Source organism: Eufriesea mexicana, unplaced genomic scaffold, assembly GCF_001483705.2.
Source record: "Eufriesea mexicana isolate 0111107269 unplaced genomic scaffold, ASM148370v2 scaffold13974, whole genome shotgun sequence".
NCBI lineage: Eukaryota > Metazoa > Arthropoda > Insecta > Hymenoptera > Apidae > Eufriesea > Eufriesea mexicana.
In genome coordinates, this window is record NW_016921454.1 from 10,368 (window position 1) to 141,405 (window position 131,038).

At 32.0% G+C, this 131,038-nt stretch overlaps 15 protein-coding genes across 23 annotated transcripts; 7 read left to right on the forward strand and 8 right to left on the reverse strand.

Moving 5' to 3' along the window:
• Positions 1 to 5,339: 5,339 nt before the first annotated feature.
• Positions 5,340 to 12,219, reverse strand: LOC108553912 (paramyosin). Its single transcript, XM_017909000.1, is given in 17 exon segments — positions 5,340 to 5,525; positions 6,012 to 6,165; positions 6,245 to 6,351; positions 6,492 to 6,560; positions 6,632 to 6,850; positions 6,943 to 7,315; positions 7,590 to 7,723; positions 7,848 to 7,970; positions 8,419 to 8,572; positions 8,652 to 8,758; positions 9,371 to 9,442; positions 9,534 to 9,716; positions 9,786 to 10,262; positions 10,335 to 10,559; positions 10,626 to 10,913; positions 11,039 to 11,208; positions 11,963 to 12,219. Coding segments are annotated over 17 exon segments (3,087 nt in total). The 5' UTR covers positions 12,009 to 12,219.
• Positions 12,220 to 13,374: 1,155 nt separating this feature from the next.
• Positions 13,375 to 17,668, forward strand: LOC108553925 (hyaluronan-mediated motility receptor). The gene is made up of 10 exons (XM_017909019.1): positions 13,375 to 13,585; positions 14,344 to 14,513; positions 14,640 to 14,927; positions 14,994 to 15,218; positions 15,291 to 15,767; positions 15,834 to 16,016; positions 16,104 to 16,304; positions 16,607 to 16,713; positions 16,793 to 16,946; positions 17,483 to 17,668. Exons 1-10 carry the CDS (start codon positions 13,540 to 13,542, stop codon positions 17,666 to 17,668), a joined length of 2,037 nt encoding a protein of 678 aa, XP_017764508.1. The 5' UTR covers positions 13,375 to 13,539.
• Positions 17,669 to 18,956: 1,288 nt separating this feature from the next.
• Positions 18,957 to 29,181, forward strand: Ostgamma (oligosaccharide transferase gamma subunit). 2 transcript variants are annotated; one of them, XM_017909013.1, is made up of 9 exons: positions 18,957 to 19,025; positions 19,258 to 19,343; positions 27,383 to 27,561; positions 27,633 to 27,750; positions 27,827 to 27,967; positions 28,040 to 28,180; positions 28,245 to 28,395; positions 28,730 to 28,895; positions 29,105 to 29,181. In XM_017909013.1, exons 2-9 carry the CDS (start codon positions 19,329 to 19,331, stop codon positions 29,118 to 29,120), a joined length of 927 nt encoding a protein of 308 aa, XP_017764502.1. In that variant the 5' UTR covers positions 18,957 to 19,025; positions 19,258 to 19,328; the 3' UTR covers positions 29,121 to 29,181. The 2 variants fall into 2 exon arrangements, with proteins under 2 accessions (XP_017764502.1, XP_017764501.1); XM_017909012.1 differs by lacking the exons at positions 18,957 to 19,025; positions 19,258 to 19,343 and adding an exon at positions 26,999 to 27,143.
• Positions 29,182 to 29,558: 377 nt separating this feature from the next.
• On the reverse strand, positions 29,559 to 30,896 carry LOC108553922 (polyprenol reductase). The gene is made up of 5 exons (XM_017909017.1): positions 30,585 to 30,896; positions 30,359 to 30,507; positions 30,107 to 30,295; positions 29,728 to 30,023; positions 29,559 to 29,651 (listed from the first exon to the last, which is right to left on the reverse strand). Exons 1-5 carry the CDS (start codon positions 30,764 to 30,766, stop codon positions 29,559 to 29,561), a joined length of 909 nt encoding a protein of 302 aa, XP_017764506.1. The 5' UTR covers positions 30,767 to 30,896.
• Positions 30,897 to 31,189: 293 nt separating this feature from the next.
• On the reverse strand, positions 31,190 to 33,012 carry LOC108553913 (TNF-receptor-associated factor 6). The gene is made up of 6 exons (XM_017909001.1): positions 32,963 to 33,012; positions 32,818 to 32,877; positions 32,499 to 32,629; positions 32,083 to 32,392; positions 31,860 to 32,008; positions 31,190 to 31,787 (listed from the first exon to the last, which is right to left on the reverse strand). The coding sequence occupies exons 2-6, from the start codon at positions 32,872 to 32,874 to the stop codon at positions 31,190 to 31,192; spliced, it is 1,245 nt and encodes a 414-aa protein (XP_017764490.1). The 5' UTR covers positions 32,875 to 32,877; positions 32,963 to 33,012.
• Positions 33,013 to 35,627: 2,615 nt separating this feature from the next.
• ZnT77C (Zinc transporter 77C) lies at positions 35,628 to 48,718 on the forward strand. Of its 5 annotated transcripts, XM_017909006.1 has the most exons (9): positions 35,628 to 35,688; positions 36,414 to 36,542; positions 43,615 to 43,807; positions 45,651 to 45,776; positions 45,918 to 46,216; positions 46,416 to 46,660; positions 46,978 to 47,156; positions 47,232 to 47,318; positions 47,817 to 48,718. In XM_017909006.1, the coding sequence occupies exons 2-9, from the start codon at positions 36,499 to 36,501 to the stop codon at positions 48,231 to 48,233; spliced, it is 1,590 nt and encodes a 529-aa protein (XP_017764495.1). In that variant the 5' UTR covers positions 35,628 to 35,688; positions 36,414 to 36,498; the 3' UTR covers positions 48,234 to 48,718. The 5 variants fall into 5 exon arrangements, with proteins under 5 accessions (XP_017764495.1, XP_017764499.1, XP_017764498.1 ...); XM_017909010.1 differs by lacking the exons at positions 35,628 to 35,688; positions 36,414 to 36,542 and adding an exon at positions 41,657 to 41,673; XM_017909009.1 differs by lacking the exons at positions 35,628 to 35,688; positions 36,414 to 36,542 and adding an exon at positions 41,881 to 42,327.
• A 4,327-nt stretch (positions 48,719 to 53,045) lies between these two features.
• On the forward strand, positions 53,046 to 71,367 carry Pvr (PDGF- and VEGF-receptor related). Of its 2 annotated transcripts, none has more exons than XM_017909024.1 (23): positions 53,046 to 53,153; positions 58,278 to 58,411; positions 58,522 to 58,705; positions 59,377 to 59,504; positions 60,283 to 60,421; positions 60,711 to 60,850; positions 60,939 to 61,107; positions 61,432 to 61,555; positions 61,917 to 62,110; positions 62,175 to 62,338; positions 62,710 to 62,845; positions 63,314 to 63,478; positions 63,570 to 63,707; positions 64,194 to 64,333; positions 64,688 to 64,847; positions 64,966 to 65,066; positions 65,142 to 65,292; positions 66,163 to 66,387; positions 66,672 to 66,840; positions 67,668 to 67,938; positions 68,493 to 68,824; positions 69,271 to 69,376; positions 69,912 to 71,367. In XM_017909024.1, exons 1-23 carry the CDS (start codon positions 53,105 to 53,107, stop codon positions 70,605 to 70,607), a joined length of 4,215 nt encoding a protein of 1,404 aa, XP_017764513.1. In that variant the 5' UTR covers positions 53,046 to 53,104; the 3' UTR covers positions 70,608 to 71,367. The 2 variants fall into 2 exon arrangements, with proteins under 2 accessions (XP_017764513.1, XP_017764514.1); XM_017909025.1 differs by having other exon boundaries at positions 67,701 to 67,938.
• Positions 71,368 to 71,920: 553 nt separating this feature from the next.
• LOC108553926 (cyclic nucleotide-binding domain-containing protein 2) lies at positions 71,921 to 76,950 on the reverse strand. Its single transcript, XM_017909020.1, has 10 exons — positions 76,870 to 76,950; positions 76,298 to 76,468; positions 75,340 to 75,595; positions 75,065 to 75,169; positions 74,749 to 74,933; positions 74,245 to 74,475; positions 73,831 to 73,962; positions 73,413 to 73,557; positions 73,140 to 73,317; positions 71,921 to 72,390 (listed from the first exon to the last, which is right to left on the reverse strand). The coding sequence occupies exons 1-10, from the start codon at positions 76,948 to 76,950 to the stop codon at positions 72,267 to 72,269; spliced, it is 1,608 nt and encodes a 535-aa protein (XP_017764509.1). The 3' UTR covers positions 71,921 to 72,266.
• Positions 76,951 to 78,004: 1,054 nt separating this feature from the next.
• Pomp (proteasome maturation protein) lies at positions 78,005 to 78,976 on the forward strand. Its single transcript, XM_017909023.1, has 5 exons — positions 78,005 to 78,102; positions 78,298 to 78,395; positions 78,484 to 78,544; positions 78,615 to 78,790; positions 78,874 to 78,976. The coding sequence occupies exons 1-5, from the start codon at positions 78,100 to 78,102 to the stop codon at positions 78,959 to 78,961; spliced, it is 426 nt and encodes a 141-aa protein (XP_017764512.1). The 5' UTR covers positions 78,005 to 78,099; the 3' UTR covers positions 78,962 to 78,976.
• Positions 78,977 to 79,151: 175 nt separating this feature from the next.
• LOC108553914 (2-oxo-4-hydroxy-4-carboxy-5-ureidoimidazoline decarboxylase-like) lies at positions 79,152 to 80,166 on the reverse strand. The gene is made up of 4 exons (XM_017909002.1): positions 80,139 to 80,166; positions 79,715 to 79,909; positions 79,434 to 79,587; positions 79,152 to 79,341 (listed from the first exon to the last, which is right to left on the reverse strand). Exons 2-4 carry the CDS (start codon positions 79,905 to 79,907, stop codon positions 79,152 to 79,154), a joined length of 537 nt encoding a protein of 178 aa, XP_017764491.1. The 5' UTR covers positions 79,908 to 79,909; positions 80,139 to 80,166.
• Positions 80,167 to 81,129: 963 nt separating this feature from the next.
• On the forward strand, positions 81,130 to 82,200 carry LOC108553924 (homocysteine S-methyltransferase; the record flags this gene model as incomplete). The annotated part of the gene is made up of 1 exon (XM_017909018.1): positions 81,130 to 82,200. A coding segment is annotated over exon 1 (960 nt), but the record flags the coding sequence as incomplete, so codon positions are not given.
• Positions 82,201 to 83,118: 918 nt separating this feature from the next.
• LOC108553915 (homocysteine S-methyltransferase YbgG) lies at positions 83,119 to 84,124 on the forward strand. The gene has a single exon (XM_017909003.1). It carries the CDS (start codon positions 83,159 to 83,161, stop codon positions 84,122 to 84,124), a length of 966 nt encoding a protein of 321 aa, XP_017764492.1. The 5' UTR covers positions 83,119 to 83,158.
• Positions 84,125 to 84,594: 470 nt separating this feature from the next.
• On the reverse strand, positions 84,595 to 89,784 carry LeuRS (Leucyl-tRNA synthetase). The gene is made up of 16 exons (XM_017909005.1): positions 89,685 to 89,784; positions 89,118 to 89,330; positions 88,805 to 89,014; positions 88,582 to 88,743; positions 88,261 to 88,505; positions 87,972 to 88,197; positions 87,675 to 87,893; positions 87,145 to 87,598; positions 86,930 to 87,068; positions 86,500 to 86,770; positions 86,191 to 86,438; positions 85,887 to 86,121; positions 85,492 to 85,749; positions 85,187 to 85,402; positions 84,889 to 85,117; positions 84,595 to 84,812 (listed from the first exon to the last, which is right to left on the reverse strand). The coding sequence occupies exons 1-16, from the start codon at positions 89,685 to 89,687 to the stop codon at positions 84,595 to 84,597; spliced, it is 3,546 nt and encodes a 1,181-aa protein (XP_017764494.1). The 5' UTR covers positions 89,688 to 89,784.
• Positions 89,785 to 91,485: 1,701 nt separating this feature from the next.
• On the reverse strand, positions 91,486 to 95,295 carry ArgRS (arginine--tRNA ligase-like protein). 3 transcript variants are annotated; one of them, XM_017909014.1, is made up of 9 exons: positions 95,221 to 95,295; positions 94,094 to 94,207; positions 93,818 to 93,973; positions 93,474 to 93,699; positions 92,977 to 93,401; positions 92,745 to 92,886; positions 92,409 to 92,668; positions 92,137 to 92,329; positions 91,486 to 92,060 (listed from the first exon to the last, which is right to left on the reverse strand). In XM_017909014.1, exons 2-9 carry the CDS (start codon positions 94,139 to 94,141, stop codon positions 91,486 to 91,488), a joined length of 2,025 nt encoding a protein of 674 aa, XP_017764503.1. In that variant the 5' UTR covers positions 94,142 to 94,207; positions 95,221 to 95,295. The 3 variants fall into 3 exon arrangements, with proteins under 3 accessions (XP_017764503.1, XP_017764504.1, XP_017764505.1); XM_017909015.1 differs by lacking the exons at positions 93,818 to 93,973; positions 94,094 to 94,207; XM_017909016.1 differs by lacking the exons at positions 94,094 to 94,207; positions 95,221 to 95,295 and having other exon boundaries at positions 93,808 to 93,888.
• A 4,465-nt stretch (positions 95,296 to 99,760) lies between these two features.
• scalloped (TEA domain transcription factor 1 homolog scalloped) lies at positions 99,761 to 116,414 on the reverse strand. The gene is made up of 7 exons (XM_017909004.1): positions 116,389 to 116,414; positions 115,600 to 115,747; positions 106,594 to 106,749; positions 102,764 to 102,979; positions 101,296 to 101,525; positions 100,512 to 100,746; positions 99,761 to 99,981 (listed from the first exon to the last, which is right to left on the reverse strand). Exons 1-7 carry the CDS (start codon positions 116,412 to 116,414, stop codon positions 99,868 to 99,870), a joined length of 1,125 nt encoding a protein of 374 aa, XP_017764493.1. The 3' UTR covers positions 99,761 to 99,867.
• Between the last annotated feature and the right edge of the window lie 14,624 nt (positions 116,415 to 131,038).

Here is a 131,038-nt window from a genome sequence, read left to right on the forward strand (position 1 = left end):
AAGCCTAATTTTTTAAATATAAGCCAAAAAAGTAAACTGCGCAGCACGACCTGTCACTCACTCACACTTTCGGCACTATTTTTGGGAAACGCATGCTCGAAACGCAAAAAAAGTATCCAATCCCGTTCAAGAAAAATTCACTCTACGCTGATAAATAAAAAAAACCGGAGTCAGAAGCCTAATTTTTCAAATATAAGTCAAAAAAGTAAACTGCGCAGCACGACCTGTCACTCACTCACACTTTCGGCACTATTTTTGGAAAACGCACGCTCGAAACGCAAAAAAAGTATCCAATCCCGTTAAAGAAAAATTCACTCTACGCTGATAAATAAAAAAAACCAGAGTCAAAAGCCTAATTTTTTAAATATAAGCCAAAAAAGTAAACTGCGCAGCACGACCTGTCACTCACTCACACTTTCGGCACTATTTTTGGGAAACGCATGCTCGAAACGCAAAAAAAGTATCCAATCCCGTTCAAGAAAAATTCACTCTACGCTGATAAATAAAAAAAACCGGAGTCAGAAGCCTAATTTTTCAAATATAAGTCAAAAAAGTAAACTGCGCAGCACGACCTGTCACTCACTCACACTTTCGGCACTATTTTTGGAAAACGCACGCTCGAAACGCAAAAAAAGTATCCAATCCCGTTAAAGAAAAATTCACTCTACGCTGATAAATAAAAAAAACCAGAGTCAAAAGCCTAATTTTTTAAATATAAGCCAAAAAAGTAAACTGCGCAGCACGACCTGTCACTCACTCACACTTTCGGCACTATTTTTGGGAAACGCATGCTCGAAACGCAAAAAAAGTATCCAATCCCGTTAAAGAAAAATTCACTCTACGCTGATAAATAAAAAAAACCGGAGTCAGAAGCCTAATTTTTCAAATATAAGCCAAAAAAGTAAACTGCGCAGCACGACCTGTCACTCACTCACACTTTCGGCACTATTTTTGGAAAACGCATGCTCGAAACGCAAAAAAAGTATCCAATCCCGTTAAAGAAAAATTCACTCTACGCTGATAAATAAAAAAAACCAGAGTCAAAAGCCTAATTTTTTAAATATAAGCCAAAAAAGTAAACTGCGCAGCACGACCTGTCACTCACTCACACTTTCGGCACTATTTTTGGGAAACGCATGCTCGAAACGCAAAAAAAGTATCCAATCCCGTTCAAGAAAAATTCACTCTACGCTGATAAATAAAAAAAACCGGAGTCAGAAGCCTAATTTTTCAAATATAAGTCAAAAAAGTAAACTGCGCAGCACGACCTGTCACTCACTCACACTTTCGGCACTATTTTTGGAAAACGCATGCTCGAAACGCAAAAAAAAATAATCAACCCCGTTAGAGAAAATTCCACTCTACACTGGTATGTAAAAAGAACCTAACCGAAAATCCTAATTGCAGTAATATAAGCGAGAAAAGTAAACTGTGTAGCACGTAGTCGCAGGAGCTTGCTTTTCCGTCACTTTATTTCATATATGCACCTTCAATCGTAAAATAATTGCCGTACTGGTTGCAGAACAATCTATTCTATGCAGGAGTAATGAAATATCTTAATCCACAATCGAAGTTTAGAATGTATAAGCAATAATACGTAGCTACTTCGCAATTGAACTTCAAGATTAAAGAAAAATTGGAAAAACTGTTAACAAGCTGCCTATCTACAGTGAATATGTTCAAATATCCTAGTGGACATCGAAATCTAAAATCTTCTACAGTGGACGATAGGGGACTATGCGATAGTATTACGATCCGCACTCACACCATTTCATTTCGCACATGTTTCGTTGTATGATTGGCATTATGTCACATCACTTTTTTCCACGTGTGTTATATTACCACCGAAGAAATATTCACAGTTAGTAATTTTGAACTTCGTAAACTTTTCGCAATTTCTTACACTTGTGCTCTGTTCGGTTCGTAAATATTGCGATAATGTTACAAACGTAACCTACAACTGCAGTGTCGCAAGCTAATACCCGACACGTCGCGTTATGGTTCTTAAATATATATATCGTCAGTTGTAGCAATTAAAACTTTAATTAGCGATATCACTACTTTATTAAACGTTTGGTGGAAATCTTTAATATTTCACTTTGACGTACAGAATTATTCCACTATTTGTTACCGGTATGTTCATTTGGCGCGGAACTGAAGATAACTGACGCTAGACAATCTGTGCATTTTTCACGCGGGAAAATGCTGCGTCTTTGAAATAGCCATATGCTAAAGTATCGATGTAGAATATCAACCATGTTTCTTATATTTATTAATATCAATAAAGCAAATACAAATACGTATCTCTTACGAAAATGATAAATTAATAAATGCTTAATTTCCACAGCAAAAACGTTATAAATTAATAAAAATAATTATAAAATTAATAATAAAATTATAATATATAGTAATACATAATATATATATAAAATAAAAAAAACCAGAGTCAAAAGCCTAATTTTTTAAATATAAGCCAAAAAAGTAAACTGCGCAGCACGACCTGTCACTCACTCACACTTTCGGCACTATTTTTGGGAAACGCATGCTCGAAACGCAAAAAAAGTATCCAATCCCGTTCAAGAAAAATTCACTCTACGCTGATAAATAAAAAAAACCGGAGTCAGAAGCCTAATTTTTCAAATATAAGTCAAAAAAGTAAACTGCGCAGCACGACCTGTCACTCACTCACACTTTCGGCACTATTTTTGGAAAACGCATGCTCGAAACGCAAAAAAAAATAATCAACCCCGTTAGAGAAAATTCCACTCTACACTGGTATGTAAAAAGAACCTAACCGAAAATCCTAATTGCAGTAATATAAGCGAGAAAAGTAAACTGTGTAGCACGTAGTCGCAGGAGCTTGCTTTTCCGTCACTTTATTTCATATATGCACCTTCAATCGTAAAATAATTGCCGTACTGGTTGCAGAACAATCTATTCTATGCAGGAGTAATGAAATATCTTAATCCACAATCGAAGTTTAGAATGTATAAGCAATAATACGTAGCTACTTCGCAATTGAACTTCAAGATTAAAGAAAAATTGGAAAAACTGTTAACAAGCTGCCTATCTACAGTGAATATGTTCAAATATCCTAGTGGACATCGAAATCTAAAATCTTCTACAGTGGACGATAGGGGACTATGCGATAGTATTACGATCCGCACTCACACCATTTCATTTCGCACATGTTTCGTTGTATGATTGGCATTATGTCACATCACTTTTTTCCACGTGTATTATATTACCACCGAAGAAATATTCACAGTTAGTAATTTTGAACTTCGTAAACTTTTCACAATTTCTTACACTTGTGCTCTGTTCGGTTCGTAAATATTGAGATAATGTTGCAAACGTAAGCTACAATTGCAGTACCATAAATTAATACCCGACGCGTTGCGTTATTGTTGTTAAATATATATTTCTTCAGTTGTAGTAATTGAAACGTCAATCAGTATTATCATTACTGAAACGTTTTGTGGAAATCTTTAATGTTTCACTTTGATGCGTGAGAATATTCCAGCATTTATTACCGGCATACCCGCTTTGCCGCCAACCGGAAGTTGGCTGCGGCCGGACAAGCTAGGTATTTTTGTGGCGGGAAAATGCTGTTTCTTTGAAATAGTATCGATGTAAAATATCAATCGATGTCTCTTATATTTATTAATACTAATGAAGCAAATACAAATATGTTTCTGTTACGAAAATGAGAAGGTAAAGAATGCTTAATTTCCACTACAAAAACGTTGTAAATTAATAAAAATATAATATATAGTAATATATATTATATATTACTTACAAAATTTTATAAATGAGCATTATGACCACCTTTATTGAACACACTTTTAAAAAATTCTATAAATGTACGATAAAAAACGTGTGGAAGCTTTGTTAGATGTATAGTAGGTATATATAAGTTATGTAAATTCGTAAAATGTGTTAAAAACGCGAATTTTAGGTTATTTTATGATGAATGATAGATATAGGGTGTAGGGTCCCTTTGGTTAATATCATTTTTAGCAACTATTTCCTTTTTTAACTTTAAAATGTTGTTTTAAACACTTATACCTTAAAAACTATAGCTACGAGGCAGTAAATGGTATTTTTATATAAAAAAAAATAGTTGTACATATGTAAATTAGTGTACATATTGTTATTACAAATTATAGGAAGCATATATTTGCAATAAACTATAATAAAATCTCTTGAAATTCGATAGATCACGATCGGCAATTAGAAGCTTATCTCGTTTTCATATAAAATTAAGAAAACCAAAGTTTCGAAATATATAGTGCCTTATGTTGTCGCTCGCGTGACTTTTTCCACTATTCTTGCGACTTTTAAAGCGCCATAAATGGCAACGCCTGTCCCGTTTTTAAAAAATTATGTCTCATTTCATTACCCAGTGATCTTATGCAACTATCAATTCTTCCTCTCATCTTTTATTTTCGTCTCATTATTAATTGCTCTTCTTTTGTTGCAATGTTCGACATCCTATATCTTGTAATTTACTGTGTAATTTATTTTGTAACAAATTTTGTATTTTATTCTGTATTGCTTCTTTTAATTATTTCCTATAATCATTTTGAAACAGATTTTCTAACTTATTTTCCATGATATTTGGTACTATGTTTTATATCATTATTATATTTTAGTAATGTATGTAGGCACGGGTCTCGATTGCATAGCCACCACCATGTGATAAGACCTATTAATTAGCATCGTTTGCCAAAGATATATTTCGATATCCGTCTCAATAAATTTTATATACTACTTTTTGGAATATTCGATAATTTCATCTTTGGCAAACGATGCCACTTATATATAGAACTTGATAAAATATGTTAAAAAATCGGGCTATACTTATAAATGACAAGGATTTAACACAAAACCTGTTTTTCTATACTATTAAATATATTAAACTGTTAGAAATAAACAGATCTGTCAAATAAATAAAATTCATTTCCATTTAATATCAATCTTATGAATAGAATGTACATTTAAGCAGTCAATGTTGTTTAAATACATAAACATTAGAATTAAATATTATTATAACAGACTTCTAAAGTAACGACGAATCAACATTTTACTTCACATAGAATATTAAATTCGATATTCAGTTTGCTAAGTTTCGTAATGTTACAATTGTAAATATGTATTGTAGCAAAAAAGTTAACCACATAGTGACTCATAACTTTACACCTAATAGGAGAACTATTACTAACATGCATATTTATATAAATTACAGTATGAATGATTGTATGATAGTTATTAATGCAATAATTATTATTAACACTAGTTTATGATAATCATAAACACACGATATAACTATGCTACGATTACTCATTCCGATTCCTTAACGGAGTTAGTAGTTTATGAGGAGAAGAAACGGGAGTCGTATGAGTACTCTTTGGGATTCCTACCATGTTTTCCTTCCCTTTACTATATGAACATTTTTCTTCTGCTTTCAGCTTTTCGATTATTTTTTGTTGTTGTTCTATCGTCCTCATCTTGACATGTAAGTCCTGAAAAAGATATTAAGTTTTATCAGGTTTATTTTATAAACAACCAACATACTTCATACATTAACATCTAAATCTGAAAAAAGCTCAAGTTTGTAAGTAAGTAAATGAATATAAAATTAAATATCTATTTGAAAAACTGTCTTCATTAAACATATGCACTGCAATCATATAAACAAATAATTTACACACACACACTGATCTGAATCCATGCAAGAGATTAACAAGTATATATTTTATGCAAAGTAAAAATAACACAAATTTTATACACTATAACCACAACTAAATATTTATTGATAATAAAACAAAGACGAACAAAATCAACAAAATCAATTAACATGCAATACACATATACAAAACATTAAGTAATTGAAGAATTGAGTATTAAATATTAAAAACATTAATAATATTGCAAAAGAAAATGTTATTAAAAAAATACCAAATCAAATATAAAATAATGACGAATTCAAAATATATAATAAAGCACACCTGTTCAAGTTGACTGATTTTATCTTTCAGCTGTGATACATGCTTAATTCTTTGCTGGTGATTATGATGATCAACTACTTCAACATATTTCTCACGAATCTCTTGATAATCTTTTAAGAGTTGCTGATTATATTTAGAGAGCGTTTTCATTTCTCTAAATGGGTAGAATTCCAATTACTATGTTATTGTGGCATAAAATTAATAATCTACTCTCACAGAATGACACAACTCACCCTTCAACTGCTTCTCGACGGACTTTTTCTTCGTCAAGTTTCTCTATAATTGCTTTTTCAAAATTTTTCCATTTGTTTCGTTCTTCTTCAAGTAATTTATAATTCTCCTATAAGAATTCAATATTCTCATAAATATGTGTATCTATTACGTGCGTATATATATATTGTAAAATATAGATAACAATATAAATCTTGTACTGTTTTGTACATTTCTGAAACATAAAGGGGAACCTAAATTATATGTTACCTGCATGTGACAGTCTTTTTCTTCTAGACTTTCGATTTTATCAGTAAGTTCTTGTATTTTCAAATTTGCCTATAAATGAAAGATTTGTGTTCATGTTCTATATTGCTAAAAGAAAAATACAGTTAATATAGCAAGCATACTTCTTTGATGACTTCAAGATTTTTTGATTGATGCTTTAATAATTTATTAATTTCTTCTATTGCTATTTCACGTTCGTTTAATTGTTCATTAAGTTTGCTGTTAAGCAATTCTATTCGAGAAATTTCGACCTCTTGAACATCGTTCCTCTCTTCTAATTTAAGTAGCATGGTTTGTGCTTCAGCAAGATGATTAGCCATTTCGTGAAGTTGATTTTTCATCTAATGTTTTTAATTAAATACCGATTTATTTTACTTGTTAAATAATTATTCTTATTATATTTAAAGAATTATTTAATGATTTGTGTCTTTACCACAACATTTTTAGCGGTTTTTGAATCACTTTCGGCTTGTAATTGTGCAACTTCCATCGTTGCTATTTTCCTTAAATCGTCGATTTTATTTTCAAATATAACTTTTAGTGTTTCCACTTCACTCAAAGTTTCAGCTTCGAATTGATCAACCAATCCCTTTTTAGCATCTAACTGTTGCATCAAAACGTGCACCTGTTCATGTACCATTTGAGAGTTGTCACGCATGATACTTAGTAAGTCACGATGTTCATTGATACAATCTTCGCCACGTTTTAATTCATGCTGTAATCTTTCCACTTCAGCATTGCTTTGCGATAAACGTTTAGTTAAAGCAGCGACTGATGATTGATTTTCAGACATTATAACTTCGAACCTAAATAACGTTTTAAAAAATTATGTATATATATTAGATGATTGAAATAAGATGGAGACGTATTTCAAAAATATCTCGTTAGTAGAAAATATCAAGATCGGAAAGTTACAGGTCTGCGAAAATGTTCCAAAATCTATAAAATATTTGATAAATTTTGAGACTCCCACAAATTTCAGAAATCTGAATCCTGATTTTCGTTTAGCTATGTCACTTGAAATCATAATTATACATTGTGTATATGTACAAATTGTTATTTCTACAAAAAATCTAGTACCTCTTCCTTCTAGCCACCATCTCTGCCGCCTCTGCTCGAATCTGATCTTTTAAGGCTCGAAGTTCTCCTTTTTTTTCTGCTAATTCAGTTTCAGCTCGATCTAATTCCATTTGTAAACTTTGTCCAAAACTTTCCTAAATTTATTGAATCAATTATTTTAAAGGATTACTTGTAATTGAATACATGTACAAATATAAAATAAATTGTTATATTAACAAGGAATATTACATATATTCTGGATTACATTATAAAATTTACCTGCGTTTCTGCGGAACTCTTTAGTGCTTCGAGGGTTACGGAAAGTCTCGTAATTTCCACATCTTTCTGTGCAAGTTTTTCATCTAATGTCGTAATCCTTGCTTCTCTAAACATAGCGTTCACCTACATTAATAACTTCAATTTAAAAATTAAACATGAACGTTCTCATAAAATATTTGGTAAATATCATAGAAATTGCAGATTATAAAATTTAAAGAAATTTTGGAGAAGAAATAATGTACATGATAAAAATTCCTTGAGAGTAGTACATTTTTCTCAGCACATTGATCTGAATTCATGCCAGATATTAACAAGTATATATTTCATGCAAAATAAAAATAACAAATTTTGTACACTATAACCACAACTAAATATTTATTGATAATAAAACAAAGATAAATGAAATCAACAAAATTAATTAACATGCAATACATGCATACAAAACATTAAATAATTTAAAAATTAAGTATTAAATATTAAGAACATTAATAATATTGCAAAAGAAAATGTTATTTAAAAAATACCAAATTAAATATAAAATAATGAATTCAAAATAGACAATGAAGCACACCTGTTCAAATTCATTGATTTTATCTTTTAGCTGTGACACATGCTTAATTCTTTGCTGGTGATTATGTTGACTAACTGCCTCATCATATTTCTCATGAATCTCTTGATAATCTTTTAAGAGTTGCTGATTATATTTAGAGAGCGTTTTCATTTCTCTAAATGGGTAGAATTCCAATTACTATATTATTGTGGCATAAAATTAATACTCTAATCTCACAGAATGACACAACTCACCCTTCAATTGCTTCTCGACGGACTTTTTCTTCCTCAAGTTTCTCCATAATTGATTTTTCCAAACTTTTCCATTTGTTTCGTTCTTCTTCAAGTAATTTAGAATTTTCCTGTATAAATAAAATATTCTCGTAAATATGTATATCTATTATGTCTATACCCAGATGTATATATATAGGTATAATCTATAATATATATAATGTAAAATATAGATAACAATACAAATTTTGTACCATTTAGTATATGTCTATATGTTTAGATAAAAAAAGAAAAGAAAAATTCATTTTTTGTTATAGTTTGTTATGTTTTTGTAGTTGATGATAACCTCCCTAATCATAGCTAGTTCACCTACATTAATAACTTTACTTCAAAATTATACATAAATGTTCTTACAAGAGAGAATAAAATACTTGTGCAAATCGAAACTGAGAAGTAGAAGAAGATTTAAAGAAATTTCAAAAACCAAATATCACCTACATATAAAAATTTTTTCAGTGTAGTATGTTTTCCTTAACAAAACAAAAAATTTAATTGACACATTATTGAAAAGCACTCCATTAGTGACGTTTTTAATTTTACGCACGTGAGATCTGCTTACTTTCACCATTATCAGCGACCACTTTTTACTCTGTCCTCGCATTCGTACGATAAACTGCTAATATTTCTCTTGTAACTGACTCTGCATTCTCTACCATTTTATCAGCATGTTGCTAACTTTATTTTTTTTCTTCATCAAGATTTCTAACCGCTGCTTCTTTAATTTCAGCTATTTATTTATGATTTGCTATCATCGACTACAAAAATATATTAAAGTAAAACGAAAAATTTATCATTTATTACATTTAAAATTAAAATATATATGAAAAAATGAAACAATTTATGTACATTTTCTATCTCTTTCAAGTAACTTAATTTTTCATTTTCCAGGTACTGTTTTAATTTAAATGCTTCTTCATCATGGCGTTTCATTATATAATCTAAATCCACTTTGTGCTTGTTCAAAACAAGATTATGTTTTTCATTGGATTCTTCTAATTCTTGTTGCGCATGGTGTAAAGAATTACGAACCTATATCAAATAAAAAATGAGATAAATTTCCCTTTCATTGTGTAAATAACTATAACTTTTAATATTTACATTATTATAAAGTTCTTGAACTTCTACCAATCCTTCTACAAGGAATTTATTTTGCCCTTCAACATCTTTTACTTTAGCTTCAATTTCTATTCTACGCGATCGTTCCAATTGATTTTCATTTACGAGAATTATGTTCTCTTCTTCAAAATTGATTTTTAATTTATCAATTTCTTCTTGATATTTATATTTAACACTGTCCATTTGCTTCGAAGAATTTTCGACGAGATTTTCATATTCCGCTTTTAGTTCATCTAATTCACACTGAAGAGTAGATAATTGCGCTTGTAGTTCAAAAATGACGTTCTGTCGTTGTTGTAACTTCAGCTCCAATTGATCGCTTTCATCGGTTAAATCACTAATGTATGAATTGAGTTTGGTTTTTTCTTGCTCCAATAAATTAATTTCATGTTTATGGCTCACTGTTATCGTTTCTAATTTTGTTGTTAATTCTTCGATTTGTGCTTCAAGAGTTTGAACCTGTACACAACAAATTTTTTAATGATCTGAACTTTTAATATTTTTCAGTAATAATTCTCAGACTATATTTACCTTCTGTGTATTTGCGTATTTTTTTTCGGCCAATTCAGATTCTAAGCCAACTATTCTTTTTGAGAAATCTGCAATACGGTTCCTAAGATCGCCTTCCATAATTTTCCTTGCTTCGATTTCGCGTTCTTTCTCTTCTGATACTTCCGATAACTGGCAACGAAGATGCTTTACTTCGGTTTGATGCCTTTCATCGTAGCCATGTAAAACTTCTTGTTGCAATTTGGTCTATAAAGTACAATTATAAATAAAAATTTGCTGAAAATAAAATCATTGTGAAAAATATTTCACAACCATTGTTTCTATATCCTTTCTGTGTTGCTCTTCCACTTTCGCTTGCTTGTTTTGTAATTCATCGAGTTCCAATTCTAACTTTCGCACTTCTTGTTTCAAGTCCTCAACATGTCTTTCCAACTCTTGTATTGTTTTGTCTTTATTAGAACATTCTACTTGAAGGTCTGCGAGTTGATGCTCTGAATTGTATTTTAATTTTTGGTCGTTGGCAGAAATAAGCGCGCGAGGTTTTACCTTCTGGCTGGATCTCTGAATTTGTTCCCCATTATGTTTTCGTGGTAATTGTGGCTATAAATGAGTTGTTTTTCAAATTAAAATATCCTCTACAAACATCATCAATCAGTTTGGTACTTTATTTACCAGGAATGAGTTTTAATATGTAATTTTTTTTTTAACTGATCTTGATTTCTTACCGTTCTAAAACTGGCTACTATATTACTGGTGTTTTTAGTGCATACTGATAAATTGTACTCAGCACTTCCAATGCTTTTGTTATCATGAAATCTTTCTGATTTTTCAATAGCAAAACCTTTCACTTTACTGTCAATCTTCGGATCATAGGACCCTGGTGGAGGTACATCATCTGTAATAATTTTCCTTTTTGAAATAGAAATTGAAGAACAAGAGAAAACATGTTCTATTTCTGTTTCTTTTCTATTTTCTATATAAATAACATGTTGAACATAGATAGGTTTTAATTATTCTGGCAATTGCTTAAGGATCAAATTCATTTTATTCTTCAAATATTTGAAAAAATGTTCATTCCATTAGATTAATAGTATATTGAACATTCGAAAAAGTAAAAGAGCTAATAATACATGTAAAAACAATAAAAAGGATTCCCATTTCAGGTGAAAATAGTTTACAATCATAATGAGAGCAAATTTCTTGATGCAGGGGCTTGTTTGTCTGAGAACATTGAAATACCAGGTACAGCCTGCAATAATCTGTATCTATTCAACGTGAAATACAATCCAATTTTTTGGACTGACTTATTTCATAATTAACTTATCTTAATAATATCATGTATTAATTATCATAATTCTTATAAAATAAACACTAACAAAGATTGTACAACTAAGAGAAGTTAAGTACTATACGTGTGTGTGTATATATATATATAGATAAACATTATTTCATATTAATATTTATATGTTTTACATCACTTACTTCTGGCCAAATAATGGCGATCTTTTAGATACTCGATAACTTCCAGAAGATTTCAAAATACAATAATTATTAACGAGGTAATAGTACAATAAACATGTTTATACAAGATTGTATATATATATCGTAAGGGTACCAAAATATAGGAATAAAGTAATAAATTTACTTACTTTCACATTCGTTAAATCGTTGTATCCGTGCTTTAGAAAATGACATTTTCAAACGTTTTTAATATTCCTCCTTTTAATTTTAACTTCTGTCAACGAGAGGAAAATTACTATCTTAATTCCTAGTCAGAACCAAATACTTTTTCATGAGGACTCTTTCTCCGATTTCAAATGACGGTTATACAAATTGAACAATGAAAGAGTGACGAATCAATGGATACATATTGTACAGCCACCAATCCGGTAATTGCTGTATCTCTACCACCAATTAGTCACCTTTAGTGCTATGGCACTCTAAAGGCAATGTCAAATTTGCAGGTAAATTTAAATTTAATTCATTTCTTCATTATATTACTCTTAACGTTAATTACTCTTCTTATTTCTATTATATCAGGCATGCAAATGATCAGTATGTGATAGTAGCAAAGTTCTTGCAGTGTCTATACATTTTATACCATTGACTTTAATTACAGGTCTTGTAAAAGCAGGTTCTGTCAACTGCTGCACACGATCTGATAATGAAGTGCTTTGCGTATGAAACATTATTTTTATTTCCATTAAATGTAAGCAAATTGAAATTTAAGTTAAGTAAATTTTCATTATATTAAAAATTTATATAGTATGTAAAACTGTTCATATGCATCAACATAACGTTTATTGCCATTGTTTTATTAATTATTTTTGAAACACTACGAATAAGACACATTGAAGAATTTGTTTAACATTTATGCTTCTATGACAGACAGAAAATAAATTAAAATGTCACATTTTTCATTCTATATTAACAGCAGATATAATTTAAACATAAAATAAGACCGAATAATATAATGCATATTTTACAATCCCCTGTAAATGGTTTTATAAACTAATATGTAGTAAGTGCTTTCTTATCACGAACACGTTACAGTTGAGCAGACAACATATGAAGCTTATTGGTTTATTAAATACAAAACGTAGTATTTGACGCAAAAATGTTTCGATTTGAATATTTCCAACAAATTTAAAAATAATGAATAAATGTTTCAAAAATCTTATTATATATGCTCTTCAAATATTTTTCTAAACAAAATTAATTTCTTTAATATATGAATTGTATAACCTTTTAATATTAAATATTTTGCATATTATATTTTTAACATCTATAAGTCCGTACCGAGGAGTCTTTTAATTTTTCCATGTACGAAGTCGTAATATAAAATTTTAATGAAATACTTATGTTTCTTTTAAATATATCCAATATTATATTTGTTAATTATAATATTTTATAGGTCCACTATATTTTCTAAAACATAAATTTTTAACTTTAAACATATAATGACAGAAGTTTTTAGTACGTTCCTGATTCGTAGTAGAGATATAGCTGTTACCAGATTGGTTGATTGTGCAACATGTACGTTGATTCGTCATTCGTCTATTGTACAATTCGTGTAACCGTCATTTCAAATCAGAGAAAACGGTGAAATAGTGAGCACGAAAAAGTATTTGGCACTGACCAGGAAGTGGAGTAATAATTATTCCTTCGCAGACAAAGAGTGAAGTTCAAGGAACGTAGACGTGTAATATATTGAAAACGTAAGAAAATGTCATTTTCCAAAGCGCGGATACAACGATTTAACGAATGTGAGAGTAAGTAAATGTATTATTTTATTTCTATCTTTTCTTAGTATGTGTATGATATATATATATTATCTTGCGTAAACATGTACTGTACTTTTAACAAATTAGTAATTTGTTTATTTTAAAATCTTTTTGAAGTTAATGATTAAATATAGGTTCTATACACAATATTTGGCGGGAAGTAAATTAATGATGTAGAACATATAAAAATTGATACGAAATACTTTTTATATATATCTATAGACGCATGCATAATATTTATATTTTTCTTAGTTATATAATATTTATTATTATTTATTTTCTTGGAATTATGATAATTGACAAATATTGTTATTAATATAAGTTGATTATAAAATAAATTAATATAAAAAATTGGATTGTATTTCACGTTGAATAGATACAGATTATTGCAGGCTGTACCTGGTATTTCAATGTCCTCAGACAAACAAGCTTTTGCATCAAAAAATTTGCTCTCATTATGATAGTAAACTATTTTCACCTGAAATAGGAATCCTTTTTGCTATTTTTACATGTATTATTAGCTCTTTTACTTTTTCGAATGTTCAATATACTATTAATCTAATGGAATGAACATTTTTTCAAATATTTGAAGAATAAAATGAATTTGATCCTTAAGCAATTGCCAGAATAATTAAAACCTATCTATGTTCAACATGTTATTTATATAGAAAATAGGAAAGAAACAGAAAAAGAACATGTTTTCTCTTGTCCTTCAATTTCTATTTCAAGAAGGAAAATTATTACAGATGATGTACCTCCACCAGGGTCTTATGATCCAAAGATTGACAGTAAAGTGAAAGGTTTTGCTATTGAAAAATCAGAGAGATTCCATGATAACAAAAGCACTGGAAGTGCTGAGTGCAATTTATCAGTATGCACTAAAAACACAAATAATGTAGTAGCCAGTTTTAGAACGGTAAGAAATCAAGACCAGTTTAAAAAAAAGATTACATATTAAAACTTATTCCTGGTAAATAAAGTACCAAACTGATTGATGATGTTTGTAGAGGATATTTTAATTTGAAAAACAACTCATTTATAGCCACAATTACCACGAAAACATAATGGGGAACAAATTCAGAGATCCAGCCAGAAGGTAAAACCTCGCGCGCTTATTTCTGCCAACGACCAAAAATTAAAATACAATTCAGAGCATCAACTCGCAGACCTTCAAGTAGAATGTTCTAATAAAGACAAAACAATACAAGAGTTGGAAAGACATGTTGAGGACTTGAAACAAGAAGTGCGAAAGTTAGAATTGGAACTCGATGAATTACAAAACAAGCAAGCGAAAGTGGAAGAGCAACACAGAAAGGATATAGAAACAATGGTTGTGAAATATTTTTCACAATGATTTTATTTTCAGCAAATTTTTATTTATAATTGTACTTTATAGACCAAATTGCAACAAGAAGTTTTACATGGCTACGATGAAAGGCATCAAACCGAAGTAAAGCATCTTCGTTGCCAGTTATCGGAAGTATCAGAAGAGAAAGAACGCGAAATCGAAGCAAGGAAAATTATGGAAGGCGATCTTAGGAACCGTATTGCAGATTTCTCAAAAAGAATAGTTGGCTTAGAATCTGAATTGGCCGAAAAAAAATACGCAAATACACAGAAGGTAAATATAGTCTGAGAATTATTACTGAAAAATATTAAAAGTTCAGATCATTAAAAAATTTGTTGTGTACAGGTTCAAACTCTTGAAGCACAAATCGAAGAATTAACAACAAAATTAGAAACGATAACAGTGAGCCATAAACATGAAATTAATTTATTGGAGCAAGAAAAAACCAAACTCAATTCATACATTAGTGATTTAACCGATGAAAGCGATCAATTGGAGCTGAAGTTACAACAACGACAGAACGTCATTTTTGAACTACAAGCGCAATTATCTACTCTTCAGTGTGAATTAGATGAATTAAAAGCGGAATATGGAAAGCTTGTCGAAAATTCTTCGAAGCAAATGGACAGTGTTAAATATAAATATCAAGAAGATATTGATAAATTAAAAATCAATTTTGAAGAAGAGAACATAATTCTCGTAAATGAAAATCAATTGGAACGATCGCGTAGATTAGAAATTGAAGCTAAAGTAAAAGATGCTGAAGGGCAAAATAAATTCCTCGAAGAAGAATTAGTAGAAGTTCAAGAACTTTATAATAATGTAAATATAAAAAATCATAGTTATAACAGTAAAAGGAAAATTTATATCATTTTTTATTTGATATAGGTTCGTAATTGTTTACGCCAGGCGCAACAAGAACTAGAGGAATCTGATAAAAAACATAATCTTGTATTGAAAAAACACAAAGAGGACTTACATAATATAATGAAACTTCATGATGAAGAAACATGTAAATTGAAACAGCAATTGGAAAATGAAAGATTGTATTATGTGAAAGAGATAGAAAATGTACATAAATTTTTTCATTTTTTCATACATATTTTAATTTTAAATGTAATAAGTGATTTTTCGTTATACTTTATTATGTGTTTGTAGTTGATGATAGCAAAGCATAAAGAGATAGCTGAAATTAAGGAAGCAGCTATTAAACAGATTGATGAAGAAACGAAGCGAGTTAAGCAACATGCTGATAAAATAATAGAGAATGCAGAGACAGTTACTAGAGAAACATTAGCAGCTTGTCGTAACGAATGCGAAGAAAGAGTAAAAAGAGTGATTGCTGATAACGATGCAAAAGTAAGAGGATCTTATGTGTGTAAAATTACGAACATGACCGACTGAGTGCTTTTCACTAATGTTTCAATACAAAATTCTTGTTTTATCAAGGAAAAGGTACTACACTGAAAAAATTTTTATATGTGGGTGCTATTTGTTTTTCGAAATTTCTTCAAATTTTTTACTTTGTAGTTTCAGTGATGTTTCTTTTCTTTTTGGTTTAAACATATAGACATATATAAAATAGTACAAAATTTGTATTGTTATACTTAAGTGCACACATAATAGATACACATATTTATGCGGATATGATATTCATACAGGAAAATTCTAAATTACTTGAAGAGGAACGAAACAAATGGAAAAGTTTGGAAAAAGCAATTATGGAGAAACTTGAGGAAGAAAAAGTCCGTCGAGAAGCAGTTGAAGGGTGAGTTGTGTCATTCTGTGAGAGTAGATTATTAATTTTATGCCACAATAACATAGTAATTGGAATTCTACCCATTTAGAGAAATGAAAACGCTCTCTAAATATAATCAGCAACTCTTAAAAGATTATCAAGAGATTCATGAGAAATATGCTGAGGTAGTTGGTCATCATAATCACCGACAAAGAATTAAGCATGTGTCTCAGCTGAAAGATAAAATCAGTCAACTTGAACAGGTGTGCTTCGTTATCTATTTTGAATTCGTCATTATTTTATATTTGATGTGGTATTTTTTTAATAACATTTTCTTTGTAATATTATTAATGTTTTTAATATTTAATACTCAGTTTTTCAATTATTTAATGTTTTGTATGTGTGTATTGCATGTTAATTAATTATGTTGATTTTATTCGTCTTTGTTTTATTATCAATAAATATGTACTCATGGTTATAGTGTGCAAAATTTGTGTTATTTTTACTTTGCACGAAATATATACTTGTTTATCTTTTGCATGGATTCAGATCCGTAGTTGTAAATTATTTGTTTTCATGATTGCTTTGCATGAGTATTAATGAATACATATATGTCTTATTGAAAGAACTAAATATATACAAATAGATTCTTTCTATTTTTCAAGTAGAGTTATTTAATTTTATGTTCATCTATCCAGTTACTAACGTGAGCTTTTTTCAGGTTTAGATGTTACTGTATGATGGATGATATGTTGGTTGTTTATAAAATAAACCTGATGAAACGTAATATGTTTTTCAGGACTTACATGCCAAGATGAGGACGATAGAACAACAACAAAAAATAATCGAAAAGCTGAAAACAGAAGAAAAATGTTCGTATAGTAAAGGGAAGGAGAACATCATAGGAATACCAAAGAACACTCACACGACTCCCGTTTCTACTCCTCATAAACTACTAACGCCATTACGAAATCGGAATGAATAATCGTAGTATAGTTATGTCGTTTGTTTATGATTATCATAAACTAGTGTTAATAGTAATTGTTATATTAGTAATTGTCATACAATCATTCATACTGTAATTTATATAAATATGTATTTTGGTAATGGTTCTTCTATTAGGTATAAACTTATGAGTCATTATGTGGTTAACTATTTTGCTAGAATACATATTTACAATTTTAAGATTACCAAACTTAGCAAACTTAATATCAAATTTAATATTTTATATGAAGTAAAATGTATTTGTTAAGTTAATTTAGAAGTCTGTTATAATGATATTTAGTTCTAATGTTTATGTATTTAAACAATATTGACTGCTTTAACGTACATTCCGTTCATAAGATCGATATTAAAAGGAAATGAATTTGGTTTATTTGACGGATCTGTTTATATTTAACAGTTTAATATGTTTAATATTATAGGAAAACAGATTTTATAATATATCTTTGTGATTTATAAATATTTCCCAATTTTTGCAATATTTTATTAAGTTTTATATATAAATGAATTTTGTCGCATACTTTTCTGTGTATGACTTAATATACTATTGGATTTATGGAAAACATTTATAAAACAAAAGACGCTTGGTTTCCTATATTTAGTTTTAATGTAAAATTATGGTGTTCAATTGTCGAATATTTGACATGGGTTTTCCTCATGCACTACTCCTAGATTATTAGGGAAACGACTTGTGATTTCCATGATAGGTAATCGTAAACGATTATATGAAAATAGTTACTCTTTTTCTGTATTAATTGATTTCATTTATAATGTGAACGGGTGTGAAAGGGAATCACAGATAGTTGACACCTCGTATACTCAGAATAATAAAAGATATATTTGTGTATTTTCTTAATATTTTAATTCCTTCAAAGTAAATAAAAATCATTTATACATATTTCAGTGTTGTTTTATAATGTGTTGTGTGGTAATTTATTAAAATAGTGATTTAAATTTCTTTTTATGTTCATTTTTACTGTATATATTTGCTCAATAAATGAATACATTTTTACAAATAAATTACATCAACATCAAAAAAGCAAATGTGAATTTTATAAAGTTTAAACGAAGTGATTTGCTATGCGTGATAGTTCTTTACGAAATTCAAATTTTCGTCCTGTCGCGGGCTTTGTAAAGCTAAGCCTCTCGGCCAATCCGCTGACAGTGAGATAGCGTCATGACACGGCGGATCATTCTACTGTTGAAAGTGGCAATTGTTGGATGTGTTATCTAATTTCAGGTATGTATCTTATCGCGTATATTATATGTATATTTATATGTCGCGTCAAACTTCCATTTCTATCGTTTTATCCTTTATATGGCAGTATTATTTTAGTCCGGTTAGTATATGCTTATTTAATAACTTTTTGTATGTCATTCGTACATAATCCGATAATTTTTCGAGCTTTCCGATGTTTCATTCTTCAGTTTGATCATTGTCGTTACCAATAGCTTTCACAACGGAAATATCGGCTTTTTGAATGAAATTCAAATATGATTATTCTTCCATTTAAATATAATTCTTGATAGTTTTATAGATTTGTGCTAAATGTATAATTTTCGTTTGTGCAGATTATTAGTTGATTGTAAGGATCACGTGGAACATATTGGATGCGTCAAAGAACATATTGGAGAACGAAGTAATGGACACTATGATGGTTTGTTTTCGAATCTACTAACTTTTCGTGAAGATCTGGTAATGTTAAATTTAAAGTAAATTTAGTATTTTTATTTATTTAGAAATCGAATTCACATTTTACAGTATTTCAGTCGCAAATATTTTGCAACTTCGTCATAATTTAGCTTTCAGCAATAATTTTTATTATTTTTACGAAAAAATAGCAATTACAGACGCATTTAATTTTCAAACGCAAATTTGAAAAGTGTTACTGTGTATTATCATCCCACAGTACGCATGCGCAGTCAAAATGCGCAGACCAACAGCGCAATCTGATCGCGTAGATATTTTAAATTCAGTTATATCACATTTACATCGTTTTTAATTGTTTGACAAGTTCAAGAAATTTTGTATAATAATTATGATTTATTTCTGTTATACCTGATTATTTCAAATAGGTTTTCTATTTCCTATTTTTATCAACAAAACAAGTAATGATCCGTTATAACTTCAGAAATACAGCAGTACGTTCTTTAACATATGTTTAGCAGGGAGAATAACTCCATACCATTTCTCACTCCCCACTAATGCTCTTCTTTCAGGAATATTCGTGTGGCCGCGCGCGGTGCCACGCTCAGAGTCAGTGTGTTTTTACGTATCGAATTTTTTAAGAACCCAATAACTCTTGCTAAATACAATTACAATAGCCAAATGCGAATTTAGAGTCAGTATTTGTTCACCGATTGAAATTTAAACGGACATGTTAATAATCTTTTATTTTTCTCTTTATTCATACCTGCTTTTTTTTAAAATATTCGTTACCGGTGTTAGAGTCAACCCGGTCCTAAAAAGAATCCATGGGTGCTTCATAGGTGAAGATTGTATGTACGTAAGTATCTTTGGATCTTGTAATTTCATTAATTTCAGTCTTTTCATTCGTCTTAAGTATTATTAATTACGAATTGTAAAGAATAAAAATGTCAAGAGTCTGATGGGTTTCGAAATATTGTATTAATCATTTTTCGATTAAAGTCTACATTTTCAGGACAATAAACATGCTTAGTATTGCTGTACGAACGAAATATCATTTTCTTTTCTTTAACTTTCTAATTATCGATGATTCTATTTTTTATGTCAATGAAAGTGTGCAATTTTAATACGTGAATGGTAGAAAAATAATGTCTCACGTAATTTTCTCTTTTTCTTCTAGGTTTAGATTCCTATGTCGATTTTTTCTTTAAATCCCTTTTGCTGTGTATTTTCAAAGTTTGAACATTTTTCAAACATGCAGCAAAAGTGAAATTTATTTGAATATTAATATATTTTTCTCAAAAAGTGGGTGAACGGGACGTGGTTAGGGTGGGTCTCCACTCGCAGCACCTCCACGTGGTGATACCTGCGCAATCGGTATTATTTGATATATAATTCCTCGTTGTATCACTATAATTATATCATATACAGCTAATAGCCATGATACAAATATGAATTATATATCAAGTAATATGAGCTAATAGGCTGCGATCTTGCTGTCGTAGATTATCACGTATTGGGTTAGAGGAAAGTGATCGGTTAGAATTCCTCTTGTATTTATATTATATATACATAATTTTCATACGTAGATCAATTAAAATAGCGATCATCGAAGTTTATACTATTTATCTAGTATAAGTTATGTGCCTATTTACATCTATTTTTAAAAAATTGTGAAATTCTTGAGGTAATATACTTTTTCATGGCATCCACAAATATATATTTTGACTTCCTGTCAACATTGAAGATCATCCTAATATTGTTTCTCGATGGTTTCTTCGTCAGAAAAGCCTATAGAATACGCTACTGTAGAGGAAATTCGTGTCAGATAATGAACTTTTTGTAAAAATGCAAGAATATACGTAGAAAGTACGCTCGGAGGCTTATTTTTAAACTTTGACAACCAATTATAGTTATTCAGAGGCACAAATATCATAATTATAAATACGGACATTAGTAAATTTGGAATACTTTCACTTAACTTTTAAGACAACAATGAACCTCCTAACATTCTTACTTTTTATATAATATTCCAATTTAGCTAAAAATTATGCGTGTTTAGAAAAACTGACAATTTTCAAAAACTGAGAGCGATAGAACAATTTTGATTACGGATTTGTTTTCAGGAAAGTAAACTCTACAAGAATTACTCAGTGGATATTATAAATTAAAGAAAAAGTTAATATTTATCGGACAGGGTAATCGGTCCTTTAAAACGGCTTAATTAGTTGGTAACGTATAAATTGCCAATTTTCGATTATAGAAAAATATATATAGTTGCTATAAATAGTTGCCAATATTTTCAAATCTGCCTATATAGATTCATACTCTATATCGCAAAAGGAAAATACAGTTAATATAGCAAGCATACATCATTGATGACTTCAAGATTTTTTGATTGATGCTCTAATAATTTATTAAGTTCTTCTATTGCTATTTCACGTTCTTTCAATTGTTCATTAAGTTTGCTATTAAGCAATTCTACCCGAGAAATTTCGATTTCCTGAGCATCGTTTCTCTCCTCCAGTTTAAGTAGCATGGTTTGTGCTTCAGCAAGATGCTTAACCATTTCGTGAAGTTGATTTTTCATCTAGTGTTTTCAATTAAATATTAATTTGTTTTACTTGTTAAATAATTATTCTTATTATATTTAAACAATTATTTAATGACTTGTATCCTTACCTCAATATTTTGAGCGGTTTTTGCATCACTTTCCGCCTGTAGTTTTTGAACTTCTCTTGTTGCTATTTTTCTTAAATCATCGATTTTAGCTTCGAATATAACTTTTAGTGTTTCCACTTCACTCAAAGTTTCAGCTTCGAATTGATCAACCAATCCTTTTTTAGCATCTAATTGTTCCATCAAAACATGCACCTGTTCATGTACCATTTGAGAGTTGTCTCGCATGATACTCAATAAGTCACGATGTTCGTTGATACAATCTTCGCCACGTTTTAATTCATGCTGTAATCTTTCCACTTCAGCATTGCTTTGCGCTAAACGTTTAGTTAAAGCAGCGACTGATGCTTGATTTTCGGCCATTATAACTTCGAATCTAAATAACGGTTTAAAAAATTATGTACATATACTAAATGTTTGAGTCGAAATAAGGTTGTATTTCGAAAATATCAAGGTCCTCGAAAATTTTCGGGTCTTCAAAATTGTTCGCGTGTTCTACAATTTCTAAAATGTTCTGGAAAATTTTTAAACCCTCAAAAATTTCAAGAATCTAAATCTTAATTTTGGTTTAGTTATATATTGTATATGTGTAGATATTATTATTTCTACAAAGAATTTTATAGTACCTCTTCCTTCTAGCCACCATTTCCGCCGCCTCTGCTCGAATTTGATCTTTCAAGGCTCGAAGTTCTTCTTTTTTTTCTGCTAATTCAGTTTCAGCTCGATCTAATTCCATTTGTAAACTTTGTCCAAAACTTTCCTAAATTTATGGAACCAATTATTCTAAAGGATTACTTGTAATTGAATACATGTACAAATATAAAATAAACTGTTATATTAAGAAGGAATATTACATATACTCTGGATTACATTATAAAAGTTACCTGCGTCTCTGCTGAACTCTTTAATGTTTCAAGGGCCAAGGAAAGTCTCGTAATTTCATCATCCTTCTGTGCTAGTTTTTCGTCCAATACCGTAATCATTGTCTCTCTCATCATAGCGTTCACCTACATTAATAACATCATTTTACAAATTATGCATAAATACTCTTGTAAAAGAATATAAAATACTCAAAAAACATCACAGAAATTGCAATATAGAAAATTTTAAGGAATTTCAGAAAAGAAATAGCGTCTACATATAAAAATTCTTGAAGTGTAGTACGTTTTCCCTAATAAAGCAAATAAAGATTTCAATGGAACATTAGAAAAGATTATTCAGTCAGTGATGTTTTTCATTTTACCCACACGTGATCCGCTTACTTTTGCGTCGCTATCAGCGATCACTCTTTTTACTCTTTCCTCGCATTCAATACGACAAGCTGCTAATGTTTCTCTAGTAACTGCCTCTGCATTTTCTACTATTTTATCAGCATGTTGCTTAATTCGCTTCGTTTCTTCATCAATCTTTTTAATCGCTGCTTCCTTAATTTCAGCTATCTCTTTATGCTTTGCTATCATCAGCTACAAAAATATAACAAAGTATAACAAAAATGTATCATTTATTACACTTAAAATTAAAATATATATGAAAAAAATGAAACACTTTATGTACATTTTCTACTTCTTTCACATAATTCACTCTTTCATTTTCCAATTGCTGTTTCAATTCATATGTTTCTTCATCATGAAGTTTCATTATATTATGTAAGTCCTCTTTGTGTTTTTTCAAAACAAGATTATGTTTTTTATCAGATTCCTCTAGTTCTTGTTGCGCCTGGCGTAAACAATTACGAACCTATATAAAATAAAAAATGAGATAAATTTTCCTTTTATTGTTATAACTATGATTTTTTATATTTACATTATTATAAAGTTCTTGAACTTCTACTAATTCTTCTTCGAGGAATTTATTTTGCCCTTCAGCATCTTTTACTTTAGCTTCAATTTCTAATCTACGCGATCGTTCCAATTGATTTTCATTTACGAGAATTATTTTCTCTTCTTCAAAATTGATTTTTAATTTATCAATATCTTCTTGATATTTATATTTAACACTGTCCATTTGCTTCGAAGAATTTTCGACGAGATTTTCATATTCCGCTTTTAGTTCATCTAATTCACACTGAAGAGTAGATAATTGCGCTTGTAGTTCAAAAATGACGTTCTGTCGTTGTTGTAACTTCAGCTCCAATTGATCGCTTTCATCGGTTAAATCACTAATGTATGAATTGAGTTTGGTTTTTTCTTGCTCCAATAAATTAATTTCATGTTTATGGCTCACTGTTATCGTTTCTAATTTTGTTGTTAATTCTTCGATTTGTAGATGCTTTACTTCGGTTTGATGCCTTTCATCGTAGCCATGTAGAACTTCTTGTTGCAATTTGGCCTATACAGTACAATTATAAATAAAGAATTTGCTGGAAAATAAAATCACCGCGAAAAATATTTCACAACCATTGTTTCTATATCCTTTCTGTGTTGCTCCTCCACTTCCGCTTGTTTCTTTTGTAATTCTTTGAGTTCCAATTCTAACTTTCGCACTTCTTGTTTTAAATCCTCAACATGTTTTTCCAACTCTTGTATTGTTTTGTCTTTATTAGAACATTCTACTTGAAGGTCTGCGAGTTGATGCTCTGAATTGTATTTTAATTTTTGGTCGTTGGCAGAATTAAGCGCGCGAGGTTTTACCTTTTGGCTAGATCTCTGAATTTGATTCCGATTTTGTTTTCGTGGTAATTGTGGCTAAAAATACGTTGTTTTTCAAATTAAAATATTTCCTACAAACATCATCACTTTTTTTGATCCTTGAGTTATCAGAAGAGATTTGTAATATATAATTTTTTTTTAATTGATCTCGATTTCTTACCGTTCTAAAACTGACTACTACATTATTTGTGTTTTTAGTGCATACTGATAAATTGCACTCAGCACTTCCAACGCTTTTGTTGTCATGAAATCTCTCTCTTTTTTCAATAACAAAACCTTTCACTTTACTGTTAATCTTCGGATCGTACGACCCTGGTGGAGGTACGTCATCTGTAATAATTGTCCTTCTTGAAATAGAAATTGGGGAACAAGAGAAAACATGTTATATTTCTGTTTCTTTTTCCGTATAAATAACATGATAAACATTGATAGGTGTTAATTATTTGGTCAGTTGCTTAAGAATCAATTTCATTTTACTCTTCGAATATTTGAGAAAAATGTTCGTTCCATTAGATTAATAATATATCGAATATTCGAAAAAATAAGAGAGTTAGTAATACATGTAAAAATTGCGAAGAGGATTCCAATTTCAGAAAGAGTTAGTTTACAATCGAAATGAGAGCAAATGAAAGACAGCTGTTTCTAAATGCAGAGACTTGTTTCTATGGGGACATTGAATTACCAGGTGTACCCTGTAACGTCCAGACCTTTCATAGTTCCGTAACGAAATCGACCCTATATCGTACCATCCATCGTGTACCCCTCTTCCTCTCATGCTAACACGTAATATTTAAAAATTAAATGACTTTATTTATATTTTCTTTAAATTGAATGTAGTAGTATCAACAATTTTTTCAAATATCACGAAAATCAAAGTCTGTATGATAATTATTGTTCTAATAAAAATTCTTCAGAATTTCGTCTTCTATAACATATTTCAAAATCATTTAGATGGCTATGTATTCTACAGTTTAAAGTACATTGTTTTCAAGTTTCCCTGATCTTGTATATTTCTTATTACTGCAAAAATACAACATTTTTATAAAAAAAAAAATGCAGGAAGAAATAAATAGGTGTAGAGCACAGTCACTAAAATAAATTTTTATCCAAGACAACATTTTTATTATTGTGAAATAAAAAGTGACATTAACATAAATTCACATTTCGATACATAGTTAAAACAACACGAAGTATTTAACAAATTGACAACTACCTATCAAATAAAAAGTTAACAATCTATATCTATTCGACGTGAAATACAATAAAATTATGTATATTAGCTTATTTTATAATTAACTTAAATTAATAATATTATTTGTTAATTACCGTAATTCTAAAAAAATGAACAGTAACAAAGATTATACGACAACTAAGAAAAATATAAATATTATGCATGTGTCTATAGGTATAAATAAACAACATTTCGCATTAATATTTATATGTTCGATGTCATTAATTTACTTCGCGCCAAATATTGTGTATAAAGTCTAACATACCATTAACTTTCAAAAGATTTTAAAATAAACAAATTATTAATTTGTTAAAAATACAATAAACATGTTTACACAATATAGTACATATGTATATCGTATACATACTAAAAGATAGGAATAAAATAATATATTTACTTACTTTCACATTCGTTAAATCGTTGTATCCGCGCTTTGGAAAATGACATTTTCAAACGTCTTTAATGTATTACACGTCTGCCTCTCTTGAACTTTAATCTTTGTCTGCAAGGGAAATATTACTACCCCACTTCTTAGTCAGTGCCAAATACTTTTTCATGCTCACTCTTTCACCGTTTTCTCCGATTTGAAACGACGGTTATACAAATTGAACAATAGGCGAATGACGAATCAACGTGTACATATTGCACAACCAACCAATCAGATAACAGCTATATCTCTACTACGATTCAGGGACGTACCAATAACGTGTATTATTAAAGTTAAAAATTTATGTTTTAAAAAAAAAGCGAACCCATAAAATATTATAATTACTAAACATAATATTGAATATATTTAAAAGAAACATAAGTATTTCATTAAAATTTTATATTACGACTACGTACATGGAAAAATTAAAAAACTTTTCGGCACGGACCTGTAGATGTTAAAAACATAATATGCAAAATATTTAATACTAAAAGGTTATATAATCTATGTATTAAATAAATTAATTTTGTTTAGAAAAACATTTGAAGAGCACAAATAATAAGATTTTCAAAATATTTATTCATTATTGTAAAATTTGTTGGAAATATTCAAATTGAAACATTTTTGCGTCAAATGCCACGTTGTATTGAATAGACCAATAAGCTTCCTACGTTATCTGCTCAACTGTAACGTGTTCGTGATAAGAAAGCAGTTACAACATATTAGTTTATAATACTATTTACAATGGATTGTAAAATATGTATTATATTATTCGGTCTTATTTTAAGTTTAAATTATGTCTGCTGCCAATATAGAATGAAAAATGTGAATATTTAATTTATTTTCTGTTACTGTCATAGATATTGAAATGTTAAATCAATTGTCCAATTTGTTTTATTCATACTGTCTCAAAAATTATTAATAAAGCAATCACAATAAACATTATTGTTAGTGCATTTGAACAGTTTTACACAATATTTAAAATTTTAACGTAACGAAAATTTATTTAACCTAAATTTCAATTTGCTTACTTTTAATGTAATGTAAATAAAATAATGTTTCAGACTCAAAGTTCCTCATTATCAGATCGTGTGCAACAGTTAACAGAACTGGCTCTTACAAGACCTGTAATTAAATTCAATGGTGCAAAATTTAAAGAATATATTAAGACTACTCCAAGAAATTATTCTGTTGTCGTAATGTTTACTGCTATGGCACCCCAAAGACAGTGTCAAATTTGCAGGTAAATTTTAAGTCATTTTTTCATTTTATTACTTGTAATGTTAATTACTCTTCTTATTTTTATTGTATCAGGCATGCAAATGATGAATTTGTGATAGTAGCAAACTCATTCAGATATTTACAATCTCATTCAAAGAAATTATTCTTTGCATCTGTAGATTTTGATGAAGGATCAGATGTATTTCAAATAGTATGTAAAATATCATACGTTATAATATATACATATATATATATTATCACATTATATTGTATTAAATTTATAATAGATGCGATTAAATACTGCACCAGTATACATGCATTTTCCACCGAAAGGCAAACCAAAGCCTGCAGATACTATGGATATTCAAAGAGTAGGATTTGCAGCAGAAGCAATTGCAAAGTGGATCTCTGAACGTACTGATATTCAGGTAGTTATCTACATACATGCATGAATGTTTAATAATTAAAAATTGTAATAATATGCTTAAACCATATTACAGATCAGAGTATTCAGACCACCAAACTATTCTGGTACAATTGTAATAATAATGTTACTAGTACTCATTGGAGGATTTTTATATCTGAGACGTAATAATTTGGATTTCATTTATAATAAAACAATTTGGGGACTTAGTGCATTGGTAAAAATCATAATTATAAAAATACTTAATCATATTACTCCTTATAACAATCTTTTTTAAACAGTTCTTCACGCTTACAATGATATCTGGACAAATGTGGAACCATATCAGAGGTCCACCATATACACATAGTACATCTAGCGGAAATGTAGTTTATATACATACTTCATCTCAAGGCCAATTTATTTTAGAAACATATATTGTTATGGTTTTAAGTATCCTTTTTATTAAAGTATATAAATAATAATTTGCAAAAGGTACAAAGCTAGTTGCATAGCGGTTAAGTAGGTTTACATTATTGTTATTTTTGTAGTTCATCCAATTAATACAGGAATCAGTATCTTTGTTAAATTATTAAACGTATTTTTTATTATTGAAAAATTATATATTAATCACAGAACTATATTAGATTTTATATCGACATATTTTTATTTTTTGTTTCGAAAAACGAAGTCTGTTTGTTACCATAGAACTTTTATAACTTTATTATATCCATTTTGCAATCCATATATAAATTGTTGATGAGTTTTCTTAATAAAATTAAATTAGATGGAGCAGTGGTATTAGGTATGATTTTAATGACCGAAGCCGCGTCACGAAAGGGTGATGTGAAGAAGCGACGAATATTTGCAGCAATAGGTGCTGGATTGGTTGCTATTTTCTTTAGCTTGCTATTGTCAATATTTAGGAACAAAGCACAGGGTTATCCATATAGGTATAATAGTTTTTAAAATTTATATTTTATTTTTAAGTAATAAAATGTTATCTTCATTTTGGAGTATGTTAACATATTTATAAAGATATTAGTCTTCAAAATATATACATTTAATATATTTAGGTAAATATATTAACATACTCCACTTATATTCTTATGAACATAACTATTATTTCGTATCCCAGGGAGGAATAACTGGTTTGTTTCAGCTTACTATTCAAGTAAAAGGATTAATATAGGACATCATTATTTGTATATATTACAAAGAAAACTTTCAACATACCTGTCAAGATAAAAAATTTAGGCTATGTATGGTAAAGAAATATTTTAGTTCCAATTACTGTTAAAGTGTTGTATTTTAATCACAATTGAAATTTGTTTGTATGTACTGTAAAATAAATTAATATTTAAAGTTACATATTTTTTAACATAATTTGTTTAAAATGTTATAAAAATATGTATATTATTATAAAAACAGTAAACATTTTTTTGTTACAGTTAAGTTATTACAATCAGATGTGCAAGTTACACAATGTCTATTTATACAATTTTTATAATTATAATTATTTCAGATTATAATTAATTCTTAAATGTTTTATAGAAATAACTAAGATTTTTATAACAATAGTGTATAATATCGAGAATCTTGTAATATTTAAATACTTAAAAAATATAAGGAAGTAGAATTTTTCGAGATTTTGGATAATTTTTGAATGTTTGTATATACCACTTATGAGTGAATACAGCAGTGCATGTCTAAAATAAAAGAAGTGAGTTATTACTCTGATATAATTTATATTTTAAGAGTGTTACATAATTATTATATTTATACCTGATTAATTAGAACCCAAATTGTAATATAATGATAGGTAGAACTTTGCCATAAGATTATAGAGAGTGTTACATAAATAATCATCTCTGTGATTTGTAATGCACCTGATATATATTCAAAAAGACCACCATATGGTATTTTATAGACTGTGGAATTAATCTTTCCATCTTTGTTTTGTCGTAAATTACTAAGAATAAAATTTGTTTTGAGTTGAATATATGATGATAGTACAAAAACAATTGCACATATTAAATGAAGATATGTTATTCTTTTCCAAGAAAAATTTCCTTCTGAGCCTATACAGAAAGTTTATAATTAGAGAAGAAACTGAATTCAATTAATTAAAAAATATTAGTGTAATATTTAAGAGTACAAATACCTTCAATAAAACCATCAGATTCACCTATAATAGACACTAAGGCCCCTATGTAATGACAAAATCCAATGATATAATGTGAAATATTCATCATCTTATCACTAAAGATATTTACAAAATGTGTTTCATACAATCGTTTCCAGCAATGTAGAGTTAAAAGTAAAGTTGCTACAAATGTACTTTCTGGTGATACTAAAAACAATTATTAAATGAATAATTTCAGTATAAAGATCTTAGTAGCTTTTGAGTATTTACCTAATGGTTGTCTAAATGATCCCAAACACAGATTTAATATCCATATAATATTTTTTGTAATATTATCTTTCCATAAATATTTACAAAGAACTATGTAAAATACATAACTTGAAGTTGGTGCAGCAAATATATAAAAATGTTTAAACCATCTAAAATAAATTATAATTTTTTTAAAATATCCTAATATTAATGATATATTAATAATATAGATACTAATATTACTCACTTTTTAGGTACTTCTACTTTTGCAACTATTCGTTGATAATCATTGATAGAAAATTTACCGTAACGGTATGTACGAGTTATTAAAATAGGTAGATAGGGTTCCATATAATTGAGCAGTAGTCCAACTACCCCCGTGAATGCGGAAGAAAAGATAAATATAATACGTATAATATTTATCTGCATTTTATATTAATTCGTACTGACGTCGTAAATAAAGAACTGCTGGTATTTCGAAACTTCTGTTACAATTTATCTGTATCACGAAACGGTAATACTGTTCCACTTTCACACAAGATCAGACTACTGTAACAATTAAAACACACACATTGCATGTAACTAAAATATACTTTTATGAATTCTTGAAATCTTAAGATAGAGTATTTAAAAAATAATACATGTATTTATAATAAAGGAATTTTATTTGAATTCTAAATACTTATAATATCAAAACTTGAAATAGATTTTTATCACATTATATAGGACGGATATGAGATTTTTAGATAACATATATAATGTTTAAGTATTATTTAAAATGGAAAATTATACCTATAAAAGTTATATGTTATATGAATTTTAAAATAAACTAATACCATTAATATTTATAAATTATATTAGTGTTCTAAATTTATCATAAACTCGAACTTCTATCCTGAAAATTAAACAGTCATTTTGTAAAAACTCTGGCAACTCTCGTATTCGTACGAATTCTGTATAACCAAAGCTACGTTTATTCAATTCGCATACTGGTTTTTTAAATGCTTCAAGATCGGGTCTCGACGAAGTTATTTCTCGTATATCTTTCTCCCAGTTTTGTGGATGAACCAAAATGAAATACATGGTTCCATTAAATGGCCAATCCAGACCATCATCATTTTCTGATTTCATTATATGTAGAAGTAAGGATAGGAATTCAGGATCTTTAGAAGATACATTAATTCTAGCACAGATTTTGTAACCATTAGGACTAGTATAAAAACCAGGACTATAAAACATTTTTAATGAATCACTCATCATGGTTTCAAGTTTTTCATGAAAAGAATGTAATCTCCAAATATAAACTCCATTGCAACTACGCAAAAACATTTCCTCTTGATTAAATCTTAAAGATGTTTGCAAAGTTGTAAGTTGAGTTTTTTGATTAGAAACAGTAATAGATAATTCTCTATTTTGTTGTTCTAGCACCACTACCCTTTCATACAGATTTCTACAAAGGAATGTACAATTTAATTACATAAAAATATATAATAAGATTTATAAGACTTTACTTAAAATTTACTTTAATAATTGTTGCCATTCTAATGGTGGTTCATTTTTTTCCACAGAAGTTGTATTTTTTGGTGGAGGATCCCACAATTTAGATTCTGTAGCTATTGCACTAGCATTATTTTGCAATACAGATAATTGTGGTAATATCTTTAGAACCATCTATGAAGTAAATGAAACATAATTTTGTGTATATTATAATTAAATATAATTATAGCAAATAAAAATAAACTAACAGTCAAATGAATATTTATGTTCTTTTCTAAATGTACATGCAAATCTTCTTCAGTGAAAAATGTTTCTATGCAACCAACATTTTTAAAAGAACAATATATATTTTGTGAATCTGGAAGACTTCTTTTATATATACATTGATTTATATGTGCTTCCATATCCACTGGGGACAATTTAACCTTGCAGCCAAATTGTTGATACTGACAGGGTGTACGTTGTTGTGATATCTCTCTGCTTGTATATAAATCTCTGAATAAATCACTTTCAGATTTTAAAGGTTTACTATCAACTGGACAACAAGCACCTTTCCCTCTATAAAATAAAAATTGAGTTTATAGATGTAAATTATGTACACAATCTTATATATATACATAATATATACATATTTGTTAATTTAACATCATAAAATATAACTTACTGAAGCCAAGTGTATATACATTGCGAACAGAACTTATGACCACAAGATGTTAAAACTGGATCGCGTAGCCAAGTTAAACAAATAGGACACTCAAATCTGGGCTCAAGGTATTCTTTCATACCATCGCCACACTGCATGTAATAGATGAATTACCGATATAAATGAAAAATAATAGGTGTGTTAATACGAAAAAGTGAAGCAAAGCTTTTGGAAGTATATTGGGAAATAAATGCAATATAAAAAAATTAGTTATTATGATAAAAATGAAATGGGTACACTATCACTAATATTTATCAATCTAGATTTAATAAATACGTACGACAATATTTTCTTCAGCTACTTTAATGCAATTTGTAGGATTATCTGACTTGGCCATTATCTGCAAGGATTTGCAATTTTATATGTATATCTGGTATATAATGTGATACAATTTCAGCAAAGTAAAAATATGGAATGAAAATTACATTTTTGTGAAAATACAAAATATGTTTAACATTATTGATGCTTAAATTGTAGAAGCAATATAACTTATTTGTAGTTATGAATAGCGAAGTTATTTAAAAACAGTTGCACTACACACTAATTTTTACATACACATATTGTAAACATAAATATAACATAAAACTATAAAAATATCTATAATTATTAAGAAAGAAGAAACTTATTTGTTTTCTTATTTTAACATAATTTTTTAAAATGGTATTCAAAAATTCATAGAATGAAGATTTGGGTATGGATATTTTAATTTACCTGTTCATAAAGAATTAGATTTAGGTTAAATGTAACAACATAGCACGACAGACGCGACTACGATTGTGGTTGTACATAGTGACTACACGATAGTGTAAATAATGCTAATAATAAGATATAAAAGGTGCAAATTTTCTATTAAAGGTAATGATGCACAAATACATAAGAAAGTATGTTAAATAATGCAACATATTAATGTAAATTAATAAATTGTATTTTTGTGTTCTAGCTACAATGTATGTTGATAACTTACAAAAATAGGGGAGATAAAGCCAAAATATTTTTACTCGCTAATTTATTTAAGTATATCCATATCAATATGCCAATGACATCTGAAATTTAATCTCTTTTTATTATAATTTCAAGAAAAATGTTAAATAAATCTGTAGAAAGTTAAAATTGAAGGATGGTGAACTCTGATATTTTATAAACTTAATTATTGCCGATTCGTATTTTTTATTGCTATTATGTGGTAATGTTATATTATACTGTCACTTTATATGACACAATCTTTAAATTACAAAACTTATCTTCCATAGTGACAAATTTGTTTAAAACAATATCAATTATTTCATTTTTATTTTATGTGAGATTTCTAGAGGTAAGATATACTATTATTATTGCAATTATTATTAAAATCACTTTTGAAAATGAGATGAAAATCAACGATGCATTGATTGGATTAAACTTTTAGATTTAAATTTACAAATTATATAACTGGTGGTGATTTGCGTGAGTAGGTCGCCTAAGGGTCGCTAAAATTCCACGAATCTTTTTTATAAGTTCACCCTGTGTATATATATTATGTATGATGTATATTATATACATACCCAAACTTTTTAATTCATTCTTTATTGCATTTTCGCATTTATATACATATATATACAATAAATAAGCAATGAGAGTATACTAACGCACTATCTACTAACGCACTAACTACACTATCATAAACATGTACGTATAGGCAGAATTCAATTAATTCTTGGAAGTAAAATTCGTAATAATTATAATCGAATTGATAAGCCAATAAATGTTATTATATTATAATAGGGTATAGTTGACGTCAATTTTACACGAATTTTGCTTACTTTGTTGTTAGTCTGAAATAAAAATATGTTGATTTTTTCTACTGACAAAAAAGTAAAAAATGTCAAAGGATATTCAGGGTGATTGATATTCCTAATCAAATTTGTAAACTACATTTTCTTAATGAAAATTATATAGAATGTGAAATTCAAAAAATGGCGCGATAGTTATCATATATACACAAGTTTAGAGTGCAAGTAATTTGTTCTTCGTCTATATTTTTATATAATTTCCGATTGATATTTTTCAATGCTTTACCCATGTTACCGTTAATAAGGATGATGATTGTACATCCTTATTTCGATGTTAGCACATGTTAGTATACGAGTTGATTTTAGATTAGACACCTGTAAAGGTGATCGTGCATTATCAAGTGATTATAATCAACTATTATAATTAATGTACTAATCGTTTCCATAGATCGGACAAATTGTTTATAAATTGCTGACAAATCTAATGGTAATATTATTTAAACCGGGAAAACGACCAATCATTTGAAATACTGTCTTTTTTCTTTTGATCCTAATAGATTTTGATAAGACGCTGCATTATTTCATTAATTTTCAAATTTAAGATAGAAGAAAAAAAAAGTTTGTTTATTCAATTAATAACAGTTTAATGATGGAAATTTATTTATTAATATAGTCACAAAACTTAAAAATTAGGAAGATACCGTGTATGATTACAAGATTATGGTTGTAAATTATTCTGTCCCATGCAATTGCATAGGTATATTTAAGTTTTCTATAAATTTATCAAGTCATAATTTTATTCTCTGCTGAATCAATAATGTTGTAAGTGGCATGAAAATAATAGGTACTATTAGAACATGTATCATTATCATAATGATTATGAACTATCGTAAATCTCTCTATAATGTTCCTACTTAATTCGATGTCTTGTGCATAAAAATCCTATTTTGTATTGAAAGATTTCCAAGAATTTTCTATCTCATTTCCAGATTAACATACATTACACAAACAGAGTAATGTAAATTAGTGATATGACGATTGTTAGTAATCACGATTAATTGTGCAAAACGAAAACGAACAATTTTTATCTAAAAATGATCGTTTTACGATGTTCGACGTAATAGGTCCAATCTCCTCTCTCCGTTCTCCAGAATGATCCGTTCTTGAACCAATGCTTTAGAGTTTGTGAACAGATCGCGAGGAGAACCGTAGAAGTAACGTTATGCAAGTGCCAGTCTGTCATGATCATGCGAATTTAATGATTTTTTTACGGAATCCATCGTGCTGAACTGCTTCACCTTTTTCCGGTCTCGTGGACGTGTCATCTTATGTGGCGCGCTTACCGACATGGAGAACCTGATATATCTCGATAAACCGGAATCGTGAGTATCGAATTTGCTACTTCATGCGATTAATCGGGTTAATATCGTCTTTATGTATACAACCACGGGATTAGGAACGTCCAATTAATAATAGGCACGCATTCGATTGAATCGTTATTCTCTGTGAAAATTTTCAAGGAATTTAACACGTTGATCTGACACGTTATTTTCGTTCATTCATAATTATCTGTCAATGTAAATACGAGATTGTGAATTTCCGTAAACTGGTTAAAGGAATTTTGATAGAAACAAAAATTACAAAGACGGTAATAAAGATTTCATTTGTGTACGAGGAATTGTCACTGTAAGTGTTTCTCCGATTTTGCTTTTTCATTTCACCGATTTCTTGAAATCATTTTTATTAAGCTCAGGAAGGCTATCCACCGATGACTTTTATGGTACCACTGAGAAATCAAGCGCCGATCATGATCATCGGTGACCCCCGCGGTAATTCAACGTGTTAATAATAAATGATTCAGGAGAATACGTTATACGGAAATAAATTAAGACTAGAAATAAGTTTTGCATGTTGCTATGAATTTGTTGAATTTTGAATTAGTTCATCAGATCAAATCATCGGAGAAATTGTGTAAATAAGTCCTTGTTTCTGTTCGATTGTAATGATGGTAATAACCGTGTAAAGGAAAGTAGCATTGATCATACTATAATCATGATATATCGTAATATGGTCCTTACAACTCATATGTAATTTCATGGTATTGCAGATCGACGTTGATGCTAATGAAACAAGACGATGTCAGAAGATGATAAGAGTACATCAACGAGACAACTATTTCGATCACCATCAAAATGTTGCTATTTTCTTCAAAATCGTGCGAGAAAAATTGTATTAGGTAAGAGAAATTTACATTTTTTTAATTTTGTCATTATTTGTAAATTTTATTTAATTTTGAATAAAAGCTTGAAATGTTGATCATATATTACAACGAACGTGATTCAAGTAGATTAAATTTATTTAATTGATCTTTATGTTAAAATTTATGTTAAAATTCGTAGAATGTTATTGTCTACGTGCTTTTAATAAAATCAAAAATAATTTAGTAATTTAGAAATGATCAATGAGAGACTGATAAAATAGTCAAATTTTAAATAGTATAATACAGTGAAATTTAAACAAATGATTTGTGTTTGTCGAGAGTTAACAAATTCGACGTCCTGTTAAATAAAAATTTGTAATAATAATGTTTTGAAATTCTTATTTTTTAGAGACATTTCACGAGATATTCGTATATTGAAAATTAGAAATTAAAAAGTTGTAGAAATGGAGAAATAAAACCTTTCGCATCTCGAATTCGTTTTCGTGAAACATATTACGAATTGTGAATAAATTTCTGTCACTTTCATTATGATATATTTCATATCGATTTTCTCTTACTACTTTCCATCGATTGCGAATTTACAAATTTGTTATATAAGACAATTTTCTTGATCGCTTTTTCACCTCTTTATTTCAACACTATAACTCATGTTATGGTCCATAGAACCGATGCAATCTCTCTATGGAATTTAAGTAGAGAAACTTTTATTACCTCGTACAAAAGAAAAACATGGAGAACGAGATTACAGTCGTAAAATCTTTCAGTAGTTTTACATAGATATTTTAAAATCATTCTTAAATAATTTCCACATAGTTCCTAAATAATTCTGAATAATTCTTAATTAATCTTTAAATAACCCACAAATAATTTTGTGTATAATAAAACATTTAGAACATTGTATTTAGCACTAATTAACAAAATATAATAGTACACTCATAAATATCGTATAAGTATTTCATTTAAATATAATATAAATAAATTAAAATAAAAAGAAATATAGATTATTCCTAAGTACTATAACCCTATCTTTTTCAAAGACCTCTGTAACCTAAACACGAAGGAATCTAATCAAACATTGGAAGTGTTCGGGCTTTCCCAAGTTCGTTCGAACAATAAAACCATCTTGTCATTAACTCATATGCAATTAATTTGAATACTTAAACCTAGTTCAGCTCGAGTACCCCGATCATTCGTGCAATAGAATGTTCATCGTGTTTGGCATCGAACATCTCGTTTGTAACAACAATTAATCTAACAGGGAGATAAATTGCAATTTCGCTCTCGATTCAACTTTCAGTAATTGGAGACAATTGATTGTCTCCTGGTTATCAGAATGTTGTCATGGTTCCATGTTTGTATGCTACTGATTGTCCGATAATGAAAATGATAATCTCGGGTTATCGAGTGCTGCCTACTTTTACGATAATTACAATGGACAAAGATATAGCCCAGGCAGCTAGAAGACAGACGTTCCTTCATTGTCGAATCACTCGTCTGTTGCACTTGAGGTCGGTGAAAATTCGTGACAAGAAAAGATTCGTCTCTCAACAACGATTGAGGAAAATCAACCCGAAAGGGGTTGAGAACGATTTTCTATTATATAGAACAAGGTTAGTGACACTTTTCGTAAATAGAAACCGTGTAGGAAGGCAAACATTCTTCTCGCACATGATTCCAGCTGTGTTTTCTTAAATCATATTAAGATATCATTGCCGTTTGATAGCTAAAGAGACCACTAGAAACATTAATTATACGATAAATGGTACGAAGAAAAAAAGAAAAAATTGTTATTCGGAAGAGAGCATCATTATGTTCTTCAATTAATTCCTTTAGGTGATAAGATAATACGAAAAACAGTTTAATTGCTTTCTTTTAACAACACTTTATTGAGTTCATCAGAAACCTCTGTCGTTAGATCTTGCTTGCATATTCGTAAATTTAGAAATTTCTACAAATTAGATTTTTACAGCTTGCTGAAATAGGTACCCTAATTGTAAGTCATGCCACGAGTGACATCGTGTCTAGATACGTATAACTTTAAAAGGCTGAAAAACATGAAACGTGTTTATCGATATCGGTATTTTTCGTATTTTCCGAAATCTATGTTTCGTTTGAGCAATTTACGAATTCTTTTTTCGAAAAATTGTTGAGTTTTTAGTACAGAGCAGATCTGTTACTGCAACTACATCGATGATTCGCTTGAAAGAATATTGGACAAGAAAAATGAAGAATTCTGTAATAACGGTATAAATAAATTGCTAAATAAATCGAAGAAAATTACTACAAGTATCGATGAATCTTACATATAATAGAAAATTATATAGTCAATAAATGTACGAAAGACTATATATGGAAGACTTAATTAACGCGATACGATTAATATGATTTTCCATTCAAAGTAATTAAACTTTTTCTTTTAAAGGAAAAGGAAGGAAAAAAAATTCCAGACATTTTCGATCATTTTAATATTTTTATCAAGTTGTTTCGACCTGTGCAAAGATTGGTGGATAAGCTGAAGAGACTTCGCGTTTCGACCCCAAGTCGCATTAAGACGACAATAACGATTGGAGGAGTGGACATTTCAGAGTTCAAAAGCTATTACCGTGACCGGATGTTGGCAACTAACTCTCTGATGACCCCCGCATCTAGTATACGTATCTTAAATACGTGTGTGCATGGTGTACCGGACCGTGTTACAGAATCGTGTGCATGTCATTGCTTCAACACGTATCTTCGACGTTTGCACGATGTTGATATCGATATGGATGAACGACGTCTTGGAATATTTTTACGTACATCATTTTTCATTTACATTATTAATTTACTCTTTCTAAATTACAATCGTCCACAAAAATTAGTGTTGTTTTTATTAAATTCGAAGTGTATGCATATATTTGGTAATTAGAACAAAATTTTACTTGCGGGACAATGAAAATTGAAGTTTAAATGTATATTTTTTCGATTTTGAGATAATTTCATGGAATAATAATTAATTATAGAAGTATATCTCTTTTAGACTCACCTGTCACTTCCCAAAATTATACCAATATTTATATAATTCTTAATATTGTTACTACAAATAATAAACCAAACTTTATCTTTTGCTTAAATTCAAAATATCACATCTTTTTTAACAATGATCATATTGAGATATCGTAACATCACTAGAAGTTGTACTTCGGGAATTAGAATAAAATAAAGAAACAATTCTTTTACGCAAACGTCGAACTGCAATTTTTGATGAACTTCGACCAAAACGGGACAAACCTGACCTTTAATATCATCGTTTCAAATATACTAACAGTAGCTGGGAATTTTAGTAAGCTGTGCTTTCCATTAGTTATTTTATTCGACTCGTCGTGTCTTCAGGCTCGAAAACAGTAATTTTGACATAGGATTGTAGGTATTCCGGCGGAAAGATTACTAAACTGTGTTGAAGGTCGACACGTAAACGAACGATTTGTCAATACCAACTGTATACTCTACAAGTTGTAGTTATAACCCAAACATCTTTCATAAACGTATTGCTCTTACTGAACACACAACGAAACTTTACATTTTTTAAATGTCATCCGTGCGAATTTTTTGATTTCCCTATCTATACGCGAGACCGATGTTTCTCAGTGATTTTGCCCTCAAACACGTTAGAGTAATACCGTATTTTCATTTAAAATACAAAATGGACTAAAAAGTAAGTGTTTTCATTAGCGTGCTGATTTTCTAACGAATTTTAAGGTCATTTTTCAAATATGTCGTTTTACTATATTAGCGATTTAAAATTTTAAAGGTGTATGATGTTTGTACAAATGAACAAAGTTTATTTACGTAATGAAGATTGATGTTTCCGAACAAAGCTTTTGCAATTGACTTATGTATTTCGAAGGACAATATATTTGTCAGTGTTAATCGTAATACCACAATATATCAGAGTTGCTATAATACGAGACTTGAATATTCCTACTTATTTTTCTGAATCTCATATATATTAACAATTTTCAGCCTTTTTTCTCAGAGTTGGTAGAAGATGAACAGTTGATCATAGATCAAGTAATTATTCTTTTATAGAACAAAATAATAGTACTTTTTCAAATTATTTGATATGCATAAAGACAAAGCAGAACATTTCTTAAGAATGAATCAGAATCAGGACGAATGACCATATCGTAAAAATATGATTCGAATGAAACCTGAAACGAGTATCTCAGCAACGAATTAAAAAACCTAATTCTTGCTATATATATGGGGATAAAACCAATACATACAACATTGAAATATCGAGCTACGGAAGAAGACCTATAAATTTAACCGCAAAAAAAATTTTCCGAAGGTGTCAAAAATAATGGTTTTAACACTGGAAGGAAGAATTCTAAACTCTGATCATCGTTTTAACTTACTCATACCTGCCATGCAGGTATATGGAGGGACCAAAATACAGGGTGTCCTAGCAACGATAGTAACAATCGGGAACAGAGGTGATTCTACATGAAAGAACAAATCGAAAATAAAGAATAAAATTTTTTCATTCGAAGCTTAGTTGTCCAGAAAATCGACTTTGAATATTCACCGAGTACGCGAGTACTTCGCGATGACTTAGATGGATAAACCATCAGTACATTAGTATCGGTGGTATAACCGAGAAGGGGGTGATTCTACATGAAAGAACAAATCGAAAATAAAGAATAAAATTTTTTCATTCGAAGCTTTGTTGTCGAGAAAATCGACTTTGAATATTCACCAAGTCTGCGAGCACTTAACTATGGCTAAGGCACATGGACCATCAGTATACGAGCGTACTCGGTGGGTACTCAAAGTCCATTTTCTGGACAAAGTTTCGAATGCATCCATTTTATTCTTTATTTTCGATTTATTTCTTCATGTAAAGTTACCCATTTCCAGATTGTACAACCTTTGCTGCGACACCCTGTATATATAATTCTTGGTGTCTAGACCCAGGGATTATCGTTCAGAGGACACGTCAGCGGATAATAGCACAGAAATGATTGCCAGGATGACTTGTCAGGGTACGTTTGTACAAACAATCGTCCTCCGTTCGTTCACAAAAGTACTTATATATATACACGTATATCTACCTACCGAACTAGTCAGATCGACCGATTCGACGCCTAAGAGACATCAGGGGACCATCGTGAGTATCGTCGTTCGCCGAACCTTCTCTATTAGTCCTCTTGCCAATTACCACGAGGCTATTTTACCGCGAGAAAAAGCAATATGCTACGTTGATGCAGGAATACAGTGGCTCTTTCCGTTCGAGCCCGTTATCACGGTTGAAGCGTGCATGACGGATATAGCGAGTCACAGACATAACAAGCTGCATGGTTTGAGGGGACAGAAGCGCGGGAGAGCTCGATCGACTCGATCGAAGGTGGAGTGAGGCTAAATCGTTCGGTAGACCTGCGGATGAACCTCTCGGATTCTCGCCACGATTTTTCGCGTTGAAGTTTCGATCATCGTGTACCTTTTCGGCCGTATGTTTCCTCGCGACGGAATTTCGTCAACCCTGTCAAACTATCCGCGACCGTACGACCACGTGGCTAGTGATAATAGCGTGGTGCATCGTGGGTACATCGTGTTTTTTTTTCGGTATCGCGCTTGTGACAACCACATCCGTTTACTTTGCAGTCGATTGCAGTCGTGATAAGTGCACCTTCCTGTCAATCGTCAAACTCCTGACTGTCACATTTTGAAGGAAATATTGGAGATGCTCGATTGGCTACGTAGCATGTGTACATTGCGGAACAACGTTGTTTGTTAATAGAGCATGCAATCAGCGTAATGAATGGTATCGGTGCAGTAGTGTATCAAGTTTGTGAAATTCTGCAGGAATTGTTAGTTTCACGCTGTCGGATTGGAACTAGCGTTGAACGAAGACTTTAGTAAAGTGTCGTTTTTAAAAATTTCATTGAAAATTGAAGGAGTCGTGTGAGAATTTTCGAATAATCAAGAAAATTGATGAAGAACTTTGGCCTTCCCTTTCTTTCATTATTATTGCAAAACATTTGCAATAATAGTGGAGATTTTTACGAATCATATTTGTCGACACGAATGTGGTTTTTCAGAATGTTAACTGAGATATATACCTGCAAATGTGTTATTAAATACTGGCGCTTTGTGCATTTATGAAACAGAGTTTTCGTTATTGTTCACAACGCAGTGATATCGCGATTATGGGTAACATCCTCTAATATGAGCCTGTTACGTCAACGTACTTTGTTTGGATCGTTGGTTTTATTTGAGCTGTTTGAGCTCGTAACGGGTACAATTTCCTTGTTATGTAGTTTATAAACGCGTACCTATAGCTTTGGGAATTAATGGCTTCGTGAATAACATTATTTTCCAGTAGTTCATTTTAGTAATACACGATATACATCTATGTTCATCGTTTCGATCAGGCAGATTAATCATAAAAGAAATACGGATCTCTTTATTGGAAATTAATGAAAACATTCTGAAAAATCCCACGAAATTTCATAATAATAAAAAGGAGGCATCTTTTACTGTGAAACACAAAAACGGATCGAAGTAAATGGAATTTACCTTGATTATCATTCTGTTCATTATCTTCCTCTATAACGAGTCTTTTTTAAATTAAAATCTAAAATTAAAAGATAGCGAAGATTCTCACGTTGCTAATATTATTGTCAACGTTATCATCATTATATTCCAAAGATCATTTCGTAGAGTGTAAAGATGTTCGAAAGCGACTATTTCAATCGATAGAAAAATCTTCACCAATAACCCAGTACTTCTCTCTGCAAAATGAAATCACACTTAACACCATCCTAATTACCGTTCATAATTCATTAACACCTTGAAACCACAAGCTTCTCTGATACGAAGAGCACGAAGCTCTGTTGATCCTTCCTAATTAATATAATATCCGTGATTGCTTCTAAATTTCATCTTCTCGAACCTTACAATGAGAGGAGTGGAAAAAGCTTGCCATAAGAGAAGGCGATAGAGCAACGGTAACCGATCTCTCAGCAGATGGAACCATCGTGGTTCTGCGTGTACGCGTGCTGTGTCTAGGACGAAATAGGAACGTTCATCGCGTGGCTTTGCTGTGCAGGGTCATGGCTGTGAAAGAATGGTTCAGAAGGCTGCAGCCGGTCCAGTTGTACCTGGTCCTGTTCTTCACTACCGCTTTCTTTCTCATCGAGATGATCGCCAGCCATGTGACTCACTCACTGACATTACTTCTCAATGCCTATCACATGCTGTGCAACATCATCGCACTTGTCGGCTGCATCGCGTCCATCAAGGTAAGTTTCACTGTGAGTTGTTTATAATATCTCGTTGAAAGGATGTGCGACACGAGCGATTGTTGTACATTTGTCAGGCTGTCAATGTAATTTTCGTACGTGTCATTTGTTGTATCTGTCATGATTTTCTATGATCATTTCTTTCATTCACTTTCTTACAGTTTTGGGGATAATTCAAGATCCTCTTTTCGAGATTCAACTTTGTTATGTATATATTTTTTATTGCAAGTACAATTTTATGTAGTTTCGAATGTAGCTTGTTAAACGTAGTTTAAGTTTACTTTCTATATCTTTTCCATGACTGCCTTTTTCAATTTATAAGATTAGAATCTTCTCGACATTTGTATTTTACGTGACTTAACATTGATGTTACATTGATGCCTTAAAAGTGTGTTATCTCGTTATCAATAGAAAAATGAAATACGGGAGGATCTTGTAAGTGTACTTGATTTCAAGGAAGCTGATTAGTTTTATCACAGCACGATAGGAATTGTTTCTTAGATTGATCGTATTTTGAGACACGATATCACGTTTATTAGATTGATCTTCGAAGTTTTATTTTGATCTTATTTTAGTTGTATTCTTCTTTTGTCGTTTTATCATGGCGATGGAAAAGAACGAAATGATTTTGGGCATTTATCTTCTTTTACGTAGTATTTACATTTTAATTTACTTTTATGAACGATACAGATTTTATACTTTACATGATTTTGCTGGACATAAGAGCTATACAAGACTTTCTTATTGTTAGTATTGTTACAATCATATCGTTAGTATCTCAGATTTTAATTATTTACGAAGTTTCCATTGATTTCTGGAATTGTTTGAATTAACAATTAGTAAGCATAAGTATTGGTATGTATATATTGGCCCAACATGCATTGAAATATTATTAATCAGGATATTTACATCTATTCATATAATCTTATTTTGAAATTATAACGATTCCTTCGATCGAGTAATTATAAATCGAAATGACAACAGATTAGCTATAGGCACTAAGAATTGTTCCGGTTTGAATTTTCTTCCTCACAATGACAAAAGCATTAACATTTTTCTGGTATATTTACGTTTGAGATATCGTCGATTTTATGACACAAATTTTACAGAACCGAGTGGTAAAACTGAGTAATGCACGAAATACAGCAATTAATGGATAGCAATGGTAATCTTAATTATATAGGTTCAACTCGGTGTGACATATGAGTCAACCGTTTTCTGTATCTTGTTAAGATCAATTTCAAATTTATTCGAGCAAGAAAAAAGAATGCATCATGCCAAAGAAAATAAAATAAGTTTAAAACGTTGGGAATCATTTCTCGCCATATGGAATTGCATTCTTGTTATTCTATTGTATATAATATGGACTTGGCAATTGAGTCATATAAATCATCTTCTCGCTGTATATTATCCTTTCATCCAATTTAAACTCATACACCGTGTACATGGTACACATTCAATTTACAGTCTAATTTAAATCACAATAAATGTTTAAAATGTGACGTGATTTATCATTGTGAAACATAATGCCCGTGAAAATTATTATTAGTTAAAATAAAAGGTATAAAAGATAAAGAAGAATAAAGTATTTAAACTAAATTTTGTAAATAAACTACAGTGGAAAACTGCAATATGAAATATTCGTTTCATTCGAAAATAGCATTGTTTAATAATAAATTTTGCTATTAGTTTTTAACATTTTTAAATTCCAAATATTAATATTAATATTAGTATCTCTATTAATATGCTAATAATAAAACTTCAAAATATAAGACACTTTTATTTTGCAATTATTATACTATGATCAATATCATTCAAATATTAACATGTCACTTTTTTGTAGTATAGTCATCGTCAAAGCGGCAACAGTCACAGTGGGAACAGTACTCCCAGTTCTTTGCAGAATTCGGTAATTTGCATAAGTGGCGATGAACGAGGTTCCTCGACGTCTCTGCCGACAAAAAATAAGGTAAAAATAGTGATTTGCTACATCCTTTTGTTCCAAATTTTTCGAAATTTCTTAAGAACGTCTATCTTTCATTGTCACTTCAAACCATATCGATTTATATTTCAGAAACACTCAAAATAACGAAATATTTGTTTTTTTTAGCAATCACGATCGGACAGGCGGATGAAGAATACTTTCGGCTGGGCGAGGATAGATATCGTCACGATGCTTGTTTGCTGCGTTTTCCTTGCGTCTTTCTGCTTTTCTTTGTTGGTGGAAGCTTTGCAGACCCTGGTGCATATAGATCACATGGATGAAATGCACCATCCGATGCCTGTTCTTACAATTGGAGCGTGTGGCATTCTCCTTAATTCCTTTTGTTACATATTGATTGGAGGATATACCTTCAACCAGGGTATCGTTCTGCACGTTACGATGAACGGGGACGTAATATTACGAAGGTACGTGATCGATGTTATTATAATATTTGACCTTCAACCGTTGGCCATTTCCTTTGCACCACCAACCAGGCCCAATGGGGTAGATTCGTCCGGATCGAGGAGAAACGCGCGAAGGAGTTCCTAATCGGTGTATATTCAGTCGAAATTTAGAGAAATATAGAAAATTTCCAAAACTAAAATACGGTTTATTTGTTTTCAGGAATGTCGGTTCGCAGGAAGTGAAGGAAGGTGAACAACAGTTATCTTCGCAAACCAGACGAAGTCCTCTGGGTATACCAAAGAGTCAGGGTTTTCGAGAAACATGTCGTGACGCTTTGGGCTGTGTTTTCGTAATCTTGGTGTCCCTTTTAGTATATTTCACCGATTCTGGCGTGGCCAAATACATCGATCCTCTTTTCGCCATTATTTCTTCCATTTCCCTCTTTGCGCTTAGCTACTCGTATAGTAAGTATCAAAATGCAAATTTAGCAGTAAACAAAAATGTTTGTGGTAAACAATTTTATCTAGTATTTAGTAGTAAATAATTTTATCTAGTATTCAGTAGTAAACAAATGCAAATTTAGTAGTAGTAAATTTAGTAGTAGTGACTGCATTGTATTTTTAACTGTTCATTTTTATGCATGAGAAAATATTTTTCCTTGCCTAAACGACAGTTTTATTCTATTATTTATAACGAGTTGTCAATGACAAATTGAAAATGCGTATATTCTTTAATTTCTGTGCAATGAATGTTTAATTAATTTATTTTTTTTTTATTTCAGTGAAAGAATCTGGTCTCATACTACTCCAAACCATTCCTAACCATATAAACATCGATTCTCTTAAGAGGGAATTACTAGAGGCATTCCCGGGTATTGTTAACGTTCATGACTTACACGTGTGGCAATTAACTGGACAAAAGATAATCTCCACTGTTCACATCATATTCTTGGACCCAACGGTGAGTTTCCTGTCTTTAGTGAATGTATCGAGCAAGGACTAACGTTAATTGGATTGCAAACACTTTGTGTTGTAGGTTTACGCGAGTATTAGTGACCAAGTAACAGCCTTTTTCATAGAAATGGGAATTACTCAAGTTACTATACAGCCGGAATTTCACAAGGTATGTAAAGAAATTTATTTTCTGGGACTATAATAAAGCAATATTAAAAGGAATAAATAAATAAAGAAAATTTTAATACAAATAACGTAAAGTGTAAGAATGTGGAACAAGACACACATATTTCTTGTATAAATCAGAATATTTCTGGATAATTAATTCGACTGAATGTATGATTCTATATATCCTGTCATTATAACATTATAACACATCATGGTATCACGTAAAATTAAAGGTGAATTTGATTGCTATCGTTACTTCCAGATCAATTAGCGATTAAATGTACTTTTTTCCCTACTAGTAGAAAGCTGTCGAATACTTTCGAGGGCGATTGTATATAAGAAACGAATCTCAGATTTTGTGAAAATTTTGTGAAAGTGAATAAAGCGTATAAATGTCTTACACAAAAGATTCGATTCTTCTGTAACAAAATTCAGATCTGGCGAAACAATGAACAACTGTAAAAAGCCTAATGAATTATCTCACTCTCACTTTTGACAGATGAGGCCAAACATGGAAAAAACCGGTTGCCTGATTCGTTGCCATGACGAATACTGTAGCTCGTCTCAATGTTGCTCCAAAGAAAAATCCATCGAGGATTCGTGTTCAGATTCGTCGTTTAAGAAACAAGCGCAATCCATAAATAAGAAATTCGACAAGAAGGAAATTATCCCCGCCTCGACAGCGATCGATCTTAAGAGTTTCACTGTCTACGACGAGGAAGGTTGTTCACAGTCGTTCCAATCGATCGAAAATCTTTCTGACGGAAATTCCTGTCAGCAGAAAGCCGAGCAAACACGAAGTAACAAAGATAATACCACAGACAGTGGCCTGTACGCGATAAGCGTGGACGTTAACGATGGAAATTATTCTTTGTGTGCAAGTCATGATGAATCTAAATCAGAGATTGCATCTTAACGTTGAAATTTGAATGAGCTCAAACGACAAGTTACTAAAGCGTTTTTAATTGTATTTTTTTTATTACAAATGAAATTTCATTCGACCGAAACGAAACTCGAAAGCAAACTCGAAACAATTGACACACAGGGATACACAAAGTTGAAGACTTAGCTAACAAGTATATTTTTATTTGTCCCGAGGAATTTTTAGAAGGAAAAGCTTTTTCGAATCTTTATTACTGGAAACAAAATTAATTAATATATTGCAGATTTATCGACGCCACCATAATGATGCCAATGGGATGCAAAGAGTTAATTGTCGACTCTCAATGTTTAGTTTCATTGTTGCGATATTTATTGTTTTGTTCTTGTATATTGACGTCTAAGAATTGAGTGACCGGTATAGAAGAATTGTTCACGGTTGATGAACTATTTTAAAAGTTCTCCAAAATGTGTATGTATGTTTCAATTGTCTTTAAATAGCCTATTTTAACGTAATTTGACGGAATGCAGTAAGAAAGAGATGAAAATTGTGAATTAAGTTGTTTTATATTATCTATTGCTAACACAGAAGATATTTTAGATGATTTAACACGACCAAGAAGACTGGAAATTATTATTAAATATAGTAATGACTTGTATATAATTTACATAGAACAGACACGTTCATAATTGATCAATGTAACAGTAGCCTTATTTGAAAAAGATATTGGATGTTGTGATTGGAAAATGACATTCTCTGTTGTTGAAAATGATTAGTTATCTATATATTTATTATACATTCCACACAGAACAACCCATTTGTATCAATGCTAAGTAAAATTAAATTTCAGTTATTTTGAAATTAAATAAAATTAACTTCAAGTTATGCAAAGTAAATTTAATGTCAAGTATTAAAAACTTTTATATACGTATTATACCTGATAATTTACATAATAGCGTTATAAATATTAATTACATCATTTAGATGAATTATTTACTAAATTATTTCAGAACATATTCAGAAAACAATTTATTTATATATACCACTTTGGTTTATACCACATATACCACAATGTTTTCTCACATTGTTGGAAAAATATTGGAAAAACTTAAATATGACATAATTATTATCTCATTGTTTATATAACTCCGTAATTAATTGTAAATTTCAATAAGTTTTAGTATCATAAATGGGTTGTATCAACATGAAATCAATGCAACATCTTTTACTATCGTAGTTCATGATAAGAAACATTGCCCACATATCCTTATTATGATATAATTACGTTTTGAACGACATTTTCTATTTATCATACAGGAAGTTCACGTCAATTCCTCATTTTTACAATGTATAATACACAGTTTATGTATAGTTGCACTAAACGTACTTGTGTGATAAGTGTTTAGACCGTGTTATTATGTTATAATCGGAATAATAAATTAATTGAATCAACATGTTATTTAATTCACAAGAATTCTTTTTTGTTCCAGCGAACGGGTGAATATATTAAAATAAATCGATACACCATTTGTTATGTTATCTTAGGCATATTAAATTCTGTAGCAAATTCTAAATTTACATTGTCTTTTTAAGTTGATAATAATTCACATAAGCGATTGATGCAATTTTAAATAGCAAAAGAGAAAAAGAAAGAAATTAAAGACAGGAGTTGGTAATTATATTCAACATTTCTTTTCATTCAATTTTTTTTTCTTTTTTATTCGCTATAATACCTTTTCATACTCAGATAATGAAAATATTGGCAATTAATAATTCAAGATTTATTTCAGTTACTTCACATTGAAAAAATACTTTAACTGTTGCTCAACATTGACAATCAATGTTGCCAGTCCAAGGTGAATGTACTCAGACTGTCCCACTTTCTACTCAGCAAATACCAATGATCTCAGCTCATTCACAGCTAGATCATATTAATTCAAATGTCTCATTTATATACGACGATCTCTAAATACGATCTCAAGGATGCTGGTTTCTTATTAAAAAATATTTTAGAATATTTTTGCACACCATCTTAATCATTCTCACATAATGTTTCAAATAATTTCGGTAATTCGTAAATCAAAAAGATATTTAGAAAAATAACAAATAGATAAAGATACTTATATTAAATATTATGATGAGATGTTTCGAGGAACGATAAATTTAAAACGTTTGAGAGAAATTTTGTTTAATTCAGGAAGAGGTTTTACAGTGTTCATTTTTATTTATATATTTCAACTGTAAACAATTATGGAGGATTATTTCGTGTTTGTTGTTCTGTCCAGGCTATTTAGAAATACGTATGAAAATAGAAGATGATATTTATCACTAAATTGGTATCAAAAGATCAATTGCATTGATAAAAATATTATCAAAATAATATTCTATATTATTCTTTAATTTTGAAATATCACTTTATCGATTTGTTTGCCTAAAAAATAACACGCACAATTGTTTGTTACTATATATTATATTACTATATATACTATATATTAAGTTACTATATATTAAGTTACTATATATTAACCTTGTTCATTATTTCTGTTTACACTTTAGTATATCAAAATTGCGTTGGATCTAAATATCTCATTTAATCTCTATAACCAAAACAAGCATCTTATATTTAATCACTTTTATTTTATTCTTTTCTGAATCATTCCAATTTAGATTATACAATATAAATGATTATTTTAAAAAATTCTCTTTAGTTTTGGAATTCAAAGATGTAAAAGTATAAACAAAAAAAAAAATAATTTTTCGAGAATTTTCAACCTGAAAGAAGTAGTTTTAATTTTGAATCTTTCATCTCGTGGGATCATTTTTAATAATTTCAACATCTACCATAAACGTTTCCAAGTGAAAATGTGTACAGAGTCGTACATATCTGCGGCTTTTACGTTACTTTTTCCTACTCTTAATGTATTTCCTGCTTCATTTCGACAGTTACACGTTTTCTCTTTGATGCCGTTATCTCGCAACGCGTTGACACAGATACAGTACGAGATCTACATTAAACTAATAAACAAGAAATATACTGTTCGAGTAACAGAGTAAAATCGTAGAATGCAACATTTGAATAATAACTGAACGTCTGGATAATACATTCTTTGCTAATGAAGATACTATTTAACATCAAACAGCCACACATATCAAGAATATCAAAATCATCCACATAGAAAAATGATGTAGTTCACTTTCAAGAGGAGGCTCTCTTTATCTATTAAAATAACAAAATATTCTCATCATAGAATATTCGAATACTAGAGAACAGTAGGCTCTCTGCTAATGTTCACATGTAATTCACATACACATCAAGAATGATATCAAAATCACTAGTATATAACAAAATTATCTGGCTCATTTCCAAGAAGCGACCCTATGTCCTACTTTTCAAACTACTCGAATGTTAGAGCTTCTGGATGATAGATCTTCCACTACTGAAAGTTCTATTAAAGGTTCGTAGCACCTGATTTTAAAAATAATAGAACAAATAGGAAGATACTAAAGTAAAAACATAATGCAAAATTATATTTGCACGATGAAGTGTGAAAACTCCAAATGATTTTAAATCATTAAATTTCCAATCATTTAAATCATATCATCAACAAGGGTAAAATGACCAAAAATTGATAGTTTGAAAACAAATGGAATGAAATGTGTAAGAAAACTAGAAAAGCTCTAAGTTCGTTATACAAGACGAATTTTTATTTAATTAAGAAATATAAATAAACAAGTATCTTTAATTTTTCGACATTTTTACTTGCTTTACACATTGGAAACACGAATAATATATGCTTTTAGCACTGCATTCTTCACCGAAAACACGCTTCGTATTGACTAATGAATACTCGACAAAGGCTTATTTGTCAGCACGATTGTCTAGTGTCTAAGAGGAAATACTACACACGATTGTCAGTCATAGTCACTTTAAATACCAAGATTTGAAAACGTTCTATATGACATACTGTTCCACATTGCACACAAGTACGTTTACTCTAAATATCAATCACGCCAAAGAAAATTATCTAGTTCACTCTCGGAAGGAAGCCCTTATCTGGTATTATTAAAATAACCGAAGTTTTAGATAATGCAATATTCGAATACTAGGATGTCTTCAACAGCAGATCTTCCGAAGATGATATTACATATCAAAGAATCGCAAAGTTGACTAGCCCACTTGCAAGATTGCTACACCTCTTATTATTAAGATAACAAAGCATTTGAATAATGCATGCGGGTACTCGGGTGCCTGAGCAATAGGTCTTTCTCTAATAAAAATTCTACTACCAAGCAAAGAATCACGCATTCCAAGAACATGGGAACCATTCACGTAGGACCGTATTCTCATCTAGCTCACTTCCAAGAATCCCCCCTATCTTCCGGTTTACCAGCATTTACTATTTATACGCACCATTCCATTAATACCATTGTTTACCAGAATACGTCGTAGTAACACCTACACCGTTCCACAAATACCACTTCTCTGTTTGGCGGGTTTGATAGAGGAGGAAGAAGGAAAAGAAGGCAACGTGGCCCGATGCACGCGAAACTAGAAAGAAAACGGCATCGTCCACGCTGATAGCTCCGATTCACTCGATCAAGTTCGAACATGGAGCAAATGAAGGAGAACGACGCCGAGATGACGTCGTCATCACCGATAACTCAGAGAATCGGTCGGGGTGGGGCCTTTGTGGACTCGTCGACGTGCAGAACCCGTTCGGCTGTTCAGTGAGAAAACACGCGTGGAAGGTTGGTGATGGTCGTTGTACGGTGTCGCATGTAACCATTTGCGCGAGCCCCTCCATGTGTACAGAGAGTTGCTCCTCAAGTGTACCCTTGTCGAAAATATGAAGTGACTAGAAGAAGAATAATCGTAACCGGAGTGATAATAAACAGAGAGGAAGAAAATGGCTCTAAGTACAATCGTCGCAATAGTGGTCGTCCTCGCGCTAAGAGGTAATTGCAGCTTTACCTGTCATCCATATTCACCTGGTGGTCGTTCCGTTGTTTCGATGAGGTGTCACGATCACGTGGTCGCCATTGAGTCACGCACCGAAGAACAGGTTTTTCGACTGTTACCGTGCGTCATTGGTAACTTCAATCGCTTATCTGAATCGAGGAACTTCGATGCAGGTTGATGTTTGATCGAAAGTTTTATTTCTCTTCTTCTTGCTTTTGTTCCTTGTACAATCGTGCTTGGTTTCGGTTAGTTTCATTCGATTAGAGCTGCCGGCCTGGGATGGGTACCTAAATGCAGCGTATACGGATGATAGGAGTTGAAGAGTTAGGAAAGAGATAAATAGGTGTATCTAATGATATTTTTGTCTAGATGAAAGTTAACATTATCTTTTCTGAAAACTACGGAAACTGTTATTTTCTGCGATTTTCGAGCAATTTTCTTTTTTTTTTCTTTGGAATTATAATGTTTAGTGGCCACGAGTTACTGTTGTTTTCTGATTTTAAATACCCGTCGATTGATATTTATGAAATTGTTTTCCCTACTCTCTCTAGAATTAAGAAATAATTTTAAAGGAAATTGGGAATATATATGAGTTTTAATTTTCGAGTACTATAATGTATCATTTTTCTTTCATCTACTTCTACGAGATGTTTGTTTAGTTACATGTCTTGATGCTTGACAGTGTAATACGAAAACACTTATTGAATAATGGATTTAATGTCCTTCGAAGTGGTTTTTATATTTTTCTAATTATATGTTTTAGCCATAGCGATTCCTTTTTATACTTTCATGGTCGATCATCATTATAGTTCGATGATTACTTTGACATACGGTGGCAGGATAATTCGGAGGATTGTTTAAGGAGAATTTCATGTGAATCATTCTTTGGAATTCCTTTGACTGATTCGTTCGTATGCTGATCTTACGATATTCCCTTGTTCTTGAAACAGGAGGACTGTGAACGCGTGTGTACGGTTAATGCGTAGCAATTATGCATGCTGCATGCGAGGAACATGCGAACATTATAGCTACCTCTTAACGAGCTATCGAGCTCGAGATGTTTTGCACGTTACAGTAGGCAATAAATCAATGATGTAATTTACGAAACGGTAACTATTCGAGAGAAACGTTTGCATTGTACCAGCGAGTATCTTTCGGAGTAACGATACGGGTATATTTGCATACTTCACTTTCAAACATTTATTTTCGACGAAAACGATTAAAAAAATTAGATAACACGATGATATATGCTAGAAAACACGGGAAATGTTACATTCTTGCGTTTATTATTATGTAACAAATTTTATTATATAGAAAACCAAATTAAAATAAGAGGACAAATTTGTAAGGTACAAGTAGCACACAAAGATTGATTAAAATATTAATATTAACAATTTTTATTTCATAGCTGTAGGAAGAATTTTTCTTTACGAATCTAAGATAGATATATATTTCTTCATGTAATAATATTCGAGAATAGTAGTTTCAAAATACTATCTATCTAATTATCAATTTATCTTTGATATTTGATAAAAAATTATATCGAGATATTTTAATACAGCTCTCGTACACTTTCTGATTATAATAACTGTTAAATAATAAATATAAAAATTCCCTAAACTAGAAGTTTCCTAAACTACTCCATTTTACTCGAGGTTATATTGTTTCAAAGCGTTACTGCTTTATTTACAAGAAGAAATATTATATTACAGTAATTAGGTATTTATTACAAAATGGTTTTTTAAAACGATATACTCTGACCTATATCGTAGATTATAGTAACCTATAAAATACCAGTTATTTTCGCCAGTTAGGTGCACATAATATTTAATCATCGCACAGCAGTGTATCAATCATGTTTCTCGATTGGAATGTATCGTGTACCCGAGAATGAGAATTGGCAAATTTATCGTTTTCGTTCAACGTATCGACCATATGAAGTGCAAAACGATCAAATTTATCGTTACCAATCCGTATTTCGGATGAACAAAACAGACATACCTTGACACGAATATACGGAACGACCTTATTTCATCAATGAAACTGCTTTTCATGTTGTTGACGTGTGTATTGCACCTTGGGAAGTCTACCTATAAACTGTCTATAAATTATTTATAACGTGTAGATGAAAGTTCGTTACTTTTACAGAATATTTATTCATTTTGTTGACGATATTGCGTCGAATATTAGAGATATCGTGAAAAGTTTTCGAGAAATTTGCAGTTTATCAGAATTCACAGGCTCAAGAATTTTTGCTTGTGTTCCTTTTTTTATATTATTTTATATTAAATGTATATATTCAGTATACATTATTCAATATAAAATTTTAATATTATTCTTTTTACCGAATTATAAATAATCGAATGTCAGAGAGAAAAACCAACGCATTAAACATTTTATAGAGACACGACTGCAATTGGTCGATGACAATTTTCTTGTTGACTTTATTTAGTGCAAGTAAGAGATCAACTCAAAGACATATATATCTTTGATACAAAGAGTACGTTTCATGTTTCTAAATCAATTAATTTCATTTAAAATATAAAATGTACCTCAAAATTTATGTATGCAATATATAGATGCGAGTGGTATATATTTCGCAAATATTTTGACATCAAGTATACATTGCAAAAGGTATAAAGTTTGTATTTGAAAACTTAGTCTTGACCTTTACAGGGTTCTTCGAGGTCGTTCAAATACCAGCACGATGTACGCTTCTCTCTGATATATTACATTTTAATTACATTTGTATTTTATATTACATTATAATTACATTTTGTATTTCTCGAGATATTTGATATTTTTAATTTCGTATTTCGAATAGAATTTCACTCGCCAGGAAATGATTTGATCAAACTGTTACATGCAGGATATTTTAGTTGAATAACCATGATCAAATAGTAGATTCGTCACCCTTGTTATTCGTGGAATTAGAGATATGTCAAAGATAGTCGAATAAAATATCATTGGGGTTATAAATATCGAATAGAAACGAGGAATCTCATCGAGATATAAATAAAAATTAATAAATGTACATTATTGTAATCTTAAAAATATAAATTTTGCATTAGTAAGTAATGACTGTTTTCAGATTTGATCCATTAAAGTCATGTTTCCAACGTGAAGTAAAAAATTAATATTTTCTATCGAATTCAGAGGCAACAACGATAAAAATAAGTTTCATCTGAAATAACTGATTTAAGATGTAATCATTTTTATTGGTTATTCTATTCACTTCTGTCTATTGACATCTGACAAAAATATTGTAACGTGTTCCCAATTATCCAAATTCTCTGTTTACTTAGAGGATAGTAATCTGTCTGTCCATGTGACAAAAGGAAACTATCTCTACTCTAGTTAATCTACGGTGGACCATTCGTTTCTCTTCATCCTTTATCGCTAGTAGGTTGGGCAGTTCTTATCAAGACCTCTCAATATGTAGCAACAAGTCCCACGACTGTGTCCACAATCGTGTATTTTTGTACACACTGAAATTATATATCAAAATATTTTCAACGTTACCTGTAAATGGGCATTATTAATTGATTATTAAAGGTTAATTAAATTAATTTAATTCGAAAAGAAACATTTCCTTGCAGAATTTATACAGTAAACTATTAACATACAAATAAACACACATTACTGCAAGAATATTTAAGATAACGATTAAAAATATATTAAACTTATGAAAAGACGATATTGCTTCTGAAGGAAATTGAATAGAATCGTGAAGATTAGAATAAAATTCGAATAAAATAATGGAATATCCGTCAGTATATTGTAAATAAAAATTATTTATTAAATACAAGTAAAAGATTGAAATAAAATTGGAACAGAATTAAAAAGTAAATAATAGTTGCAAATAGAAAATTGAAATATAACTCTAATTATAACTCACAAATAAATAATTAATAATATAATATTACACACGTAATGTTATATTATACGATTATTACATTCCATCATGAAAAATATCCTCGTGTAACACAATGCCGGCAGTCATTCGCCTAAAACATCACGATACGTCTTGAGAACGAGGGTTACATATCTCCTGCTGTAAATCTAGAAATTGTGCAAATATCGTGGACGATGTCATCGAGATCCAAGAGAATAGTTTTACGTAATAATATCGATTCACTCAAAAATAAGTTCGCCAAGAGGTTTTTCTCTGGCCTTTACTCGCAATTTATTTATTTGTTTCTCTGTTGGAACGAGTCTGTTGGCTGATAATGTGACTGTATTATCGAAAGAGGAAAGAAAGAACTTCCTTCCTAAAGTCGGTTATATTTGCGCAGAAACGGACTCGTGTAGCGCGTGTGCGTTTCTACGGAGAAGAATGCTAGCAAGAATAGGATGAAACCGATCATCCGCAGGACATTGCGGCTAAAAATCCCTGCTTCGTTTCGAAATATTCTTTAATTATCTTACGTCACGTTCCAGGATCGGTTAATCGTTCCCATAAGTAGAAATGTATCATTCTTGAAAATTTTAAGATTAACAGTCACCTAAGAACATCCTGCCTTACTTCTTCGTAATAAACAGCTTAAACCAAATTTTATTATATCGTTACTTCTCTCGAGATTTAAAATTTTTTAAATTTAAATTTCAAAATAATATTTCTTGATAATAAAGGAAATACAATTCAAAATTTATCTAACTAATTTAATAACGAGCATGTAACGATCTGTAATTCGAAATTCATGATCGATAATTTAAATAAAAAAATGAGGAATTTTAAAGAAAATTAAAAGACAGTATCTGTAAAATATAGCTTGTTATTGTTTCAGGGATATTTATTTACCATTAATATTTCGTATACTTTAGGTTTGGAAATAGACTTTGTACGTACGTAAGTTATACAGAAATAATAAGTAGATTACATTACCAGTTATTTATGAGTCTAACACGTCAAGTAACCCGAGAAACAATAATAATTTTGCCTAAACGAACCACCCGATAAGTGTTTATAAAAATACTTATGATCCTGCTCAGAGTCAGTAAAATAAAAACAAATCTAATCTTAATATCCGCTTGATAGCCTTTGTAGCAACGAAACTCATCAAATAGCAGTGAGATCCGTGTACTTATTTATTTCAATTTCTAATTTCTTTTGTTAATAGGTTTGACAGCGCAAGATGCAGATGAAATAACAAAAGTCGACGAACTTCTCGTAGACGAAGGCGATTTTTTGGAGATCAAATGCACCGGTCTTGAAACGATCTCGTTCCACTTTCCCGAATCCTCAAGAGAAGCAGTAAGTCGTACTACGAGAAATAATTGATCAGATGATACGATATAAAGAGCAAAATAGATATTTCCAATCGTTCGTTACGTCTACCAACTATTTGTTTAATCTGACAACAGAATACAACATCGGCGTTTTATACACGAGAGGAAATCGAGGGTGGCATCCATACATACATATTTCAACGACCTGAGACTGTCCATGGGGACACGGGATTATATGGTTGTCCTGGTTATCCTTTAGAAGTTACCTCGCACCCTCATTTCAAGACATCTGGAAGTATGGTGTATATTTATGTCCAATGTAAGTAGATTTTTAAACCTTCCTTACATAAATTATTAACGTAGACAAGTATTTTAACGGAACATCGTTATTTTCGGCTTGCTTTCTTCGGTAAAAGAATACAAGGAAGAAGAATTATTTATAATATTCTTCTTTTCGTGACAAAGTTTTTATTTCAAGAAGATCTTTACAAAAGTGCGAGAGATTGACTTCTTTAATCGATACAATGAATTTTTCTGTATTTATACGATAAAGTATTATTATTTAAATGAAAAATTATATGATTCGTTTTCGTATTTTACGATATTAAAACAGAGAAATTATATAATCTCGTTAGCAAAAATCGAGAGTTTTGATTGAAAAATGCACTTTGTCCAAGAATTGGGATATAGATTAGTAATAATTAAGATAAAATGGAATAAGAAAGAAGCTCTAAATACACGATACATGTAAATTAAAAATAAGACTCAATTAGACTTCGCCTTTCAAAATTAACACGTGGACCAGAGATAAAGGGAACGTCCTGAGATTAATTGCAATAATAACTTCAGATAGTGGCTTGAACGCTATTAAATGGTTACACGGTTCGAGTTAATTAGCCAGCAGCCATAAATTACTCTGTAAATCAGTGACAAAACTACGTGACCATGATACATCAGTTTACTGCTGAGCTTCCGACTATTCTGTTTCAGCGAACACCAGCGTGTTCGTGCAAGCGGACTCTTTTGTTTCACTGCACGAGGTAGTCGGTGGAAGTGCCATAATTCCGTGCAGGCCAACGTCGCCCAGCTTTAAGGTCCAGCTGTTATTCAACGATTTAGTAAGTTATATGCGTTGGTAATTGATTGCTCCTTTGCAAGCTTCCATGCAAGCTGATACGCAGTGGCGTGTAAGAATAACCGGTTGCAAAGCCTTTTGGAATTGGAATTAACGTGACATACGTAAACGGAATAAAAGAAAATAATATAACATTAGTATAGTAGGTAATACCATAGTATAAAATAGATAGTATAACATTTTTCAATCTCTTTCGTCTCGTGATATCCCTATTAACCGGTGACATCTCTATTATTTCTTCTATTTGAAAATTTAGACAGAGATCGATAATCATTTCTCTGCGAAGGATCATCGATTTCGTCCAAAGCAATTACACGTTCCAATGATCTAACCGATAAAAATAAAATATCTGACACTAGTTATTCTCAGTAATTTAAAAATTCTAGTATTAGTTTATATAATTCGATTGTTGGGTAATAGATAAAAATCTTGGGGCTTAAAATCTGAGGAGGAAGATTTAGGGAGAATAAGATTGGTATCTTCGATTAGATAATTTAATATCGCGTATTGAAAGAATTCTCACGGCACATTGCTGAAGATTGCTAATAGAGCAGAAAGGAATGTATTCCTTGTATTATTCGCGATACATGTATGCGATATATGATGCCTGTTTATTAAATGTACATGTTCGCTTGAAAGATCACTCAATAAATTTGCTCACAGTTAGAGAGAAGCCTATTTAACCGTAGACCTTTGCACGCCACCGATGATTAACATCGAAAGATTAATATTGTACGACTAAAGTCGAATTCATTGTGCAGCCTATAGAAAAAACATATTTCAATCCGAGAGTTGGCTTCACACTGAAGAACCTCACGCTGAAAGACGGTGGTTACTTCAAATGTGTCATCGCACAAGAACATATAATCCACGAGGTCATTTATTTTTTGATCGTGGTTCGTAAGTATGCCTCTTAAATATCAACCATAATTCTTTGCTGGATATTTGAACATCAGTCGCTATCGTAATATCTTGGGACTATTTGAAAAATGTATATTATTCCCAAAATTTGCATATCGAATTAAATTATCTACTTATATATGTATGTAGTATACCAAAAGTATTTAATGTACGATATTAATATTAATCATTTGTTAAGAAGAAGACAAAATAACATTTTTCTGTGACGTACCTCAAGTACCTGGACTTAAGTCATCGAATTGGTTGAAATCGTCTTGATCGATTTTAGGTAAACTGGAGTTGAGCAATCCAAAGATTCTGGAGGATAGTTTGCGTCATGTAACCCGAGGTCAAACTTTACACGTAAACTGCACAACGGATGTTGACGCAGACATGCAATACGTATTCAATTGGAGTACACCGCAACAGGTTTCAGAATGATTCGTTTATTTTTATACAAACTGCCTGCTGCTTCGACTGGGGTTTAATAGAAAATAAATTTCATGTACTATTATAGAGCAGCAGAATAAGAACTAAATCCTATAATCAGAAATCTGGCTCAACTCAACGGGTGACCGTTGAATTGATCATCGAGGACGTAAAGAACGAGGATGAAGGCTCGTACGAATGCTTTATCAAATCTTTTCGTGATTCTAGAAGAACGATAAAGAACATCACGATACATGGTAAGTAAAAAATACAATAATTCTCCTTCAGTTATATTACGTTGCTTGAAATTGAGATATCGTGACTCACACTAAATAAATATATTTGTAAGAATATTCTGATTAAATTTTGAAAGTATGAAAAAGGGAATTAAAACACTATGAAAAATGATTCGAGACGTTAGGTTCATTTGAAACCTTTGTCCAATTTACTGAATACTAGACTGTAGTCATTTTGGTTGAGAATTTGATGGAAGATTGATTTGAATATTGCTCATACATGGTATATGATTCACGTGTAAAAAGAGAAGTGTCCTTGTAAATAAACGTCATATGCATTTTTAGATCCAGAGAATAAGTTTATCAACCTGACAGCAGAGGCCAAAGATAAACATTTCAAACGTAAAGAAGGCGATTATGTGCAGTGGGTTGTGTTCGTGAATGCCTATCCAGAACCTACCCTTAAATGGTAATAACTTAAGATACAATGCGCAGGGAAACTGTGAGAGATTTTATTGTTTAAGAAGATAGAAAGCTATTAATGATAGCTGAATATAATTAAAGATAATTAAAAACTATTTAAAATAACTTTATTTAAAATAGCAATTAATCAGCTGAATATAATTCACTATATATTATTGAATGTGTTCGCTTAAAAGTGATTGAACAAAATAATATCGAGACTAATTTTTAGGAAAAATTATGTTCATATTCTTAGAGCTATAAAAGCATTCAAATTGTTTTTCAGTATCTTTCCTGTAGTTAAAGTAATGTCTAAAGTGGTGATACTATTGTTTTAGTATTTTAATATGATCTTAACATATTTCCAGGCTAAATACAAAGGGGGAAGAAATCGTAGGGAATTGGGATTCTGTGGAAAAGGCGAAATACTCGATAAATTCGACACCTTACTATACGAGTCTAAGGATAAATAACTTAAACATCGAAGACATGGGAGAATATTCACTTCAAGCGACTAATCAAGATAAATTCGAAATGCTGAATTTTACGTTAGATGTACAAGGTAAATAATTTTCGTTTTACATATTTAAGCAGTGAAACTGATTCTCTGTTATTATACTTTTTAGTGAAGCCTCTGCCAATATTGAAGGTGAAGCCTTATTATGCACCTAATCAAGAGGTAGAAATACCCTGTGACGTAGCTACATTTCCATCACCAAACATCACGTGGAGTTTTATAAAGTGTCCTTATTATCCTTCTTACAAAGATGCAAGCACAATAGAATTAACGGTACGTAATGTTAAGTATTAATTTCAGTAAATTTCGAGCAAATGGTGAAATGAAAAATTTATAAATTTATTTATTTATTAAGTTTATCCCTTCGCTTTATTTTTATTTCTATTATTTTACGTCCATTATTTTAGTAAAACAAGTTTGCTAGATATGACGTGTTTCCTACTTAAAAAGGACTAGTTTGCACTATTTACCTCTCATATTGATACAAACGAAGTGTTGAAATAAATTTCTAAAAATTAAAATTGTACGAAGCTTTGTAAGAAAAACCGTGTTAAAAGTCGCAAAATAGTTTTCTATTTTCAAAGAAGATATATCTTTTACTTTATTACTATGCAATAATTAATTTCTTCTTTAATTCTATGCAGAATACGAAGGAGAGTGGAATGAACACAAGATTTCTCTCGACAGTGAAGATGACCATCGAAATGAGCGGACATCTTACTTGCACTGCGTGCAATATCATCGGATGTGAATCTCAGACTGAAAGCATTTTAGTTTCTGGTAAAAATACTTTATATAGCTCTAGTCAATTACAATCTGTTATATCTAATTTCATTCAATGTGTGCATCGAATTAATATACACAACATTCGATACATTTACAATAATTGGACAAGGAAATAAAAGAAATAAATCAGGATAATACAAATTTCTAAATAATACTATGCGTTTAATTGGAGAAAGACCAAGAACGTCACGGTTAATTATCATATTATTCATTCATTCTAGCTACATAAAAATTGTATTGCTATAATTCAGTTGGAGAGTTGAAAATATATTCCCAAGAAATAATTATAGTAATATTATAACGTGATTAAAATCGTAGATTGAACAGTGTTAATTATAAATGCTATGGATAGTGCTATATTATAAAGCATAATTTATTTTCTCCAAGACAAATATTATTACTTATTAAATGCTATTTATTTATTAACTACTAATTTCAATATGTTGTACTTTAATACTACAGATGGAGTAGGTGGATTTGGTATAATCGAGCCTAAGGATCCTGTAGCCGAAGGTGATGATATAGATCTGATTTGCGCCGCCTCCATTTACAATTACACGAATAAGTTTGAATGGAAATACACAAACAGCACAAACAATACAAACGGTACTCCCATCGAACAAAATAGTAAGTATCTCCGATTCGTATCACGATTTGAAAAGAATAACGTTTTTGAGAAGAACTTAATTCGTTAATCGATCTTTTTTTACACCTTTAGACAGACTATCGATCGAAGAAACCAAAACTAAATTTACGTATCGTTCGATTTTGAGTATAAAAAATGTGACGAAAGAGGATTCGATGACTTATACATGCAGCAATAAAGAAGAAATGGATTTCTTCCTTCCAGTACATGGTAAATATTTCACGATCGAGTAAAGAAGGTATATTACTGTGAAAATTAGGGCTTTTATCGTTACTTATCGTGGATCACTGAAAATCATCATACTCATTTCCAGTTTCATTTCTGTCTCCCTAAGAAATTATTTTATTTCAAATTTCTTGCGAACTTGGTCGAATATAGATAAAATGTGTCTGAAGGCATGAAATTTTATATGTATACGTATATTTATATAAAATAATACATGTAAATTTATACGTATATTTATATAAAACAATATGTGTCACTGTTTAATATCTATAATTACTTTAAACTTCGCGTTAACAAATTTTTGATCCCGACCAAAGCAATTAGCTGCTAGTAAAACTATTAGTAGTGAAACTGGTAAAGATCATTGCAATTGCAAATGAATTTTCCAGCAGGTAAAATAAATTTGATAAACAGTAAAAAAGTGAAATAACTAAAGTAATTATTTAATATTTATTTCTTTTGCTTTTTTAGACGCGAAATCGCCTTATTTCAAGGAGACTAATCTGTATCAAAATGAAACTACGATCGATTTTAACACACAGGGTCACAAAACGCTGATACTCAAGTGTTTCGTGGGTGGAATGCCTAAACCAAAAGTGACTTGGCATAAGGTAAATATTCAACAACACGTTATTAAAAATTACATGATAAAATTCAAAAAACTTGATCAATTAACTGTCTAGTGAATCCTTTAACTGTTACATGATTTAAATCAAGATTTTCTATGTATATTACTGTATTAAGCCTTTTATCTTAATTCAAAAGTCACGCAATAATTTTCGTTTCTCGAAATACTAATTACACCATAATTAATCACATGAGATGTCTAAATGCTTATACGTATGTTTCCTATGGATTAACCGAAAGTGCTTCTTCCATGACAAACAAAATTATTAATTCCATTAAGATTACTAATCAAATTATTATGAATTTCATCGATATAGGTATTTTATGTTTTCTCATAGGACGATACAAAGTTAAATATAAACGATCAGTATATGTGTATCCGTGACGGTCAAGAGATGCATATTAGATATTTTCGGGAATCTGACAGCGGAAAGTATTCGTGTAAAGTACAGAATCGTTTTGGAGAAATCTCGTCCTACCTGATAATAACGGTGCAAGGTAGTTTGTTCAATTATAAGATATCTAATAATCCACTGTTTTCGATATTATGAATATCTCACGATTCAAAGAGGTATGAAAAGTTCTCACTAACTATTCAATCTTTTGAAATTTATAGGCAAAGGTCTACCTAAAGAACTGATCATACTGATAGCCGTCTTATCGATCACGATAGTGACTTTGGTGTTCTGCTTCTCGATCAAAATACGACGTGAAAGGGTATTTCCGAATCACTGAATATCGATTAATCTTCGAATTTTTTCTCATACTTCTTAACATTTCCTTATATTTTAGATCATGAGGAAAGAACTGATGGAGGCAGGGTTGATGCACTTCGAGGAAGGAGCAGTGGACTGCTTGAATCCGGACTTAACCGTAGACGATCAAGCAGAATTGCTTCCCTATGACAAAAAGTGGGAATTCCCGCGAGAAAAATTGAAATTGGGTAAGGAATATAGATGGATGACTTTGACATAGCCCTTAAGTAACATGTAAACGAAATACAGTATGTATGTTATTGTTGTAGCAATATGGTAACTAAGTACTCGCCGAGTTCTTTCTAAACCAAATTTTTAATACGACCTTGCGAACCCGATCGGAGCAAAGAAATTTAAGTTAATCAAAATTATTGAGCCACTCTTTTTTCACCATACCTTACAGATAAAAGAAGTATTAAAAGAAACTAGATCTTGTAGTATCTAACAACTTAGTTTAGCAATAAACTTTTGCGCTTATTAAATATGTAAATTTGTAGAAACATTGTACGTGCACTGATTAGATTGTCTTTTTGTTAATTAAATTATTACAACTATCCGTTGTTATTTTCTTATCAACATCTCTGTTACATTACGTTCTTTCTCTGCTTGCTCTTTACTCATACTCGAAACTTCTTCTATCAAAAATTGCCTCGTTGCACAGAATGACTCACGTAACTTGAATTTATGAAAAGTTGTCAGTCGACATTCTTCTACGATTACTCATACGTTCTTCCTCGTAATGTAGTAATGAAAACGACGATTCTATAACATCGACAAATCTATTCGACATCGAATTTCCAAGAAATTATGATTATGAAATAGAAAAGCCACGAACGTAGAAGAAGGGAAGTCTCGATCTGTTTGCACTTTAATTTCTGTCTATGAATGAACCATACAAATGCTATAACGTAACATCATTCTTGAACTCTGTTTTCTTCTTATATACAAAAGGACAAACCGAAGAAGTACCATTTTCTCTTTTTAGATGTTAATTGTATTAATTTCGTAACAAAACATATCGATGGTGTACGTTGATTACGCGTAACGTCGTTTAACAGGGAAACAATTAGGAAGCGGAGCTTTCGGGGTTGTTATGAAAGGAGTAGCTGAGGGAATTTGCGAGAACGAGCCATTTACCACTGTAGCTGTAAAAACGGTACGTCGGACCACATTGCCCACGTGTGTTCGAGCACTTGCCAGTGAATTGAAAATTATGGTCCATCTTGGCAAACATTTGAACGTGGTGAATCTTCTCGGTGCTTGCACGAAAAACATTTCCAAACGTACGTATTTATCCAGTGATCCAGGAATTTCAATGTAATTTAATAATTAACTTAATAATTATATAACGTGTATAGCAATTTCGTGGCAAATGAAAATTTCTTTTCGAATGTCAGGTTTTGAGAATTCGCAAATTCACAGAATTTCTCTTCGAAATTAATAATTTGAAAATTCTTACCTTCCAGCTATGATATATCGGATAAAATGAAAATTTAAATGTTAGTAATTAGATAAGTACAATTTTTGATTCGAATATTCATACTAATATCGATTTTCTTTCCAACAGGTGAATTATTAGTAATCGTCGAATATTGCCGATTTGGAAATTTGCATAACTATTTGCTGCGACATAGGGACGATTTTATCAATCAAATCGACCCAGCAACCGGCAAATTGGATCCCACTATTGGTCTGGATCTCTTAACCAGATCTCTCAGCATCAGCAGCAATAACAGGTTTGTTTTTACTTTTCACTTCTAAATAATATCTCTACTTATTAACTCTTTGCACTACAATGGCGAGTCCAACTCATCGCGAATTCGTGTCAAATTTCAAGATCATAAGCTATACTACTATAATTATATTTCACACGTCTTAACATGCACAGTATTCTTAGAATTTCTTAAATTTCTACCTAATCCTATCGTCCATGGAATAGGTGTACAGTGGGTAATTGAAATTAAATACTACTTGAATATATAATTTTTCGTAATTAAATCGTAGTGCAAGGGGTTAATACTCTCGATAACTTCATAATTACTTTATTCCACTTCACGATTAAATAATCCACTGAAAGTATCCAGGGAAAAGAAAAATGTATACAAATTAAGATCTATGTAGAACAACCAACTTCCCCTACTCTATAACAGCAATTCTCAAACTTTTATCCAACGCGTACCAGCCAATCGATATGTAATCAAGTCACGTACCCCGTTGTAAGTAGTGTCTGTTCATTGTAATAAATCCTACTGTATATAATTTCAAAATTTGATATAATTTGATTCAACTCACGTGCCACTTGGGAATATTCAACGTGGGAATTGCCGCTTTATAACAATACTATTAACAGCTCTTTACAGATGTTCTGAAACGTGATGTTCAAACCCGTATATGTTATGTTTTTAACTTGCCCTTTCACATAGAATTTGCATGAATATTACATATTTCTGCTTCCTTCCATACTTGATTGATAACATCGTTACATTACTATAAAAATACTGACATTGTGCATGGGGTTGCGGTGTTAACGACGGATTTGTGTTTTCTTCTGTCCACACGACAGGATAAAATACGTGGCATTGTCATTTTCTCGCAGTCTTAGCGACAATTCTGCCACCGAATCGACAAATTATCAAACTACCGCTATGGATTCTCAAGGAATTAGTATGTCGCCGGATGGCTGTGTTCTTAGTAACAATTCCTCCCAACCAGGATGGAGGACGAATTATCGAGGCGACTTCAAAGATCATAATTTGAAGCCAATCTGCACGCAGGATCTTCTATCCTGGGCGTTCCAAGTAGCACGAGGAATGGAGTACCTTTCTCAGAGAAAAGTAAGAATAATTTGTTTTATTCTTTTTCATCTATTAAATAAGAAAGTATCTTAGAAAATATTAACCCTTTGCACTCGAGAGGTGAGCTTCTGTCACCATTTCATAAAATTTGGAACATCGATATTAATTAATATATCAAATTTAATGTAATGTAACAGTGTGCGAGGTATCGAAATCAAATAATTCTATAATTCTATTATTATACAATTCTTTATTTATTGCTGAAAAAAGTATCGTCAGTTTTATAGTAGAGAATCTTTATACTCTTCTCTAGCCAAAAAGTCGTCGAGTGCAAAGGGTTAATATTCCATGCAAAGTATATGTATAAAAATTTATAATATAGACAAATTACAATTTAGAGAAACATGTGGATCTCATCTATTTGAGTAAATATATTTGAATAATATATATATAGCTGCAAGAACATCTGCATAACGTATTTGGTAGTCAGTATAATAGACTGTTGGATAATGAAACATTCCAACATGGGTAACAGTAGTTATATTATAAACGTATAAATAATATTTAATCTAGTTTAATAATTATTCTGCCAGGTATTGCACGGTGACTTAGCCGCAAGAAATATTTTACTGGCCGAGGACAACGTAGTTAAAATCTGTGATTTCGGTCTGGCAAAGACCATGTACAAAGATAATAATTACGAAAAGAAAGGAGGTGGTCTGTTACCAATAAAATGGATGGCCATCGAGTCGATCAGAGATCGTATTTTTTCGACACAGTCGGATATTTGGTCGTTTGGTATAGTTTTATGGGAATTCTTCACGTTGGCTGAAACCCCTTATCCGGGAATGGAAGCTGAAAAACAATATCAAAAATTGATCGAAGGATACAGGATGGAACAACCAGAATATGCCACTTCCGAAGTGTAAGTTCAATTCCTATATACATACATTTCGTTTAATAATTTTTCTCGATAACTGTAAAAGAGACCAAGGATCAAAATGCATTTACCTATTTATCGTTACATACTTACATTTTAACGCTAAATAAAAATTTTTAAAAATGTCAAAATATTTCTTAAAAACTGTAGAATACAACCCTTTACTTGTTAGCATAAGTACTTCTTAAAATTCTGGTAGAGAAGTACTAATTATCATGGTAGAATAATTAATAAACACGATATACTAATTTTCATCTCGAGATTTTCGAAATTCTTAAGAGATCTCGTATCGTTGATCTCTTGTTCTTTATTTAAATCAACTGCAGGTTGTAAATACAATCTTTCTTCTCACAGAGATAGGAAACATGAAAATATTATTTTATATTTATTCTTAAAAGTTGCTTCTCGTTATTTTATTTAATTCTTCACAGGTATGACATAATGCTCCAATGTTGGAAAGCCAAGCCTACCCTACGACCGAGTTTCACAAAATTGGTCAAGAGTATTGGCGATTTATTAGAAGAAAGCGTAAAAGCGGTGAGTTTGTTATCAGTTTCTGTTCAAAATTTCTGCAAGTACAAGTTTAACACTCCCTACAACTTTTATCATCGATCGTTGATTTTGGAATCGTATTGATTTCGATTGGAACTTGGATCTTTTTTACATTACGATAATCAGAAAATAATCAAGAGTAAACTGACATTCCCTTCTAAATTAAATTCATTTCAGTGCAAATGATACATTAACAAAGTTCAGAAGTTTCAGAATATTTATTTTGACAATTAGCGAACGCATGCCTCTGCATTTGGTAAAATTACTAGCCCCTATGGGGATGGTAATATTTATTTTCGTCCATTTCATCCATACCATTTTAATTAATATTATCTACATGTATTTAGGTATATAATATCTATCGGTAGTTCTAATGTTAAAGAAACACACTGAAGTTACTATTTATCATTGTGAATAATGCAACGCTCGAGTCCACCGAAAACGCTTTGAACACAACTACGTATTAAGACCGCACGTGTTATAATCATTTCATCCTAACCTATCTTCGTTTAATTTACAGCATTATATTAGCCTAAACAATCCTTACATGGACATGAACACGGCCATGTTGGAAGGCGGTCGAAGCGACTATTTAACCATGCTTTCCGCGCCAGATCACACAGCACTTTCCTCGCCCACTCACGACTATTCCAACTTGCCCAACATGAATTCACCAAATTCAGCGTACCTGTGCATGAATAGTCCGACCAGTGAGGGATACAACTCGGAAATATTCAGTCCCAGACCAAACCAGGAAGGCACTCACTTTGAATTTCCGTCGCCTACATCTGATTCAGAGGACGCTGTAGAAATGTCACCGATGTTAAAGAAGCAAGAGGAAGATGATCCCTATCTGAAACCCATCGACGTGCAGGCACGACGAGCAGAGTTTGTTCGACAGCGACAGCAAGAGGTGGTGAAGAATCAAGCAGGGGACCGATATATCGACAGGGATTCCGGATACTGCAACACTCCGCGGAACATTCAACTGATAGATCTGAACGAGAAGAACGAGAGTGGTTTAGTGAATTCCAATGACGAGGTGTCGAGTAACGGAAACACTCTACCAAAGAAGGATTACATACCGGCGATCATCAGGACACAGGACAATTATGTGAACATGCAGAAGCAGAAGAGGCTAGACATGCCAGCTGGCTTCAGCAATCCTAGTTATGTAGTGATGACCAATGGCAAGAGAGATCAGATGAAAGTTTGAACCCTTGTGCATGACAAAAATCGGGAAATGTCTGTTGCAGGCAGGATTTCGTGGAGGGGCGTGTAATTGTGGATGTGGATATGGTAAGTGAAAGAGAACAGACGATAGGGATGTATATTGTGTATACGATCCTTTTGACGTTTTACAATTATAGTGTGTAAGTTGCTGTTTAATATCGTGCTTGTGCATATTCGTGCACGTGCTGTTTAAACGAGAAACTAATTATACAAACCGGCTCCGAACGTCACGTGTTGCCCTCGTGTAGATTGCTTGATCTTCGACGTGCCATGACGAAAATCATTTAAAGTTACTTGAAGAACGAGATAAACTGTGACTAATCTTTTTTAACGAGCTTTTAGATATTCGTGGGATGATTGAGATGTATAATACCATTTGATGATTCGGTTGGCAACCAGAAATGGAATTTCTATTACAAAAAAGATAATCGAGGAGAATGGAAGAATTTGTCCTTCATTATTAAAAATTTTGATATAATGCAAGAATTTGTCCTTCATTATTAAAAATTTTTATATAATATCGATTAGCTGGTATGGAAATCGAAGAGTAAAATAATAAGATACAGGGATGTTGGACGTGTGTTGTGTCGATACAACTTTGACACAGATGATAGGAAAAAAGAATAGTGCGAACATTTTTGGGCAAACAAGTATACATACGAAGGACAAATTTTCGATATAACTTTTATTGAGAAACAATTTTTCTAGAAACCCTTTTTGATACGAATTTATAGCGACTAATACCTCGCATGTGAATCAAATTTTATTTCCAAACTGTCAGAGGAAATAAGAGAATAAAAAGACGTTTTATTATTATTCATTTATTGACAAATTATGTTTGTTACAAACAATTAACATTGTTAAGTAACACGATATAAGCGTTACAATGTATTCGCATACACCTCAACAGTTTTAAAAACAATTCTCGAACTTGTCTAAAAGTTTTCACTTAAATGTTCAACATTTTTAAGAAATTGATTGAACTTAATTCGCAAGAAACGTAATGAAAACGTGTGAGTCAAATTGGAAATATGAAAAACATTGCTTCGATATTATGATATTACTTCATAAAGGAGTACGATTTATTGTACGATTATTGTACAATTACAAGGGAACGCTGAATGAACTGATCAAATGTACAAAAACATATCTAGACAATATGGTAAGGCGCGTATAAGAATAGAATTTAATTCGAGTGCTTTTAATAACGTACTTATTATTCATTAAAGCTTTAATTATTATTAATTATTGAAACTATCTTCGACATATTTACAAAAAAAAAACAAGTGTATCGAAAGGAATAATGATAAATTGCAGATCTAATTAATAAGAATATAAAATTTGAAGAGAATTCGTCTATCAGTACTTAATACTCAATGCATTATAAGTTTGATCGCAACGTGTAATATTACATAAATTTATGTATTTACTAGAACCAAAGATGCGTAATGTTCAATTAAATATGTCTGCTCGTCGAATGAGAGAACATTGTGTCGAAGCGCGTGTGTCGAAATAATTTAAATTGTCTTAACCATAGGTCACGTCTAGAAAGTATGAAACTTGTATAATAAACTTTTTACCTTTATAACATTCTCGTTTTGTATTAAGTTACGTGTTTCACGATGAACACTACGTAGGATTATTATTTACTTATATCGTTGACAATTCTAATCGCGTAAGGAACGTCGTGTATCGTTACATTGCTATGTACATGTCGGCCTCGTTTACCTATGTCTTCAACTAAAGTATTCTTATATTCTAGCCATCTGAAATACAGTACAATGCATTTGTTACAATTATTAGGAACTACTAAACACGAATTATGTTCTTTTGGAAATTCGTTTCGATGATTTTGCAATGCCTAATAAATTTGAGAGTTATTAGATCAAAAGGCGAATGATTATGGTCGTTCATAGATGAGTCATTTAGAAACAGGAATGATTAATTTTATTTTTGGAAAATGTTATTAATTATTAATACCAGATTAAATGATCGACGATTACTTTCTCAGAAATTAATCGATTACCTTTGATGGAATTAATCAAGTTTTGCTTTTGGGTTTGTAGGCATAAATATCCAGACACTGATATATTCGTAATAGGGGTACACGAATATTATTAAATATTTAAACCGACTTATCATTTTCTCGTGGAATCGATAAATTATAGGATCTATATTATTTGCCTCAAGAATGGATTTCAGTTTTGAATTAATCATAGTAATCTTCTTGTCAATTTCAAAGGAATTGTTTCTTTATAGTAATATATGATAAATAAAGAGTCTACATCAGATACTCTTGACATTAATTTAGCAATTAAATTGCACCAACGAACTTTGAAAGCAATAAAATACTATAGTTATTCTTACATAGTAATATCGTATTTACAAAAATTCTCAGCAGATTCTAATCTTGCCAATTTCCTACTGAAATTTCTTTCCAAAAGAACACGTCTTTGAAGATATCGTAAAATCATAATAAAAGAACAAAATACTGTACGATAACGATAATACATACTTGCGGTTTATTACGAATTTCTTAAATAATTTTTCCTTGGTAGGAAATTTCGAATTCATGAACAACTTCACGCGTTCCCAAATATTCGCACGATTATGAAGTCTCAACCAATATCGTGGAACCAAAAAACATTTTACGGATGAAGTGGCTACTATCCTTCGATTAACCATGTCTTCCCCTGATTCACGAAGGGCATTCTTTTTATTTTTTCTTGTTACAAAATAATTTTTAACTAAAACGATATCTAAAGGAATAAATTTGACAAAGCATTACCTAATCCAAAACACGCACCCCTATTGAACGTGCAAATTTGCATGAATATCGTGCGTACGTCACTCGGATAACGTTGTTGCGAGGTTGATGAAGCCTCTCTCATCAACATTTCAGCTACATCCGTAATTTTATGCCAATCGCTCATCTTGACATTCGAAATTTTTATTCAAAAACAACGTGTAAAGTCAGAATGATTCGTAGAAAAAATACACAATGAAGGGAGAGAGTTCTTTCTTTCAAAAAAAACTTTCCCTATTTTTCTCCCAAGTATTGAGATATTAAAGTAAAATATTCAAAAAATCAAACTTAATACACAAATTAAGTTATTACTGATATTATCATGTATCGATTGTGTCGTGTTCTACGTTCTTCGTTTCACATAATGATAATCTGCGATATTTATGAAGATTTTACTTACGACATCCAATAATGTGGTTGTAATGATACTTGAACGTTCAAAATCCATTTTCCTATCAGTAGGCTTCGATGATAATAAAAGTTGTGCATAGTCTGTGAAATCTCGACTTGGCGACGTATCTATTCCATTTACCTTTAAAATTGTATAACATAATTGGAGTATTGTGACAAGGAATACGTGAGAAAGTAAAAAGAAATTCCAATCCCACAATGAAAGCAAATGCTAAGTATGTGTGAATGTTTGAAAATAGGAAGAATTAGGTTTAATTGTTTCAAATATGAAGAAAGAGATAATTTTCTTCTACTCGATTAACATACGGAAGTTTATCATAATACAGTGTACGATATAAACTTTATTGCTATAAATTACCCTATTAATTTAAATTTAACCCTGTATCTTTACGTGGTAACATACCTTGGTAGTTTCATACTCGTATTCCAATTCGTCTATCTTTGCAAACGCTTCATCCTTTGAGAATCTGATGCTTTCCTTCTTCGCATTATCCTTCTCAGGATCGTATAATTCATAATGAGTTCCATAAACAGAATGCTTTTCACGAACAATCATGTGTTCTATCAAGCGACATTCACCTTCTAATAAAAAGTGGACATAATTCACCATTCCTTTAGCGTCACCTAGCAAAACCTTGAATAATTAATGTCATTCTATTTACATTTACTTTGCTTCGATGCTATGCAATGAGAAAATTTGCAACACAATCAAGAACATAATTAAATATTATTAATAATATAATATTGATCGTATTAATAGTATTTCATATTAATATGATATTAATTATATCAATAATATTTAATATTAATACAATATTAATAATATTTAATAGATGTAGAGATGACTTAAGTATGGTTTTCTTTTTTCTCATTAATAATATAATGGCATTAATTAGCAACTTCGCACCTCGTCAGTTTGAAATTCCTTTATTTTACTGAGAATGCAACATTCTCGTATAGTCTCCTCGTCCCAGCATTTAAAGTAATTGAAGTGTACTAATGCATCCTGCAATACCTCCCATTCCTGTTTTAAACTTGGTCGCAAAATGTCATCGAATTCTTGCCGAGGAATAAGAATCAAATCCACCGTGGCTACGAACAAGACAAAGTTAAAATTGTTGGAATATTTAAATAAATAGAGTCAAAATACGAAAACGAAAATATAACATATATTATACTATAAGTTTACAGTAAAATACGAGCAGCAATGCGATAGTACACACTTTTTGAAACTGCTGTTGCTGATCTCGGTATTTCATGCAGTAATGCGACTTCGCCGAATATATCACCAGGATTCAGAATTCCCATATCGATTACTTCCGATTCACCTGAGCATGAATTATAATATATTTTAATATATTATTGTGTTTTATTTTTAACTATATTCGTATAAAATAAAAGATAAACTTTCTCTGCTTTTAGTTTCGGGAAAAAAGATCTCGAAATTCACTTCCTGCCCGATCGTATCATTTAATATCATTTATCTTATTTTGCATACCAGTCCATCGGTCGGTAACCACCCTCGATACACTGACTTCTCCACTTATAATAAAGTAAAGATTCTCAGCTTCACGACCCTGTCGCACAATTACCCGACCAGGCCGCAGGTATTGGTACAAACATACTCCTGCCAAAATTTCTCTCAAACGTTCAGAATACTTCTTGAATACGCGAAACTTGGTAAATAACTCGTATATGTATTTTCTGTCCTCCGGTGTACGATCTTCTAACCTCGTTAATAAAACAGAACGATCCTTAAATAATAAAACGTATACATATAATTTTCATCGCTTAGTAAAATCGTATATTTTCATTTTAAACAGATAGTTTTATGGAATTTTACATCTATATTCTATTATAATATACCTAAAAGAAAGGTATGAAATGAATCTTAATTACTATTGCAATATACATAATGAGTTGATCTACATATCCATATACATTTCAAGAGGTACTAAAGAAAGGGACAAAAATATTAGTCAAAAATTAGCTAACAAAGGTATAAGCATACAATCGTAAAGACAAAGTGGAGAATTATGGAAGAAAGAAGAAATTTTCGTTAAGGGAACAAGAAAGATTAAAACACTTTATGCACATCTAGGTGTGAAGACAGATCTTAGCTGAAAAATTCGATTACTTGAAAAAGTTGAAAGAAAAAGGTATAAGGAATAAAAGAGGAAAAATAGCAATTGAGATTAAAAGGAGTGAAATATAGGGATAGGATATCAAAGAAAAAAAGAAGTGAAAAGGATAAATAAGGAAATACATGGGCACAACGGTGGTGGAAAGCAAATATTGAAATAATAGATATGTATATTTCGCAAGTTATGTAACTAGGTTCAAAAGGCTATATTTTGGTCAAAGGTTATAAATCGACTATACCATTATATTATGACACAATAAATTAATTTGTCGTAATAAATAACTGAAGGCAAGTGGTGAAAAGTTTAACAAACCTGTATGGTAAGCGCTTTCTTTTCAACTTTTTTCTCTTGTGCCTTTCGTATATTAATTGTAATATCATCGCTGATTTCTTCGACCAAAGATTCTTCGATCAGCCATTCGATATATTCCAAGACAAGCCTCACTGCAGCTCGAAAAAGGTAATTTCCCTTCAATCTATTAACCTAAACATCCGTTGACATTAAGGACTGGTGACATTATTTTCAACAATCTTTCATAATACTATACGATATTTTAAAGTGTTATGTAATTTAATACACATTGTCGTTTACAATTTTATTCGTACAAACAACAAGAGAGATTGATAAAATTAATGATACAATATATGTTGATAAACATGTATTAATGTATCGTGTTTGTGATATTATATTCGTTTGGTTCATATCGTTCATATTCGTATTAAGTATTGGCTTTTGTTGATATATCAAATTTTTATCATTTTTCACACAAAAATTATTTTTATCATAATAGTATAACGACAATTTTTAATTCTATTTAAAAATATATTTTATCCAAATGTAGAAAGGAATCAATTTATCGTAAAAATGATACCATATGTACTTACTCTTCTTGGAATTAATGATTTCCGTGCTAATATTTCAATAAATGAGTCACGGAGTGATATTCTTCTACTATATGAACGCATCTTTGATATCCTTGATTAAACAATAAAAATATTAATTTAAACATTAATAAATTCACTTAAAAATTTTGAAAATATCTAAGTATTAATTTTTGTAACCACGTACAAAGTATATACGATATGATCTGACGTCTTCTCGTTACAAACACGTTGTTTTATCGATAATGTTATGTTTCATTGGCATAATTGCAAAACACAATAGAAAATATCTCTATTAGTTTATGGAACATCGTCCAACGCGTATGGAATCATAAAAAAGGAAGAATAGAAAAGAAAGCAGTTATTGCATTTATTAAGACACTTATTTCTAAATTATTACATTTTATTATTCAAGCTACAAATAAAATAATGTATCCAATTACTTTAAGAAAATTTAATAAAAAGTGATAGATAAGTGGATATTCTTAATAGATGGTACTAGACACATAGATAAGGTATAGAATAGACCTAATATAATGTGTATTTTTTCGGTCTACTTTCCGGGGTCCTAATATCTATTACCATTTCCGTATCACCCACAACGTTGCCGATAGAGTATTGGAACTGATTACAGGATATGATGGGAACTGCAATGCATTTAAATAAAGCATTCTACTTTTAGAATAAATAAATAAAAATAAATGTTAATTTATGACTTGCTACCGAATTATATAACTTATATGTTAGTATAAAAAACTATTCTCAGATTTTGTCAAATAGACTGATAATAGTAGTAAACAAAGTCGAAATAAATAGCAAATAATTTGATTTTAAAGTTAATAATGGTTATATCTATAGAAAAATTATTCACAATATTGAGTTCCACAATATATTTAAAAATCATCTAAATCAAATAAAACCATTTGTTTTTTAAGTCTAGATCGATAAGGCAGTTAAAATTGAGCCGCGAAAATCTGTACAATTTTAGATCTATTCTATACCTTATCTGTGATATTAAATTCGTAAAATCAAAAAATGTTGTTTGGTATAAGCTCTATGTTATACATTACTAATGACATTATCACTGACTTGCATATGCGAAACGTCAAGTTGTAATTTAATGAGTTTGCGAACGCAATGTATATTGTGTTGTGAGTTCATACAACGTGATTCTTGCTTTTTGTAGAAACTTGGATACTGCTTTTTGTAGAAACTTCATATAATTAAATAATAATGGTAAGAAATATTATTAATTTTTACTACTTTACATAGATTAAAAATATCTATGATAATTTAATATATCTATGAAAAATATTTGTTTTGTAATAAGGCTTTATTGTAGGAGATAATTACAATAGCTTTGCGAATAAAAGAAATCAAAAACTATCATTATTTTATATAAAATGATAGCATTAAAATTATATATTTTAGGATTTCGATTTATCATCAATTGCTCCAAAATCTGCTGTAGACAATCAATTCGATATTCACGATGACAATTATGGTATACCTAATCCGATGATTTCTGGGTATGAAATTATTAAATAATTCTGTTAATAATTAAATACACAATATTTAATTTTAAACTTAATAATATTTAATTACTATTTTTTTTAGGTTATCAGCTACTAGACAACACATCGGCTATGCACACCAATTAGAACCACATGAAAAAAATGTAAAAAATAGTTTTATGCATTAAAGTAATGATCATTTATATGTTAATTTATAATATGTGTACTTTTCAGTATGAGAAAAATAATATTCGTATGAACATGATATTATTAAGAAACACGCAAGGATTACATGCTCCAATGCGTTTAGCAATGGAATTAAAAGCTGCTGAAAAAATTGGAAGACTTCCATTTCTTCCATCATCAAACATGATGAAGCAAGTATTACTTGGAAAAGATGAGGAAATAGGGTAAATTGATTGAAAATTTTCTGTTATTTGTATATATTAAAGAATTTAAATTACATAATTTATAATTATTTTTTATATCTTAGGTTTGAAGATATATTCAATATACCTGAATTTAAAGAACAAATGGGTCAACCACATGCAATTGTTGAAAGAAGTCTTGGAATATTATAAAAATTTAAATTTCTGTTTATAATACATAATTGATTGGTTTTGTATTATTAAATATCTCGAGTAATGATAAGTGTTTAATTCTTATAATTAAATAATTTATATTATATAGTTTGTATTAAATTCATTTATTAAGTTTAATTTGATTTTTATTTTCATGAATTTATTTGCATCAAATTCATATAAAATCAATTCATATATGTATATCTGACCATACAAGATGATCTATTCTACTATTACATATTTTCTTAACTTCTTGAATTGCAACATGTAACTCGATGTCTTTTGTATTTTGCAAACGCGAGTGAATAGATGTAAGAATTGTTGGTACCTTATTTTTCTGTACATGTATTACAAAAGGAATCCGAAATTTTTCTTTATATCTGAAACAATAAGGCAAACTATATTTTATAATAATTTATTCAAAATAAGATTATGCAGTTAAACTCTAATTTTTCATTTTTAATTTTCTCACAAATCGTTGCAAGTACGTAGTATTTGTGTTTCTCCTTTTGACATAGACTCAAGTAGAAAATTTTCTTGCTCAGATTGTAATTCACTAGTTAAAAATCCTTCCCCTATTAATTTTCCAACTAAATCTGGATATCTAAGTAACACATTTTCCATTTCTAAAAATTGATGTAAATATTTACATGGCAATATATTAATACAGAAATTAATTATATATCAGAAATAGTTATTAAACTATGATAGGAAGACTAAATTATATTATCATAATTACTATATTATTTTTACCAGAAATATCCAATTTATCTAAACATTCATAAAAACATTTCTTCATACTTTTAACAGATGTAAACGGTCTCATACGTGCTACATATTGTGCAATATCAGAGTAATGTTCCACAACATTTCCAAACAGCCACTCAAATTGTTCAGGAGTTAAAGCATTTACTTCTGACATACTTAAAATTCCACCTGAATACATATCTAACATAAAAACACATAATGTAAAAAAATAGAATTAAGTTTACTTTAAATAATTTATTTAATATCAACTACGAAAATTTCATCACTCATAATAAACATTATTAATACAAATTTATAAATAAATTAATATCTAAAATAATGTTATATCATAATATCTTCATTGAATAATTGAATAATACAATTACCAATAAAAAATAATTGAGTAAAAAATTCTATAATAAACACTTACCACTTATGGATACTGTCTTGTTTCTTTCTTGAGATTCAAATGTCTTTAAAGTTCATTGGAGAGAAACATGCACAAAGTTCACAAGATTATCAATAATCAATTTTGCGTAATTAAAACATATCCTTTTTAAACAAAGCGCAAACATAATTCGTATTATAAATACTTATTTTCAACATTTTTGTATTCCAAAAGAATAGTCAATATGTAATTCAAATTATTTTCCATTACAAATGAGATATATGAAACAGTTTACAATGTGTTATCGAGTTATTAACGCTTAGAAATATTCCATTATCGGTAAATAAAATTCAAGGACAAAATGTAATTAAACAATACGATTTAAATAAGAATTTAAGTATTAAACAGTATCAATGTGTTATTAATTTACTAAGTACTTCACTATATAAATATTACTTTTAACTATTGCTACTAAATATAAAAATATATTTATTACATATAATAATTTATAATACGAGAAAAATTTCAAAAATCGATTGTATTTGACGAAAAATGTACTTTGAAAGCATAATATTCGGAATATAGGAAAAAGTAAATAATTACAAGTAAATATATTTAAAATAATAATATTTAAATTATTTGTTAAAAAATTTTCATCAAATATTAATGATTATAGAAAATTATTCAAAATATGAAATTTAGAACTCATATTTCAAGCATTTTACGCGGGGATATTTATTCAACCTTATGTACATAGATTTATCTACTTTGGTATATAGCAAAGCATTCCATAAAGTATTATTTGTTAGTAATAGATTTCGTCTTTTAATAATTAGGTGTGAATAATCTAGCAGCAAAACGAAGTCTTTTAAAAGAATGATAAACATTTAATATTGTCCACAGCAGAAGGGGAGAAGGTTATCGCAATTAATTTGCAAATGGCCGATAGGAGATAAAAAATCATTGAGTCGCCAATTTAATTCAACTTCATATCCGATCGTGAGATATTTACACTTTATTAAATGCTATTAAATATTAGATCATTTTTAAATTGTACATGATATTTGGTTCGTAACTTAAATTTTTAATAGAAGTGGTTAACCTTTGTACACAAAATACAGTGTTAGGTATAATATTAGAAAACATGAATATTAAGATTTTAGACGGTGGATTTGGTGCACAATTATCTACCCGTGTCAGTTCAAAAATTGATGGTGACCCTTTATGGGCATCAAGATTTTTAGCAACAAATCCTGATGCTGTTTATGCCACACATTTAGATTTTCTACGAGCAGGTGCAGATATTATTGAGACAAATACATATCAAGCTTCAGTTTCTGGTTTAATGAAACATTTATCCATAACAAAGGAAGAAAGTATAAATCTGTTACATGAAGCTGTTAATATTGCCAAAAGGGCTGTAAATGATTATGTTAAAGAAATTAGAGGAAATAATGACATAGAGAACAAAAATCCTATGATTGCTGGTTCTTGTGGGCCATACGGAGCTAGTTTACATGATGGTTCTGAATATAATGGAACTTATGGAAAAACTACATCTCGTGAAACCATGATTGAATGGCATAAATCACGCATAAATGCTTTTGTAGATGCTGGTATAGATTTATTAGCATTAGAAACCATACCTTGTTATCAAGAAGCAGAAGCAATAGTTGAACTTTTACGAGAATATCCTAATGTTAAAGCATGGCTTTCATTTTCTTGTGAAAGAAATAGTCAAAATATAGTGGACGGAAGTAATTGGCAAGAAGTTGCTACACGTTGCTATAAAATGGCATTACCAGAGCAAATAGTTGCCATTGGTGTAAACTGTGTTGCTCCAAAAGATGTAACTCCTTTATTAAAAAATGTCAATAAAGGGACAGGAAATGAATTTATACCACTGATAGCATATCCTAATAGTGGTGAAATTTATTCACAAAGTGAAGGGTGGGTGAAAAATGAAAGTCCTTCAGTTTCATTTGAAAGTTTTATTCCTGAATGGCTAGAATTTGGAATACGATACCTTGGAGGCTGTTGCAGAATGTATGCAGAAAATATAAAATCAATTAGAGAAGAAGTAAATAATTTTAAGAAAAAAAAAGAAGCAGAAATGGATTAATTTTTTTTCTTTGAAATCAAAAATCAATAATGGTTGTTTATTAAGGTTTAGTTAATTTTGTTCCTGATTTTAAATAAATATCAATTTATATATATTTTTTAATATAAATATCTTTTTGGTTATATAAACATATAAATATATATAAATAGTTTATAATTCTGTTTATAATCTAGCATACTATTTTATATTTAAATAACTTTCAATTAATGTTATTTACAAAAAAAAAGATATACATATATATTCTTTTCATATAGATATTGTAATTATACATGCATTTTCTTATACTTTGTTTGTAACAAATCTAACTATTTGCTAAACTAGTTTATTTGTTATAAACTACCTTGCAATAATACAAAATACAATAAAAATCGAAATTCATCGTTGTTAATAATAATAAAGACGTTTATAAGAACTTCAAGCTTATCTAATAAGACACAGTTAATCTTGACTATTTCTTATCAGACTAATATTAGATATAGTTTGGAATATTTGAAAATATTTTATGTATCGCGATATATGTATGTATGTCATAAACGCGTAATTTATCACACATGTTTAAACACGTGACTAAATCTGATCTTCCTAATGTAAAAGTGTAGTTACAAAAAGATCATTCTTTTTATTAGTATAGTTATGCTTGAAATTTTGTTCACATTAATGTTTATCTCACAGATTCGTTATGGACTTTGGAATAAGTGCATTTTGTGAAGCCACTTGTAGAAATTGTTGCCTCAGACGCGCAAATACATTTAAACGAATAAGACGTGCGTGAAATTATAAAAGTTGATTTTTCTGATGTTAAAGACGTATCATTATTAGGAAAAATTATACAATTTAAAATGTTTAAGATTCAAAAATAATTTTATATTTTTATACGTGGATGAATATTTTTGATATTAAAAGTATTTAAGTTAAGTTACGACAATTTTAATAGAAAATCATGCAACAAGTGAAGGTGGTAGATGGTGGATTTTCTACACAATTAGCAACTCATGTTGGTGATATAATAGATGGTGATCCTTTATGGACAGCACGATTTCTTGTTACAAATCCTAATGCAATTATTTCTACACATTTGGATTTTTTAAAAGCTGGATCGGATATAATTCTGACAAACACATATCAAGCATCTATTGATGGTTTTACAAAATACATGAACATCAAAGAAGAGGAAAGTCTTAATCTATTTTCTAAAGCTGTAGATTATGCTAAAGAAGCTATAAATTTATACAAAAAAGATATAAAAAATAAAGCAAATATTGTAAATGCAAACCCATTAATTGCTGGATCAGTTGGTCCATATGGGGCTTGTTTGCATGATGCTTCAGAATATAGTGGCAAATATTGCTCAGATGTATCACAAGAAATTCTTATGAATTGGCATAGACCACGTATTCAGAAATTAATAGATAATGGTGTTCATATGTTAGCTATAGAAACAATTCCATGTAAACAAGAAGCAGAAGCACTGATTAAATTACTAAAAGAATTTCCAAATAGTAAAGCTTGGTTATCTTTTTCATGTAGCTGTGATGGAAAAAGTATAGCAGATGGTTCCAATTTTCATGATGTTGCAATGTGGTGTTACAAGGAAGCCTTACCAGAACAAATATTAGCAATTGGAGTTAACTGTATTGCACCACAAAATGTAACACCTTTATTAAAGAGAATTAATGAAGATAAGCAAGAATTTGTACCATTGGTAGTATATCCTAATAGCGGTGAAAAATATACAATAAAACATGGTTGGATGAAGAAAGAAGAAGAATACTCTTTACATGAATTTATACATGAATGGCTCAATTTAGGTGTTCGATACATAGGTGGATGTTGTAGAACAAATGCTACAGATGTGAAAAAAATACGAGCAGAGGTAGAGAAATGGAAAAATCAATTAAATGCTTAAATTTTATTACATATTTTACACATGTAATACACATGTAAATACACATATACTATAAAATAAAAATGAATCCTGAAGAATATTAATATTGAAACACTTTTATATATATTTTTCTTATAAACTTTTGTATCATAATAATGTACAATACATTAAAAAATTTCATTTTAGAATTTTAAATGTTTTTTTCCATAATCCTTTCTTTATAAACATATAAAGTTGTGTATTTCTATTTACTGAATGTACAAAAAACTATGTAAACAAGATAAATGTTTTTATCTGTTAAAATAAATTTATATTTTGTAGACAATGAAATTTTTTTTATTTCGAGAATAAAAAAATATATAATTTAATATTGTATATAGTTTTCTGAATTACGAAACATTTATATTACATCATTACAAAAGTTATGCATAAATATTTATTTAAGTAAATGTAAGTTGGTTAAGTATACTCTATATATATACATGTATGAATTAATTTTCCAAAGGTTCGTGAATATAAATTAATTCATCACCAATATTATATACACTTCCTTCTACATTTACATTAATAATTTTGCTTTCCATATCCACATTAAACATAGAATTAGGCGGAACTTTAGTTTTATCCTTTAATATATCATCAGCCACAGCTTTACTTCTAGGGCCTAGTAAATAATCATTATAGCGATACAGAGAAATTGACGACGGACCTAAAAAGAATAAGTAAGCTGGTAAATGATGTAAATTATCATAAATGATTTTAGCTTATATTAGTTGATGTCGCACTTTTTATAAGTTTATTTTCTTTTAATATTCGTGATACGACATTCTCTACAGTATCTCCGTCTGCTATTTTAATCGTTGTTCTAAATAAACCACTGCATTTTTGTGGATTTATAATGCATACTGGGATTCCAGGTGTAGTAGAAAAATTCATGTACGGTGCACCTGGACAACATTCTTCCCTTGTTTTTTCTGGAGCTTCATTTGTATATTTTATAATAATATTCTCCAACTAAATAGAAATAGAAAATTGTAAAATCAAACATATTTCAATAAAAATCATCAAGATCATAATGCTTACATCTAGAGTATTTTCAAGATATTTTTTGTTATCTTCTAGAACTTTGAATTCGTCAAAATCTAATGTCAAATTAAATGCACTCAATCCGACGAGTTGCATTTTTTCCTTCATAGCTTGTACAAATGGCATTACTCGTTTCATATATTTCTTTAATTCTTGTAATTTCCCTAATTCTGTTGCAATAATTTTATTTTCTGGCAGTTTATTGTCATTTTTCTATTAAATAATGTAGTATAAAATATCTGAATATAAACACACAAATTAACAGATAAAATATTTCAATAGATTATAAAATTATTACTTACAAGATATAACTCTTTTATTGTATTTAAGATAGTACTTTGCCAAGATGGGTATGTTTTAGCTACCCAAATTGTTCCCTGAGTAGGTTTCTCTATTACTGATGTTCCAGTTTTTTCTTTTAAACTTTTCTTTGGTATCAAATAATTTTTTAAATGAATTCTAAATGAATGTGCAGCATCCATAAGATATTGTGATGATTTTATAAGAACTTCGTCTATTTCTCCTATGTGAGGCCATCTAACATTTAATATGCTACCTTCCTATTTAAATAAGAAAAAGAAAGAGAAAAAGAAAAAAATCAAAATTGTTCGATATTATCAACGTTAAAAAATTCGGTATTGAATTTAGATTTAATATAGTAATTATAAAAACATGCACATTAAATATAAAAACTTACTTTACCAATTAGTGTCCACACATATTCTGCTACATGTGGACAAATTGGAGACAAAAGAATAATTTGAAGTTCTATAAATCTCATAATTAATGTCCAATTAATACCATCTAGAGCACTCAACTGCAGATATTTATCTCTTGCTGTTTGTAGCTCAAAGAATCCTGTCTTTAATGCTTCTTTGTACAGCATTTTTGAATAATTTTCTCCAGTTTCTTGTATTTTTAAATTCATTTCACTGGTTCAACAATTATAAGTTTAATATGGACTTTATGAAACAAATTTTCATAAATATTTTAATAAATACCTTTCAAAAACTTTGTCATTAAATGTATATGATTCTCCTTGTCTAAAAGTCTCTTTTGAAGCCAAAACTTCTTTGACCCATTCAACAAAGTTATATAATCTGAGAATTCCAGCATTAGCCGCGTTTTCTACGAAATTAGCATCTTCTATTGAATCACCAGAATCGGCTAGACAAAGTCGCATACCATCCGCAGAAAATTTTTCTACAGCTTCAGCAAGTGTTAGGAAGTTACCCTCTGACTTAGACATCTAACAAAACCAGAATTTATTACTGTATATATAAGATATATTAAAAGCCTATCTCTTTTACCTTCATTGAATTTAAGAGTAAATGTCCATTTGCTCTTATTCCTTTTGGCCATAATTCAGGCTGTTTAGGCCAAATTGCAATATGATTGTAAATGAAAAATATTAAATGATTTTGGACTAAATCTTTTCCAGATACTCGCAAATCTACTGGATACCAATAACCAAATTCACGACGCATATGATCCAGTGCCTTTTTTTCTATATTCGTTTTTGGAAACTTTGCATCTTTGAAGAAAATATAATCCCATACCTCAGGTGTCATTTCATCAGGCCTAAACATAAAGGAATGCTACGTAAATATATATATTTTATATACAAATAACATTTTTTAAAATGATTTATTAACATTTTTGTAATTGTTGTAATAGATGCATTATTGTAATAGATAACTGAGATCAATAATAATTCTAATAGGGAGTAAAAAATTTTACTTTATGCCATAAATATTTGGCTTATTGCCTTTGAATGTTCCCCCTTGTAATAAATGAGCTACAGTATAGTAAGCCATATAAATTGTTGAATCTGACAGTGATTCTATCAACCAATTTTTATCCCATGGTAATTTAGTACCTAGAATTTATATTTATAAAAATATATGCTCAAAAATTGAATTTGTATCTTTTACTTAAAAATTATACAATTTTACCAAGTCCATAAGTTCTTGAACAAGCATGTTCATGTAACCAATCAAGGCAGGCCATAAAATTTTTCCTTATTTCATCATGAAAAGTATTAAGATTATTTAAGGCTTCCACTGCATCTTTCTTCCAGGCTTCTTCACCATAGTCCAAATACCATTGATTACACAAAGCCACCACACACTCATCATTTGATCGCGAGATTACAGTTTTCTCAGGTTCATAATATATAACTGCTTTTCCCTCATTTATCAATTCTTTTTGTATTTGTTTTTTAACGTCCTGAACTTTTCTTCCTTTGTATTGACCAATTATCAATACACCATCATAAAATCCTTTCAAATATACCATTTCCTTGGCTTCTGATAATTTATCTTTATCATACTGAGACTGAATTTTCAATTTATCATATACAGTTACTGCAGCTAAATTACCAAATCCAGGTACTTCAATAATAGGTATCTAATGTACAATTTTAATAGTTATATGTTGACTTATAATTTTTTTTTATCATTATAAAAAAAGACATTAAACTTACAGGATTGTAAGGTAACACCATTTGATCAGTTATACCATATTTTTCTCTAAAAGCCTGTTTCTTTTTTAGGTCCTTCAAAGCTGCATAATCATCAGGAGAATCACTAGGTACAGAAGTAACAACTCCAGTACCTTTGTCTTCTTTAATGGTTAACATTGGTAAAGTATAAATTACATTATTAATTGAAAGAGGTGCTTCTAATGGTAATCCTAATATGTCCTATTAATTTTATATTATTTATAATTAATATGTAGTTTTGTTACAAGTAGATAATTTCACAAATAGTAAGAATATTACTTGTCCAGTAAGTTTTAATTCAATTAATATTTTTCCTTCATCTTTAAAGAAACCTTGATAAGCCATATTTCGAGCTGCTCTTTCTGTTGAGATATAAACATCTCCATTTGACAATGTATAAGCAATGTAATTTATGTCTGGATGAATCCAACAATTTGTTTGACCATACATTGTTTCTGGTCTTAAAGTGGCAGCTACTAAATAAACTGATTTGCCAGAAAGAGACCTATAACAATATATTAAATTACACTTTTCGAAATTAAGAAATTACACTTTTTGAAATACTTACTTTAAATTTGGAGGATATGGTTCTTGTAATTTCATTTTAATTAATGTATATTCCTGTGGTCCTACACCTTCACCAGAGGATCTGTCATGGTCCATACAAGGTTGTCTATCTTTTGGAGAATAAATTGTATACCTTTTTCCATATTTTATTTTATTTTTAGCTTTTAAATGCCAAAATTGCCATTGCACAAATGAATCAAAAAATGGATTTGCATCAGTTGTAATAAATGTTCTGCGCCAATCCACCTAAAATAAGTTTCTTTCAGTTGTTTTCTTTTTTTTCACATTATTATTTATATCGCAATTTATATTTATTTCTTACATGTAATCCAATTGATTTTAAATCTTTTACAGCAAGAGGTGGAAAATAATCTAACCAATATGAACCATTAGCAAACTTTTGTATCTCTTCATCTTCCAAATCAAGTGTTTTCATAATTTGCCACTGATATTTTACAGCGGCAGATTTTGCAACTGCTTTGCTCTATAAAGATTTATTACTTAACAAATTTATATATAGGAATATTTTATAGAGTAATGAATACCTTTGTTCCTTTGCTTTTATCTCTTATTACTACATCATCTATAATTTCTTCTTCAATTCTTTCTTCATTAGGAAATTGTGGTGGATAACCAAATAATTCCATTTCTCTTTTTAATTTATCTGCACATGCTTTAATAGGCATACCAGTACAATGAAAACCAAATGGGAAAAGAACCTTCTTTCCCAAAAGACGATTATATCTTATGGCAAACTATAAAGTTACAAAGTAAATTAAAACTTTTACTTAATTTATACATATAAATTGATTTCACCATAAATTTTATTAAATTTTTCAGTCTTTATGAAATACTTACCTCACATTTTGATAATGAAAAAGTATGACCAAGATGAAGTCTTCCATTCATGTAAGGAAAAGGAAATGTTGCAAAAAACTTTTCATCAGAGTTTTTCTTTGGTTCAAGAGGTGCATCTTCCTCATATATTTTTTCAGATTCCCACTTTGCTTGCACATCTTTTTCAATTTTTTGAAGGTATTCTACTTTAAATGTTCCTTTTCTTTCTATAGCCTATTAAATGCATTTCATTTTATACTTCATACCAAATAAACCCACAATTATAATGATCAAACAGAATAATTATAATAATTAAAATATTGTTTATATACTATACTAGTTTAAATTAAGAAAAAATTTTTATTTTAAATTTAATATATAATTTCAATAAAAATTCTTTCATTGGAAGAGTATATAACAATAATCACCTCGAATAAAAAAATTTTAATTTCATTCAATATAGTTTGTAATTTAACGCTAGAAAAATTATTTATATTAATTTCTTTAGTTTTATTTTGATTTTGACCAGATATAGAAATAAAGGATAATTATAATTTTCAACAAAGTAATATTAATATGTATATTTACCATATTGTTAAACAGAATAAAATCCAAAGAAATCAGTTTAAATACAATACACCGCGTACTATTCCTCACACTGTTTTGCTGCTTAACGAAGTCAACGTATGCATCGGTATAATCTACTGGGAAATGATGCAATTTACGTAGTAGATAAAACCACAGTTAATAAGAGAGGATTGGCTGATGCAATTCAAATTACACCGTCCAATACGAGGTATTTTTTTGTAATATGCATTTAGTGATTCTTGTAAAATTATTAATCCTAAATACGAATATGTAAACAGAATTTTATAACATTCTCAGTTTTCAAAACAATTTAATTTTTGTAAAAATTATCGATTTTTAACAAAAATGAATTATTGCGTGAAAACTAGAAACGTTAGAAAGCACTGATTGGTCTCAAATGATAGAGGAAAGATCTCTAAAGACATCAGTATTTAGGATTAGAATATTTTAAAGCTTTAAACGATAATAAATAGCCATTGAATTTCAAAAATGCACCGATGTACATAACTTTTGCGTATTATTTTTACATTTTAACAAAATGTTATTTATGTAGCACAAATTTACTACATAATGTCGATTTCTGCAGATATTTCTGAAGAAGAAATCATGTAGTAGGATTGTCAAAGCATTTTTCAGTTCTCACAGATTAAGAAAATATCTATCGGAAACGGTTATACCGCCAAAATATCTATTGGACGGTTATTTGCCGCCAAGCGGCCATTGCTTCTTTGTTTCGCATTTGCAGCATCGTGGCTACACTTAATTGACATCGTTAATAGGTAATATATGCTCGGTTAACGCATATAATAAGTAGACTTTTTTAAATACATTCTTGTATAGTAATCATGGATAGTATATGGTATCGTAATCATATTAATTATTAAGAATCATATTAATGATCTTCAATTTTTAAATTTCATTGTTTCATGAAGCATGTGAGAAGTATATATGAAAGAAAAAAATATATTTCCAGCTTTATTTAGATATATATAAATTTCATTTTGATTATTATTTATAAAATATGTGGACCGATTTTGAATTATGTTATAGAGGACGACATTCTGATTAACTTTTATTTAAACAATAATTGTCGCTCGGCTTTAGTTTTCAACAAATTTACAAAAATTGTTCGTATATAATACATTGAATTTTGCCTATACGTGAGTCGTGAACGCATTATGTACGTAAAAGATCTAGTGTCATTCAACAGAGTTGGATATGCTAGTATTAATAATTTTCGCAAATACTTGAAAGCCAAGACTGGTCGGCAATTATTGTTCAAATAAAAGTTTTCCGAAATCTCAATCTGTATAACGTACTTTAAAATTATCGGATTTCGACCACCCTTTCTATACTTTCTTTAAATTTTACGTTTTTATCGAAAATGTGGCAAAAGTACATCGGATCAATGTATAGTTCTCATTAATATTAAAATAAAACTTTTTGCAAAAAAGGAAAAAAAAGAAAAATAGATTTAGAGCAAAGTTGCGAAGGTAAATAATTACCTTTATTTTTTTAAATTCTTAATTTATAATGTAATAAAAGATAAACATTCATTGGTTTGAAATAATTTCTACTTTATCTCTACTTTATCTCTATTTTATCTATGTTTGTTATTTTATAAAACGCAATCCTAGATAATAGAACGCAGAATAGTTATATACTTAAGGGCAAAATATTCATTTATTGGTACTTATAAAATACATCTTAAGGGGTAAAAGTATTATTACTTTTATTTTAAAATTTTTTAAGAACAATACAATTTTGTATTATTTTACATTATATATTTGCATGAGTATGTTTACATACGCGCAACTGGTTTTAAGCCTAGTATCCAAAAACATTTTTCCATTATAATTGCAGTAGCTTCAGTTAATAAAATGCGTCCAAAATTTATGTTCACTACTTCTCCTAGTTCGTTTTTTTCAACGCAATAACAGTTATCATAGAATTCGGAAAAAGTGCATGAGATTTCGTAACAATACTCGCATAACTGATGTAAATACAAATCATTTGCAATTTTAATCAATATATCGGGAAATTTAATTAATACTTTTGCTAACTTCCACTCTTTTTCATGTTCTAATGATATTGGTGTATTCTGTGACACTTCTTGCAATTTTTCTTGCGAGATATTAGCTGCTCTTGCAATAGAACGTATTCTTGTTAAGGCATATAATAGGTATACAGCAGTGTTGCCTTTATCTTTCAACATTTTGTCAAAGGAAAACACATATTCGTGATTTCTATTATGCGATAAGTCTGCATATTTTATGCATCCATAAGCAATAGATTCTTGAGCAATTTTCAACTCTTCTTCCGTTAGTACTTTGTCACGTTCTTTTTCTTTCAATTTTTGTAGTGCTCTTTTTAAACCTTAAATAACGTAAAAGTTTAAAAAATTATTATATTACTTATATTGTGAAAATACTTTATGTTGCATGGAAATTACCTTCATGAAGTAAATCTCTTAATTGCACCGTTTCACCAGATCTAGTTTTAAATTTCTTTTTATCGTTACCAAGAACCACACCAAAACCAACATGGTCCACTTTATGACAACTTTTTACAATTCCGGCTCGTTCAGCGCAACTTTTTAATACTTGAAAATGCATAGATTGACCAGCATCTGTTACATATATTATCTGTAAAAATGAGCTACATTAAGAAATGATGATAAAATATTTAGCTAAAACACAATACTGAAATTTGTGTGAAAAGTACCCAATCTGCTTTTTCTTCTTCTATACGTTGTTTAATAGCTGCTAAGTCTGATGTATCGTAAGTAAAACCACCATCAGATTTTACAATGGTTAGAGGTATCATACCATCGCGTTTACTCCACATTACTTTACGTCCTTCGTCTTCTTCTAATAGTCCTCTTGCTTCTAAATCTTTAACTAACTCTTCCATATGTTTTTGATAAAAAGATTCTCCTCTTTCTATTATATTAATATCTAGTTGAACATACACCTTCTTGAATTCTATATTTAAAATGTAGGCATTTTAGTTTATTTGTAATTGTTATAGTTTCTTTATGTATTATGTTGATTACTTTACCTTCTCTAGAAACATCACAAATCAGTTGCCATGCTTTAGTCATTGCTGGATCAAATTTTTGTAGATTAACAACACAGCTGTAAGCACGTTTTTTAAATTCTATATCTTCATCAAATCTTGCCTTTGATTCCTTGTAAAAGCTCTGTAATTTTTATAACAAGTTGTTATAATAATTTTTTATAATTTGAATCTATCAAAGCTAATTATAAAGCAAGAATGTACATGGAATTACTTGAAGGTCTGTAATGGATGGAGATACTGTTAAATAGTCAGGGAATTTATCTTGAAGATGAGCTATTAACATTCCAAATTGAGTACCCCAATCACCAATATGATTTAATCTTAATACATCATGCCCTAAAAACTCTAATAATCTTGAAATACTGTCTCCAATTATAGTAGACCTTAAATGTCCAACATGCATTTCTTTAGCAATGTTAGGGCTAGAAAAATCTACAATCACTCTTTGTTTTTTTGTATATGGAGGAAATGCTTTTCCACTTTTTACTAAAGTGCTTAAGGTTGCTTGTGCATATTCTTTTTGCAAATATATATTTATAAAGCCTGCATCAGCAACTTCCAACTTAGAAACTATATTTGATTCTTCTACTTTTGACGTAATATTGTTTGCAACATCCCTTGGCGTTGATTGAATACCTGTATAAGTAGAAAAATATATATATTAATATAATGAAAATATTAAACTTTAATATCATTATTATTTCTTACCATTATTATTTAGTTGTTTATATAGTGGCATAGCACTGTTACATTGATAATCACCAAATTTTGGATTGTTACTTGATGTTATAAGTACTGGAGGTTCACAAATATCTGGATATGCAACTGAAATTGCTTTCTTGAATAAATTAAATAATGTATCATATATACTGATAACATTATTTTCTGTCATCTGTATCTTGCTTTGTGACTTTATTCGCTCAGCTTCAATAGTCTATTAGAATGAACAAAAACGTTTTATTCTTTTATTTAAAAATTACTTTATTTAGAATAAAAATAAAATTATAAAATTATGAGAACTTTTTAAAATCAATTTAGTTACTCAAACAAACCCGTTTTAGGATAGCTACTCTGTGTCTTAATTTTATATTTTCTTGTTCTAATTTTATGTATTCATCTTTAGGTACAGAGTTCCCTTTAGAATTATTAGTTATAATATTCTGTCGCAAAAATTCAATTTCTTTCTTTAAAAAAGCTATTTCTTCTTCCTGCAATTCATATACAAAAATAGTATAACCTATAAGAACTATCTAACAATCTCAACAATCATATTTCTGTGATTATTACAAGTAATTAAATAATAAATTTAAATATATAATATTATTTACCGCTGCAGCTGCCCTTTTGTGAAAATTTTCTAAATTTATTGTAGACATCTCATGAAAAGTTTACTTTTATTGATTGTACAAAAATAACGCACGTGGATTTTACAAAAATCCTTACTTTCGTATCATTGGATTGAAAATTCAACATAACGGCATATTAGTGTAATATGATAAACATAAATAATATACAATGCAAATGAAACGAAGAAATGGTTTTGAAAATTTATTACTCTCAATTCTATATACACATATGAATGAGTGTATATTCATTTAAATTTGTGCTTTTTTATTCGTACATGGAAGAAAGATATTTTTTATTATTTTTCATAACTTTTGCATTATTCTACTGTAAATAAATTTAAATGTACTATTTGGAAAGTATAATATTAATCAAAAATTTAATATATAAAGGGCTTAGAATAAGGGATATAAAAAACGAAGTAAAATTATTAAATTTATTAAGACATAGTTGAAAATAATTGTATTTATAGAATAATAATGAATATTCATTTCTCTCTTAATAATACTAAAATAGTAAATGAATTTTTAATTTTCACAGATAATTTAGTAGCACGCTATTAGAATCGAGTCGATATTTTTATAGAGATATTGATTTTACACAATTTAAGCTAGCAATTTAAAGAATTTAATGATTTAAATGAATTATTCTTTAGGAAACTTAGATATTTTAATACTTAAGTAATTTATATTATTACTATAATTTTAATTAATAAACAAATGGTTTTTAAATGACTATTTATAAAAATAGACAAAAAAATTTGGCGATTTTAACTTTGGCGAGTCAAATTTACGAGTTGCAAATAAATTAAATTTAACAATAATTAAAAAGTTATTTATGTACTATATAACATAATTTAACATTTCTATTATAAATTTTTATTTTACAATAAATAAGTTTAATATATAATTTTAACAAAAATGTTTTTATTGGAGCAATTTGTAATATTAATGATCTCGAAAACAAAATATTTAAATTTTATTATATACAGTTGGTAGTTTAACGTTAGAAGTATTATTTATATTAATTACTTAAGTTCAATTTTGATCGACGAGATATACAGATAAAGAACGATAATTCACCGCAGAGTAATATTAATACAAGTATTTACCATATTGTTAAAAAGAACGAAAGCCGTGGAAGTAAGTTAAATATATTACGTGTTGGTGTATACACTGCATTCGAGCATTTTATGAACAAATAGAAAATGATTCAATTTGCTCAGGTAAAACCACAGTTGATAAAAGTTATCAACTGATGCAATAACTGACAAATTATCAACATACATTTTTTAAAGAAGTTTCACAGAACTAGATGAGTGGATATAAGAAATAGAAGATAAATATATTTACAGCAATATTTAAACTGTTATATATAAATTTCATTTCTTAAATTTCTAACTTATAGGTGAAATGTAATAAAAAATGAACATTCATTGGTTTAAAATAATTTGTATCTTATTGTATGTCAAGTATATTAAGGTATATTTTAGTAGTAAGTAATAGTGGTATTAAAATCATATGAATCAAATGATAAAAAGATTAAATGTACAAATTGTACAAATTGTGAATATTGTAAATTTCAAATTGAAATGAATATTATTTTTAATTAAGAAATTAAAACTGGTTAAAAAAATACAATTCCTTTTTATATCAATTATTTATTTTCCATACAAATTATAAACATGTTTTTCAAATACTGTACATATACTGAATTCTATTATATTTTTAAACCTCTAATTTAATGATATATCATTTCGTTCTTTATTTACTCGTTAAATCAACTACTTTGATCCTCGTTTCGTTTTATTTATGATAATATACAGGTAGATCCCATTCTTTCTGATCAATATTTCATTTAATCATTTTTATAATCAAGCTCAATTCTTTGATATGGCAGTTTCAGGATATAAAGAAATATAATTTGTAAATAAATGTGTTGTTAATTTTCATAGATAATTTAGTAACACGCTATTAGAATCGTAGTCAATGTTTTCATAGAGATGGTGATTTTGTACAATCGAAATTAGTCATTTAGAAAATTTAATCATTTAAATTAATTATTCTGTATGAAACTTACACAGTCCAACTATTAAGTAATTTACAATATTATTGTAAAATTTTTTTATTAATAAACAAATGATTTTTATACAAGACTCTCTATGAAAATACAGACAAAAAATTTTAGCGTTTTTAATTTCGAAGGGTCGGATTTACGAGTTACAAAATAAATCAATTTTTGTCCTCGCCAAAGTACTTTATGCAGTACACAAAACGTAGCCACTGGAACTTTTCTTTTCATGATCTTTATGTAAATATGTACAAAGATATTTAACAAATTTCGTCGGTTTATCATCGATCGTATCATGTATTGTGTACAGTGCGAATCCTTCCATTTTTTTTTTCCTAATAATCTACTTCTGTGTTTGTATCTTTATGGATTTCAATTTTTTTCTTTTTCTGATATCATCAATATAGAGTGAGAGAGTGCTATTTTCTATCTTCACAGAAGACATAGATAAATATATATTTTCATAATCTTTCCTTATAAATGTAATTCGCTTACTTTAAAATCATTATTCGTTAATGTTAATAATATTAGTGTCGGTGCTCCTTTTTTGCGATTTCAAACTCCTCCCGTTTTTCCTCGTAATTTTTCGTTAAAATAAAAATTCGTATAACCAAAAAGATATTTTAGTATTTTCTAAATATATTGCATAATTTCTTGCTTTTGTAATAATAACGATTTATCTCAGATTGAATTAGAACCATCAGATATGCTTTTGATTAATTAACATTGAATAAAATAATTTTTATTATAGCATATTTATTAATATTGATTTAAATTGCAGAAAAATATTCTTATTTCAGGGTTATCTAGTAATTACTACCGATAAAAATATGTAATCAAATTTACAGATAATATTATATAGAATTATCTCAATGGTTCCAATTCCACCTTAATGTACACACAATTTAGCAAAATTACAATTTATAGATATAATATGTAAAAACGAAACTTATAATCAATTATTACAAAAAAAAGGTAACAATAAGTAAAAACTGTAAAAATCGTGAAAGCTGCCAGTTATTGAACGAAAGCCACATACATTATTATTTAAATATATAAGTTCCTTCGTTATTCAGTCAATCACTTAGCGAATTTAATTCTCACCCCGAATAAAAAGCGACATATTTCTGACTAAAAGAGAGATCAAAATACATTGCCACTTGTTGCATAAAAGTTAAATAAAGTAAAGAATACAGTAAGTATTAATTAATTATTTCCTTAAAGTATACATGATTCTTTCCTGTATTATCTTAATATTCACTGCTCCATAGGCAAGTCCGGTTTCGGAACACGCAATTGATCAGATTAAAGAATACGTAAAAACTTTTCTGTGCATTTACACGTATATAGTCTCTGTGAGAGATGTGACTAAATAAAATTAATCATAGGATTTTAATGGTCCTCTCTTACATAATTGTTACTGAAAATCATGAAACAGAATCTCTATAATACGAAACTTTTCTGGTCCATACGTTAAAACGTCGAAATAATATTAAGTACGAAACACATTGTCAAGCAAGGTTTTGTATGAACTCTGTTAAAAGTATGCTCAAATTTAGAGAGCTGCGATGAAGTCACGCTATTACGTAGTCGTTCTTCATCAAAAACGGAGAATCAAGCTCAAGGATCAGATTTACTTTACACTCTTGAGCTAATTTCAATATCCTCCAGTTGAAAAGTATTAAGATGATCGTATCACCAAGTTAGAGAGAATAACATCTCTTTCTGATGGACGTTGTCCGTATCTAGCGCGCGCAATCTGATGTACTCGCTTCATAAGTGTGCAGTAGAAAGATAAAAACAAACGAAATATGCTAAGTAAGAAAGTCATTCACGTAAGAACTATAGAAAAAAGAAAGAAAGGTCTTAGAGTACAAAATAAAGTGATTACAAGAAATACAAACACATCCCTCTAATCTAAGTGTCGCTGCCTAAGAGTGGGTGGGTTTGCACGACTGTAAGTGCGTTTATTAAAAGATTGCCTCTTTTAAAAAGTACGTAAAAATCATTCTCTTCTTTCATCTGATCATTGAGAATTAAAAAGCTCAGCAGCGAAAAATTTTTACCGTTAGTCATAATACAGCTAAGAAAAAAAAAAAAAAAGAAAAAAAGAGGAAAACAATTCTACAACAAAAAGCTTAAGGAAAGGTCCTTGTAATATTACTCTCGACCTTACTCGGTTTGGATAATTAAAAAAGAAAAAAAAAATTATGATACTATAACCAAGGAAACTTAAGAAATCATAATGGCATTACCTCTCTATTCAACTTCCATTTCGTTTAAAACTTAGAAATCACTTAGATAACTTTATACACGATCATTTATAACAATGTAAATCGTAATCATTGCATTAATATTTAACATATATATTCTTATATGTAATATATGTATATCTGTGTGTGGATGTCTTGTTTGATCTATTTCCTAGTTTAATAATAAAACTATAATACTAAATTATGTTGGTACCACGCCTTTCCGAGATCAGAGTCTGTTTCTCTTCTTATTTTTCTTTTTTTTTAATATTTTTTTACATATTTTTTTTCATTCTTCAGTACATACACTATATCTCCGACTCGCATTTTTTTCCCATACCAAATTTATTGTCGTCAATTTCAACTTAACTTTTATTATATCTCTTTTATTAAAATCGCGACGAATTCGATCGTTTGCAAGCGAATGACGGAATATTCATAAAATATATATACGATTATATCTGTTTCAATATAAAATTTACAATTTCGTCATCTGGAACGCGCTTCCTGCAAAGACTACGAGCAGGAAATCCTTTCCACGATACGTTAAAACACGCGTACCAATTATTTTTTTTTTTTCTTTATTACAATTTTTCTCGGTTTTGAATCAAACTCAAGCTCGGGCTGGCCAGTACTTTTAACGTGTGAAGGTGTACATGTATCTTTTGTGTTTGTGTACGCATATAACGTATTTATGTATTTGTGTATGTGTTTCAAGTTCTCTTTAAGGAGTTTCCCAGAAAATAATGTTCGGAAATACTGAACGAAGAAACACCTAATTCGATTAAAAATTACAATTTGATTAAAAATCAAGATGAATCTCAGATTTGCAAAAAAAGTTCATTTATACAATAACCGTCCGATTCAATCTCTATTTCTAAAATAAACATGTGACTCCTTGACTCCTTTTCCTTTTTCATTTTTGTTAACGGAACATTTTTGATAGAAACTCTGTTACACATAGACGCGAAATGTATTTGTGTATAGTACGAGCGTGTTTACTATTTTGTATTCACGCTTAACCCTTTGAAGCATGCATTTGAAACAAATATTCGAAATCCTTAATCATTTATAATCAATAGAAAAAAGAAAACATTGGAAAGCAATATTAAATTATAGAAATATTTACATATTTCATACGCAAATTAATAAAAATCAAATTTTATTAATTACTTAGTGTGTGATATAAATATCATATTTATCCTACATGTAAATACTATATTTATATCCTCGGTAAAGGATGAAGAAACGAATACGTAATTATATAAAATAATTTTAAACATTCGATATGGTTAAACGAAATAACCATAACGCTTCAAAGGGTTAACATTTTTGTGTGTAATCGTGTATATGCGCGTATGGATGATTTTTTTTTTTTATGTGATGGTAGGCACTGATGGGGGTGGATGGCTGCATGGCGAGCAGGTTCAAGCAGGCTAATCCTTGATCAATCTGTATATGTGATGCTGTGCACCGTGCTCAGACGTCGATACCTCAAACACATATGCCGTGCACAGCAACGTTTCATGCGTCTCCCTGTTCGTTACAACCTGCAATTTAAAAAGGTATTTCAGTAATAATTTTATAAAGATACTTTGATGCTTATAAAGGAATTTCAAACGATGACTAAAATGATAATTTGTACTTCGTATATCTCATATACGAAATACTAACACATGAATTGTCATGGTGACTGATAATGTCGAAATTAATTAAAACATTTAAATTGAATATACAGTCATATTCACAAAATGTACAATTCTTCAAATATTAGACATAATATTTGAAATAAGATATATGAAATTCATCTAGTATTCAACGTAATAAGAAATTTTTATTTAATAACGAAATTATTACAAAATGTTTCTTTGTATATATAAATTAATGATGCGAAATATGTCGAAATGATAAAATATGATAATAAGTATAGGTGCTATTTTAGATTATTTCGCACTTGACAGCGATTATATGTACCTGTTTGAGAAATGAATTATCGAAATTGTTGGTTTTAAACATATTATTCAGGAAAAAAAGAAAAAAAAAAGAAAAAGCTATTCTGAGGGAAAAAGATATATCGTACCTGGAGAATGGTGAAATTCTCGAGAACGCTGTTCATCATGTACTTTTCCGGCAGGTGCTTCAATTTGTGTATGAAGTTGATCATGTACTCGCACATAGGTGAACGGTTAATACGATAGACGAACCTGCCATTCTCGAACCTAGCGTATTCCGTCTCCACTTTTTCCACCACCTGTTTCCCGAAAGAGCAGACTTTGGTCGAACACGTTATCGTCATGTTCTCGTTGCTCTCGTACCTGTAAAATATAACTCTATCAGTATAAAAGGTCCCTTTTATAATTTCAACGTGAACGTTTTAATTTAATGCAAGGTATTACTTGATTAGGAATTCTCTTGGCCATTTTTCTCTTTCTTTGTACTTTTTGCAATCTCAAATTGATCTCAGTAAATTAATTGCATTTAAAAACTTTGTTATTTTCAGTACATTTAAAATTTTATCTATATTTATAAAATTTGTTCAAACCAATTATCTTAATTATTATCGTTTTCTAATTAACTATTAAGTAGTTAATAGCTTCACAATTTAACAACTATTTATTAAATATGTATTAAATAATAGTTCACTGAAGAATAACGTAATTTTTTTGTATTATTACAGGTACCAGAATTTCCCGACGTCTGTTCATTCATTTTACAACAATCTCGATAATAGCAAAATTCGTTAGAAAAAGAATGTAATGGAACGTGCACAATCAAGACTGCAAATTTATTCGGTCTACGAAAAATTGTAAGTTCTGTCAAATGTCAGGCCAACATTTTTGCCAATTAAGAATTTCAACGCTTACTGGCTTGTTACGCCGTAGAAGGCTCCAGCTTCGTCCTGAATGTTCGTATTGAGATCAGCCCAGAATTTAACGAGGAAGAAGGCCGCCTGTGGTCCCTTGTCATAAAGTTCCTTCAGGCCACCCTTTTTCTCTGGGAATTTGTCGTATATCTGCCTGACATCAACAGCCTCTAGCAACGGATCCGCGTATGTCGCCGATCCTCCTATGTGGACGAACAGGTGCTTTTGGTACTGCAAAGGAAGAAAACGGAAAAAAACAATTCGAACGTTCGCTGGGGTGAAACTCCGACTTCCGGCCGGCAACGCCTATCCTGATTGCTCCGACTATTAAACTTATGACAGCCATTTAAATGTAACAGGGGCAATTTAGTCTCTTCGTTCGCGCGCTAAACATCGGCTGGCCCTCTACCGAGAACTCGAAACGAGCAAATAACTATTCGACTTTATTGAGGCTACTTCGTACAGATGGAAAAAAGCTCTCGTTAACCAGGGTGTAACGTTGAATCTACGGTCCGTTAAATGGTGAACTCTTTTTTACGATATTTTTCTTTTCGCAGGCACCTGGATCTGGACGGAAACGTTGCAAGAGGAACGACGAAAGTTGGAGTAGAAACGGTGTAAGTGTTAATCGGAAAAAACTTAAATCGTTTCAGTTTTGAGACAGAGAAATTTCAGTTTTGTCGAGAGTAAGACGAGAAACGAGGACTATACTTATTGCTGATCGTAGTTTTGTAATATTATGATAGTTTTTGTTTGTTGCTTGACTAATATGTTTTTAATATTTCATTCTAGGTACTGTTAATATTGGATCCTCAGATGTGAAGTTTGGATAGCATTGATCATAAAATAAAACCATTCTTAACATGTTTGTTCAATACAGAGTATATTTTCAAAGTAATTAATCCCATGCTACATAAGTCATATCAGAAGAGAAACGAAGATTACAAATAAAATACAATGTAAGTACCATCATTACATATACACTATTCCCTCAACCATTTATAACATGGAATCAAACAAGAATTAATACTAATTAAAAAGTTGTTTATTACAGGCTATCGTAAATAATATATAACCCTCTTATGGTCTTTGAAATCTTTTCGGTTCAATCATGCTCTTTAAAAACGATTTCCAATACCAACGAATTTTTACGATAAAACTGAGAAACAGGAAAAACACGCGTATCAATAACAGCTTTCATACAGTGAGATTTTGACAAATCTCTCTTGTATCTTCCACGGAATTGTTTCTCTTTCCTTTTTTCTTAAAAAAAGAAAGAAGAAAGAACAAGATTAGAACGGAAGCGACTCAATGGCCCTCAAGCAGGGTTAATTTTGCACCACGATTTTAATGCGTTTCCGCTTCTACCATCCGTACTTTTTTCCACGTTCTGTACGAAGCAAGGTGTCATTCATCCCACGGTTAAACTCAACGTTCCTCGCCATTTTATTTTGCGCGGGAGTACTTACAATATCCTGGTCTCTCTGTTGGTCCATGTAGGCCGAGAACTCGACAAGCCTAAGCTTGTGGGTTGCGATGGCACGTCCTTCCCAGGGCGGGGGTGGTTGAGCCTGGACCATGTCAGCGCTTGAAACCGCTGTCGCTGGTTTTCCGGCGTACGCCGGCTGCGAAAACGGTTTGACATCCTGGGACGTTCCTGGCTGCAGACCCGGCTGCCAGAATGGCTGAAAAGTCGATATCTGCCTTTTTTTCTTTGGGCTGTAGTTCCGAAAGGCCCCAGTGGCCGATCGAGATGAAATTTGGAGGGGAGGGAGACGCGGAGGAACGAACCCCAAATCTAATATTTCAGCTTCATTAATGTCTCAGAAACTGCGAAATTCCCGGAATTGAAATTTTTAATTTAGCATTCGCTCTTCTGCTCCTCTCAATTCTTCAAATTGCATCTCGATCGGCCCCCCTAGAGCCTTTTGGAACTACTGTCATAATAAAGAACTTTTAGCGATACCATGCATTGATTTTTACTTATACGTGCACAGTCGTAGCAACGGATCTAATTGAAGAAGTATAATTACTGAAATACTCTAAACTATTAGTAAAATTTTGAAGTCGCGGTGTTCGGGGACTGATTTGAACATAAGCAATAAAACATTTGTTTCGCAGATGCGTTCATTGAGCACGAAGTAGATATATGGAATTACGTTGTATTTAATGAGATGGACTGCATATATTGCATGTATACGTGCACAAATTTTGAACTTTAACGCAATTTATATTTAATTCAATGAAGATACTCTTTCAACTAATTCATCCGTTATATGTGTGGTTTGTTGATCTTAGTCGTGTGCTTCTAAGTAAGAATAGCTAAAAGGACTGTCAGGGACTTACGCATACACTGCTGCAGACGTGTACGTAGAAGTAAAATTCAATGCATTATACTAAAAGAATTTTAAACTTAAGACTATTGATATAACTTAATTCAAGTCCCCGAAGCCAAAATCTTAAATTTAAGATTCCTCTACTCCTTCCTCCCCAACGAGTTTCTGTTTTTACCCTTTCTTTGTGACACTGAAGCTTTTTGCCATTCAATGCTATGCATTTGTTCCAGGACTATGATAACCCGAAGTTCCTATCGAATATCATCATTCAGATCACTTCGAAATCAGGTACAGTGGCTGCCAATACTTACTGAGTAAATGGTAATTTTAATAATAAATTTTTTATTTCATTTTTTAGTTTTGTAATTGTAATCTTTAATTCTCTACCGATTTAGATCTGACATTCTATTTTGTTCGGTTCTTTTTTATTTTAATACAATATCAAAGTACATGATTGGTGTTTAATTTGATATATTTAAAGTAAATTTGGAACTTTTGTTTCGAAAAATTAATCGATCTCATAAATGAGACTTTTACACAAATGTTTGAGATTAAATGTAATAGTCACTCGCCAAAAAACAGGATAATTTTTCTAATATAATTCTTTTTTTATTTTCAGGTTATTAAATACAAATGCTACACCAACTGTGCCTTCTTGTACCAATTGCATACTATATATGTATTCTGGGAATCATTAGTCTTCTGGAACTAAAACAGCTTTGAATGTGTTAGTCGCAGATCTTGATGGAGAAAATGACTTGTCTTCCGGCTTACTTTTATTTTGGTAAAATAATTTTGTTATATTTAATTCGAGACGTTCAACTTTGGACTCATTTTTGTAAATTAACAAATAGGATAGAGTACTAGAATAACATTGTATAGTTACAGTATAACAATTTTACAGTTGTAGGAAATCCAGAAAAATGGTCCAAACTATAGTGAAGAAAGCAATTTCGATGCTTGGATTATCATGAATTTACAAAAATAAATATCAACTGAAAATGAAGAAGTTCGAAGTAGTGCCAGGAAGATATTTCATATTTCTCCGTGAGCCTTCGAGCCCTCGGGTGAGGAACGATCGTGACGCTTCGGAATAGGGTGAAGAAGAATTAAAACAAGTACGAACAAAAAAAAATTAACATGATAGTAAAGACACGATTAAATTACAGAAAAAAAAAAGATACGCACGAACACAACAGCGAAGGAAAATAATAGTAGTCGTATTACGTGAAGAGAGAAAGACAGTTTGGTAAGCCACAACGACGCCTCACAACGTGTAATTAATGTCCAAAAATTCCGTATACAATATGCAAACCCGTGTATGTACGTGTGTATATATGCCCAGGTGATATACATATGTAAAAAAGATAGAGCGACGGACAAATTGAACAATACACAACAAGGGCCCCCAGGGGCGTAGCAGCAGAGAGCAAGGGGGTTTCGTTTTTATGAGGATGGTTAGTTTTTGTCGCGTAAGCTTCCATAATTAAGAGAGAGAGAGAGAAAGAGAGAGAGAGAGACAGGGAAAAAGAGAAAGAGAGAAAGAGACATAAAGAAAGATAGCTAGAAGAAAAACAAGAAAAATAGAAAAAGGAGAACCTAGTCTCGAAGCCATAAAAACGCTTTTCTTTTAATCTGGTTCTCTCCCTTCTTTGGACGACAACCATAAGCAGCGCGACACAAGAGAACAGAAGCTGACGAAGGACAAAAAAAAGATAAAAAAGGAACGATAGAAACTGTACATGTGTAATTGTGTTGTATACGTGAGAATGAAAATTAAAAGAAAATAGGAAGAAAAAGTTGAGCGCATCGCCTGTAATTCCTTGCACCATTGCGACGAGAAGAAAAAGGAAAGACATATCTCTGAATACACGATAATCGAGTGAACACGGATCGTTATGAAATAAATGAACTTGCCCGAAAACTTATATTTTAGAAACGATAGAAGTTTCAAACGATTTTATTTCATCGAACGTTATTCGATAACGATAATTATCTTTAAACGCGTAACATCCAGATATGTTTCGATCAAATCAATTAACAAACGTGAAACTCTATCACCGTGTGTGTACATATGTGTTATTCACGTGATACTTCGCAAAAGCGTCAGAACTCTCGCGGCACTAACAAGAATGTTTAGGTAAGTTCAGACAAAACCACACGAATGTGATTGGCCTCTTGCAAGCGGATTAGAGATGGTTACAGGGCGAAGCTGTTAGAGTGAAAAGAAAACAGATACGAACGTCAAAGAAGAAGCCAAACCGACAGTGTACGTGATAGCATAATCAAAGTTCACATCCTCAAGACGACGAGACACTGATCGTTCGTCCAACGAAAAAAGAAAAAAAAAAGAAAATAGCGATGGGCAACAAGAGATGATCAAGAGAGATCCTGAGTGTCGTCGACGATCAAGAACACGTTTTCTCTTTTGATTAACTTTCACCTTTATCATCTTAACACGAATCTCTTCTCCTGACATGTGACCATTAACACATTGGCAATATGTTTGCTAAAATTCGTGATCGTGATCAGTAAAACACGGGATCATTGACTCTGATCACTGTCAGCTACAATAAAACAGCTTTCTTTTCGTAAATGTGACAAGAATTACAGATATTGTCGTAAATAATTAAGAAATAATGCACATACCCGGGAACGAGATTTTCAAGTTTCCAAGATTCTCATATGAAAACATAAATTTCCATTGTCAATCGCCAATGTGTTAACCGTAATGTAATTAAGAGAAAAAGATAAAATATCGTCGTTTTTAGCAGAAATTTTCTTTCTCTCTTTACGCATCGTGTCGAGTAAGCGTGTCTCGTCGTCTCACCCCAAAGCTCGTGGCTCCTTTTTCTTTTTTTATTTTTCTTTCTGTGTGTTTTCTATCTTGTAATAAAAAGAAGATATGCCGCTTAAAAAAAAAAAAAAAATGTTCCAAGGGGTTCTCCGTGATCGGGACTTACCGCTCCGGGATAGGAGACAGGGGTGGAAGCATGAAGGGCAAGGGGCCCCACGAGGGCGGGGGGCATCTTGTTGTGTATCGCACTCCCAGCTGATACTATCTGGGCGCTCGACATGCTCGACATTGTCTGGAGCGCCTTCTCCTTGGCGGCATTATCCTAACAAATCGTCAAACCGATTACAACGCATTGTCGAGTGACGGGGAAACTACGATGATGTATGATTGTTCTTAGTTTTTCATTTTTTGTTTTTTTTTTTGTATTTTTCTTTTTTTTTATTTGTTACGATGAGCTGTATTCGTTATTCGATGTTGTCGAACATTTAATTTCATTAATGATAGTGGTGAGTTGTAAGTAAGCGTGATCGTGTTTGCCGATGATGGTCTGTGACGATGATCTTTTGTTAGAGAAAATTGTAATGAAATTTCGGGATTGGGTCTGATTAGTTGGAAGAATAAGTCGTTTTAGAAGAAAAATAGAAAGGAATTGTTTAGATACTGTTTGCTTCAATGTGGTTAGATCGGTTTGATTTAGTTGGAATGGTTAGAATAAACGTTGGTATGGAACGTTGTTCTATTTTAAGTTTGTTTCAATGGAAACGTTTGTCAAATATTTCACTTTTATGCCGAACAAAGACATTTTCTATTCTAGATTATTTATAGTAATTACTCTTACAAATTCAATTTCATTTCTATACTAAGTTCACGCAGTTACAGTTCTCCGAGATATTACGACTCGGTGCAATTCTTCTGTAGCTATGACATCATAGTATTTAAAACACAGACAGATTTTCTACAAATGCGATTCAAAAATAAGCTACTAGCCAATTTGGGAACGTTAAGATCAAATATAATCCGAAAGAAACCATTTAATTTGTTATTCTCAACGCGTTCTTGCAAAAAATCTCATCATCAAATCATATTATTAAAAAGCACAGGTACAACTCGATCGTTCGAAGAACATCGCAGAAAACTAGTCTCGACAAAATAGCGGTAAACAAAATTGCAAAAATTTGTTTAAAAAATGACCGGTTCACGAATTCGAATTTTTTCTCCTTCTATATCAAGCAGATTGAATTGCCATGGGTTAGAATTAAATCGGTGAACGATTTCTCCTCGCAGCTTGCATAATTTCGTTCTCACCGCTGAATTTCCCATCCCTTCTCACAGCTGTCTCACACCCTTGTTCGCGTTCTGTCGCTGTTTTAGCCCGACCGGAGCGCGGTTGATGTCATCGATCGCTATCGAGTGAAACGGCAATGCAGTTGATTGCAGAAACAAAGCTGGTTTTGGGTCGCGAAATTCGCGGGAATTTTGCGCTTTTATCGGAAAGCCGTCGTTTTAATCAGCGCCGCACCCGCGCGCGCAACGTGCTGTCGAAAATCGCTGACGAAGCGGACACGGGAGCTTCGTTCCCGTGATATCCGGGAAATTGGCGTGTACCACCACCACCTCCACACCCCTCTAAAACCTTTCCGACCCCAACCCTGACCCACCGCGCGCACCTTGCCCCGCCGCCGCTACAGGCCTTTTCAATTTCGTTCATAAATCCGTAATGGAAGAGCCATTACAAGCTCTGCCCATTCGGAATGAAGCGTGCCGCGTAACAATGCCAGAGCGATAAAGGCTTTCTCTTCGGTCACTGTGCGCGCCGAAAAACTGCCAACTTTTGCCTGCTGCCTCTCTGTGTGTTTCCCTTTCTCTCTTTTTTCACTCCTCTTTCACTCCCCCCACTCCCACTCTTTTTAGCACGCTCGCTCTCCTTTTTTATACGGCTGATGTCTCTTTTTGGGTGTTCCTCTCTGTATACACCCAGTGAACACTATTTTTATGGTATCGGCTTTGGATCGTTTGCAATTCAATCGTTGCCTCCTTTTTATTGCCAGATTCATACGCCTTTCCTTTTCACCATTTTGGTTCCTGCCATTATGCCAAGGTTTGAATCGCGTAAGCGTGGTAGAGAGGATTATTGGCTTTGGTAATTGCACGAATGATCCACTCTCTTTGGTACATTTTTAAATGTCCCGTTTTTCTCATTAGACATAATCATTCATTATCATGTTTTATTATTAGCATTCCGGTGGTTTTCACTTGCTTTTCATCGTTTGAGACACTTCCATGATTTGTTCTGTTCCATTGCACTTTATGTTCTTAAAAATATTAAAAATATCGTTTCATTAGCGATTTCTACCTTATTAAAGACGATAAGCATTACCATAGAATTAACTTTTTGAAATTTTTAATCTTCAAAAATCTTTTTAATTTTTTTAATTACTTCAATTTTGATTCATCATCTAATAAACAAATTCCTTTTATATTCATCATGAATGAAGCTTTTATTTAGGCAAGAACTGTTTTTTAATAAATATGTTCAATTTAGTGTTACGTTTCTTCGTGCGATTGCGAAAAGGAATTTATTTCTTTCAAGATATTATATTTTTTTATTAGTTAGCGTGATGTCACAAATATTACAAATGCATGCTACAAACTCGATAAACATATCATAACTTTTGAATAAATCGCTTGAACGTGAGGACACAAGTGCGACATTTAATGCCATTTCATGGCACTCCTCTTCTGTGCGAGCATTCATGTTCCTAAGTACTTTTCACTACAGGTCAACAACAGAGGAGTCTCTTGAAAATAACCATCCATTAAATTCTCCAAAATTAACAAATTATTATTCGATACTTCAACAGATTTCACTTTGTATCACAACCTGCGTCGACAATTTCTCGGCTAACGAATGTCAGATTTGTACTTATGCAAAGCAAAGAATATTAAAATCTGCAAATACTCTTCCCATGAAATTTCGAACCTGATATATGTCAAGCCTCAATTTCGATATAGACAATTTTGAATCTCAAGGAGAAAATATTCACATCGAATTGCAGCTTCTCACACTAACGTCAAAGCAGTATCTAATAACATACATAAATAAAGCTCTAAACAATAATATACAGATCCAATTTAAAAATGATACAATACTGGACAATATGATGCTAAATAAAAGAAATAAATTTAGAGAAATGTGGTCTCCTAATTAAATCATCATTGTGCATTTAATTCTCTATAACGCTATGCGAATAGATTTTTACTTTATTCCAATTAGAGATAGAAATTCCAATTAGAGGTCAAATAATCTTCATCCCTGCTGTTGGAAATTTATCCCAAAAAACGGACTCTGTATATTTCTATAATTTAAACTACCTAATTAAAAAACTACTTGGCCGTCTTTCCCACCTTCGCATTTACGCGAAATAAAATCGTCCAACGTGCATGTAAACGTAAAAGCCGCTTCTTTCTACTATTTACGGAATAAACGTGTGTTTTCGCGCGTCGCGTTTCTATATACGATCGGGTGGTAAATCCTGCATAAATACAAAACACACTTGCGAATGTATACAACGCGCGGGGGTAAAAATCGACCGTGTACCACTCACGTGTGTATACGTGTAACACGTACGCTTCTATTTTCTACGTAGCGTGATTTATTAAAAGGGAATGCGGATGAGCGAAATTTCGAATTTAATAACAAAAAGAAAAATAAAAGAAAATAAAATAAAACAAAGGAAGAAAAAAGGGGGAAAAAGAGGAAAGAACGAAAGGGAGATCGAGAGAGGCAGAATGGAAAGAAAACAAAAAAAAAGATGGTAGAGACAGATAGATAAAGACAGAAGAGTGGAAAAAATGATTATCGCGAAATCGGGCGCGTACGAAAAATCCATTTCATTCCGTGGGATCGTTGTACACCGACGAATCTGCAGTGGAAAATCAATTCGGTTAATTGAGAGGGTGGCTACCCTCGATGCATTTTTTCTCTTCTCTCTCTCTCTCTTCCCTCCAATTTTTTTTCTATTTTTCCATCTTCTTTCCTTCTATTTTTTTTCCCTCTTGTTTTTCAATTTTCGCGTCCTCTCCAACTTCTCTGTCGGTCATGGTATCGTTCTGTCCCTGTCTGCGGCGGCCCCCTCATGGCGCAAATACACGCGAGGAATGCAGAATTGGCCGGGTAACGGGCTGGACATGTTTATCGACATTCTGAAATGCCGTTCGGCCGTTTTTGGTTGTATCGTCAGTTATCGGGAGGATAGAAAGAGAGAGAGAGGGAGAGAGAAAGAGGAGGCATGGGGGTAGGAAATGGTGGAAAAGAGAGAGAGAGAGATACGCGTTTACACCGCAACGATCAATTACACTGTAATGCTCAGTGCAGGATTATTCCGGGGATATAGATGGCTCGGCCTGATTCTGGGAAGAATGTGCTTCCAGGAAAAATTGATGCATCCCGATTAATCACCTGTCTGTTGGGTACAAAATACGCACGAATCGCGAAACAGGTAGTTTTGGCGTTTTAACTTTAACGTGGATTAAATTGTCGGTTGTTCTTCTTCGAACTATAGCTGTTGCTAATTTTCTTGCTTCGATTTCGCTAGGTGTTTATAATATTCGAAGATTAGGGGAAGTCGTGCGTCTGTAATGGTTCTTAAAATTCTGCGGCCATGTTGTAATTTTTGTTTGAAGTGCGAAAAACTTTTCGCCTAGCATAAAAATGTAGCAGAATTACTGTTTGATCGAATATAAAAATCCTTGAATGATTCGCATGATGCTGATATTTGTATCGATAAAGTGTTCAAAATCTTTGCATACAAATTTTAATAACGTACTATATGTTATGCAAATTGTAGATAAATTATGTATTATGCAAATACTAGGTACATTCTATTATATATTATATCTCTGCAATAGCGTACTTTTACTTTCAAAAACGTGTTAACCGAATAATGAAACGATCCTACATTGTGGTCGGAAATGTCTATATTCCGTTCAACAAGAATTGGCAGGAAATATAAACAAAACGGTCACCGATGGCTGCGGATGTAGCTAAGTGGTCGTCGAACGTCGATGCTCAGTGTCGACTTTCAGTAGTAAACAGGGACTCCTGCCTACAAGACCGACAAAATTTTCCTCAGTCTCACGTCCGGACCAGCTTGGACCCAAGTCTCATGCTTCTATTTACATTTCCTGCCAATTTCGTAGAACTAGTAGTAGGTATAGTAGTCATTGTATTTTAATTGCAATTTTATTTGCCTTGCATTAGTACTATTGTATTAACATCAGATTCTCTACCGATAGCTATTTTTATCCCCTGAATTTCTGTTTACAGTAAACCTCGATAATCAAATGTGACACTTTTCTCAGCAGATCAAATAAAATTCTGGTAAGGTGAAAAAAATGATCGTAAAATATTGTCTTGTATGTTATTCTAATTGTAGTTATCTTTTTCAGGTTCCCATGGTACTCGAAATATTCCTGGTGAACACAGCGATAATAGTAATCGTATATGGTAATCGAAGTATCGAGATATAATTTTTGCATCACAGTTCTGACGTTATAAAGTTCCAGATTCTAGACTCCAAAGGTAAGTTGAGATCGGAACAACATTCTCGAGAAGGTTTGAGGGTTCTCTCTTAATCGCGTTGGACACTGAACATGGTTCCATGATTCCTAGGTACCACAGAGTATGCTATTACGATACAGGAAGCTACGATATAGAAGGCCAATGATCAAGTTGTTAACTATTGTTCCTTTGTAACGGAAGTTCGCATTAATGAATGTTAAACTAAGTTGGCAAAAGTTTAGCATTCGATAAATTTGACTAAACGAGCAAAAGTTCAGTATCAAACTAACAAGAATTCGCTAATATTTTTTATAATTATGTTGCAGATTTTATTCATTAGTATATTTATTTATTTTTTAGCTTCCTATCAAATGTCAGCAATTACGGAATTGTTTTTGCACGTGATATATTAACGCAAACAGTTGCAGTCAGTCTACGTTAAATATCAGCAAGTATATTTAATTGTAATCAAGATAACCTCAAACGCTGACATAATATAAAACAATGACAAAAAATTTATTTAATCATCTACAAAGCTATGTGATTTGGAAGTTACGTACACAGGTAACTACATGTTTAATTCTGTTTTATACATTTATCATCATACTACTGAATTTTATTACTATTAGTACATCATTGTTCCACGAATTCCTAGCAATCACTATTCTCACACTATCACTATACCAAACAATGACACCGCTACACTTATAACCCATACCTATTATCCTTACATTACAACTGTACCTACGATCATGCCCCAAATAACAGTATTATCATACCTATACCTGTAACTACGATCAATCTCCAGTTCCCATAGCAAACCAAGAAATCCTAATCCCATAAACTTACTTACTCGTAAGTAAAGAAGAGTCCAATTACAGAGTGTTGACCCCGTTCGCTAACCATTGCCATTTTTCCCACCCTGCGTCCTCAGGGAACTCCGCGATTATCCTCGGATATGATCACCGGAAACTTGGAGCGCGCGCGTTCCACGGAAGTCGCCGGTGCCCTTTTCCCCATTGGCCAGGGAACTTTGATAGGAGAACGCTCCGGTGTATTTGCGAAAAAATACGGCCACGGTACGGTTCGCCGCGAATGGTCTTTAATGGGCGACCGACCGAGTAGAAATTAAATAAGGCGTGACCACAGGAAACGTAAACAGCGTGCCTAAAAATTCTTTCCTCGCGGAATAAATCGCGAACGGGTCGGCCTCCAACGGCATAAGCAGGCAGGGACCACCACCGCCACCGGCTGCTGTTCACACCCCACGTGAAACGCGGAAACCAGAAAATTACGTCACACACCGGGGCTGTCCTGCCACCGGCTGCTTCTCTGAATAATGCTCGCGGTATGCGGCCACTGCAGTAGCAGATGCAGTCGCTCCGCAATTCCAGCCGACGACGCTTCAAGCGTTTCCATGCGTGTACACGTGTTCTTTCAAATTTTTTGACAGCTCGTCCACGCCGGTTTTCGGGTTTCATTAATTAACGTTGACAAGCTCGTTACCGGTTTGGCTCGTTATTAACCGGGATTTCGCCGAATTCTGTTTGCAATCCATGATATTTGGCGTTCATGAATTTGATCCCTCCCTCTCTTTCGATGGCACAATTGATCCTGAGGGAGTCTAGTGATTCGATGGTTCAGTTCTTCATTTTCCACGTTCGAACAGGTCAACTGTGATTGGTGGAAAGATTATTCATCTGTCTTCTATTGATTTTCGCTTCTTTGTACAGGTATCTTCTATACTCTAAGACAGGATTGTCTCATCTTTGATCATACGCTTTAGACTAAGCAGCTTTGATTCGTAACTCACCCTAAAGCTAATTCACGTGGCTACCAATTTTCTGCGAAACGACTGTCCTTTTCGTCTTAAAATCCGTGCTCCAACGAGTTAAACGGACAAGAAACGATTTTCAAATTGCATGGGCGCGCGAGCGAATTCTTCTCTGTTGAAATTAACTGATTTTTTTCACGGACCTCTCTGGACGTCGAAACCGGAAATAAACTCGCGTCGCGGTGCGCGGTTCTATACGTTAGCGCTGATTAACTGCGTAAAACACGCTTGAATTGCTTAATTTACACGTTCGTTTTGTCTCCTTTTTATATTCGTCCGCCCGCTATTGACCGTTCCATGTACAAACAATGCAACCGTGCAACGTTTGCTCTCTGTCTTCCGCCCGGGTATATACCCGGGGCCGCCTCTGGCCGTCGAATGGAAGCGGCGAACGCAGCGTGCTGTGATTTATTAACAGCCGCGCAATTGTTCCCAAATCGCTTTAATAATTCAGCTGTTGATTAAACGGGCCGGGTTCATTTTTACGCGTGATTTATTCCGCTACAAACCTCTCTACGTCGCTCCTGATCGAACGAATTCTCTATTGACAATTAATTCCGGCGCAACCCAAATCGTCGATGGGTAGAAATTAAAAAAAAAAGAAAGGAAAAAATGTGACGTGAGAGAGAGAGAGAGAGAGAGAGAGAGAGAGAAAAGAGATAGAGAAAAAGAGGGAGAGAAAGAGGAAAAAAGAGATAAACGAAGAGACGTGAAAAACTGAAAATATCGAATTATTCGCGGGTAAAAAGCGTTCATCCGTTTTCGAAAACAAGACATATTCATGACTACCCCCGGAAATATTCAGAAATTTGCTTGTTTTTCGGAGAATGTGCTTTTAATCGTAGGTGAGTTTGTTAGTTGACTGTCGGTGTCTTAACTATGCATTATGGAACATCGAGATTCGAGGTGATTGATTTCTCTGTGTAAATCCGAGAAGTGATGCAGTATGAACACGAAAGTTTACTTTGTTCTCTGGAATATTCTTCGTTCTCGCGTTATTCGATTTTTGAGTACGATGAAATAGGATAGAAGGATAGAATGAGATTATAAGTCAACAAGAAGAATATCGCGATGATCTCAACCCATCCGAGGCCTGAATTCTGTCATATAATGTTCCTCACAGATAAAATATCTTTTCTTTCACATTTGAAAATATACGTATATCTTAAATAATCGTTATTCTAACAAAAACGACGTTGGTCAGTATAAATATGCAGAACCAATGATACTCCACGTGTCATATTTTAACAGGAATTAATAATATAAAATTCTTTTCATGACATCTGCTATGTAGGCTTCGAATGGGTTAAACAGTAATATTGAAACACGTGGAATTTCTTATGCAACTTTCATGAACTATCGACGAGTTTATTCAAATCTAGCAAACGATGTATATCTACGATCTGTTGATTCCATTAGAAATGACAATCATTACATTCCGTCATTAGTTTCCCATTAATTTGCACGTGCTCAATTACTTATCAGTCGTTGTTCTGCATATCAAATATCAGTCATCAATTCACATGTGTTCGGATATAAACTAAATGGTATAGGCTAAATGGAATACTATAACGAATGGTAACTTAATTTCCAAAAATTTCTCTCATATTCTAACATCTCGATGGGACGTGTTTAGAAGTCGATGAACATGTTTGTTTCGATTTTATGTTGTCGCAACTGTATCGTAGGTATTGAAATGAAAATGTGAACGGAAAATGAAAATGAAAGGTGTTCAGCTGAAAAAAGCATACCGGGATGAGAAATATTCGGATACTCACCACTTTGAGTTTCGCTTGGATCTCGCGAAGTTTTCGCCTAGCAAGCACTTGTATGTGCGAAGAGACCTGCTTTCGCGTCCTCGTCTTGCCTGTTCTTAGTTTGATGTAACGGGCAATCAGCTCATTGCGACCTGCAACAGTGAAAAATCTGCGATTAGATAATTGGAAATTAATCCTTTACGATGAATCGATTTATAACGTTAGAAAGCGGAGAAAACGTTGATGATTACGTACACTCTCATTTGTTAAGTATTAATACGCTTGCTAGAAAATGAGGTAAACCTGAGAAATTATCGATGCCAAGCCACTGGATATTGCATAAGCTATGTTGCTTATAGACTCGTAGGATCGGTGAACTAATTTTAAGATTAATTTAAGTCTAGTTTAAATGCTCAATTTACCGTCTAAGTGGTCATGTGGCTTTTCTAGGTTTGATTTTTCAAAAGATTAATTGCTTCAGTGCTCTTGGCTGTCATAAGCTTCTTTCCTTTTCCTTTAACGTTTGGTTGTTTTAATGGCATTAATTCGTCTATGATTTGCACTATTTTTCAGTAATAGGGCTATCGTTGTTTTCCAAAAGTCTACGTTAGTTTATCTTTAAACAAGATGCATGGCTTCGATGACTGGCGATCGATACATTGAAATACCATAGGAACAATTCTTTAAATATTCTAATCTATCGATGTGAATAATTAGGAAATTAATGAAACATTTAATAATTATTATTTCGTTTGAAATCTATCAAGGATGTTATAATAAAATACTTTTTGTTTATGTTAGTAAAATTACATTTCTTCGTCCACTATAGCTGTCATGTCTAGATTACTGGTTCAATCAGTTTTGGCTTTGTTATTAGCTTTTCTATTTGTTGTATACACGTTAGAAATAATTTCATAAGTCAAAGTCGAATATAGATTAGTGAAAAGGATTTGTAAGCTTTGTATTTGTAGGTTCGTATTTGTAAAATTTGTAATTTGTAAGTTTCTCGTAATCGGATGATTATATTAATCATTTTTACATCATTAGAATAATATTATCGTAAAGTTTCCAAGATTATCACTATTTTCTTCTCCTTTCTAACTTACATCGTTAATTATTCGTTGCAAAATATCTCCGATATCCCAAGGAAATTGCAAGAGAAACAAGGCAGAAGTGAAAGTAGTTAAATATCAGTAACCTTAAAAAATAATTCTAAATTTAAAACATTCCGCATTGTGGGTCACGGATGATGTATGATAGTTACTACAGGTGCAGGATTGCACAAAATAAACGAACAAGGGAAAACAGAAATAATTGACTGCATGTAATCGTTAAAAAAGCAATTTTTAATAGCCGGTCATTAGTGTTTCGCGATGATTATTGCAGGTATAACTTTTACTAAATGATATAATCAGATATAAAAGATAAAATTGCCAAGAAGTGAGTAGAATGTCCACATTTCTGGGAGAAAATATTCCAAGAGTAAAACTCTATTAAAAATTTGAATACACTAAATCGTGTTTTTAAATTAATACAATTTTCATTATTATCGTTATAAAATTGAATTTCAACACAACAGAAGAGTTTATCATCGATCAAAGATATTCACCGTCTGAAACAAACTGTCTGATCGATTAGGCAGAATTAACCTAACCAGATCCGTGAGTTTTCGCAAATCCAATAATTAAACAGGCTATGCCCTTTTAGGGTCTACACCCTCCATTTTCTGTTTCGCCTAAAATGTCTCAATAAATCTTCACAGACACGAATCGAAACAAATGAGAGGTTTAAGTGGCAGAACATCTTCGATGGACAATATCGACGCACTATGGAAATTCCAACATTCTCAAGATTCTGCACAACCTTCGCTATTTGACGAAAACCAGACCGGTTAAGCACAAATAAATCCTCAACACTGGTACAAATTGACCTCGGAAGTTTCTCAGAAGCTACTGGTTAACTAAATCGTTCCAAGTCAGATGATTCGATGAGTCAGAGTAGCCTCGATTTTCATATTTTCATATAGTATCCATGAAACGTGATTAGTAATGAATAGAATAAAAAGGTATTAATAACCTTTATTAGTATTGATATGAAATATAGAATAAACATTGAAAATAAAGTAAAATTGCATAACGCGAATCATGTAGCGATAGTTATCAATGGCTCAAGGACATCGGTTAGATGTCAGTTTACTGAGGATCAAGCCTGCACACATTGTAAATCATTGATTCAAAACCATGAATGGTCGTGTTCGTTGACTCTGCCTCAATGTAAACTACATTCGCAAAGTTACATAGTCGCGTTTAGAAAGTACAAAGGAAAGTTGACGACCCTGATATGTTCTTATCACCTTCACATACAAAAAGACAGATCCAGAAGTTTTAGTCTTCTGACACAGTTCAACTTTACCCAGTAACGATCTAGAATATCACAGACATTTTTCAAAATACTCGGCTGTCACGTTTATATTATATTATTCTTTAAATTAATACGAGTTTGTACGACAGAAAGGTTTAAAACGAAAATCTGATAAAATTCGCGAGGTTTAAAAAATTATATCTTCCATCGTGTTTGGTACCCATTTCCAACAATTTCAAATTCACAAAAGACACGGCTTAATAAGTAGCAATTAAAATCGTCTTATTCGTCCAATCAGCATAATAGCCATACACCTGTGAAAGAGCGTGCTCTTAATTAAACAAAATTCAATATCAACGCTGGCTCATTCACCGTGCAAATTTCTCGGATCAATTAACCCGAAAATGAAACATCCCCTAAACGAGAGAACTTTTAAACGCACCAAGAACCTCTTTTGCGCCTTTTCACGGATTCCACCAGCCGGCAAAGATTGCACCTCCAGCCTTCCTCAACAACCGGTCTGGCTCGAAAGCCTCGTCGATGGAACGTCTTTTTCCATTGAACCATTGCTTAAAGCCAAAGTCTTTCACCGTTTAACGCGAACAGCGTCCCTCGTTTGCTTTACACCCTCGTCGAAGAAGCACAGGGGCGAATTCTTCGACTGTTACACGGCTGAATCCTGTCTTGGATCGGCGTACGGAATAACGTGAATGAAAAGTCGAGGAGCGTGTAATAAATTGAAATTAATCGAAGCGAGTCGTAGGGAGATGAAATGACGCTTTGAATGGCATTAAAAAGGCAATTCAGAGGAGGCAGGAAAGAGGAAATAATTGGAAAAATGACGGGGGTAAAATGGAAAATTTGTTAGGTCACTGAGACGAATCGTACATACAAAATGATAATTCTATACGAAGTCGCATAGTTCACAGAATTCTCCAGTCTACCTACGTGCTCTCCGAAATAACCCAACGCGAAAGAAAAAGAGGAGTATCGTGCAGTAATGCAGGAAGAGGAGGAAACGATGGAACGAAGACGGTTTCACCGTAAAATAGCTAACTTGAACCGGTTGTTGAATTTCAATTGTGAATTTGAAGAGGGTGAAAAGCAGGGAGGACGTGAAACGCATGCGAATTCGAATTAATTCGAGTGCAGGGTGCATTCAGTTTTCGAGGGCCGATGAAAACGTGGAAGGGTCTTCCGCTCGACAATGAGCTGACGTTCTCTATTTGCGCGTTCGACCGATTTTTTTCTTTTTTTTTTTTTCCCCCCTATCGAATAGTGCCAGCGTTGATCGTCCATTTTTTTCTCCATTTCTTCGTTTTCCCTTTGTTTTATTTTTTTCCCCGTTTTTCTCGTAATGGAAATCGGCCGATCGAATCGAGTGGTACTTTTTTGCACCCCCTCGTTCCTGGTATACACAACGATGTTATCACGGTTTATTGAGTCGTGCGAAATCGTTGAAAGTACGATCACCACTGCTGCGTGGCCTCTGAATTTGTGATCAAACAATTTTTACTACCGTGCGCGTCTTTTGTGCAGCGATTTCGACTCGATGGAGTTTTCGAAGAATGATTTATACTGAATTGTAGGTTAGCTCGCGATATGAGTGGGATTTCCTTTTTGCCTTTAATCGATACGTTTTTGAGCCAGGATAATCACGATAATCGCGACAAAGTTAATGGAGACGATAATACGTTTTGTGTTTGGGTAAGGTGCACAGCATTTTCATATTCTTTTTACTCGAAACAATTTCCGATGGGTTAAGATCAATAAAATTTATGAAAATTAGTAAAATATTCGTCATCCTTCGTTATTTTAATTCATACCGAATTTTTCAATAATACGAAATTAATATATATCCAGGAATACAAAATTGTATAGAATTAAATTTGAATTGAAATACGATACAGGTAACAAGAAAAGAGAAACTAATCCTTTATTCTCGAGTCTTTCATCGATCTTCGAACACGAGTCGAAAACTTTTCGTAAAAGTGAATTTACCTGTTCAATCGAACGTTTCGCGTCCATTCACCGATCGACGAAGAACATCCGTAAAGTTTCTCGCGAGTCGAAAGCGTTTGGAACGGTTGGACGATTGAAAAATGCCCGAGGCCGATGCAATCTCAACGGGACAATCCGGCGGGAAATGACAAGCGATATTCGATCGTGAATGTAATCTAAGAGGCAGGAACAAAAATGAAGGAGAAAGAGAAAGAGATGGAATAGAAATGGGACGCAGGGGGGAGTTTGGCACGGTTTGAACGATGAATTGATTTCCAGCCGATTGAATCGAGTAAATGGCATTCTATGTGGCACCTTATCGTTGCTTAGATTTCACAGCCGTTAAGACTTTACGGCCGCGCCCGTAAAACCGGCGCCAGACGACATCAAACGTGTCGTAATTGAAATAACGTTTACCGTGTAGTAACCAGAATCACGCCACTTCGATGTACAGTTGGTCGAAAAAAGTCCTTTGTCCGTTGTTTGTCACAGAGATTCTTTGCTAACGCGAGATCCACACTCGCCGATCGAATTGATCTTTTCGCCATTCCTCGTTTCGGGATTTATCGCTGTCATCCAGAGGTTAGAACCAGAGTATCGTACGAGGTGGGTCGATGAGAAGAATTTTCGCCAATTTTGCGAGCAAGGAAATTTTTGAAATATATAACATACGAGAAGTCTTTCATTTACAACCCCATAACAGAGACAGCAGCTCCTTTATGCTCAAAATTCTCCTTTCCTGAGTTTCATAAAATAAGCTTCTTCAAACCCCATAATCCTGACATACAACTGTAGGCATTCGAAGTAACTTCAACCTTTCAGATCATTTCAAAGCACCTGTAACCAGAATACTTAAACGACACCCTGATAATGTTTCACGTAATTGAATATCTCCGGGATATTTCCATTCCGATCTCTTTTCCGGTCAAATCAAAATACTTCTATATCCCGTAATTCATCGCGGAATGAAGACTCGCGATGGTTCTTCCACTGGCGATATCTCGTGGTGAACTCGAAGATCCTCGAAGAGCTTTCGGACAGGCGAGGTTGGGCCGTGCTCCCTTAGCAAAGGAGACGGAGAGAAAGCGGACATCGTAAGAGGGAGACGGCTAGAGGGTGGCTTGGCGCAGGAGGAAGCAGAAGGGGAAGGTTACGGAGAACTCTGAAGCATCGGGAGGAAAATATTCGAGATTCCAGGCGAACCGCGTGATGACTCAATTTCGCAAAGACCGTTAAATGGCCCGCTATGAACCACGTGCCGCTACTGGTCGCGTTCCTTCTCTGTTTTTGAAGGCCGAACATTCTTCGAACGGGGGTTGCCCGCGTCGGATCCGCGTGGAAAACGCTTGTTACAAAGAAGCTGTTCTCGGTTCATTTGCCTTCGCTTCCTACCCGTCGTTCTGAAGCTATCATTTCCTTCGAGATCACGTATCGTTTTTGGAGAACGACTCACAGAGGATGTCCGAATTCTGAGGATTAGTTCGAATAAATGTATCAAAAGATGGTCTCACTGGGAGAAAAGCAATATCCTTGCTGACTGGATGTATCGATTCTTCAAGAAGATTAGGCAGTTTTATTTCAAAGATTATATTATTCGGAAACCAGAGGGACAAAACCAGGGGGGCATAACGATACTATTACTGGGCTTATTTTAAATTATGTTAAAAGTGGTATTATTATATGAATCGTATTATATTATAATTACCGTAATATGTCACTTTGTGTAATATAATTGCATATTTTACGTATTACCATTTGGGATAGGTAGTTATGTTATATAAAATTTGGGGTCTAATCATATTACGCGCGTAAATTGATTTTGGTAGATTTCAGACCGCCATTTAGAATATTTCATTATTCGAAAATGACAAGTGTGTTACATTAATTAAAATTTACATTACTCGTTGAATATTTTAGTACGTTATATAAATTAATTATTCAACAAAAAACTATTTAATCACCATAATTTTTCTCCTGCTGTTTTTCCTTTCTTATTTAGTTTTGAAATACTTCCTCCAAACATATACACGTTTATTTCTTTCTTTTCGTTTAGAAAAACGTTTAAATAAATATTAAAAATTTAATTACCTATTCGGAGCAAACTTTATGATGAATTCGTGGCACATTTTACAGAGAATACTGATTTATCTTAAAGCAGCTTGACTTACAAAACCTTCGTCGAAATCCAATAAAAAGAGACTACAAGATACACTATTTCCCTACAAAAGATAGATCCCGAATATAAACGACAAAATTGCAATGCTAAAACTTATATAAACCGGTAAAACACTCCATAGTTGTTAATACTACATTTAATTCCAATATAACACGGTTAATTCGTTCCGTGTTGTATCAAAACTGTGTTAAGTGAAACCTGGAACTAATGCAGGTCAATAAAAACATAGCGATGGAAACATTCGTACTATATGAGAGTTGTCCAAGTTAATTAAGCCGTCTATTAAGCCAAGCACATGGAAACTCTCTTACAAGCATTTCCAATTACAAGAATACGAAGTGTTACAGAAGAACTGCGGTAATTTTTACATCGTGTTTTCAGAATTACTCGTGTTATAACTTAGTCTAGTTACCCTGGTCTTCGTATATTTCCCTACTCCATTATATCTTTATTCCTTCAAAAAAATATCATCCCAGAAAAATTTCCCAATCACAAAAGGTTCCACGCGTACCCATCTCCTAACATTGGATTTCTCCACGCTCTGCCTAAAAGTTTCAAAATTTTCTTAACCAACGCAACCAGAAATTAGATCCAAAGGAAACTGAATAAAAAAGATACCTCGCCAGAGGAGTTCGAAAAAAAATGAGCAGCAAAACCCTTAAAGACGACCATCTCCCCGGAGAATCCTCGAACGGAGATCCGATCGAAGATCGATGGGCATCCCAGGACGTAGGCGAGATCGACAAGATCCACGCTCGATGCACTGTCCATGGACGGTCCTAGCAGGGAAAGTTACGATCGTGGAGCGAAAGAGAGGATGGAAAACAGAGATAGGGGGCGAGAAAGAGAGAGCGAGAGAGTGGTGGATGCGCGACGCGACGAGCAATCAACGTAAATCACTTGGCTGATGCTCAATTTAACAAGGAGGGCCATTATGATCGCGAACTCGAAGTAACGAGCACGAAGAGTTCGCTGTCCCTGTTGCACCACGGTCACCCCGATACTGGTTCTCGTAGAAATCCGCCGGGAGCAGCGCGCAAAGTACGGTTTATTGCAAGAAGGCCCGTTTGCGTTACGCCCGCACGTACCCTGCGTGGTAGGTTGGTCAAAACAATCAAGGGGATCGCGTTTCTGGCCGATTTAGGTGAGCCAAACGAAACCGTCTGTGAAGTGGCAGGGGTGAAAGAAACATTAAGCTTCGACGAGGAGTATGAGGGAAATAAAACGACGCGAGGGCCCTCTTTTTGGTGGATGCTGCTGGACGAAGATGGCGGATCGAGCAGAGGTGATTCGGTTGGGATAGCGTTTTCACCGGGTCCTTTTTGGGGTTGGATACGTGTTTCACTTGCGTTGGGGGTTGCATCTATGGGGAACTTCAAGAGCGTGGAGGTGTATTTTATAGAGAAGATGTTACGATATTGAATACAACAGTGAATCTTTCATATCTCAAGAGGGTTACGAAAATTTCGAAGTATCCCGCGGATATATGATACAAGAAAATTTTTCAGACTACTTAGACAAAGGAGAATAGAAAATAGGAAGATACGAAATGTAATTCCACACATCACGAGTTGTCTGTGTTAAAAGGTACACCGGTATATCACGCAAGAGCTATATTTCTTTCATAAAAGGAAATCGGTGCTTCAAGTTTCGAATTTCCAAAGTTTCGAGAGTTTCGGAATCTCGCAAACTTTCAGGTTTCAGTTTCATCCGAATCTGAACGACAATAAGCTAATAGCATCTAATAATAAACCGCAGAAATTCACAACGATATTTCATGTCCCCCAGATTTTCACCAGATCGATTCCTTTGCTTACTTATAGTCATCTATTTCCATTCGAAATGCACGTTTTTCCCCCTGGGTCACAATAACGCCTGGGACCCGATGCACGAGGTAACTTAACTGCGGTTAACTGCTGAGTTAACTGCGACTGAGAGGACGTTCGGACGGAAGAGGCGGATAAAAAGCGAGTGGAAGAACGAGAAACGGGATTCTATAGCCGTTCTCCATCTGTTCGCCACCAACGCGCCCCGACGGGCAGAGATAGTCCACGGCCATGCGTCTTGCAATGGCCTCTGTGGCGTTAAGTGCATTAAATTCTCGCGACAATCACGAAGGCGCATCTTCGCGGCAAGGAAAGGAGGTGGAGGAACACACCTACGTAGATTCTCTGATAACGACACGTGGACAAATTGAAACGGACGGGCGACCAGACTCGTAAAAGTCGCGAGTATCAAAATGGCCGTGCCTTTGCTTCCACCGAGATAAAACGATAAAGCGCCACGATCATGGTTCAAATGGAAAATGAATTTCGTTATTCAACAACTATGTTTTCATTGAAAAGCGATCAATGCTTGAAGAAGTCCTTGCGAGCACGTAACCAGAGGCGAAAGGTGTCGTGAAGTACGTTGTATGCTAATATACGATGGGTGAAGGGAAGTTATTGTTCTTCTTGGAAGAGCATGTCGAGGAACGTGGCAGATAGGTTTCAGCTTTACGAGGTAATACGGATAATTCTTTCCGTTGTATCGTATCATCGTGGTAATTAAATGAACTTTAAAGAAAATTCTAAGGTTGTGGGAAAGTAACATTTTAGTTTTATATATATTTCAGTTATATACCAATGATTTAGACAGATTTCACTGTCTCTAGAGAATCGAGGTTAGAATTAACAGAATAGAAACAGTTTTAAAAATTGTATTAACGAGGATTGTAATAATACTTGGAAAATGCAATGTTGGGTAAAGCAAGAAATGCTTCTTTCACTACAAAATGCTAGATTTAGTTTTGTCTAGTTTCTGTAATTAATTATTCCAAGTAGAAGCGATATACTTCTTAATTGAATTACAATGTTTCCCAAACATTATAGGATAAATAAATCTGTGTATTCACGGAATTCAAATACGCTGTGAATCCGATTCTATTTGACATCGACGTCACAAACTATTAAGTACTAGAAGATCTAGTAATCATTTTGATGCCATTATAGTCCAGCTAAAACCACACGTATCAGATACTACAAATTCGACACACCGTCTTCATCCTACGCAACTATCTGAGTCCCATCGATAATCTCACGCAATATCTTCGAGTAATATTCCCCTACATTAAACGAAGTAATCAAGATGAAACGAGACCTAAAAGCTATACGACTTTCATCACTGTCGCCCTAAAATTCAAATACGCTGTGAATCCGATTCTATTTGACATCGACGTCACAAACTATTAAGCACTAGAAGATCTAGTAATCATTTTGATGCCATTATAGTCCAGCTAAAACCACACGTATCAGATACTACAAATTCGACACACCGTCTTCATCCTACGCAACTATCTGAGTCCCATCGATAATCTCACGCAATATCTTCGAGTAATATTCCCCTACATTAAACGAAGTAATCAAGATGAAACGAGACCTAAAAGCTATACGACTTTCATCACTGTCGCCCTTCACTCTCGGTAAGTGAAGCGACATCCAGAATCCAGGATGTTCGCGACCGTCGGTCAGGCAAAACATTAACACTCGAATGCTAATTAGTTTGACGGAGTAATAAGTAGGTCGAGGGTGTGCTTAAAGAGATAATTAATTAGTAGGTAGGGCTCACAGCGAGCATTCTTGGCAATCCACTTTCAATTAGCCCTCCTTCTCGAAGAGAACCGCCAAGTGCATAGCCGTGTACGTTGTTGGGCCCTGGTTAAAGGCACACGGATCAACGATCTATGTGCTTGGCCTTCCGTTGACGGAAGGGATCGCTTTTGACATGTTGAGGATTCAGCGTTGCAATGGTCCTCCGGGCTATTCCGGACTTCACCGCCGAGTACCGTCGTTAATCGATGCTCTGCAAACAGTGGCTCTATGCCCGCCGCTCCTCCAACCGGCGAAGTGCGTTTAAGCTCGTTTAGTCAATTAGTAATCGTGGAGCAATCCGATCGAGTCAAGGGATACTCGAAAACCGGCCTTTAAGCTCCTTTCACACTGCCCGCCCTACGGGATACTTCAAAGACGCTTTTCTTGGCCAGCGAGTGGGTTCCAATGCTGCGATTAACGCGGTGAGAAGATCACATTCATCAGAATGCCGATCGAATGAAGACACGGTGAAGATTCTGATGGGATGTTAACGTGAATTTTAGCGTTGATTTAAGTCAAAGGACCGTTTGGTAATTTGAGCTTTTCGGCCAGTTCCCGGATCTCTTTTTAGCGAGGTAAAACGTTCATGCGAATGTCTGGGAAAGATTCTTTGAATCGACGATTTTCATCAAATAATATTAGGTTCGAGTTAAAGATATTTCATGCCAATGAAGTTCGAACCCTAAGTTCTATGGGTTGCTTCAATTGTGCAATAACTCGAGAAAATTCTATCCGATAAAGTATACTTCAAAGGAATAAAATTGGCAATAAGGATATTAAGAATGAAGGAGAGATTCATTTGAAATTCTCTACGTATAGAAGTTTCTATAAAGTTTTCCTATTATGGTCTAATATTTATCAGAATTAATCACTCGTAAATAACGCAACCATCTTTCGCGATAAGTCATTTAGAAGAAGGAATTTTAATAACGCGATTATTTAGATCTCTAAGAAATCGAATTAATATCGAATTAAGTGTTACATACAATAAGTACAAATTTATAATACTTCAAACAAATACATCAACTACAAATGCAATCCTCCGTTTCGTTACCCTATGCTATAAACTAACTCCAAACGTTTTTGTTTAAAAAGAATTCCTCAGATTATCGTACCTTGACGTGATCCGTAATATAACCATCTTCTAGGAAACAAGAAAAAGAAAAGACAGAAAGTAGGTAAAACATTGGCTGCGATAGTTTGATACTTTCTAACGCGAACGACACATCCTCAAGGGAGGATCTCTCCGAGATATCATCACGATGCTCGATTCATCTAAAACGACAAAACAAAGCATTCGGACACGACGAGTGAGTCGTCAAGCAGCTGATCCGGTAAGACCATTCAGCAAGAAATACCGTGCTACTAACACAAAGCTTCAAAAGCTTTGATACACCAAAAGCTGCAGCACCCTTACCGACCGTCTTCTATCTTTCTCCCTCCCGATGGGCGTGTATACTCGTCGACGAAAAGACGAGGGGGCGAGGAGATAGAAGTCGATAAGTGTCCTTGCGCCAGAAGGAGGATCCTCTCGCATCTTGACACGGTGACCCCCACCCTGTTCGAGCCACGCAAACCCCCATCGCAAAAGGCAGGCAAGCCCCTACTACCCGAGCCAGTCCTCTCTTCTTCTTATCATCCCTGGCCGCCATTCCATCCATCTTCTTTTCTTTCCATTTTCTTCGGTGCTATGGTACCACTACCACTGCCACTACTACTACACCACCAGGCCAGGCACCCGGTATCATCGTCCCGACATTGGCACCACTACGCGCGCGTTCGTATTCTCTACACCGGCACCAACAGAGCCCAGGCTAGGAGGATCCAGCGTCATGGCACACCATACCAGAACCCCCGTGCTCGCTCCCTTTCCGGGACCCGTGCACCATCCCCGTCCCCCAAAACCCGCGCCTCCACCTCGTGCTCTGTTCACTAATTGCACATTCTTCGCATAGTTTCGCCACCCTCCGCCCCTGCCAACCCCCATCTACGCCAAGGACGGACGGCGAAGGGGGATTGTAAGCCCTCGACACACAACCACCCCTCCTCTTCTCTCTCAATCTCTCTCGCTCTCTCCCCCCCCTCTCTCTCTCTCTAGCTCCGGCTTCCAGCTCTACTTCCCTTACCCTGTCACCCTCTCGCCCGGTTTCATGCTCTCTGTCCGACCCATCACGCTTTTCGCTAGCCTTCCTACTCGCTCTGCTCGCCTCGTATGTTCATACTATCTACTATATCGCGGAACGTGTTCCTCTTGCTCGTTCTACTATCCTCTCTTCCCTACTACCCTCGCGTCCTCTTGCTCAACCCTTTCCACCGACACCGCCACCCTCGTTCAAGCATCCCCCATACTTTTGTGCCGCTAACTCAGTGAGTCCACGCTTCCCGGAAATCACGTGTGTGTTCGTGAGCCTGTGTTTCGTGTCGCGAACTCGAACGAGCGTTTATGTCCACGAATGGGGAAGGGGGTGCGGAGAAAGAGAGGAGAGAGAGCTCTGGGGTGAAGAAAGAAGGGTATAAGTGCACGAAGAGAGCCCCGGGACGATTTTCGCGTGATCCTTCGAGAATATGTTTCAGAGCGATCTCAGTAGCGAGACGCTCGCTGGAATGATAGGTGGACATTTTACGAGTGGCTTCATCGCGAAGTATTGTTGAAAAATAGAGTGAGTATTCGTTTAGTGGATTGTCGGCTTTGTTTGTGCACTAAGACTTTTATGTCCAAGTTCGTAGGTAATTTTTGGTAAACGTAGATTAGGTGACCGATAAATAAAGAGATTCATACAAAGGATTTGATACAATCTTTTTAAGAAAGATTCTCTTGAAAGAGTCAGTTTTATCCTTTTATTTAGTAGGTGTACACTTTGCTCAATTTCGATTATAGGTAATTTGTATTCATAACGCATTCTACTAAAGGCATCAACCTATATTTTAAATATTTTCAATGATTTTTGTCAATTATTTCCGAATCGAACTCCACTCTCTTTCTAGTTTTAGTTCAATGGAAACGATTACCGAATCGATGCTATAGACACGTCTTCATAAATAGAGAAAAAATATTTTGAAAAAAAAGGGGGTCAGAGGGGACACGTGTGTATCGGCGTGGAATCGGTGTGCGAAGTTTCATGGGGCTGTATGCGAGAAAAGCGACCGCGCGCGTGCAGATTCAACGACAAGCGAACGTGTCTAGCCCCGCGTCAGCAAGCTTTACCGAGAGAAAATTTATTTTCCGGTTACAGCCACAACTTATCCGGACGCCTTTACCTTTCCACGACCCTCCATTCAATTTCTGATCGTCTGCGGGATGGCGACGCCGTCCCAAAACCTGCCGTGTTTCCGTGTATTAAACCGGCTGTTCTGCGATGCTGAGACGCCACTTTTCAAAATTTTTATATACATCCATTTCTCGATTCGACGTTATTTTCGACAATAAATCAAGAATATGCGAATTACAATATTTCGTAATTCGAAACGAGAGAGAAAGAGAGAAACGTGAGAAGCTGAAATAATTTTTATACATTAAATTTCGAGAATAAAATCTGGTCAGTGATCTCTTTATATTTTTCGTGACAGAAAAGTGCCACCTGGAATTTTAAGTGATAATTATTCGCTGCTTAGGAGTCGGGTAATAAAGTTTTAAAATAAAATTAAATCATCCTTTCTTCACATTGATTTCAAAAATAAGATCCATTAATTATAATAGATAAAATTGCTTGATATAAAACCACGATATACCGATAAGACCATAATATAAAATTATGAAGATAATAATTTACGAGTATGTGACCAGTGATAATAAATCACGAAATGATGGCACAATATTCTGTTAATCGTGATTCGATAACGACAGATAATTCGTATTATCGTCCCCCCATTGCAGATAAAAATGCCAAAAGAAATGAAAAAAAAATAAAATAAAATATAAATAAATATATTAAATGTACACGGAAATCGCGATTTGGAATAATAACAAGGTGGTATTGGGTCCGGCGCGATTATTTAACATTTAATCAAGCATAATGTATTTACGGCGTATCCACGGCGCAAAGGGGGTGTGTGGTGTGCGCTTAAACGGTGCGCGGCATTTAAATAAAATGTTTGCAAATAAATTCGGTCTGTACGCGATAACACGCCGTGGCCGATATAAACTGTGTCTCTTTATGGGCCGTGGCGTATATCTCCCTTGTTCCGCCGCGTAATTTTCGTGATGTACACGCGGACGATTTTATTCGATTGCGGTGATTTTATGGAGGACGCAGGAAACGAGATTCGCTCACGGGAAGTTTCGAAACTCGGCGAACGAACACGCGTTGCACCACGCTCGTTGATTTTCTGTCCCCTCCCCTTCACCCTCTCCTTTTTCCGCCCTGTTTTTTCATCCCTCTCTCTCTTCTCTTTGTCTTCCTTTTTTCATATTTTTTCTCCCTTTTCACCCTTTTTTTTCTTTTATTTCTTTGCATGCTCGTCGAGTAAAAAGAGAAAGCGATTTACGCATGACAGCGGATGGCTCGAACGTGAAATCGATTTTTTTCATGGGAAATCATGTACGCGTGCGTGCATGCGAACCGTATGGAATTATATCATCATACAGTGTGTTAAACTGTCAAATAGCTCTTTCACCCTTGCTCCGCTTCCGTGTGATACGCGGTTCAAAAAAGTTTGCGGAGATATGTCTGGCTCGATATATAGCGTGTGTTATCGAGAATTTGAGGGAGGGACAACTTTTTGAGGTTTTTATCGAATTGGCGGAAAATATTGGCTGCTGTGAAGCATACCGTCGATTATGTTACTGTTTTCGGTTTCATTTCATAACAACGTCTGCATACTCGTATACTGAATTTTGAGCGAAATTCGTCAACATATTTTTCATAAATCCTTGCGCCGTGAAAAGGCTATAATATAATACGATATAACAAGATCGAATGACACAATAGAATTTTTCATGCGATTAAATTTGTACCGATCTTACTATTCCAGATATATTTATAGTTCAATATCATTTGTCAGCAGTGAAAGGCTTGAATATAAGAAAAAGACTCTCATCGTACTCATGATTTTCTGCAATTCATGTTTTCAATCTTACAAGTAATCCGAACACTCTTTTATCTTCTTTCGTCTTCCATGTGATTTTCCAACAGTACATTAATTCCCTAAATCCTCTCTAAATTTTTCTGTACCGTGGTCAATCTTCGAAAATATTTGAGTCGCTTAGGTAATAATCCAATAGATCCACTGTCCACTATAATCGAGACTATACCATCATCATGCACCTCTGACATCATACAAATGAACTAACACT

Excerpts from the sequence above, each read along its gene's own strand:
- LOC108553913 (XM_017909001.1), bottom strand. The coding sequence starts at position 32,874 with ATGGCCAAGTCAGATAATCCTACAAATTGCATTAAAGTAGCTGAAGAA. Across the intron at positions 32,393-32,498 it reads TGTATATACACTTGGCTTCA|AGGGAAAGGTGCTTGTTGTC; the intron begins GTAAGTTATATT and ends TTTATTTTATAG. Across the intron at positions 31,788-31,859 it reads GAATGGCAACAATTATTAAA|AAATCTGTATGAAAGGGTAG; the intron begins GTAAATTTTAAG and ends ATTCCTTTGTAG.
- Pvr (XM_017909024.1), top strand. The coding sequence starts at position 53,105 with ATGGCTCTAAGTACAATCGTCGCAATAGTGGTCGTCCTCGCGCTAAGA. Across the intron at positions 53,154-58,277 it reads GGTCGTCCTCGCGCTAAGAG|GTTTGACAGCGCAAGATGCA; the intron begins GTAATTGCAGCT and ends TTTTGTTAATAG. Across the intron at positions 63,708-64,193 it reads TTTCTTCCTTCCAGTACATG|ACGCGAAATCGCCTTATTTC; the intron begins GTAAATATTTCA and ends TTGCTTTTTTAG.
- LOC108553922 (XM_017909017.1), bottom strand. The coding sequence starts at position 30,766 with ATGCAGATAAATATTATACGTATTATATTTATCTTTTCTTCCGCATTC. Across the intron at positions 30,024-30,106 it reads ATCTGATGGTTTTATTGAAG|GCTCAGAAGGAAATTTTTCT; the intron begins GTATTTGTACTC and ends CTTTCTGTATAG. Across the intron at positions 29,652-29,727 it reads TTTGGGTTCTAATTAATCAG|ACATGCACTGCTGTATTCAC; the intron begins GTATAAATATAA and ends CTTTTATTTTAG.
- LOC108553926 (XM_017909020.1), bottom strand. The coding sequence starts at position 76,950 with ATGCGTTCATATAGTAGAAGAATATCACTCCGTGACTCATTTATTGAA. Across the intron at positions 75,596-76,297 it reads AGAAAGCGCTTACCATACAG|GATCGTTCTGTTTTATTAAC; the intron begins GTTTGTTAAACT and ends TTATTATTTAAG. Across the intron at positions 74,476-74,748 it reads AGGAATTTCAAACTGACGAG|GTTTTGCTAGGTGACGCTAA; the intron begins GTGCGAAGTTGC and ends TAATTATTCAAG.
- scalloped (XM_017909004.1), bottom strand. The coding sequence starts at position 116,414 with ATGACAGCTATAGTGGACGAAGAAAT. Across the intron at positions 115,748-116,388 it reads GCTATAGTGGACGAAGAAAT|ATTTTTCACTGTTGCAGGTC; the intron begins GTAATTTTACTA and ends ATCTAATCGCAG. Across the intron at positions 106,750-115,599 it reads TCCAAGCGAAACTCAAAGTG|GATAATGCCGCCAAGGAGAA; the intron begins GTGAGTATCCGA and ends ACGATTTGTTAG.
- ArgRS (XM_017909014.1), bottom strand. The coding sequence starts at position 94,141 with ATGTCTACAATAAATTTAGAAAATTTTCACAAAAGGGCAGCTGCAGCG. Across the intron at positions 93,402-93,473 it reads TAAACAACTAAATAATAATG|GTATTCAATCAACGCCAAGG; the intron begins GTAAGAAATAAT and ends CTACTTATACAG. Across the intron at positions 92,061-92,136 it reads AAGAGATTTACTTCATGAAG|GTTTAAAAAGAGCACTACAA; the intron begins GTAATTTCCATG and ends ACGTTATTTAAG.
- LeuRS (XM_017909005.1), bottom strand. Across the intron at positions 87,069-87,144 it reads TTCAAGAACTTATGGACTTG|GTACTAAATTACCATGGGAT; the intron begins GTAAAATTGTAT and ends TATAAATTCTAG. Across the intron at positions 86,122-86,190 it reads AATGACAAAGTTTTTGAAAG|TGAAATGAATTTAAAAATAC; the intron begins GTATTTATTAAA and ends TTGTTGAACCAG.
- Pomp (XM_017909023.1), top strand. Across the intron at positions 78,396-78,483 it reads CCTAATCCGATGATTTCTGG|GTTATCAGCTACTAGACAAC; the intron begins GTATGAAATTAT and ends TATTTTTTTTAG. Across the intron at positions 78,791-78,873 it reads GGAAAAGATGAGGAAATAGG|GTTTGAAGATATATTCAATA; the intron begins GTAAATTGATTG and ends TTTATATCTTAG.
- LOC108553914 (XM_017909002.1), bottom strand. The coding sequence starts at position 79,907 with ATGTATTCAGGTGGAATTTTAAGTATGTCAGAAGTAAATGCTTTAACT. Across the intron at positions 79,588-79,714 it reads AGATAAATTGGATATTTCTG|AAATGGAAAATGTGTTACTT; the intron begins GTAAAAATAATA and ends ATCAATTTTTAG. Across the intron at positions 79,342-79,433 it reads CTACGTACTTGCAACGATTT|ATATAAAGAAAAATTTCGGA; the intron begins GTGAGAAAATTA and ends TTATTGTTTCAG.
- LOC108553925 (XM_017909019.1), top strand. The coding sequence starts at position 13,540 with ATGTCATTTTCCAAAGCGCGGATACAACGATTTAACGAATGTGAGA. Across the intron at positions 14,514-14,639 it reads TAGTAGCCAGTTTTAGAACG|CCACAATTACCACGAAAACA; the intron begins GTAAGAAATCAA and ends ACTCATTTATAG. Across the intron at positions 14,928-14,993 it reads GAAAGGATATAGAAACAATG|ACCAAATTGCAACAAGAAGT; the intron begins GTTGTGAAATAT and ends TGTACTTTATAG.
- LOC108553915 (XM_017909003.1), top strand. The coding sequence starts at position 83,159 with ATGCAACAAGTGAAGGTGGTAGATGGTGGATTTTCTACACAATTAGCA.
- Ostgamma (XM_017909012.1), top strand. The coding sequence starts at position 27,063 with ATGGATTGTAAAATATGTATTATATTATTCGGTCTTATTTTAAGTTTA. Across the intron at positions 27,751-27,826 it reads GATCAGATGTATTTCAAATA|ATGCGATTAAATACTGCACC; the intron begins GTATGTAAAATA and ends AATTTATAATAG. Across the intron at positions 28,396-28,729 it reads ATATATTGTTATGGTTTTAA|ATGGAGCAGTGGTATTAGGT; the intron begins GTATCCTTTTTA and ends AAATTAAATTAG.
- ZnT77C (XM_017909006.1), top strand. The coding sequence starts at position 36,499 with ATGTTGCTATTTTCTTCAAAATCGTGCGAGAAAAATTGTATTAG. Across the intron at positions 43,808-45,650 it reads GCTGCATCGCGTCCATCAAG|TATAGTCATCGTCAAAGCGG; the intron begins GTAAGTTTCACT and ends ACTTTTTTGTAG. Across the intron at positions 46,217-46,415 it reads GGGGACGTAATATTACGAAG|GAATGTCGGTTCGCAGGAAG; the intron begins GTACGTGATCGA and ends ATTTGTTTTCAG.